General features: G+C 43.6%; 4 protein-coding genes across 4 annotated transcripts; 2 read left to right on the top strand and 2 right to left on the bottom strand.

Annotated features, from left to right (window-relative positions):
- Positions 1–6,970: 6,970 nt before the first annotated feature.
- DHCR7 (7-dehydrocholesterol reductase) lies at positions 6,971–23,523 on the top strand. The gene is made up of 8 exons (XM_073658248.1): positions 6,971–7,125; positions 17,152–17,241; positions 17,828–18,050; positions 18,555–18,645; positions 19,288–19,501; positions 19,846–20,050; positions 20,678–20,809; positions 22,350–23,523. Exons 2-8 carry the CDS (start codon positions 17,159–17,161, stop codon positions 22,812–22,814), a joined length of 1,413 nt encoding a protein of 470 aa, XP_073514349.1. The 5' UTR covers positions 6,971–7,125; positions 17,152–17,158; the 3' UTR covers positions 22,815–23,523.
- Positions 23,524–33,392: 9,869 nt separating this feature from the next.
- Positions 33,393–63,023, top strand: ZDHHC13 (zDHHC palmitoyltransferase 13). Its single transcript, XM_073658247.1, has 17 exons — positions 33,393–33,540; positions 37,211–37,353; positions 43,082–43,204; positions 43,307–43,384; positions 50,697–50,841; positions 52,706–52,770; positions 54,765–54,927; positions 55,287–55,412; positions 58,470–58,603; positions 58,779–58,881; positions 59,257–59,379; positions 59,629–59,691; positions 60,115–60,208; positions 60,362–60,445; positions 60,527–60,684; positions 61,388–61,485; positions 62,632–63,023. The coding sequence occupies exons 1-17, from the start codon at positions 33,529–33,531 to the stop codon at positions 62,768–62,770; spliced, it is 1,851 nt and encodes a 616-aa protein (XP_073514348.1). The 5' UTR covers positions 33,393–33,528; the 3' UTR covers positions 62,771–63,023.
- Positions 63,024–65,293: 2,270 nt separating this feature from the next.
- CSRP3 (cysteine and glycine rich protein 3) lies at positions 65,294–73,232 on the bottom strand. Its single transcript, XM_073658246.1, has 6 exons — positions 72,974–73,232; positions 69,980–70,108; positions 66,599–66,767; positions 66,126–66,258; positions 65,783–65,876; positions 65,294–65,470 (listed from the first exon to the last, which is right to left on the bottom strand). Exons 2-6 carry the CDS (start codon positions 70,089–70,091, stop codon positions 65,394–65,396), a joined length of 585 nt encoding a protein of 194 aa, XP_073514347.1. The 5' UTR covers positions 70,092–70,108; positions 72,974–73,232; the 3' UTR covers positions 65,294–65,393.
- Positions 73,233–81,900: 8,668 nt separating this feature from the next.
- E2F8 (E2F transcription factor 8) lies at positions 81,901–106,243 on the bottom strand. Its single transcript, XM_073658245.1, has 13 exons — positions 106,104–106,243; positions 93,335–93,376; positions 93,035–93,256; positions 91,315–91,471; positions 88,839–89,129; positions 88,286–88,447; positions 87,374–87,511; positions 86,258–86,443; positions 86,017–86,098; positions 85,231–85,618; positions 83,856–83,973; positions 83,439–83,728; positions 81,901–83,278 (listed from the first exon to the last, which is right to left on the bottom strand). The coding sequence occupies exons 2-13, from the start codon at positions 93,350–93,352 to the stop codon at positions 83,111–83,113; spliced, it is 2,220 nt and encodes a 739-aa protein (XP_073514346.1). The 5' UTR covers positions 93,353–93,376; positions 106,104–106,243; the 3' UTR covers positions 81,901–83,110.
- Between the last annotated feature and the right edge of the window lie 15,653 nt (positions 106,244–121,896).

The raw sequence follows: 121,896 nt of genomic DNA, 5'->3' as shown, positions 1-121,896 counted from the left end.
TCTTTTAATTGATCTTATATGTGATACCTTTTTAAATGATCTAAATAAAAATATTTTTATTTTATTTAAATGTATCTTCCTTGAGCATGAGTTTATGTGGCTCTAGTCTCTGTGTGGTCAGCTACCACTAGTGTAGTAATTTCTCTTTATTGGAATCCAGGTACCCAAACTTTTATTTTAGTTTTATAATGGAGGTTTATAATCACAAAATCATATGACTGGAAAGGCCCTATAACAGAGTTGGGTTTGCATCTAAGGTAGCAAATTTTTATTTCACTATAATAAGGCTGAGTTCACACGATGCGGTTTTCATGCGTTTCCGCGGCGTTTTTGAAGTTGCGTAAACGCCGCGGAAATGCATGAAAAACGCATGGTAGAAGGGCAGCAATGTTCCCCAATTGAAATCCGCATGTGCTGTGCCCATGATGCGGATTTTTCCGCAGCGTAAACGCTGCGGTCAAAAATCCGCAGCATGTAAATTAATTTTGCGGAAACGCTGCTCTTTTGCCGCCATTGACTTGCATTAGACCGCATGGAATCCGCATCACTGTATATGTTGATGCGCTTTTCATGCGGTCTAATGTGCGGATGGTACCCGGGTGTGGATGAGAGGACTCTCATCCAGACCCAGGTACCATTAAAAAAAAAGAATAAAATAAAAAATATATATATTCTCACCTTCTGACGGCCCGCGCAGCGCTCCTGCTTGATTCCCCGCACTTCGCGGTTGAATGAAGAAGGACCTTCGCTGACGTCAGAGTCATGTGACGGGTCACGTGACGCTGACGTCGGAAGGTCCTAAAGTCTTCACTGCCGGCAGCCGGGACCGAGCGAAGCAGGACACCGGGGGCCATCAGAGGGTAAAGTATATATTTATTTTTTATTTTTTGACATTCACACACTATATAAATCCATGCCGGTTGCATGGATTTATATAGTGTGAAGTTGACAAGCACTTTCCAAGTGATGCTAAAATCGCTTGGGAAGCGCTTGTCAACCCGCATGCGGAAATGAAAGTGAAGACCGCTTCATTTCCGCATGTCCCTGGCAGGAAACCGCATGTACAATCCGCATGCGTTTTTTCCTGCCAGAGAGATGCAGAAACGCTCAGGAAAAAATCCTGAGCATTTCTGCATCGTGTGCACATACCCTAAATGATAACACCAAGCAGCAATTTGGGGCAACAGAGCCCAATGGAAGTATTGTTCATTCATATTCTGCTTAGATACACAGTATAACGACTGCTCTTTATGGACTTGTGGCATACATGCCTTCCGCAAAGGAGTTTTCATATACAGGCCACATATCAACAGACAAAACCACTGCAGGCTGCAGAGATCTGTCCCTATTCAGATGTAATGCAATAGATAAAGGAGTGTTTATAGACCACTGGGACCCCCACTGGTGCCTGGAACAAAGGGGCTTTGCCTATGCATAAAGTGGTTAAGCCAGGGATATTATTACAGGTGTATATACCATATACATAATGCGAAATGAAGTGAGTTTACACCTGTTGCTAGACAGGCTGGGGTTTATTCCAGTTACTGGGTGTACATTTTTGCAGGTTACATACTATCTCATTGAGTCAGCTGTCAAGTTTAACAATAAACATTTTTTTCTGCACCTACAATGCTTTAAAGTTCCAACTAGAGCCTGGGAGAATGTCACAGCTGTATGTGATCCACAGGGCGTATAGAACCCTGATATGTTATTTAAAGCAGGGTTGAAGTCTAACTCCGACTGCCCAAGGTGCTCGCAATCTCAGGCAGACATACTGCATATGCTTTGGCATTGTCCTAGATTGTCCTCCTTTTGGATCGTAGTGTTGAACCGTATTGGAATGGTGTATAGGTGTATTGTTCCTAGGAACCCACTGACATGTATATTAGGGTACGTTGAGGAAATAAAAACAGACAACATGACCAAAATAGCAATTGCGAGATTATTGTTTATTGCCAGAAAATTGATTGCAAAATATTGGATTAGAGAGCAGCCCCCGTCCAGACGCGAATTCATTGCCCAAACGAACTATATAATTCAACTTGAAAAAAGTATTTACACCAATATGAATAAACAGGAATACTTCCATAAATTATGGCAGCCATGGTTGGATAAGATTAATTAGAGTACACCTATATATACTACTGTAGAGTAAAACTCTTGGTAAACTGCATGGCGGAGTGGAGAGGGAAGAAGAAAAGAAGAAAATGGGGAAGAGAAGGAAGGGAGTAGGGGAAGGAAAGAAAAGGAGTAAAGTAAGGAAGAAAAGGAAAGAAGGGGGGAATAAAATAAAATAAAAAAAAGAAAGAAAGGTCTCCATGGGGGGAGGGTGGTAAGGGGGGGAACTTACTGTAGTATTGTAAAACGAGTATTGCCATGTAATATCTGTTCCAAGTTTTGTTATGTTTAATAAAAATTTATCTGATTAAAAAAAAAAAGTTCCAATTATATTCTGATTTTTTTGCAAAGTATTTCTGACTATTCTTTGAGCCCTAGTATGACTAATGCATGCAAAATATTTGCCCATGAAAAAGCAATACTTATTCATGACTATTAATATGGCCAACATTACAGGTTTCATAAGGGTTGTCATGCACGTTTCATTGAGTCATGTATAGCAAATCTACCTGGTTATGGAGGAGTGTTTTATTTATTCCCTGTTTTTTATATTGTGACATAACTAGGCAGACTTGCCATTCAGGTGCCCTGATGAGATGGGCCATAATGCTGCCCCCTACAGTCACCTCATTAATGATGCACCCCTGTGTAACATAGACCCTCCAAATATAAAGTGTACTCAGTGCCCCCTGTAGTTACCCTCATAGGAGTCTGACCCAAACTATGTTTTTCTAGTGTAACACATTTTTCTTGTGTAACACATTTGTTTAACGTCCTTATGCTTGTGTTGCCTAAAACAAAAAAATGTATGTGCTCCTGAACAAGACTTACTGAACATGTTTCTGTTTAGGGTTCACATATATCAACATTAAACAAGGAAAAGCACCCGGATCAGCCAAATTTGCTGAGTATTTATTTCTCCTGTCTCTCATGATGCACCTTTTTAAAGTGATTGTCCAGGACCATTTTATTTTTTTTTTACTATGAGCCTAAGAACTAACAGGCAGGTAGTTGCTAAAAGAGGCATCTACCTGCCTGTTCAACCCGGCGCTGGCTCAGAGCGGTCACCGACTGCTACTGCTCCACGTCAACAGAGCAGCTCTTCTTCTTCAGGGTTGCTCTGTTGACGGGTCAGTTCCCTGCAGTTAGGCTGTTAATCAGTATGACGTTGGCAGTTACGTCCAGTCAACAGAGAAGAGCGGACTAGAAGAAGCTGCTCTGACATCAGCAAAAGCCGCTGAATCAACGTCAGGAGCGGTCTGTGACTGATCTGTGCCTGCAGAGATCAGAGGAGACGGCACAACAAGCAGGTAATGACCTACCTATTAGTTCTTCGGTCCATAGTGAAAAAAATTCCTAGTCCTGGATAACCCCTATAACTTAACCTAAACAATTTCTCACCTCTTCACTGGATAACTGACAACTGTTGGATTAGTGTTGGTCCCAAGTCCAATAATCAGAACAGGGAACTTGTGTCTCCGGTTCTCCTTTGGCTACAAGATCGCAGCAAGGAAAAATTGAATGGAGCAGCAGTTATCATAAGACTATGTCACTGACGCTATCTATAGGTATTCTCAGTGGCATATGCCATCTGCTTCTCCATTTACCTCCTCCTGGCCATGGTCAGGAGAAAGTCCAGGAAACAAGTGTCATGTTTTGGAGATCAGTGGTTGTGCCATAAATGTCACACCAATCTAAGGGGCCCCATACACAATAGATTGCTGATGGTTCGACTGATCATTCATCAGCGGGCTGCCATCTATCGTGACTTCTCTATACACAGGAGAGCTCTTGTTCTCCTGAGCACTCCTGTTTTTCACATGAGAGAGCCGCTGCCAGTCTTCTATGGCGGTGGCTTATCTTGCCGAGAAAAAAGTATTATCTGTCCGCAATCAGACATGCCGGATCCTTATCGCCACTGACATCATCTGGTCGGGAAGACCCAATAAATACACATTAGACTTAAGTTGCCTTTTGCACATATGGCTTATTAAAATTTTTGCTGGACTTTTGATAGTTCTCCATTTTTGAGTGCCGCCGACTTTTTTTTATTTTTATATGATTTGGTTTTTTTGGGGCTACAACCAGTGAGTTGGCACCTATCCTTAAAGGGGTTGTTGTCCACTACTAGGACATCCCCTTCTTGAACTAAATGTTTGACGCCGATAAAATAAAAAACCTATGCTGGCGCCGTTCCTGCGGCACTCCCGCGTTGTTTTTGTGATATGTGATACCGACGCCCACTGTCTCCGCCTTCGTAAAGCTCAAACATGAAGAGGAAGTCCGGGCTGCAGCTGATCTCTGACTTCCTCTTCATGTTCAATCCGTACGTAGGCGGGGACAGTGATGCCAGCGCTGATTAGGCGCCAGCATCACATGTCATACCAGCAGCGCGGGAACTCTGGGACCGTGAGTGCTGATTCAGCAGGAACGGCACCAGCACGGGAGGTGAGTATAGTTTTTTTATTTTATCGGGGGCAAACATTTAGCTAAAGAAGGGGTTGTCCTAGTAGTGGACAACCCCTTTAACTCTGACGCTGTTGCTGTGTCATTTTTTTGTTGATAGACAAGATGAGAGCTGAATAGATAGATATGAGATAGATGTATAGGAAGAAAGAAAGGGCGAGAAAGAAAGAAATATGCATATAGATTGAAAGAAAGAAGGACAGAAAGATTTATATACGAGGGTCAGTCAATAAGTAATGCCTCCTATTTTTTTTCTCCTTTTAATTGGCAAGAAATTCAAATTAATTACATAGGTTGAAAACCACAACATTAACGATTAATTTGTCACTTTTCAATATAATCTCCATCCATTTCCACAGTCTTGGTCCACCGTTTAACAAGGGCATGTATTCCAGCATGGTAAAAAGCATTCTTGGGACCCACCATGCACAAACTTTTCTGTATCCCAGTTGTCCAATAATTTTCATCACACTGCCTTTACTGAGGCAGATAATGCCACACAATTCATCCGCAGTCACCCGGCGGTCACCACGAATGATGTCATTGACTCGCTGAATGTTGCTTGGAGTCACTGCGGTTACTGGCCTGCCACTCCGCATTTTGTCAGCCAACGGTGATGGCCTTTCAGCTGTGTTACAGCGGCGAACCCATCGTCTAACAGTACTGTCATCCACTGTTGCATCACCGTTCACATTTTTCAGTCTCTCATGAATTCGAATGGGCGATTCACCTTCTGCATGCAAGAATTCAATCACAGAACGTTGTCTAATACGAACATCGATGTCAGCCATTTGGCAAACGGATACAGTCCTGCCACCTGTTGGTGCAGGAAGTTGCAATTGCTGTGGATTGGAGAAGAAGGTTTGAGGAATTGTGCCAAATTCGAATATTTAACATAACTACCTTATTTAAGGAGAAAAAAAATAGGAGGCATTACTAATTGACTGACCCTCGTAGATTGAAAGAAAGATGCATATAGATTAAAAGAAAGAAGGAAAGAAAGATGCATATAGATTGAAAGAAAGATGCATATAGATTGAATGAAAGAAAAATGCATAGATTGAAAGAAAGAAAGATGCATATAGATTGAAACAAAGATGCATATAGATTGAAAGAAAGATGCATATAGATTGAAAGAAAGAAAAATGCATATAGATTGAAAGAAAGAAGGAAAGAAAGATTAATATAGATTGAAAGAAAGATGCATATAGATTGAAAGAAAGATGCATATAGATTGAAAGAAAGAAAGATGCATATAGATTGAAAGAAAGAAAAATGCATATAGATTGAAAGAAAGAAAGATGCATATAGATTGAAAGAGAAAAATGCATATAGATTGAAAGCAAGAAAAATGCATATAGATTGAAAGAAAGAAAGATGCATATAGATTGAAAGAGAAAAATGCATATAGATTGAAAGCAAGAAAAATGCATATAGATTGAAAGAAAGAAAGATGCATATAGATTGAAAGAAAGAAGGAAAGAAAGATGCATATAGATTGAAAGAAAGAAAGATGCATATAGATTGAAAGAGAAAAATGCATATAGATTGAAAGAAAGAAAGATGCATATAGATTGAAAGAAAGAAGGAAAGAAAGATGCATATAGATTGAAAGAAAGAAAGATGCATATAGATTGAAAGAAAGAAGGAAAGAAAGATGCATATAGATTGAAAGAAAGAAAGATGCATATAGATTGAAAGCAAGAAAAATGCATATAGATTGAAAGAAAGAAAGATGCATATAGATTGAAAGAAAGATGCATATAGATTGAATGAAAGAAAATGCATATAGATTGAAAGAAAGAAAGATGCATATAGATTGAAATAAAGAAAAATGCATATAGATTGAAAGAATGAAAGAAAGAAAGATGCATATAGATTGAAAGAGAAAAATGCATATAGATTGAAAGAAAGAAAGATGCATATAGATTGAAAGAAAGATGCATATAGATTGAAAGAAAGAAAAATGCATATAGATTGAAAGAAAGAAAGATGCATATAGATTGAAAGAGAAAATGCATATAGATTGAAAGAAAGAAGGAAAGAAAGATTCATATAGATTGAAAGAAAGAAGGAAAGAAAGATGCATATAGATTGAAAGAATGAAAGAAAAATGCATATAGATTGAAAGACAGAAAGATGCATATAGTGAAAGAAAGCTAGATGATTGGTAATGTGACTCATTTGATACTAAACCTTATATATAAATAATATACTCTATAACACACATACAGTGTATACACACAGTGTGACTGTATACAGTGCATTCTGTGCTATATCCTCCAGGACTCCAGTTATTGTGATGAGAACGTGCTGGGCTCAGATGGTTTGAGGCGCTTGCACCAATCCAGATGTCTGTGAGTGGATGATGTGTTTGCTGTGCCTGGTGCCATTGGTGTGCAGCTGAGTGTGTCACACAGGGGGAGGAGAACCGGAGTGAGGAGGAGGAGGAGGAGCAGGCAGAGCTGCCTGCAGACATTATCCTGCCAGCACAAAGAATCTGCATGGAACCAGGCCCTGACACACAGACACACAAAGCAGGTAAAGCCGCTAAATAATTACGCTACTTCTGTACATTTTTCTCTTTTAAAAAGGGGAAAAAAAAAAGAAATGTTGGAAGTGGTAAGTCTGGAATGCATTATATAGGGAGAAGTCATGCATGATGTTTCCCATGCAATACAATGATGAAGGATTCAGAAGTAGCAGCATTTTATTGAATGGAAAAAAATAAACACCTAAGGAACAGCATGGGAGAACTAAGGATACGTTCCCACCATGAGGTTTTGGTGAGTTTTTGATGAGACAGATTTTCTGCACCCATTAAGTAAAATAGGTTACTTGCATTTTTTTTTCAAAAATAAGTGTAAAAAACTCATTGTGGGAACGTAGTCAAGTAGTTCCAGCAGTCCCTGCAACACAAAAACTAGTGAGAATGTGCTTTTATCATGGTTTTGTTATAAAGTCTAAGTTATGTGCAAATCCTGGGAGCTCGGTGTTCACATTTTTTTCACTTTTGTAAACTTTGCACTTGGCCTAATCTTTGACTAGAATGAACCTGCGGTATAGAGCTGCTGATAATGTAGCTGATACCACTCTGTGGGCAGGATAAGGTGAAGTTTATGGTCTCATCTGAAAGTATAAACAGCAGTTTAATCATATTGTCACATGTGGCAGATATGTTGCAGAAATGTATATGGCTGAAGTCGTAATGTTCCAATTGTTGCAAATAACATTTATGTCTGTAGTTGCTCGAGATAACTGATGAAATATTATAAGGATTTATCCTCAACATTGACATTAATAACCCATGAACAGAGGGGAACCTGACCCTCATAATCTGCACTGATCAGCGCAATAAAAGGGCTGCATATTTTATAGCTTGTCCTATTGAAATTAATGGGTTACGCAGCAGTTTCAAGTACAGCCACTCATATGGCCAAGCCATCGTGCCTTTGTTATTGATACAGCCCAATTATTTATTTATTATTGACTTTACTCACTTATATAGCGCCATTTATTCGACAGTGTCTTGCAGACATCACCACCGCTTTCCTCATTGGGGCTCACAATCTAAATTCCCTATCTGTATGTTTTTGGAGTGTGGGAGGAAACCAGAGAACTCCGAGGAAAGCCACGCAAACAAGGGGAGAACATACAAATGCCTTCTAGATGTTGTCCTTGCTGGAAATTAAACCATTCATTGTGCTCATCAGACAGGGTCCTAGTGGTCTTCTTACCCCCACAAATGGAACATTGATTCAGACAGATACAGTTTCAGTCTGATCAATCCCAGCCTGGCCAGTCACCTAGGTATTAAGTGAGTGGCGCAAGCAGACTTCGAGCTTTACGGCCTGCTTGCGCCGCTCTACAGCTGGACAGGTCTGACCAGCCTCCGTATCCTTCCACTCCTCTGATCCTGTAGAAGCAAAGTTGTCTGTTAGCAGCCTGGGAGAAAGCACAGTTCAAACCAGTGGCACGATCATGAAAGCTAGTCTGAACTTTCAGGCTACGTTCTGACAATGAGTTTTTTTGGTGAGTTTTTTTTACGCTGCATATTGTCGAAAAAATGTAAGTAACCTATTTTACTTAATGGGTGCAAAAATTATGCAGAAAATCTGCAAAACTCACCAAAAGCTAATCATAGGAACTTGACCTTAATGTTCAGGAATGCAAAAGCAGAAAGTCGTGGGAGTCGGGATCGATGCACTCTTGAAGTCACAACTTAATAAAACCCTTTTAAGGCCAACTTCACCAAAGGGACTGCGCAATCAAACTGTATGCCATCTGTAACAAATACATGTCAAGAAGATCTAATTCACATTATCCATGACATCTTCATGATGGTTTGTGATGGAAACCCTTCACAATTTTTTTTTTAATGTGACTTCTTTACTGGTCATAATTTCATGTAACTTATTACGTAAATAAAAAGTTGTGTTTTCAGCTAATTAGTACTTTGTACCATAACATTTTAAAACTATATAAGTTCCCCACATAATATAATATATTAAGAAAACTTATTAATATATTGCATGGATTTACATCCAAGAATACGTCTGTTGCAGATATACAGCAGTGCATGCTTGTCTGCCGCTCCATTCATTCTCTATAGGTCTGATTGAGATAACTGAGTATAGAGCTTGGCTTTTTCTGTTAGTCCCATAGAGATGAAATGGAGTTGTGGTAAAGCATGCTCACTGCAGGGGTGCAAAAGTTCCCCATTTTAGCAAGAGGTGGAGTCATAACTTTTTGTAACCTGAATACCCCTTTAAAGAATTTTGCATACTCTACAGCAATATATTTTTTAGCGAAAGTACAAATTAGAAAGTGGTAAAGTTTTGTTTTCAAGTTGCACCAATACTTCTAGGTATGTATACAACCTTATTACATTTGTAGACATCTACACCAGCCCCTTATCCAGGATGGCACCTTAGTAAGGGTTTTATTTGAATCTTTACTATGTGGCCCCCTTTCTTTGTCCGCCCCTGTTTTCTCCAGTATAGTCAGGCGTGTGTAATATAGCTGGCCTCTGTAGGAACAGGGGTATCTAGTACTGATACCTGTGCACTGAAACGCCATTTGTTAATGTCCCATGCATAGTAGATCAATCCTTCAAATCCGATAATTTTAGGATCGGCCAATCATCTAATGTGTACGGTGGGCTTCCGACTCTCCAGAACAAATAGAAGATTGTGACTAAACAGTGGGTTACTTTGTTGTTTTGTTTGGCTTCACCCCTTCTCCCTATTAAAAAGAGACTCTGCCGAATATTGATATGTAAGATGAGTGGAGAGAGATAATATCTATGAAGTATGGTCAGCTTTTTCAACAATCTGAAAATATTCAGGCCATGCTGCCCTGTGCAACTATAAAAAGATTCATCAATGATGTAAAAGTTTTTTCATTTAGTAATTACACCAGGAACTTCTTTTTTTTTTTTTTTTTTTTTTACAAACTTTCAGGAAGTGATCTTTACTGTAAACTGTTTATTTGCATTTCTGTGTGAGCATTGTCTATCAAAACACAGCGTCATCTTCACTTGCAAATTAGTCAGGTGATCATATTCATCTACCTCACAGTCTGCATCTTCTCACCTTCAATGAAGTTTCTTCTTTGTTTGGGATTTTGTGCATTGTGTGTTATGCATTGGATTCTTTGCATGTCCACTGCCTGCAGCTACAAAATTCTCACAGGAAATATAAACTAATGTATTTATTTTTATTTATTTATTTTACTCACTTATATAGCGCCACAGCGCTTTACATACATTATCGTCGCTGTCCCCATTGGGGCTCACAATCTAGATTCCCTATCACTATGTTTTGGAGGAAACCGGAGAACCTGGAGGAAACCCACGCAAACACGGGGAGAACATACAAACTCCTTGCACATGTTGTCCTTGGTGGGATTTGAACCCAGGACCATAGCGCTGCAAGGCTGCAGTGCTAACCACTGAACCGCCGTGCTTCCCTATGTATAAATGCTAATTACTAAGTCATTGCCTGCTCTATTACATGTACCTCCATTAAATAAATCTTCTGATTTATTATTAGTATAATTATAATATAGTACCAACCAGGGACAGAAACAGACAACTGAGGACCCTTTGCAAAATTACAACCAGCTGGTAACCTTCCACCAAGATACTTGCAAATGATGGCGTAATCTATGAAGGACCAATGGAGACTGTGAAAGGGAGCAGGGTTATTCCTGTATTTTTTCTATTTCATCGGTTCTTGAGATATTAACACTTTTCTTTTGTTTACTGCTCATTGCCTTTGGAGACTGACCACGGCTGCTACACAGCAGAACATGTGAAGTGCTTACAAGCTTCTTTCTATTGAGCTTGTAAATAGATTTAGGGATTGACTTGCGGGACTCTACTCCCAGGACAGGTCAGTAGTCTCTGTCTGGCAGACGGGGGTTGGGGGCTTGCAAATCTCTTACCTTCTGTGATTTCCGACGAGGCTTTTGATTAGCTAGGCTGGCGCAATGTCATCTGTGTGTCATGCCGCAATGATGATGACGCGCCAAAGCAGTGATCCGGAGAAGTAAGAGATTTGAGACAGACAGAGACTACGGATATGGCCGATGGACCGGAGTCCAGTGAATCAAATGTCCCAACTCTACTTCTAAGAACTGTTTGGCAGCTGGCCAGGATCGCTGAAACACGCTGCTGCCTACTAATTCGGGCCTGCTCCAGCGCAGTGCTTACAAGTTAAACAGCAGAGGTGGTCGGCCTCCGAGGCAACAGACTGTAAATAAAAGTGTTAATATCTCAAGAACGGCTGAAAATTCTGATAATCAGCAAATTATAAAAGTGTTTGTATTTACACACACAATCCGACAATGTCTTTTTATGAAGATGGGAATGACACTTTAATGGTTGTGGACAAAGTGGACCCCTGTTCTGCTGTACAGACCCAGCCTAAAGATAGGACTTCAATATCAAACTAGTGGACAACTCCTGTAATATAACTGACTAAACTGAAGGTCGTTTACATAGGCTGCTTTATAGTTATGCAATCAGCACGTTCCTTCCTGCGACTTGGCCTCTCGTTCTGTGGTTACAGCCCACAAGCATCTGGTCATGTGTAAGTCATGTGAAGTCTGCAGTGTCAAGATTTAAATTTCCCTTCTCGGTGTAATTCTTTGTCTTTTTTTTTTTTTTACTTTTGCTCATTTTTCTATTTTAACTATTTATCATTTTTAACTTATTGTATTATTTTTTTTAATTTTATTTGGGAAATTGATATTCATGTTATTCATGTTGTACTCACAAAATGCAAGTGCAAACGTAGGTAGAGTACCGTGCTTCGCTTTGTTTTCTGCTGCGTTTTTCTGAATCCTCTGAATTTAACAGTTCATGCAAAGTGAATGTGATTTCAGAAAATAATCTTGCCCCGTTTCATGAAAACTCATGCCCGCTGTGCAGAACTGTGCTTTTTTTATGCATTTTTCACCATAGACTGAAAAAAACGCATGTAAAGTCACAATTATTTGTTTACGTGTGGAACTGCAGTGATTGTGTGCTAAAGAAAACTTGCATCAAAATTGCATTAAAAAAAAGGGGAAAATGCATCTAAAAAAATGCAGCAAAAAGCACAATTAAAAGAGCAGATTGTTTTTGCATTAATCGGGGTGGACGCCTGCAGAAAAGATATGGAAAAGACTGTTTTTGCTATGTACCATTGTTATTATTCTTATAATAGGTAGTAGAGATTGGGTCATATGGACTGTTTCTGAATGTCCAAATAAACATACATCAGTGATAAGTAGGAAATTATATGAACATTGCATCTGTGCATTTAGCCTACAATATACACTTTTCCCGATGTTTAGTGTGACATTTCCAAAGGCCACTATTCACCAAATGGAGTCCAAAAGTGTGCTCATTCGGCCTGTGTTTAGCAGCTATGTGTCAGAATACTGTTTGTTTTACCGTATAGGAGAGTGCAGCAGAATGCACTTTAATATACAGAGGACCACTGCAAAAAAAACATGCAGTATACGTTTTGGTTAATTTTTCCAATTGGTCCATATGGTGGACGGACGCTCAGGCATTCGTCCCGACTCTGGTCACTGTCGGGAGCATATCTCCTGAGTGTATACACCTGACAGTGGGCACCTAGTCTTATTATGGTTAAACACCATTTACAGAAGACCTGTCCGGTCCGCTAATGTATTTGTGGTAATACTCATAGCTCTCATAAAAGGAGCATGTCCTTATTCCTGCGGCTTTCAGATCCTCCCCAAGGTCTAATTTTCCCTTGTAAATCCATAATAATCATCTGGACTTCAGCACAAGGAGACAACATGCAACTGATAAACTTATGAAGGACGTTGCTATGCTGGGAACTGTGTCAGACTGATACAATCCCTTAGAAGCGCATTGCAAACTAAATAACTTGTAAAAACTTGTGAAAATACCTTCACAGTCTCTGCTTTCTTATAAAATGAATGACAATTATAGATAACAATATTCTGTCAGGACTCCGGAGGGAAACTGCTGCATACCCGAAAACAGTAATGAGATGTTTCCCTTCGTGCTTCCTCTATTTTGCACCATGGTGTGTGAAAAATTTGTAAGTACAGTTTTAAAAAAATGTCATTCACATGTTGCAGATTATTGAAAATGCTATGAACTCTCCAAATACATGGCAGAACTGTTAGATTTTCACTCATGGGATAAGTTGCACCTAGAGATGAGCGAACCCGATCTTAAAAGTTTGCCATTCGCACTGGACACTTAGTGTCTGGTGCCAAACGCCGAACATGCACTTTCCCCATGCCCGTTGCAGTTGTCGGAGCTCTGGGGGAAGTCCGCTGCAGAGAGAGAATTTTTTTTTCTTACCCAGACCCAAAGTTTGGGTCTCTATTGTTTTCAATGGGGTTTGGGTTCGGGTTCTGGTACCCGAACCAAACTTTGGAATAAAGTTTGGGTCGGGTACCAGAAACCAAACTTCCACAGGTCCATTCATCCCTAGACTTGCACCACCTGTACCTGGCAGCCACTCATCATCCAATTAGGATGCACTCTCAGCCAAGAGAGATATTTATTTATTATGCTTTTCTTCTATAGCACCATCATATTCCGTAGCACTTTGCAGACATTAAGCTTACAATATAAATTCCCTATCAGTATGTATTTGAAATGTGGGAGGAAACTGGAGAACCCTGAGGAAACCCACACAAAGACTGGGAGAGCATACAAACTCCTTGCAGATGTTGTCCTTTGTGGAATTTGAACCCAGGACCCCAGCGCTGCAAAGCCACCGTGCTAAGCACTGAGCCAATGTGCTGGCTATATAACTAGCTCTTTTGAATGATGTCTTGGAGGGTGCGTCTGTAATCCCAGGGTTGAGTTTCTATGATCCACATTATTTAGCTGATAAGAATTCCAAGTGCAGAAGATAACAATGGTGCAAAGATTAAAGCACAAGTACTTGCAGATCTGCCGACTTGCTTAATGGACCGATATCCCCCTTTTTCAATGAAAACATTGCCCTAGCGCTCCATTGCTGGATCTGTCTCTATGATCAGCTTTGTCAACGGGGTAGTTCCCAGTATGTACACACTATCAATAGGAAGCATTTTCTGGTGCCTATTAAAAGGATGTCCTCTCTTAGTGATCTCTATATATCTTTTTAAAACCCCTTCATTTATACAAGCGTCCTAAAGGGAAGAGTCATTCCATTAGTACAATGTCCCCTGACTATTATGGCATCCTACATAAATAATATATACATATGTCAGAATATTGATTCCATCGTGGCAGTGCATTCACTTATCCCTATATTATCATCATCATTAGGAACCTGCAATACCAGCCAGGCTACAATATTCCCATTCTTTCTGGCTTCCTTAGGGCTATTAGAAATACATTTGCATGAAATGCAGGGCTAAATAATTCTCGTCTGATGATGCGGATGTGACTAACGTATAACTCAGTGGCATCTCAGCCTCACCTGCCTATAAGTGCAATCGGAGGAATGCTTTTAAAAGCTTTATTCATCCAAGTCTATAAGCTGCCTTTGATAATTGCCATATTGGGAATTTCATATTTCCTTCACTTGTCACTAAGGAAACGTCAAGGCAAGCAAATGGAAAAATAATAACTGCTGATAAGAGGATGTTAAAGTGGATGTCCAGCTGAAGTCTAATAAATTATTGTCTAGTTACCAGATCATTGCGAAAGCTATTACTTATTCTCTTCAGTTGTAGGTATTTTTTATCTATGTTTCATGACTGCGGCGCTTTTCACATTAGCATCATTAGGTGAGAAAATCTACTGGTGCGGTGTCCGTCCGCTGCCTGACCAGTCTGCCAATACCGGGCCCCAAGTCAGTAGTGTCTGTCACCGACTGATTCTGGATAACCCCTGTAAGCTCTTCATATACACTAGAGCTAAAATCAGAGGAACCTGCCTATTTCAGCACAACATGTTAACTGGCTAATGTGTATAGGTATCTCCCCATCCTCACTTGACAGATGTTGTCAGGGGAGAGAAGGATCGGACATATTGGAATTATTCTTGCTCTAGAAGTTAAGTTACTGCCACACCCCTGTGTATGGAAGTGACAAAAGAGAAAGCGTTATTCTGATATACAAGGCCAACTTTAACTACACGGCAGACTAATGGTGTATTCACACTGGTGGATTAAACGACCTCTGAATGGCCACATAGAAGCTGATTTGCGTTCGCATTATAGAAAGGTTTAGTCAGGCCGACCATTCTTCCATACTCACAGAAGGATCGTTACTATGATCGTTCTGTGCTTATAGAATATCATTGTTTTCGACAGCACATGTGCTGTTTACACAGGATGACATGCTGCTTACACAGGACAATGATTTTTAAGCCGGCAGTTTACTCATTTGTCAGGCGATTGGCAGCCGGTTTAGATAGCTTGTGTAAATGTACCCTAAGGCTCGGTGCACACATACAACGCTCTGCTGCTGACAACTGTGTCCATGTTTCAGTCGTAATTTCCATAAAACTGGATTCCGACAAAAATCTGACATTATTTTAAGGTTGATAAAGTCACTTTGGACTCTGCCCTCCATCCTGACAGTGCACAAAAAACATGGCCGATCATTTTCTTTAAAAGACAAACACTGCCGGGATGGAAACCAGATGGAGTCCAAAGTGACCATATAGGCATCAAACTAATGAACGGTTCCATCAGGGCTTCTGTTGGAATATTGTCTCATGGTAATCATAATTGAAACACTGCAGTCCTCTGTGTCTTGAGGCCTGATCCATATAGAGCTACACAGCAAAATTGTGATCCAACAGAACACACAGTCATTATCTGCATCATCATTACTGTCCATGCATACGTCCAAATCCCATTTTCTAGGGCTCCAGGTGTAAACTTGACAGAGCCACTCTTAAAGAGCTATATGAATATTGCCTATGGTTGCTGCTCAGTCCGTATACTTTATACTGCAGCACTGCTTGTGCAGATTTGTTGCTTTTTATGAGTAAAAGCTTTGCAGGAAGTCAGAGTAAAGCTGTGTGCCCACGATGTGTTTTTTAAGAGTTTCCGCAGCGGCAAAAACGCTGCAGAAATGCTTAAAAAACGCATGTTAGAAGGCCTGCCATGGACCCCAACGATAATCCGCATGTGCTGTGCACATGCTGCAGAAATTTCCGCTGCGGATTATCATTGCGGAAAAAAACGCAGCACTACCAATTATTTTGCTGAAGTGCTGCGTTTTCGCCGCCATTGACTTGCATTGGAACACATAGATTACGCAACACTGCATCTGTACATGAAGAATCCAAGCGTTCCAATGTTTGGATGGTACCCGGGTGTGGAGGACAGGAGACTCTCCTCCGGACCCAGGTACCGTAGAACCTGTGAAAAAAAGAATAAAATAAAAAATAAATATTATATTTACCTTCTGACGGCCCCCGCTGCGCTCGTCCTCTCATGCCGGCAGATCACGGTGGACTGAAGGACCTGCGCTGACGTCATAGTCATTGTGACGGGTCACGCGACGCTGACGTCGGCAGGTCCTTCAGTGTACCGCGATCTGCTGGCAGCCGGGATGGTGAAGCAAGACTGCGGGGGCCATCGGAAGGTAAGTATAGATTTTTTTAATTATTTTTAACCATTCTTTTACAGTCACACTATATAAATCCATGCTGTTTGCATGGATTTATATAGTGTGACCAAGTTGATAAGCACTTTCCAAGTGATGCTAAAATCGCTTGGAAAGCGCTTGTCAACCCGCATGCGGAAATGCATGTGAAGAGCGCTTCACATCCGCATGTCCCTGGCAGGAAAAACGCATGTACAATCCGCATGTACAATCCGCATGCGTTTTTTCTGCCAGGGAGATGCAGAAATGCTCAGGAAAAATCCGGAGCATTTCTGCATCGTGGGCACATAGCCTAAGGGAAGCAATTGAAAACTGTTCTTGCTATGTTTGTCAATACTTTAATATAAAGTAAACAGCTTAACATGTCTGTGAAAGAGTAGAAGTGTAAAGCTACATTTAGTTGTGATGGATTTGTTGCAGATTTTTATGCTTTTTTTTTCCTCTCTTAACTTGCAGTATAAAAATGGGTGAGCGTCGTAAAAATGCATCAAAGGGAGAGCACAAGAGAAATGCAAAAGAGCATGACGGCCAATGGGGGCGAGCCTGGTAAGAAAAGCGCAACTATTGTTTTAACTTATCTCATTAATAGACCACTTTTATTAGTTTCTACATAAAAATAACTGTATATCCATAAAGTTAATAAGTCCAGATTTTAATAACATTTTATCTGCATCCAGTGATATGATCCCAGGACCAGCTGGGAATTTTAAGGGTCTATAAAAATCACCTTTCCATTGGAGAGAAAACTATTATGGAGATGGTAAACCTACCCTTCATGAACTCCTCCTGGCAGCAGTCTTGCATCCAAGGGAGAACAGAGGACAGAATGCAACTTCTGTAAAGCTGTCAAAATACTATTCCATTTCTTATGTCTATCTGCTGAATACCAAAGAATATTGCTGCCATTATATCTCCAGCCTTTTCCTGCCATGTCAATAATTGCTAGAAATATTTGACATTTTGGGAAAGCTGGGTCACCCGAAACAGATATATCACAAAGAATTAACTGAATGCAGTTCTTATCTACTTGATTAAAGAAGATGCAATGATCCAATATTTTTTTCTACAGCATTTGCATTAAAAGAAAACAATGGTGATTAGCGTATTCTTCATTTGTCCTGATTGTTTACAGGGAGGTGGACTGGTTCTCGTTGGGTGGCGTCATCTTCCTACTGATGTTTGCGCCACTTATTGTCTATTATTTTGTGATGTCGTGTGATCAGTACCAGTGCGCTCTCACTAGCCCCGTCCTTGATTTGTACTCGGGAAAAACTCATTTGTCTGATATATGGAACAAGACGCCGCTGATCACCTGGAAAGCTGTTTACATTTATGCCGCCTGGGTCTCTTTTCAGGTAAGTGAAAAAATTGTATAATAAATTTGTGAGTTTAGTCATCATTTATACAGGGGTACAGATATACTATTACATGCCTCCTAATAAATTTGGTCTGTCCATGAGCCAAAAAATTAAACCTATGCCAGCTGTGAATTAGCGTAGATTTCAGGTACAATGTACACTTTTCTGGTGTTGCTAATGTCCAAATTTTTAAATTTCATGGCTGATGCAAAAGGGGCAAAAAGTTGCAAAACTTTGGGCAATGCCACTTGTGACAAACTTTGCCACTCCAGTTTTTGGTCATACAAAGGATAATAAATTCTCCCTATGTATGGAGAAAGCTTTACTGCATCGCCAATTGTTGGAATCAAGGTTAAGGCCATTATGGATTTCAAAAATACCCGATAGTTTGTTTTCTGCATGATAAATGATAAGTTGCACCAGAGGTGTCAGATCTAAACCCTGATGAGTAGATTACTTTTAGGAACAACAGATTTCAACAAAACCGTTTTCATGTTTTAGGTGTTTCTGTACATGTTACTTCCGGATATCTGTCATAAATTTCTCCCAGGATATGTAGGAGGTGTCCAAGAGGGAGCAAGAACACCGGCTGGTGAGTTTTGATATATGTTCTGTTTAGTTTATTCCTAAATCATTGCAAAATATTCCCAATCCATGGTGAAAAGTCCAATAATGAGTTAGTAAAACATCCTGCAATTAAGGCTAGAGTTACATGGCATTAAATTCCCAAAAGTCCCAAAACCCTCCCAAAAAATGTGTACACCATTTGCTGCTGCATTGGGGTTGCCCAGCATTTATAGGATGGTTTGGGCGTAAAGTTTCTGATTTGAAACACCGATTTGACATGTTGCAAGGGAATAGCACCTGAATTGTATTTAACCCTATGCATAATAAGTTGCTTATAAATTCCGATCTGTGACCAAACAATCCAGCAGATCAGTGAAAGAAAAACAACGACTGGACAATCTCTTTAAGGGAAGGGTCACATGACCGTTTTCTCCACGTCCGAGAAAAACAGTAAAAAAAAATACTGGACAATCCTTTTTAGGGAATTCCGATCTGTGACCAAACAATCCAGCAGATCAGATTTTTTGCAAATGTTGTACTATTGTCACCACATTTACAATCATTACTTGCAGTATTGCAATGCAACCTTGCAATTTTGGTGTTGAGTGCCATTGCTCAATATTAGTAGGTCACTATTGCAAATGACCTGACACTCTGTCTTCCTCAGGTATCCTTAACAAGTACCAGATCAATGGACTCCAGACCTGGATTGTAACACACATTCTCTGGTTCGCGAACTCCTATTATTTCCACTGGTTTTCTCCCACCATCATCATTGACAACTGGATTCCCTTATTATGGTGTACAAATATACTAGGATACGCTGTCTCCACATTTGCGATGATCAAGGCCTATTTGTTCCCAACAAACGTAAAGGATCGGTAAGAAAACATTCAAATTTGACACAATCACAGTTATATATATCTATATATAGATATATATACTCTTGCTAGTTCTAGGGGTTACACAAACATTTTGTTTCATGACAGTCACAGTCCATAGCATTATGCAGCGTGTGACTTTCATGTGACTTTAGTATGACTGAGAAGCCACAAAGTCGAGAAAGACTTGGAATAAAATAAATTTAAAAAAAAACGCCATGCAAATGGCACAGCTGCAACTCTACATCTTGTATAGGAAGATGACAAAAAAAAGTGGAACCACGTTATTTTAAAAATATCCATCACCTGCTTTAAATTTTTAATTCAAAATTTTTCTTTTTCAGTAAGTTCACTGGTAACTTTATCTATGACTACATGATGGGGATTGAATTTAACCCTCGCATTGGGAAATGGTTTGACTTTAAGCTTTTCTTCAACGGACGCCCCGGAATTGTCGCCTGGACTTTAATTAACCTGTCTTATGCCGCAAAACAGCAAGAGCTGTATGGGCAAGTCACAAACTCTATGATTCTTGTCAACATTCTGCAGGTATGGTCAATGATCGCCTCTGATTTCTACTCTGTCTACTTTCTCTAAAGTAACAAACAGTTATTAAAGGTGTATTCCCATCTCCAAGATCCTATCCCAGTATATAGTAGGTATTATAATAATAATAATATTAGCAAATGCCTCCAATTAGAAATGTAGTATAGTTCTTCTGATTCGCTATGTCACTTACCCCATATGCAGGGCATTACAGTAGCTTAAGTATCCATGGTTATAACCACTAGCAGCCACTATATGAGTGGTCTTACCTATGGATACCTAAGCTACTGCAATGTCCTGCACATGAGGTAAGCGATATATAGCGAATCAGAAGAACTATACTACATTTCTAATTGAAGGTATTTGCTAATATTATTATTATTACATCAACTACATATTGGGATAGGATCTTGTAGAAGTTACATTCAATGCATTAAAAAATAATATTAATTCTATATTTTTCTCTGTAAACTACTCTTGTCTGCTGGTGGTTTTCCAGCTACTGATGGGATAACATCCAACTCATCATCCAGGGCAGGGGATCAAAGCTGAATTATACAATATTTTTATGATCAGCATTATTGTAGCATTACCTGACGGTGTGGCGGTTTGTTATTTTGTTATCCACAGGCCATCTATGTTGTGGATTTTTTCTGGAACGAAGCCTGGTACCTGAAGACAATAGACATTTGTCATGACCACTTTGGCTGGTACCTCGGATGGGGAGATTGCGTCTGGTTGCCCTTCCTCTACACATTACAGGTAATATAGCTTTGGAATTTTTCACCGGAAAGTATATTCACCTATCTTTTTCCACCGCTGCTTGGGTACTTCCTCCATGCGTCCGGAGGAAATGGTAATGTGACCACTGTAGCCAATCACTAGCTGCAGCATCTCTGATTGCCTGCAGTGGTCACTTGGCTGTTCTACTGTAATTTCTTGTATTTTAAAAGGGGTTTTCTAATTCCAGTGAATAAAACTTATACATTTTGCCTTTTTATAAAATACCTCGTACAATAAAAAAAAATATTATATTGTGGTACTGTGTTAGCCAGAAAACTCTATGTAAATACTTTTAAGCATAAAACTTTCAAGACCTCTGCCTGCTGTTTGACCTCTTTCATGACCTCTGCCTGCTGTTTGACCTGTGCCAAACTTTTCATAATACCTTTCATGACCTTTGACTGCTGTGAAGGAACAAGATACAGAAAATAATCTGTCCTGGTCATGTTCATGCTCGCAAAGATACAAACTATTTACACTCTTGTACTGTAACTAGTCATTTACCTCATGGCCAGTACAGATTTCCATCCTATAAAAGTAGCAAATTAAAGCTCCCGTATACAGACAGCAAGCAGAGATCTTGAAATCTGTAAGGAATTGATACATAAACTATGTTTCGTTATACAATAAGTTGGGCTCAGTGCATATTGTATTTTATTACAGGAAAAAGCTTCTTTTATAGATCCCCATTCCAAAAAGTGTCATTTTGGCTTCCGTCTGTCTGATCTCCATATCATTTTTCTCAGCCATTGGAAAGCATGGCAGACTTTTTTTTAATAAAATGTTCCTATGATGGATGAATGCCAGAGTGTCTGTCAAGACTTTGGCCACTTTCGGATCAATACTTAATGAACGTATACACCCCACAGTAGCCACAAATGCAGGTGCCAATTAGCCCAAGCTTTATGTATTAAAAAAAAAAAAAAAGACTGGACAATCCCTTTAAGAGAATGGTCACATGACCGTTTTCTCCATGTCCGAGAAAAACAGTGAAAAAAAAAACAACGACTGGACAATCTCTTTAAGGAAAGGGTCACATGACCGTTTTCTCCACGTCTGAGAAAAACAGTAAAAAAAAATACTGGACAATCCTTTTTAGGGAAGGGTCACATGACCGTTTTCTCCACGTCCGAGAAAAGCAGTAAAATAAAAAATGACTGGACAATCCCTTTAGGCGAAAGGTCACATGACTGTTTTCTCCACGTCCAAGAAAAACGGTCCGATTCTTCTGATCAGAGTTTGATCATAGTGGCATCAGTTTTTCTCGGATGTGGAGAGGGGATAAAAAAAAGTTGCTCAACTTTCTCCGTCATTCTGTGAAAATCAGACCCATAGAGTTGCATTGCTGATTTTGATCCGACATTCGGATCAAAATATGATATATCTCCGATTTTTTTCCGTGGACCACTCTGTCCCAGGAATAAAAATCAGGCATGTGCATCGCTTCATAGAATATCATAGGGACGAGTGCGATTGGTGAAACTCACGAATACTAACTCTATGCATTTTATATCTTCAGGGTCTATATTTGGTGTACAACCCAGTCCAGCTGTCTACGCCTGCCGCGGTGGGAGTTTTACTACTAGGTCTGATCGGATACTACATCTTCAGGATGACTAACCATCAGAAGGATCTGTTTAGACGAACCAACGGCAACTGTGTGATCTGGGGCAAAAAACCCACATATATTGAATGCTCTTACACTTCAGCAGATGGCAAGAGGCATTACAGCAAACTGATGATTTCTGGATTTTGGGGGGTGGCCCGACATTTCAACTACACTGGAGACTTGATGGGCTCGTTGTCATACTGCCTAGCCTGCGGCTTCGACCATCTCCTGCCTTATTTCTATATCATATACATGACCATCTTGCTAGTCCACCGCTGTATACGTGATGAGCACCGATGCTCCAGCAAGTATGGGAAAGACTGGAAGCAATACACCGATGCAGTGCAATACAGATTGCTGCCTGGGGTGTTTTAGAATATGTGAAAAAATATTTCAGGGAAAACACAGATGTTCGTGATTTTTTGGAACTGCGACTGATACGGATCAGTTTTTAAGAAGCAAAGGATTTTAACCACATGGACCACAGCTGCTTTAATAACTAAAGCATACTGAATAGGGGACCATATGCCATTAAGTGGCTCTGTTCTATACACTCGGATGTACGGTTTCACCAATGACAATGAAACCCTACTTTATAGACAAGATTGCGCCTCCAAACACTCAACTGTGGCCTTCAGATGTCAGCAAAAATTCAGTAATGTCTAGTATACTGGAGTATATGTTTTTTTTAATTATTATTCTACGGAAACCCAAATATCTGTGCAAATTAATTTTATAAAATATATTTAAGGTGGCAGAACTCTTTTTTAAATTTAGAATTCCTTTTCACACAGTCTTATAGTTAGTTAAAAGCCTTCCTGGAGCCACCACTAGGGGGAGGTTACTGAAGACAGACCAATAAACACAGTATAAATCTAATAAATATATAGAATAAAATTAATTAGCACAGATATTTGGACCAGTAAAGATTATTTTTTTTATTTTTTGTTTTTAACTGTACACTTTAACTCGCAACCCACCTCATACATAATATTTCTGCAGCTCTGTTTCCGGAAAGTGTTGGGATGCCTCTTGTACAGTTCATTTGAGATTTTTCCTGAATAAAAAAAAAAAATACTTTTTACTTATTTGTGTCATCATTTCAAATTTAATAGTACTCCTCTGTAGCCTTTTCTGATCTTATTAAGCACCAGTTTTCTGTTTTGGAAGTGACGGTCAGTCTTTTGATATTTTTATACATAGGCTTTCTGACTGAGCACTCCACCCCTAAACCTCAGCCGGTTTAAAAACCTTTACGACCCTGGGATTTTCCATTTTTGCATTTTCGTTTTTTGCTCCCCTTGTTCCCAGAGCCATAGCGTTTTTATTTTTTGGGCAATATGGCCATGTGAGGGCTTATTTTTTGCGGGACAATTTGTACTTTTCAACGCCATTACTAGTTTTACCATATCTTGTACGGGAAAATGGGAAAAAAATTCCAAGCGCCGTGAAATTGCAAAAAAAGTGCAATACCACAGATGTTTTTTTTTTATTTTTTTTTACCAAGTTCACTGAATGCTAAAACTGACCTGTCACCATTATTCTCAAGGTCATTATGAGTTCGTAGACACCAAACATGTACAGGTTCTTTTTTATTTAAGTGGTGAAAAAAAAATTCAAAAGTTTGGTAAAAAAAAAAATAAATGGTGCCATTTTCCAAAACCCGTAGCGTCTCCATTTTTGGGATCTGGGGCTGGGTGAGGGCTTATTTTTTGCTCACCGAGCTGAAGTTTTTATTGATGCTATTTTGGGGTAGATCCGATGTTTTGATCGCCCGTTATTGCATTTTATTGCAATTTTGCGTCGACCAAAAAACGTAATTCTGGCGTTTAGAATTTTTTTCTCGTTACGCTGTTTACCGATCGGATTAATTCTTCTTTTATATTGATAGATCGGGCGATTCTGAACGCGGCGATACCAAATATGTGTATGTGTTGTTTTTTTTTTTATTATTTTATTTTGAATGGGACAAAAGGGGGGTGATTTAAACTTTTATATATATATTTTTTTATATTTTTTTAAAACATTTTTTTTCACTTTTTGCTTGCTTCTATAGTCTCCATAGGGACTAGAAGCAGCACTCATTTGATTAGCTCTGCTGTATACAGGGGACGAGCAGATCCCCTGCATGCAGCAGAAATGGTCCTGTGCTATGAGCGCCGACCACTAGGTGGCGCTCATAGCAACCAGCTCATGACAACCACTGGTGTCTGCTGCAGACGGGGTCGCTGATGGGCGGGGCTTAGGACGCGCTTCCCAGAAGCGCGAGTTAAATGCCGCTGTCGGAGATTGACAGCGGCAATTAACATGTTAACAGCCGCGCAGCTGTTGCGGGCACATGTCCGCTGTAAGAATCAGCTGACATGTGCTCGGTTCAGTGCGGGCTCAGCGCCAGAGCCCTCACTGAACTGGGGGTGATGGCACAAGGCGTACTAATACGCCCTATGTCTTAAAGGGGCTAAGGGATAAAGTGTCACCTGTTCTCTGAAGTGGTTATCTTGCAAAGTTTTATCATGCCACTTTTAATTCTGTGCAATTCCATAACCTAACAGCGGCATGGTGGAGACTGACCTCTATCTGTGCTATAGTGGAGAACAGGTCCAATGTTTACTGAAGATCCAAGGAGGTTTACAATACAATACAAAACCCATCCGCATGTAGCAGAAGAAATCAGCATGATTTTATCCTATGTAAGCAATATGGTATGGTGAAATCCAAAGCCAAATCCACACTCATTGTGGACATGCAATGGAACTTTTCTCACCCTCAACCTTGGTCCGAGCTTGCGTTGCAATACCCAGCCTGACCGATGGGTCTCCTGACCTAAGCTAACTGCCCCATAGGCATATAAGAGGTCAGGAAGGGTATTGGGATGTGAGCATGGTCCATGTTCCTTGGAAGTGTGAAACCTGACTTAGACTTAGGGCTCTTTCACACGTCAGTATCTTCGGTTCGTGTGGTGACCATTTCCACACGTACCGGAGACACTGATACATGCAGACCCATTAAAATCAGTGGGGCCTGTGCACATGTCAGTGTGTTTCCACGGACCGTGTGCTCCACACGCTGACATGTCCGGTTTTTTTTAAGGATTCACGGTCCGCAAAACATACCACACGGATGACATCCGTGTGTCATCTGTGTGACACGCACCGGCGCTTGGGATTCAGCGCTACAGTTAGCTCTGTTCCCAAGCGCCGGTGCTGAACATTGCCCTCATCGTGGTTCCCTGCCGGCACTGCAACCAGCACCAGCAAGCACAATGATGAGGGCAGTAGTAGTCTGCCCCCACAGTGTCCCTGTGTAAAAATAAAATAATAAAATCCATATACTCACCTGTCCTAAGTGCCCCCCTCTGTAATCCATGCGACCGCTGACACAGAGGAGCCAGGGAGAATGAGCCCCTCTAGTGAGGGAGGGACTTAGACTTAGACTAAGGGACTCTACAGGAGAAGACTACCACTACCCTCACCATTGTCTCTGCTGGTGCTGATCGGAGCGCCAGCAGGGAACCATGATGAGGGCTGCGTTCACCACCCGGCGCTTGGGAACACCGTTAACTGTAGCTTTTGGCTGCAAATATGGATTTCTGTAAAGTGAAATCTGCGGTTAAAATTCAATAGAAAATTAGCAGGATGCAGATTTGAAAATATGCTCTTATTAGGCCACGTTCATACGTTCAGTATTTGGTCAGTATTTTACATCAGTATTTGTAATCCAAAACCAGGAGTGGGTGAAAAATGCAGAATTGGTGATGTGTTTCTATTATACTTTTCCTCTGATTGTTCCACTCCTTGTTTTGGCTAACAAATACTGATGTAAAAAAATGACCAAATACTGAATGTGTGAACGTGACCTAAAGGGAACCTGTCACTTTGGGAGATGCTATTTACCTACAGATATGGGGCCAATTTGCAGGTCGATAGAGGTATAATATTGTCCAACTGCCTAACTGAAAGTGCAGCTACTGGGAGAAAATGAAGTCATTTCTTTCTGAGAGACGCCGGCTTTCAGTCGTAAAGACGTGCCCTGAAGCAACTACAGTCACCGCTCAAAGCGGCACTTTGGTTGACAGCTTGCTCCGCACAGATGTGCTGCAAAGCTAGCTGTCAATCAAAAAGTCGGGGCTTGCTTTCAGCTGCAACTCACAGTATAGTCAGCAGTGATAGCAGCCGCTCCGTGCATGTCCCTATGACTGAACGCCGGCGGCTCCCGGTAGCATTGTAACACTATTTCCTAGCAGATTGACCCTATAGCTGCAGGTGAATAGTGTTTTCCGAGGTGACAGGTTCCTTTTAAAGGCAGCTGTCAATCACTGACAGCGGCATTTGAGTCGTGCTATGACGGTAGCGAGTGCATTCGGGTTCTCATCGCGAGGAAACAAGATCTCCGGGTGACAGTGGGTTGCTCCCCCACATCGCCACCATGTTAGCACACCCAGGCACAGGCCGGGCTTCATAGTACACTGTGATTGGAACTAGGTACCACAATACTAAAACAATGCAGAATACACAATTGTGCTCAAAAGTTTACATACCCCGGCAGAATTTTTCCTTTCTTAGCCTTGTTTCAGAGAATATGAATGATAACAAAAAAAAAATTTCTCCACTCATGGTTATTGAATACAAACACATGGGCCATGCACACAGTTAACAAGTCTGTAGGACAGTGTTCACACCACCAAAAGATGGTTATTGGTTGGGTGAAGCCATTTATTGTCAAGCTACTGTGTTTTCTCTTTTTAAATCTTAATGACAACCAAAACCACCCAAATGCCCCTGATCAAAAGTTCACATACCCAGTTCTTAATACCGTGTATTGCCCCCTCTAACATCAATGACAGCTTGAAGTCTTTTGTGGTAATTGTCGATGAAGTTCTTTATTTTCTCAGATGGTAAAGCTGCCGATTCTTGACAAAAAGTCTCCAGTTCCTGTAAATTCCTGGGCTGTCTAGCCTGAACTACGCGCTTGAGATCTCCCCAGAGTGGCTCAATGATATTGAGGTCAGGAGACTGAGATGGCCACTCCACTTTGCTCTGCTGTAGCCAATGACAGGTTGACTTGACCTTGTGTTTTGGATCGTTGTGTTATGCACACGCCCGGACTGACTGGCGTGTGCGTGTTTATGTAGTGATTCCACTGTGCCATGAACCGGAGAGTGCCTGGAGGGGCGTAACTAAGTATCTGCCCTATCTGACCAAGGTGGCACGACGGCATACGACGCCAGTGCACCAAGGAGGAACCGAGCAGAGGGACCAGGTGCTACTCCAGGACAGACCCCGGACACGGCTGTTGACCCACACAGGGGAATACAGGAACAGACTGGTAGGCTGGCACACAGACTGGTGGGCTGGCACACAGACTGGTGGGTATAGGCAGGCACGACTGGTATGCAGGCAGGGGGGTACAGGAAAGCACAGCTAGAGTGCAGACAGGGAGGCACTAGCAGGTAGGAACACAGGCGGGATAGGACCCAGTACACACTGGGACTCAGGAACAACACAGGCAGAGGGGTACAGGCAAGCACAGCTAGAGTGCAGACAGGGAGGCACTAGCAGGTAGGGACACTGGCGGGATAGGACCCAGTACACACTGGGACTCAGGAACAGAACCACAGATGTGGCGGACAAACAGCAGAGTGAGGCCGCCCAGAGAGGTGAGTGAGAACAGGGCAGGACGAGGCCGCCTGGAGCGGTGAGCAAGAGTAGAGCAGGACAAGGCCGCCAGGAGCGGTGAACAAAGGGTCAGAGCTGAGCGAGACTGCCGGAGCAGTGAGCAAGAGTAAAGCAGGACGAGGCCGCCTGGAGCGGTGAGCAAGAGTGGAGCAAGACTGCCGGAGCAGTGAGCAAAAGGATAAGAGTGGAGCGAGACTGCCGGAGCAGCGAGCAAAAGGGTCCGAGCGGAGCAAGGCTGCCGGAGCAGCGAGCAAAGGAGTCAGAGCAGGCTAGAACCGCCGGAGCGGTGAGCAAAGGAGTCAGAGCAGGCTAGAACCGCCGGAGCAGTGAACAAAGGAGAAGGAGCAGGCTAGAACCGCCGGAGCGGTGAGCAAAGGAGTCAGAGCAGGTTAGAACCGCCGGAGCGGTGAGCAAAGGAGTCAGAGCAGGGGGGACAGGGCTCTGTTCACACGGAACAGACAGGAAGAGAAAGGCAGAGCCAGATACCCACAGGATACTTGCAGTGAAGTAGCGAGTGGACCAAAAACTCACAAACGGGAGTACAGAGACAACAAGCAGGAGTTAGGTACGAGTTCAGACTCTGCAGAAAAAGGAAGGGAACGGACATAGAGGCAAAACAGGTAAAGGATAGGAAAGAGTTCAGACTGGAACTGAGTGTACGGAGGAGACCGACATTGCAGCGGGAGACAGGAGCGGGTCTGGGAATACGGCCCCCAGAGAGGCGGGACAAACAGGCAAGGAGCGTGTTCAGACAGGACAGACAAGATACAGGAACAGGTCTAGGTAATCGGCCCCTAGAAGGCGGGAGGAACAGGCTAGGAGCGTGTTCAGACAGGACAGACAAGATACAGGAACGGGTCTAGGTAATCGGCCCCTAGAAGGCGGGAGGAACAGGCTAGGAGCGTGTTCAGACAGGCCTGGAAATACAGCCTCCAGGATAGGCAGACAAGAGAACACAGACAGGACTCAGTTCAGACACGGGAACTGATACCGTAAGGCAGGAGATATAGACAGGACTCAGTTCAGACACGGGAACCGATACCGCAAGGCAGGAGACATAGACAGGACTCAGTTCAGACACGGGAACTGATACCGCAAAGCAGGAGACAAAGAACGGGACCTGGCACCTTCAGAGTGCAAGCACACACTGAAAGAAACACTATGCTCAGGCAGGGATAGATGGGAGCAGCTGAGCTATATACCAGGTGACAGACAGCAATAGGCTGAGGACGCACAAGGGGTGTGACCCACAGCAGGTACAAAAAGCAGGAAGTGATCGGGCGCCGCCCTTAAGCAGCAGAAACAGACAAACAGACAGCAAGGAGGGAAGCCAGAGAGACATTCTGGACTGGAGATCAAGTGCGCGCTCTTGCACAGTGGGAGATGGACCACCATGCAAGGACGCCGCCAGGTATGTTACACGTTGTCATGTTGGAAGGTCCAAATACGTCCCATGTGCGGCTTCTGGGCTGATGAGTGCAAATTTGCCTCCAGTATTTGCTGATAATGTGCTGCATTCATCTTTCCTTCAACTTTTACCAAGTTTCCTGTGCATTTGTAGCTCACACTTCCCCAAAACATCAGCGATCCACCTCCGTGCTTTACAGTAGGAATGGTGTTTCTTTCATCATAGGTCTTGTTGACCTCTCTCCAAAGCAACGTTTATGGTTGTGGCCAAAAAGTTCAATTTTGGTCTCATCACTCCAAATTACCTTGTTCCAGAAGTTTTGAGGCTTGTCTCTGTGCTGTTTGGCGTATTGTAGGCGAGATACTTTGCAGCATTAACGCAGTAATGGCTTTCTTCTGGCAACTCGACAATACAGCCCATTTTTCTTCAAGTGCCTCCTTATTCTGCATCTTGAAACAGCCACACCGCTAGTTTTCAGAGAGTCCTGAATTTCAGCTGATGTTATTTGTGGGTTTTTCTTTGCATCCCGAACAATTTTCCTGGCAGTTGTGGCTGAAATCTTTGTTGGTCTACTTGACCATGGTTTGGTTTTTACAGAGCCCCTGATTTTCCATTTGTTAATCACAGTTTGAACGCTGCTGACTGGCATTATCAATTCCTTGGATATCTTTTTGTATCCCTTTCCCGTGTTATACAATTCAACTACATTTTCCTGTAGATCCGTTGACAATTCTTTTGCTTTCCCCATGACTCACAATCCAGAAACGTCAGAAGCTGGATGAAAGATGCAATGCGAGTCGGTCTGGATCCCAGAAACTCACTCAGTTTTTATGCACACACACTGATTACAAGCAAATAGGTCACAGGTGAGGATGTTACCTTTACTAGCCGTTCAAACCCATTTGTGTCAAATTCTGTGCATGTTATCAGGCCAAAATCACCAGGGTATGTGAACTTTTGATCATGGTCATTTGGATGTTTTTGGTAGGCATTAAGATTAAAAAGAGAAAACACAGTAGTTTGACAATAAATGGCTTCACTCAACCAATAACCATGAGTGCAGAAAAAGTTTTTTTGTTATCATTCATATTCTCTGAAACAAGGCCAAGAAAGGAAAAATTCTGCCGGGGTATGTAAACTTTTGAGCACAACTGTAGCTCAAGTGATTGACAAATCAGAATCTCATTGGGGTGAAAAAATAAAATGTAAAAAAGAAAAAAAGTTTTAAACATAAAAAAATAATAAAATTCAATTCAAAAAACTTTTCCATTATTAACAATTTTTATTTTTTTTTAAAAAAGCATATTCAGTATAAGGCTGGGTGCCCACCATGCTTTTTTTAAGCGTTTCTGCAGTGGCAATTCCGCCCCGGAAACGCTTAAAAAACGCTTGGTAGAAGGCCTGCCATGGTCCTCAATGATAATCCGCATGTGCTGTGCACAAGCTGCGGAAACTTCCGCTGCGGATTACCATTGCGGAAAAATCCGCAGCACGTCCATTAATTTTGCGGAAATGCGTAATTGCCGCCATGGACTTGCATTGAATCGCATAATATCCGCATGACTACATGTACACATGCGGATCTTAAGCGATTCAATGCGCGGATGGTACCCGGGTCTGGAGAAGAGGAGACTCTCCTCCAGACCCAGGTACCATAGCACCTGTAGTTAAAAAAGAATTAAAATAAAAAAAACATTATACTCACCTTCTGATGGCCCGCGGTCTTCTCTCCGGTGCGTCTGGTGTCTTCGGCGGCTTGCGGTGGTGTAAAAGGACCTTCCATGACGTTATTTAGTCATGTGACAGGTCACACGACCGCCGACATCAACGACTGTCACATGACTAAATGACGTCATGGAAGGTCCTTTTACACCACCGCGAGCTGCCAAATACACGGGAGAAGGAGACCGGGGGCCATCGAAAGGTGAGTATAATGTTTTTTTTAATTTTTCACCATTTTATTTTTTTTTTTTACTATTGATGCTGCATTTGCAGCATCGTAACTTGGTCACACTATGTAAATCCATGCCGGTTGCATGGATTTATATAGTGTAACCAAGTTGTCAAGCACTTTCCAAGTGATGCTAAAATTGCTTGGAAAAGCACTTTACAATCCGCATGCGGAAATACATGCAAAAACACTTCACAAACGTTTCTACCTGGCAGGAAAAACGCATGTAAAATCCGCATGCGTTTTTCCTGCCAGGAAGATGCAGAAAAAATCTGGAGCATTTCTGCATCGTGGGCACTTAGCCTGAGGATTCACACTTATCAGCGTAAATAAAATTGGTCCGATGTTCCTGAAAAGTCGGACAAGAGTCATGCGAGTGGAATGCAATTTTTATCAAAGAGCATCAGTATGACTGCACCACGGCAATTAGGAAGAGGGGAGGCTAAGTGTCAGAATTTGTGCATCTGATGGATGCGCCATTTCCGGGGCGGCTGAGGGCTGATGTTCTTAGTCTGGGAGGGGGCAAATATCCATGGCCCCTTCCTAGGCTATTATCAGCCCACAGCTGTCTGCCTAGACTTTGCTGGGTGTTAAAAATAGGGGGAACCCCACATAATTTTTTTTGTAGTGTCCACTCTTATTAATAAACAGTAAAGACAAAGTACTCAGCTGTGAGCTGATATTAATAGCCTGGGAAGATCCATGTTTATTACCCCCTTCCCAGGCTATAAACATCAGCCTCCAGCTGTCTGCTTTCCCTCAGCTGGGTAAGAATAATATGGGGGAACCCACACCATTTTTTTCTTTAATTCTATGTATATCTATTCTATTCTGACAGTTCACGCTGTGATTTTACTGTGTACTCGGCTGATGAAATGTCGGGTTTCCTATGAGATGGATGCGTAAAAATCACACTGCACACACATGGTCCGTGTACCGTGCAATTTTTTTCTCGCACCCATTGACTTGCATTGGCGAGTCTCGTCTAATATACGCGACCTCTCGCAGCATGCAGCGATTTTTTTTCTCAGTCTGTTCCGAGCTGAGAGAAAAAAATTGCAGATGAGCAGAGACTCATAGAATAAGATTAGTACGTGTGCAATCCGATTTTTTATTTTTTAAATGCAGATGAGTATGAGCCCTAAAGGTGTAAATCGATCAACGTATCAATTTGCTTCACCCATCAGATAAACGTATTAAATAAAAAAAATTTAAAAAATCCAGACGCCAACAATGCAAAAAAGAAAAAGTTATTTGTGCCCCAAAATAGTGACTTTAAGAACATCAGCCGATCGTGCAAAATACTCAGCGCCATCGGCAAAAAGAAAAGAATGAAAAAATTACGGTCTCAAAAAATGGCAAATTTTTTTTTTTTTTTTTACAAGATTCTGATTTTTAATTCTAAAAAAGAAAAAAATAAGATATATACTTGGTATTACCGTAATGGCAATGACCTCGAGAATTACATTTACAGGTCATTTCTACTACATAATGATCACCTTAAATACAAAACTCAAAAAACAATGGCGGAATAGGATTTTTTGGGTTTTCGTTTTTCACCATTTGGAATTTTTTTCCCAGTTTTTCTGTACATTATATGTATGGCGTCAGTCAAAACTTACACCTCATCCAGCAAAAAACAAGCCTCATACCATACAGGAGTGGGGACGGAAAAGTCAAAAAGCTATGGCTCAGGGAAGAAGGGAAGGAGTATCAATGTGGCCTGTACATGTGTGCCCGCTAGGTGTCGCTCTACACCGTGGTACACAGCAGCAGCACGCAGCTCACTACGTGACTGGAAGTTTTCCCGCCTTCACATCCCTCAAGTAACCGCTCTGAGCCCGGACACGCCTCCCTTCTGAGCGCTTTCTCATTGGTCGTCAAGTTTTGATTGACAACCTGTCTGTGTAGGCGGGTCTCTAGCTCCACTCCACCAATCACAGAGCGGAGTGTAGTAACCAGGAAGTAGCTGCTTGTGGTGACAGCGGGGAGCGGCGGTTTGTACGGGAGCGGTTTGTACGGGAGCGGTTTGAACGGGAGCCTGCAGCAGTCACCATGAGCTCCCCGGTAAGTGCCCGAAATATCCTTTTATAGGCTCATGTGTAAGCATGTCTGTCATATCGTGCATAATCCCCCTGTAAGGGGGCGGGTATCTGTCCTATAGTATATAATCCCCCTGTAAGGGGGCGGGTATCTATCCTATAGTATATAATCCCCCTGTAAGGGGGCGGGTATCTATCCTATAGTATATAATCCCCCTGTAAGGGGGCGGGTATCTATCCTATAGTATATAATCCCCCTGTAAGGGGGACGGGTATCTATCCTATAGTATATAATCCCCCTGTAAGGGGGCGGGTATCTGTCCTATAGTATATAATCCCCCTGTAAGGGGGCGGGTATCTATCCTATAGTATATAATCCCCCTGTAAGGGGGCGGGTATCTATCCTATAGTATATAATCCCCCTGTAAGGGGGCGGGTATCTATCCTATAGTATATAATCCCCCTATAAAGGGGGTGGGTATCTATCCTATAGTATATAATCCCCCTGTAAGGGGGCGGGTATCTATCCTATAGTATATAATCCCCCTGTAAGGGGGCGGGTATCTATCCTATAGTATATAATCCCCCTGTAAGGGGGCGGGTATCTATCCTATAGTATATAATCCCCCTGTAAGGGGGCGGGTATCTATCCTATAGTATATAATCCCCCTGTAAGGGGGACGGGTATCTATCCTATAGTATATAATCCCCCTGTAAGGGGGACGGGTATCTATCCTATAGTATATAATCCCCCTGTAAGGGGGCGGGTATCTGTCTTATAGTATATAATCCCCCTGTAAGGGGGCGGGTATCTATCCTATAGTATATAATCCCCCTGTAAGGGGGCGGGTATCTATCCTATAGTATATAATCCCCCTATAAAGGGGGTGGGTATCTATCCTATAGTATATAATCCCCCTGTAAGGGGGGCGGGTATCTATCCTATAGTATATAATCCCCCTGTAAGGGGGGCGGGTATCTATCCTATAGTATATAATCCCCCTGTAAGGGGGGCGGGTATCTATCCTATAGTATATAATCCCCCTGTAAGGGGGACGGGTATCTATCCTATAGTATATAATCCCCCTGTAAAGGGGGCGGGTATCTATCCTATAGTATATAATCCCCCTGTAAAGGGGGCGGGTATCTATCCTATAGTATATAATCCCCCTGTAAAGGGGGTGGGCATCTATTCCACAGTATATAATTCCCCTGTAAGGGGGGCTGGCATCTATCCTATAGTATTTAATCCCCCTGGAAGGGGTTGGGCATCTATTCCACAGTATATAATTCCCCTGTAAGGGGGGCGGGCATCTATCCTATAGTATGTAATCCCCCTGTACAGGTATCGGTATCTATCATATTGTATATAATTCCTTTCTAAAGCTAAATTCCCACGATAAGTATTTGAGTTTTTTTGCAGATTTTTGGCAACTAGTAGATAAATTAGGTTAAGCCCCCGTCACACATAACAAGATCGCTAGCGAGATCGCTGCTGTGTCACGGTTTTGGTGACGCAACAGCGACCTCACCAGCGATGTCGCTATGTGTGACACTTTGCAGCGATCAGGCCCCTGCTGTGAGGTCGCTGATCGCTGCAAAGTGTCCTGGACCATTTTTTGGTCGTTGCCCTCCTGCTGGTCAGCACACATCGCTGCTGTGTTTATAATGGTTACCAGCCTGCTCCTGCTTCAGCAGGCTGGTAACCAGGAGCAGGACATCGTGGAAAGATTCTTTCCATGATGTCGCTGCTCCCCTGATCGTTGGTGAGCCTGCCTGTTTGACAGCTCACCAGCGACCACAAAGCGACGCAGCAGCGATCCCTGACAGGTCGTATCGTTGTCAGGATCGTTGTAGCGTCGCTATGTGTGACGGGGCCTTTACTTGCAATTTTTCATTGTTTTTCTGAGTGCGTTTTATCGCGTTGTTGACACTGTAGTTTTTGTCTCTTTTTGATTTGTCGGGTTTTAAACAAAGCTTCTTTGTCTTTGATACTTCCTGGTTTTTAGCTTTGACAAAACTTTACTGGTATAGCCATGTGCGGATTACATGCGCTTTTATCTGCAGGTTTTCCGCATCGAATGCAATTCTATGGGTAAAATCTGTACGTAAAACTCAGCGTACCCGCTGGAGAAACACTCGTCACAGGTCAATAAGTGGCCTGGGATTGTCGTGTTGAAAAATGGCTCATGGGACATTTTAGAGAAATGGTTCCCCGACCAAATCAATGTAACGCTGAGCTGTTAGTGCACCTTGAATAAAGATTAGAGGGGTCTGACTACCGTACATTATACCCCCCACGTCATAATCCTGGGAGTAGGACCAGTGTGACGTTACCTCGTGAAGGCCTCCTCATTGCGTTGCCCATGTGGTCTTCAGACCAATCTCTGTCCATCTTTGTGTCCAAGACAAAAGTAGGATTAATCGCTGAAGGTGATAGAAGTCCATTCCAGTCTCCTGTCTCCATGTAGAAGCCATGTGTGAAAAGCCATAAAGAAGTATACGTGAGGAATCATGACCCAGTCCTACGTCTGGGATTATTGTGTGGCGGCGGCATAATGTGCAGTAGCCGGACGCCTCTAGTCTTCATTCCAGGTCACTAGCAGCTCAGTGGTGCGGCCATTTCTCTAGTGTCTCGAGAGTAGTTTTTTTAACACGACAACCCCGGACCGCATGTTGCTTGTGCTACTGTGAGCACCCTCTGTGGCCTATACCTGCTCCTATGACTACACCGTCTCCAGACTTGTCTCCCATCGAGCACATCTGGGACGTCATTGGTCAGTGATTACACAGGAGCTGCCAGCAGAGGATCTTGATGATTTGCCCAAGTGCATTCAGCGGCAGAACCTTCTGCCGATGAACATTAACAACCTCAGTGATAACAGCCGAGGCTGGAAGTGCCAGGATTTCTGCACGTGGCTCATACTCCAGACTGAATAAATTGAGATGTGTTTGATTTTTCCATCATTTGCAGATCATTAACTTGTCCATCCTGTGATTTGCATCATTCCACGACTTTTCCTCGGTGTTTCAATTTCAATGTTGAGGAATGAGTGTATATAATACTGTTTTTGAGTCACGAGACCCATAAGAGGACTGGGACTTGTGGATATGAGAGAGTATATGGGTGAATTTCGGTTGTGTGAATTAGCCCTTACAAACAGCAGTTTAGCCAAAAGTGGGGGCAAATGTAAGCAAGTGTGACTGCAGAATCAGACTGAGCAAAGTTTGTTTTTAGTCTGTAACTATGGAGATACATAGTTCTGGATTAGAACTGTAGGCACGAAACAGTATGGTAGGGGGAGAAGCCGATTTTAGTGTTTTTGCTCATTTATTGCAAGTTTGGTATAAAGTCTGGTCTGTTACATGTTGCCTCAGTCGTCCTATGATTAAGGGTGTTGTATACACCAGAAACACGTCAGGTTTCTGAGGTTTAATTTTAGCATGTTTTAGTTTTTTCTTCAATAAAGAATAGTTTTTAATTATTTCCTGTTGGATGTGCCAGTGGATTTCCCTTTTCTTTTTTATTTGCAAATTTGCTTCTCTTTAGAAGCGAGTTCTGCCCCCTTTCATGGGTTAGAAGGATTTAGGTTGGTTAATATTCATATTCCACACCAATAGCCTTTCTGTTTATGTAGCATCCAGTATTAGTGTTTGCTTGTTTAATTCTTATGGTTTTGTTTTTTTTTCTATAGTGTAAATCACCGCATTCGCACTGTCACCAGCACAGTCACCACCACCATGGAGGGCAGCATGGCGGACCAAGGGTGGACCAAGAGGTGTCAACCGAGCCAGCAGTAGAGGATTACAGCAGCTGGGATATTGTAAAAGCCTCTCAGTAAGTATAATGGAGTTAAAAAAGGAAATACAGGATTAAAGGGAATTTGTCTCCAGGTTTGTGCTACCCCATCTGAGAGCAACATGATGCAGGGGCAGAGACCCTGATTTTAGTGATGTATCAATTACTGGGCACCTTGCTGTAATTTTGATAAAATCCCAGTTTTCTTCAGCAGATCTAGCAGTTCTGAGCTCTGTATAACCCCATCCCCACCACTGATTGGCAGCTGTCTGTGTACACTGTGCATAGGCAGAAAGCTTCCAATCAATGCTTGGGTGGGGGCGCTGGTATATACAGAGCTCATGAATATGAGACTTTATGGCAGCAGGTAATAGTAATAGTACTCTAGTCATAATCTCCTGCTGATAAAACTATGATTTAATCAAAACTACAGCAAGCAGCCCAGTAAGTGATTCATTGCTGGAATCTGCTGCAATCAGGGTCTCTGCCCCTACATCATGCTCCTGTCCGATTAGGTGGCAAAAAACTGATGGCAGATTCCCTTTGAAGGCTTTTTTTTTTAAATTATGGATTCGACCTTTGCCTCTAGTGAGTGCGTAGATTACATCCTCACTAATATTGGTGACAGGAGAATCGCAATTACTGCTCAGGACCATCAAATTAGAAAATGTATTCAATTGGTGTTCCAGTTTTTGAGAGATAATGTAAAATTGATTGTTCTGTCACTTTCAACATCTGTGTTTTAAAAGGAATCTCAGTAGGATTCCATCCCCCAAACAATTTATGTGCATGTAACTTGTTCAAGGACAAGTCCAGCAATACCTTTAGCCTACGTTCCCACGATGAGCATTTGGTAAGGTTCTGACGCTGCAGAAATTATTATTTAAATTGGGTTACTTGCGTATCTTTTTTTTTTTTTTTTAACATGCAGTTTTTATCACATTTTTGTCTCTTTTTGGTGTGTGATGCTTCATATAAAGTTGCTTTGTTTTTGATACTGCCTGCTATTTAGCTTTGACAAAACTTTGTTGACATTCCTAGGTGCTGATTACATGCTTTTTTTTGTGTGTTTCTGCCTCGGAAATGAAATAAAAAATGTGTGTGCGTTTTTACCTGTGGATTTTTTGAATCTAATGTAAGTCTATGGGAAAAATCTGCACAGAAAACTCAGTGTACGTGCAAGAGAGATTGACATAATGCGGATTTTAAATACACCGCAGATCATTTTACACCGAGTAAAAAAAAAATAAAAAAATCAGTGGGCATGAGACTTCTGTAAATCCCATTCATTTTATTGGAACTGTAAGATGCTGCGTTTTGGACGCAGCACAAATACGCCGCGTCAATAACGCACCAAAAGCTTATCGTGGGAACGTAGCCTTACATGACCAGTCCGGTCTTCTGTTACTGAGAAATCGGCACTTGAATTGATATGCAAATGAGGCTGAAGGACTATGGTAGATCTGAAGCCTCTGTCACTCCAGCTCTATTCACGGACCTGCACTGCCTCCTCCTGCTTTACTTTCAGCCTCTATTCTATGTGACTTCAGCAAAGGAGCCATCAGTCAAGCAGGAGGAAGGGGTGATACTGGGTGGGGAGGGGAGTAGAGCTGGAGTGACAGTCTTCAAATCTGCCATAGTCCTTCAGCCTTCTTTGCATATCAGTTAACCGCTGATTTCTCGAGAATGGAAGAATGGCCATGTAAAGGTATTGCTGGACTTGTCTTTCAAAGAGCTACCAGTGCATTGAAATAGTTTGGGGGTGAAATCCTGCTGACAGATTCCCTTTAAAGGAGTCATACCAAGATCCAGCCTATTAAAGATCCATGAGAGAGATGGACAGTTACAGATCTCGGGGACCCCTACTAATCACAAACACAGTGGTCTTTATGCTAAAAATAAATGCCAAAAATAAGCCACCGGGTTTACCTCGTTGCAGAGAAAATTCAAAGAGTAAATTGATTGGCTGCTTCTTGTAATGAAAAGGGTGAAGTCTGAAATAAATCCAAAGCATTTTTCACAGCTGCATCCAACATTTTCTACTGTGGGAAGTCTGCAGCACATTCATCCTGTGTACTTGGGAGTCTACAAACCCCCTGCACTTTGTTACTGACACATGTTGGGAGATTTGTTTCTTGGCTGATTGTCCTTTAAAATATTTTGCAGCAGCAGGGGACAGGAAACTCCAAAATAGGTTGCACAGGGCACTATAGATGTCTGGTACCAGGAAGGTTGGTTTGTTTCTTGCCCGCAGATAAGTCGCCTCCTCTGTGTCTCCTTCCTTGTCGTCCCCTTCCCCCTACCCAATGTCTGTTTGCTTTTGACTTGCACATGGTTATTAACTTGCACTATATTGTAGTGTAAATTACCGGCTGTGTTTACCTTGCCACAATGATTCAGGCAGCCTTTGTTTTCCTTATCCCATAACACAACGCGGTGGCAAATGCCATCTGCAATAATATAACTAGCCTATGCTGCAATGCAGATTATAGATAGATGTCAAAAGACTCAGGGTGCACATACCCTTAATGCAATCATGAAAGCCTGAGGCTGCACTACTGAGACAAGTAGTAGTTTATTCCGATCTCCATCAGTCAAATTACCATCTATATCAGGGGTCTCAAACTCGGCTGAGAATATGGGCCGCACATAGGGAAAATGTGAATTTGAAGGGCCGCATTCTTTACAGGATGATATTACATTTTTAGTGATACCATATTGTTTTTTTCTATGCACCTTTTAATAATTTTTTGAATATTTTTGGCTTTTTATCTTATTGTTTTAAATGGCATTCATCGTGTGAGCTATGATACAGTTTTATAGGTTGGGTCTTTAGAGGTGCGGCGATAACAAATGTGCACTATTTTTGTTTAGTTTATACATAAAACAGCATTTTTAGTGTCCAAAACAAATTTTCATACTTTATTTTGAACTTTTTTTTGTTTTTACAATTTTTATTTCCATTTTTGTGTCCCTTAATTGGCCACATACAGTGACATTTTATTTCTCTTACAATTGGCACGATACAATAATTCTGACCAACATCTTGTAGTGGTTCCCCATGTTGTAGTGATGTGCCCCATCCTGGTTCCCATGTCGTAGTAATGTGCCCCATCCTGGTTCCCATGTCGTAGTAATGTGCCCCATCCTGGTTCCCATGTCGTAGTAATGTGCCCCATCCTGGTTCCCATGTCGTAGTAATGTGCCCCATCCTGGTTCCCATGTCGTAGTAATGTGCCCCATCCTGGTTCCCATGTCGTAGTGATGTGCCCCATCCTGGTTCCCGTGTCGTAGGGATGTGCCCCATCCTGGTTCCCGTGTCGTAGGGATGTGCCCCGTCCTGGTTCCCGTGTCGTAGGGATGTGCCCCGTCCTGGTTCCCGTGTCGTAGGGATGTGCCCCGTCCTGGTTCCCGTGTCGTAGGGATGTGCCCCGTCCTGGTTCCCGTGTCGTAGGGATGTGCCCCGTCCTGGTTCCCGTGTCGTAGGGATGTGCCCCGTCCTGGTTCCCGTGTCGTAGGGATGTGCCCCGTCCTGGTTCCCGTGTCGTAGGGATGTGCCCCGTCCTGGTTCCCGTGTCGTAGGGATGTGCCCCGTCCTGGTTCCCGTGTCGTAGGGATGTGCCCCGTCCTGGTTCCCGTGTCGTAGGGATGTGCCCCGTCCTGGTTCCCGTGTCGTAGGGATGTGCCCCGTCCTGGTTCCCGTGTCGTAGGGATGTGCCCCGTCCTGGTTCCCGTGTCGTAGGGATGTGCCCCGTCCTGGTTCCCGTGTCGTAGGGATGTGCCCCGTCCTGGTTCCCGTGTCGTAGGGATGTGCCCCGTCCTGGTTCCCGTGTCGTAGGGATGTGCCCCGTCCTGGTTCCCGTGTCGTAGGGATGTGCCCCGTCCTGGTTCCCGTGTCGTAGGGATGTGCCCCGTCCTGGTTCCCGTGTCGTAGGGATGTGCCCCGTCCTGGTTCCCGTGTCGTAGGGATGTGCCCCGTCCTGGTTCCCGTGTCGTAGGGATGTGCCCCGTCCTGGTTCCCCCCCGTGTCGTAGTGGTGTGCCCCGTCCTGGTTCCCCCCCGTGTCGTAGTGGTGTGCTCCGTCCTGGTTCCCCCCCGTGTCGTAGTGGTGTGCTCCGTCCTGGTTCCCCCCCGTGTCGTAGTGGTGTGCTCCGTCCTGGTTCCCCCCCGTGTCGTAGTGGTGTGCTCCGTCCTGGTTCCCCCACGTGTCGTAGTGGTGTGCCCCGTCCTGGTTCCCCCCACGTGTCGTAGTGGTGTGCCCCGTCCTGGTTCCCCCCACATGTCGTAGTGGTGTGCCCCGTCCTGGTTCCCCCCCCACATGTCTTAGTGGTGTGCCCCGTCCTGGTTCCCCCCCCCACATGTCGTAGTGGTGTGCCCCGTCCTGGTTCCCCCCCACATGTCGTAGTGGTGTGCCCCGTCCTGGTTCCCCCCCCACATGTCGTAGTGGTGTGCCCCGTCCTGGTTCCCCCCCCACATGTCGTAGTGGTGTGCCCCGTCCTGGTTCCCCCCCCACATGTCGTAGTGGTGTGCCCCGTCCTGGTTCCCCCCCCACATGTCGTAGTGGTGTGCCCCGTCCTGGTTCCCCCCCACATGTCGTAGTGGTGTGCCCCGTCCTGGTTCCCCCCCACATGTCGTAGTGGTGTGCCCCGTCCTGGTTCCCCCCCACATGTCGTAGTGGTGTGCCCCGTCCTGGTTCCCCCCCACATGTCGTAGTAGTGTAGCATGTTGTGCAGAAAATCCATTGTGGATTTTGACAGGGCTTTGTTTTAGATCTGCATCAAAATCTGAGTATTACATTCAGATGTTCTTGCAGATTTCACCCTACACATAGCAAATCGTGAAATCCATGGTAAAAATCTGCAGAAAGATTTGACATCTAAATATAAAAATCTGCATCACAGATCAATTTCCAAAGAGATTATCTGCAGATTTTTGAAATCTCATTCACCTTTTAGCTACAATAATACACTGCAGACTTTCCATTTGCAAATTCGAGTGGAAAATCCACAGCAAATCTGGGTGTGCCCTCCCTGTTTTTGTTTATCCTTTCTTTAAAAAAATTGGAATAAATAGCAATATAAAAGTTCTCCAAAATGGTACCAATAAACTCAAGCTTGTCCCTCTGAAAACAAGTCCTCACATGGTTGCACCAACTGAAAAGGCTATGGTGACACTATAAAAAAAATGTAATTGTGAAAAACAATTGTTGTAATATTACCGAGCCGCAGAGTAAAGTTAACACATCACTTATACAGCACGGTAAAAAAAACAAATAAGTTCTCAAGTAGCTACTATGACAGAAACCTAAAGGTATGGCTCTAGAAATGTGAAGATTGGGAAAAAACGAAACACTTTTTTTTTTTTTTTTTTTTTTTTTTCTGGTTCTTATATTTTTTTTTAAGAACTAGTCCTTATGGCCCCTCTCCCACATACATATTAAATGAAAGTTGATGGGACCAGCTGACCATCAGTTCTTAAAGAGGGCTTCCCGACCTTAGGTGTCTTGCATCGTCTTTTTTTCCTTTCTTTACCTTACGCTTTCTCTTTCGTTGTCTCTCTCTATCCATTCATCTGACATCTTGTTTATTAATAACAAAAAAAATTACGCAGCACCAGATTCAGAGTTAAGGATAGTTTTCTCCGCCGGTCCTTCTCGCTTTCTCCCCCACAGCAGTATTGTATTCTGTAATAAAGGAAGCTGTTCTATTATCAGATTTATTTTTTTCTCTCTCTTTGTGATCAGTAATATCTTTTGGTTTCGTTTCAGGCACGGCTTGGTTGATCGATGCAGAGAGCTGGTAGAGGCGGGTTATGATGTTCGACAACCAGATAATGAGAATGTGACCCTCCTGCACTGGGCGGCTATTAATAATAGAGTGGATCTTGTAAAGTATGTAATTGTGTATACACACCCTGCTTACACACTGCATTCATCTACAGAACAACAAAAACTGCTGATATTTCACTGACAATTTGATTCTTCCAAACACAGGTACTTCATTTCCAAAGGAGCAATTGTGGATCAGCTTGGAGGAACTTTAAACTCCACTCCACTTCATTGGGCCATCAGGTACTGGAGCCTTAATTCATCAGTGTTAAAAACTGCAATTATAGGGACTAAAGAGAAAATAAAGAGTCTATCCATGTAAAGCCAAATTAATTGAAAAACACCACAGCCATTCCCTAATTTCATACATAAGTAATGGCTCATATTATAGTAGTGTCGTCTTCTTCACTAGGAGCAGTATTATAGTAGTTATATTCTTGTACATAGGAGCAGTATTATAGTAGTTATATTCTTGTACATAGGGGGCAGTATTATAGTAGTTATATTCTTGTACATAGGGGGCAGTATTATAGTAGTTATATTCTTGTACATAGGGGGGCAGTATTATAATATATTCTTGTACATAGGAGCAGTATTATAGTAGTTATATTCTTGTACATAGGGGGCAGTATTATAATAGTTATATTCTTGTACATAGGGGGGGCAGTATTATAGTAGTTATATTCTTGTACATAGGGAGCAGTATTGTAGTAGATATATTCTTGTACATAGGAGCAGTATTATAGTAGTTATATTCTTGCACATAGGAGCAGTATTATAATAGTTATATTCTTGTACATAGGAGCAGTATTATAGTAGTTATATTCTTGTACATAGGAGCAGCATTATAATAGTTATATTCTTGTACATAGGGGGCAGTATTATAATAGTTATATTCTTGTACATAGGGGGCAGAATTATAATAGTTATATTCTTGTACATAGGGGGCAGAATTATAATAGTTATATTCTTGTACATAGGGGGCAGAATTATAGTAGTTATATTCTTGCACATAGGAGCAGTATTATAGTAGTTATATTCTTGTACATAGGAGCAGTATTATAGTAGTTATATTCTTGCACATAGGAGCAGTATTATAGTAGTTATATTCTTGTACATAGGAGCAGTATTATAGTAGTTATATTCTTCTACATAGGGGGCAGTATTATAATAGTTATATTCTTGTACATAGGGGGCAGTATTATAGTAGTTATATTATTGTACCTAGGGGGCAGCATTATAGTAGTTATATTCCAGTATTATACATCAGCACTGTTGTCATCTGTTTCTTCCTGAAAGTGGGTCTCTTCCCGGGATGCTGCGGTTGTAGTCAGATCTACTGTGTAAAAAAAAAAATTAAATAAAAAACGTTGCTTCAGATTTTTTTTTTTATGATTTCTAAGTGGACACATTGGGTAAAAAAATACTTAAAAATAAATCCAAAACATTTACAGTCCATATTTTTCCAGGTTATTACAAAAGGAAATGAGGTAGTAACCAGTAAGGTTACATGCTGGCTTCTGATTACTAAACCCATATCCTGTGTGCTAACTGGTAGCCTCTCCCCTGTGTAGCTGTCATTCTAAGATTATGGAAATGCACAAAGTTCCTCATTGAGTCACATTCCAGGTAAACTGGTCTGCCATGTTATCTGGATAACCATCTCTGCAAGGAAAGGCTGGCTTCCCCGAGGTGTGAGATAATATGCAGGAATTATAATTGCTGCCTGGATACTTAGCTTTTGTGGCTGTGTGACAGTTGTCTGCTTTCCAACTGTCTACTTGTAAATAAAGTTTATTTGTACTTTAATTCAAAGTTTGTCAGCTTTGTAATATACTTTCAAGTCCTTACTACTGTCAATATGTGAATGAAGCCTTAAAGCTGAAAACCCATCTTTATCGCATCCAGTCGGCGCATGTGCCCGATGCATTAGAGCCCTCTCCTGACAACACCTAACAATTAGTTCTGACCAGAACGTGTTTCTGGTCTCTAGACGGAAGCAAGAATTTTTCCATTTTTAGAAAGCAAGCCGAGATCTTGAAAATGGTAAGGAATAGAATCACAAAGTATATTAGGAAGTTACAGAACCTTTAATTGAGCACTGATAAAGCTTTATTTTCCTATCACCCATGACAGCACCACAACGAGAGAGGGGATCCGCCCTTCCAGGACAGGAAACCTACAGAATTAAAGGGCGCCGCCTCTCCACCACCTCAGTTGGTTTCCTGTCCTTGAGGGGGAACCTTGTTAAAACGGCGGCAGAAGAAAGAAGAGATTATTCCCAGACCTGGGCTGGTCGGTTTCCCACAAGGTGTACAGTCTCTGCTGCGGCCAGCACCAGGGACCTGAAAGCGCCATGGTGGGTCCAAGGGGGCCTGTTCCATCGAACGGACGCGAGCAGCAGCCGCACAATTACCTTATGGTGGCCTGGCAGCCGCGCATCCCAGTTGCGCAGTAGCTATCCTGGAAATCGCGCCCTAAGACGCACGCCGGTGAAAAAAGAGGTAGTGGAGAGCCATGTCTTCTAACATGTTTCCGGCTACTGTTTTGTACCAGCCTGCGGCCCTGATGACGAGCGTACCGGAGGGTCCTTGATAGGAGAACCTTAGACAGGCTTTCCTGTTGAAGATCCGGATATGACTGAGCTGCGCCCCTGCCAGGGGTCGGCAGCTCCAGTTCCGTGCATCAGTGGAGAAGCTGCTGTGGAACTGCGCCCCTGTCTGGGGTCAGCAGCTCCAGCTCTGCACGTCAGTGAGAGAGCAGCTGTGGATCTGTGCCCCTGTCTGGGGTCGGCAGCTCCAGCTCCGTGCATCAGTGAGAGAGCAGCTGTGGAACTGCGCCCCTGTCTGGGGTCAGCAGCTCCAGCTCTGCACGTCAGTGAGAGAGCCGCTGTGGAACTGCGCCCCTGTCTGGGGTCAGCAGCTCCAGCTCTGCACATCAATGGGAGCACCTGTTGAGCTGCGCCCTGCCTGGGGGCAGCAGCTCCGGCTTTGATCGGCGCACTATTGGAGGCGCCCCTGCCTGGGATTGACCACTCCAGTATTGCTCAGGCATGGTCGGATGGAGAGGAAAAGGCCTGTGACTTGGTCCAGCCTCCGAATCCGTACTGCTGGTGGTGAGTGATCTTCGTGAATGTTTACCTTCTTTATGGGGCCCTTTCCTTGTTATGGTTACTAAGAGGCTGAAGGATGTTAGCGCAAAACTCAAAATTGTGTGTGTGCGCTCTGTAAGGACCCATCTGGGCCAAGGGCCTCGTGCTTTAAATTTGGCTTCAGAACGGAAGCTGGACCTTAGACCACTAGGCTGAAGTTAGCCACATATCTGCTGTCCAGCTGCGTCTCATCAGTTGGCTCCTTCGGGTGGGGCTAGTCTGACAATTGAGATTTACCACCCAAAGGAAAGGTTTATCCTTCATTCAGATGGATTACTCTTTTAAATAAAAATTTGAGCGCAGTGCCTTATAAAGCCTCTTTCCGCTTCACAAAGAGCATATCATAGCGCCTCATGGCACATCATAGCGCCTCATGGCACATCATAGCGCCTCATGGCACATCATAGCGCCTCATGGCACATCATAGCGCCTCATGGCACATCATAGCGCCTCATGGCACATCATAGCGCCTCATGGCACATCATAGCGCCTCATGGCACATCATAGCGCCTCATGGCACATCATAGCGCCTCATAGCAAAGCGCTTTATAGCACATCATATTGCCTCATGGCACATCATAGCGCTTCATAGCACATCATAGTGCTTCATAGCGCCTCATGGCACATTTTGGTGCCTCATAGCACATCTTGATGCCTCATAGCATAGCTCCTCATGGCACATCATAGCATAGTGTCTAATAGCATAGCGCTTTATAGCACATCATAGTGCCTCACAGCGCCTCATGGCACATCATAGTGCATCATAGCATAGCGCTTCATGGCACATCATAGTGCGTCATAGCGTAGCGCTTCATGGCACATCATAGTGCGTCATAGCGTAGCGCTTCATGGCACATCATAGTGCGTCATAGCGTAGCGCTTCATGGCACATCATAGTGCGTCATAGCATAGCGCTTCATGGCACCTCACAGTGCCTTTTAGTACCTCATGAGGCCTCATAGTGTCTCTCGGTGCTTCGCTTCAGGGTGCCCCTGTGCCTTGTAGTGCTTTATAAGGGTGTCTGTGCCTTGTAGCGCCCCTGTGCCTCATAGTCCCTTTTTGTAAAGGTACTGGTTCCACAACTAAGTTTGTCTGACAAAACCAAGTTCTGCGACTATAAACTGCATGTCAAGCTTACAGAATTCAGGGGGAAAAATATCCTAACCTCTATTTTGAGACTGAGGGTGGCAGTATTCCTGGCTGGTGCTCAGCTAGCTCGGTGGAATGCTGGTCGGAGGCAGGTGACAATAAGAGCGCTTCCTTAGTTTTGCAGGTTAATAATAAACCTTGCAGGGTTTCACTCTCAAAGGTAGGAAGCTTTATGTAGTGCTCATACAGCCATTGTGGGTTTGGTCCAATCGAGCGCAGTTTTATTGCTTTTTACAGGTTGCACAGAACTCATAAACATTAATATTTCTAGTCTTGTCCAAGCTCTGACTAAATAGGACAGACCCTGGCTACTCATACACAGCTCAGCTAACCCAGCTTGATCAAACAAAACAATATTTATCTAGGACAACCACTGATACTTGTGGAGTCTGGCCTGTGTCTCTGATTAGCTCCAAGACACATACCTTCTGCTCTGCTCTCCAGCAGTCTGACTAAGGTGAATGCCTAGCCTGCTCTGGTGCTTAGCTCTCCAGCTTCCCTAATCAAGACCTGTAAAGCTATTATTTAACCCAGCCCTACTGGGGTTTGCTACAACCCGAATGGGCTGTACAGATTCCTGAGAGATCATTGCAAATGGACTCTATAAGACCTGCTAGTAAATCTGCAATTCCAGATTGCTATATAGTAGTATAGGCATTTAAGGAGGTATACAATCAGGTTCCAATTCACATGAAACATCAGATTTCCTGAGAATAGTTATTGGCATAAAATTAGGATTTAGACTTTCAGTTTGTGTCCTTCCATTCAGATGTTAATGAGCCTTAATGCTTTATGGAGAAATATAGTAGTTAGGACAACTCTCATATCAAGGGAAGAAGCATTGACAATAGTTTACCTCAACTATTTCGGGATTATGGGCAGATCCATAGAGCGCTGCAGAACTCACTGGGCAATGAGTAAGAGTTGTGGTCTCCCAAGGTAGAATAAGGAGTCCTGCTATATGTCAAAATTAATAAGCAGTCTGGCCACAACTCTGAACAAGGCAATATTGCTGTTAATAACTCTCTAATCTCCTACATTCCAGTAGTAGCATGGTCACAGGTACACACCCGTGGGCTACCTCTAAAGACCCGGTTCCCCTAACTTAAAGAAGCTTTAGGCGGTATATAAGAGAGCTCCATTCATCTAAACATGGTCACTATGTAAAGGTCTTGTCATACAACAGAGTAGCTTTATCTTATGTAAACCATTATGGAGGAACTCTGCCAAGATCCCTAATGACACTTATGTCTAATCAGTTCAGATGGCGAAGTCTCACCTTTTATCTTTAACAACACCTCATATTGCAAGTGGACCTTTTTTAGCCATAGACAACTGGAATAGTGTCCAACCTGCATTGAATAAGCAAGGAATGTGAAAGTGAGTTTTGGATCTAGGCCCATTTTCAGTCCAAAGATGGCACCCTGGGATCTGAATCCAGTGCTTACGGCTCTAACAAGCCTTTGCTTGAACCCATGAATTCAGGGTCTTCACATTAAAGACTATTATCCCGGTGGCCCTGACTTCAGCATGGTAAATTAGTGACATTCAAGCTTTGTCGGTTAATCCTTTGTTTATACAGATCCTAGAAGATGGGCCAGTTCCGGAGCTACCCTATCTTCCGAAGATGGCTTCCAATTTCCATAGAAGTCAGGAAATTGTGCACCCTACTTTGTGCTAATCCGGGGAATCCATGGCAGAATAATAAGAAAGCGGATGTCTCCATCAAGCATTATGTAAGGTTGCGATTCAGTCTTCACCTTGCACCTTCTATAGACACTAGGCTTGATCTGGGATCTTCTGCTGTCCTTTCCTTTAGGAAAACTGTTCTACAGGCTGTGGTTCCACCCTAACTTTAAAGTTTTTTTTCTCTGTAAATCTCTCGTTATGGTACTGTCATGGGTGATAGGCAAACACTAAATTACTTACCGGTAATGTGATTTTCCTGAGCCCATGACAACCCTTATATTCCCTCCCATCACTGGTAGAAGTTGATCACTTCATTTCCTTCGTGGTGTTTGATTCACGCAGTGTGTAGAAGGAAAAGTCATGGGATAGATAACTATTAAGTAGTGTCCTCTCATGCTCTGTAAACAACTGAGGTGGTGGAGAGGCGCCGCCCTTTTATTCTGTAGGTTTCCTGTCCTGGAAGGGCGAATCCCCTCTCTCGTTGTGGTGCTGTCATGGGCTCAGGAAAATCACATTACCGGTAAGTAATTTAGTGTTTTTGAGTTTTGTCACAGCACAGATAAATTTAAGACCCTTTTAGACAGGCATTGTTTTTGCTGCAATAATTAAAATTGCTTTAAAAAAATCATAGTTTTTATTGTTTTGTTTTTTTTGCTATGTTTTTGAAAAAACCCAATGCAGCCGCAACATGTGAATGCAACTTTAAGGCCCTTTGAACGAGCTCTAATTGACTTGTAACATCGTTGATTGATCTTGGTGAGGAGACACACCACTTGCAATAATTTTTAATATTGCATCCTATTTTCTGACGTTGCTCCATGTGCATATATAGTTTTTGCATTTTTGCACTCGGTTATGTGTTGTGCAGAGAAGGATGTGGGATGGAGGCCCCTGGAAAGGAAGCGGCACATCCCTGCCATTAATTTCTGTTCTGTTCAGTAAGAAAAACAGTGGGATATGGGCTGGAGATACAGAGCAAGTAGTTTTTAAGTTACATAATTATTGTGATGATTACGGAACTACAATTATTACATATGAATGGAAAATAGCACAAGAACCGTGCCAGGAATAGTGCACTGGTTACAACTTTTGCAACTCTCTTTACTTGAAGTTTCATTGACTGTATATAGCCTCGGCCTGGATGCGATTTAATCTGGTTTTAGACATCCAACTTCATATATACCATTAGTTTATTCTGAGGTCCTTGATAAAGACCACCTCTCCACGTTCAGGACCCTCATCTATTTGCCACAGTAATGGCAAAAAATGTCTCTCACTCTGGAGGACCCGGCACATCTTTGTATTGCAGGACTCCCAATTAACTTAATTGAGAACTATGTAATACTTAATTTCACCAGTGGGTGGTGCTGTAGGAAAATTTAAAACTTACTGCTAGGTTTCCTCAAAATTTAAAGCTGATTGGAGCTTCTTACGGCAACGATTAACTTATCAGGGATCCATCCAGCAAAAAGCGCTCAAATTATGACACTGAAAGACTCCAATTTTAACAAGTCTCTTTGGTTGATGTGGTTACATTTCTGTGTTTTTTCCCTCCTTATTGCTCAGACAAGGACACCTCCAGACTATTATACTTCTAATGAAATGCGGCTCTGATCCGAGTCTGATAGACGGGGAAGGATATAACAGCATGCACCTGGCCGTCCTGTACCAGCACCTGCCCATCATAGCTTACCTGATCGCAAAAGGACACGTAAGTGCTGCTGAAAAATGTAATATGATTTATGTCGACTTCCCATTTTATGTAATTAGAAAGTAAAATTTTCTTAACTTTCGTTGCAAAGATCTGCTCATTGTCATTTAAAGAAGCATTCCTCCTCCTCCCATCAAAGTTTTCTTACTCTTAATATAGTGCAGTCATCATATTCTATAGCACTGTGTACTTACAATTGCTCATTTTGCCTTTCTACCCAGATAATTCTTCTCTTCTCCATTTAAGTCTGTGACATCACATGATTAAAAACGGATTAGCTGAATCTTTCTAAGCTCTATGTAGAAACAGGAGGTCAATTTTTTATGCACAAATCATGAGTCACTGCAAAAGTCCCTGGCAGGAGGAGGAAGGAGTCGATGGGTCAGAAGTTGAAGACGGAGAAGTCATGCAAGGACAAGAGATTTCCTGTTTCTACATAGAGCAGAGAAAATAGAAGTAACTGGGTAGAAAGGCAAAATGAGCAATTGTAAGTACACAGTGCTATATAATATGATGACTGCATTATATCAAGAGGATACAAACTTTGATTGGAGGAGTACTTCTTTAATATGAAATTTCACTCCTCTGCTGAGAGTTTGCTACAGTTATATTCACTCTAAACCATCCTCATGAGCTAAATATTTCAGCAGCACAAATTTTTCTTCTGTGTATCAGCAAAATGTTTCAGGCCGGAGTCTAGGTTTTTAAAGGGTCATTCCCACAAGGGCATTTTTTTTTAAACAAAGCACGGTGTGTGCATGACTATTGTTAATATATAGACTAAGCCAAGCATGTTTCTTTGTTGTACCTTTTGTGTCTTTTTTTTTTTTGCTGCTGTGAATCCAGTTTTGTACAGCTGGATGGGAGGTCCTATTCTTATCTGCTAAAACTACATTTCCCAGCAGCACCCTGCTTCTCTTTAGTGCTGCAGGCCCCTCCCTCTGCTCTCATTTGTGCTTCTTAGAAAGAGATCTCAACATGGGCAACTTTTTACGTGGACCATCGATAGTTTTGAAGGTGGTGACTGTGACCTGCTATTTTGACTAATATTTACAGACTCTGTATTTCATTGGTGGATGATGAAATTTGGTGATCATGCTCTCGACTGCATGCATAGCATAGCTAAGCTGAGCTACAACATGTCTGCAGGGAAAGGAGGATGCTATAAATGGGTCTGGGGCATCCTCCTTTCCATGACAGCCATGTAGGGTCTGTCCAATTAGACGGGGTCATGGGTGCATCTGTTTTTATTAATTAGACAGGGTCATTATTTGCAAATGCAACTGTTATCAGTCAGCTCTTCAGCATAGCTGACATGTGCTTCAACCCGACTGTCAGATATTTAATCAGACAGAGTCATTAGGTGCATCTGAGTTTTCAGCCATCCCGACAACATTAGTACTATTGGACGACTTTATGATTTTGTGAATAACCCTTTAAGTTCATGGAGGAATGTCTTGCTTGGATACAGTTAAGCCCCCCTTACACAGTAGATGGCTGTTGGTCGAGTGATGGTTAGATCATCCAATATCTTCCCCTATTTCTCCATTCACAGGAACACTTGGATCGGCCCCGCGCTCCTGTGTTTTGCATGAGAAAGCATCTGCCAGCAGATTATCTCACCGGGTCTAAAAAAAGCGACAGTCTGAAATCGTACATCCTTAACTCCCTCAATGTCATCAGTCAGGGGAGAGTCGGGAGCCCCCCATACACACAACAAATATTAACATTTTGCAGAACTATCTTTTCTTTTTTTTTTTTTTTTTTTTTAATATTTTCAGTAGGATTTACCCAGTGACATGTTGTTATCCCGTTCTCCTCCTACCATATAACTTCAGCTCTTCAGCCTTACTTCTACTTACAGAACATCGATGGGCCGGATGTGAATGGGATGACGCCGCTCATGCTATCTGCACAGAAAATGATTGGGTAATGGAAGTGGACTCAGTATAAACTTACGGAGAATGAAAATGTATGTGCCCTTTAAAGAAGCGCTCCCAGGATTGTTTTTGTATTGTCTGACCTTAAATTTTTCTTTTAAATTATCCGCCACATTTTAGTCCTCCCCGATAGCGCATGACTCTGACTATTTTTTAGTGTGGACCAGAACTTTGAGAGTCTCGATATACGTTTCCTAAGGACTGGTCCATACTAAAGACTTTGTATAATTGGGATTCAATCATTCAGGTTCACATTGTGCAGCGGAGGATCAAACAGTGCAGATAATTCAGAAATAAAGTGTTCAGTTCCTGGGAGCGCTTCTTTAATGAATTGGTGTTTATTATTGTATGAACTGTATTGTATCAACATTACACCATTTATACACCTCCATCCCTAATGTATCTGTAAAGTAAAATGAAGATACTTTGCAAATAGCTGTCATTAAAAAAAAAATTATAGTGTATAAAAATTCTTACTGCTTTGTCTGCAGCTTCTTGGTCACACACTATAAACAAAATCCCATGTAGACCAATCCTAAAATAGTATTCCTACATAGGAGTATGACTGCAGGACCAGACTACACATACCGTAGTTTGTAGTCTGTAACCATGGGGGCACATAGGTCTGTGTAGCAGCAGCATATAAGAAACAGCAAGAAGTTTTTTTTTCTTTCTTTTTCAACTCCTTTACCAAAGGCAGTTTTTGTTTTTTGTTTTTTCTTTCCCTTCTTCCAAGAGCCATAACTTTTTTATTTTTCCAGCCATATAGCCGTACAAGGGTTTTTTTTTTTTTGCTGGACGAGTTGCACTTTTGAATGACACCATTCATCCTGCCACATAGTGTACTGGTATCCAAGGGGTAACGTTTCTCCTTGAGGATAGTGACATATTAAGCATGTTAAGGTGAGAAGACTTTTAAGCCGCAATACTCCTCTGGGAAATACTTAAATTGTCTCTTCAGAGAGGAAGAGGACCAGAACTCTAGTGACACCTATAGGAAGTAGCAGTTGTATTGATGATTAGCATTGCTACTTCCTATAGGTGGCACTAGAGTTCTGGTCCTCTTCCTCTCTGAAGTGACAATTTATATATTTCCCAGAAAAGCATTGTGGCTTAAAAGTCTCCTCACCTTGACATGCTTAACATGTCACTCTCTGCAAGGAGAAACATTACCCCTTGGATACCGGTCTGACGCCTCTCACCCAGCCAAACCAAATCTCACACTTTGCACTGAACGCAGCAATCCCAAATGTGTAATTTTTTTTTTTAATGGGGCAAAAGGCGGGTTATTTTGAACTTTTTGTGTTATTTTTTAACTGTTTAATAGTCCTCGTAGGAGACTTGAAGCTGTGATCGGCCGATCGCCTGTGCTATACATAGTAGGGCTTCAGCCCTGCTATGTATAGAAAAAAAATCACAATCTCCTATGAACGCCAGCCACAGGCCAGCGTTCCCAGGAGGATCGTGATGACAGGCACAGGGGTCTGCAGCAGACCCTCGGCTATCATGACAACCCATTGGCGGCCCGTGATCACGTGACTGGCACCGATGGGCGGGATCAATGACGCTCTTCCTGTTTGCTCTTGTTAAATGTTGCTGTCAGTGATTTACAGCGGCATTTAACTGGTTAACAGGCATTGGTAAATCTCAGATCCACCTGCGGCTGTTAGAGGCACTTGATGGCTAATTAAATCAGCCATCAAGTGCCGGGAAAGATGCGGGCTCAGCGTGTGAGCCCGCATCAAAGGCAGGGACACGGCCGATGACCTAAATATGTCATCGGTCGTGAAGGGGTTAATCACACACCCAATTATTTATAATCCTTTTAGTGACCTACTGCCAATCATTTGGTGCTGCTTTGGGGTCAATAAGAGCCACGGACAGCTTTATTTGGATCGGAACCCTTTGGCTTATAAATGTTTACAAATGTCAGAAAAAAATATTCTAAAGTTGCATAGTGATAATATCTCTGCTTTCTTTCAGTATGGAACCCACTAGTTTTCTTCTAAAGTTTAACCCGTCCGTGAACCTCGCTGACAAGATCCATAGGAACACGGCGCTCCACTGGGCGGTCTCCTCCGGCAATGTGAACGCTGTGGATTTGCTGTTGGAGGCCGGCTCAAGTTTAGATGTGCAGAACGACAAGGTCAGATATGATCCATATATATATGACTACCTCTTGAAGCTCATCAAGAGAATGCCAAGAGTGTGCAAAGCAGTCATCAAAGCAAAAGGTGGCTACTTTGAAGAACCTAGACTATAAGACATATTTTCAGTTGTTTCACACTTTTTTGTTAAGTATATAATTCCACATGTGTTAATTCATAGTTTTGATGCCTTCAGTGTGAATGTACAATTTTCATAGTCATGAAAATACAGAAATTTCTTTAAATGTGAAGGTGTGTTACATATTTTTCTCGTTCTGTGGTTCACACTCCCACTATACACACTTTTTCACTCTATTATTTCTTCTACAACTGACTTTTTTGTTCTTTTGTGTCCTAGGGGGAAACGCCTCTTGATCTTGCCAAACAAACCAGAAATCGCCTAATTATCCATATTTTGACAAGTGAAGCAAACTCAAGATCAGGACGGAGCTCTAGAGCCCTAAAGACCCTACAGAAGTATGAGGTGGGGTCCTGGTATCATCAGTCCTCTGACCCTAAAATAACACTAGGCGTCCTATAAGTGTATGCTTATACAGCCCCATATGTTATGTTCATGATGGTCTAATTACTGGGCTGGAAGTGATGGGGCAAGAAGCAGGGCTAATTACGTCACTACCTGCTCACACTTTAATTTGAGCATTCGAGACAGGATCTGATTCTAGCCTCTAATGCAATATTACCATTAGTAATAATGGTTAAGTAAGGTATCCTTGTCTGCAGTGTTTATACAGGTCAGGTTTCCTTTTGGCATATTCTAGATTTTTGCTGCTACAAGTCTTCCTTAACCCCTTCATGGTGCAGCATTTTTTGGGCCTGAGGACACAGCAGTTTTTTGCTTTTATTATAATTATTATTATTTTTTTTATTCAGTGTTCTCAGTCAACGCAGCCATATGAGGGCTTGTATTTTGCGGGGCAAGTTGTACTTTTTAATAATGCCATTTTGAGATTAGTTATAATGTATTTGAATACATTTTATTTTACAGGACAGAAGGATTAAGGCGATAGATTTTTTTTATTTATTTTTCTAATTTTGTACAAGTAAAAAAACCCATAATTTATTTGTGTTGCCATATTCTGCAAGCCATTGACAATGATATTTGAGGGCTTGTTTGTTTGTTTGTTTTTTTGCAGTATCAGTTGATATTTTTATTAGTACTATTTTGGGGTACACATGATTTGTATTTATGTCTTGTTTTGCTTTACTGGGTAGGTAGATAAATGAAAAATAGCAATTCTGTCATTTTTTTATTCATTTATTTTTTATTATAACAGATCTCTATCATATATATTATATGTATGTGTGTGTATGTGTATATATATATATATATATATATATATATATATATATATATATATATATATATATATATATATATATATATATATATATATAGTTGGTATATATGTATGTGTGTGTGTATATATATATATATATATATATAGATAGATAGATAGATAGATAGATAGATAGATAGATAGATAGACATGTGTGTTTTCAATTTCACATGCTGTTGTGCAAATGGAATAGACAATAGATGGAAATTATTGACAATGATCAAGACACCCTCAATAAAGGAGTGGTTCTGCAGGTGGGGACCACAGACCACATCTCAGTACCAATGCTTTCTGGCTGATGTTTTGGTCACTTTTGAATGTTGGTTGTGCTTTCACACTCGTGGTAGCATGAGACGGACTCTACAACCCACAGAAGTTGCTCAGGTAGTGCAGCTCATCCAGGATGGCACATCAATGCAAGCAGTGGCAAGAAGGTTTGCTGGGTCTGTCAGCGTAGTGTCCAGAGGATGGAGGCGCTACCAGGAGACAGACCAGTACACCAGGAGATGTGGAGGGGGCCGTAGGAGAGCAACAACCCAGCAGCAGGACCGCTACCTCCGCCTTTGTGCAAGGAGGAACAGAAGGAACACTGCCAGAGCCCTGCAAAATGACCTTCAGCAGACCACAAATGTGCATGTGTCTGCACAAACGGTTAGAAACCGACTCCATGAGGGTGGTATGAGGGTCCGACGTCCACAGATGGGGGTTGTGCTCACAGCCCAACACCGTGCTGGACGCTTGGCATTTGCCAGAGGACACCAGGATTGGCAAAGTCGCCACTGGCACCCTGTGCTCTTCACAGATGAAAGCAGGTTCCCACTGAGCACATGTGACAGACGTGACAGAGTCTGGAGACGCCGTGGAGAGCGATCTGCTGCCTGCAACATCCTTCAGCATGACCAGTTTGGCAGTGGTTCAGTAATGGTGTGGGGTGGCATTTCTTTGGAGGGCCGCACAGCCCTCCATGTGCTCACCAGAGGTAGCCTGACTGCCATTAGGTTGGCCCTGGGTTCCTCCTAATGCAGGACAATGCCAGACCTCATGTGGCTGTAGTGTGTCAGCAGTTCCTGCAAGATGAAGGCATTGAAGCGTTGGACTGGCCCGCCCGTTCCCAGACCTGAATCCGATTGAGCACATCTGGGACATCATGTCTCGCTCCATCCACCAACGTCACGTTGCACCATAGACTGTCCAGGAGTTGGCGGATGCTTTAGTCCAGGTCTGGGAGGAGATCCCACAGGAGACCATCCGCAACCTCATCAGGAGCATGCCCAGGCGTTGTAGGGAGGTCATACAGGCACGTGGAGGCCACACACAATACCGAGCCTCATTTTGACTTGTTTTAAGGACATTACATCAAAGTTGGATCAGCCTGTAGTGTTTTTCCACTTTAATTTTGGGGGTGACTCCAAATCCAGGCCTCCATTGTTTAATAAATTTGATTTCCATTGATGATTTTTGTGTGATTTTTATTGTCAGCACATTCAACTTTGTACAGAGCAAAGTATTCAATGAGAATATTTCATTCATTCAGATCTAGGATGTGTTATTTGAGTGTTCCCTTTATTTTTTTGAGCAGTGTATATATTATACACATACATACATCCCACTGTAATTGGTATCTCTCTTTGTAACAACCCCAGAGATATATATATAAAATATATTTAACTTTTCTTACATTTTTGTTCAACTTGGAGACTTGAGCATTCAATTGAATTGAATGCTTATTTATTACACTGTAATATTTCTCTGGCAGGGTCCAATTGGAGGACTAAGATGGCAGTCATCCGGAGCATTATCAGGAACTTCAATTCCATGTCAGCACCTCAAGCATTGGGGCTGATGGACTAATAAATGGAGCCACCTCCCTCTTTCGAACCGCTTAGATGCCATGGTGAATTCTGTTCACTGCATCTAAGGGGTTAAATTGCAAGGATCAGTGTTCTCACTTATTCCTGCAGTCTCAGCAAGGGACTGTTAGGTTATATGACTGTCCCCTGTGGGTACCTGTTTCTGTATATATATTGTATATCTAATTAACAAGTGGTCATGACTTAGAGAAAAGTCAAGAGATCTTTAACGGTTTCTCTTATAAACCTTTTACCCTAGAATTGGGATTACTCTTTATCAAGATAGTACTCGCATAACTTTTTTTTTTTTTTCTTTCCCCCTCTCTTCATCAGATTTCATTGGTGACGTTGGTCTTCTTGTCTCTCTTGGGGGGCGTCGGATACATTATGAACATGCATACAGATTCCTGGCTCTTAAAAGGGACGCTCCTCGCACTGGTCACTGCTGGGTCTCAGCTCTTAACCAGGTTTGCTGAATGCCTTTTTTTTATAAGCAGGTCTAGCGCATAAAGTCCTTAACAACTTCCATGTCTGGTAGAGGTCCAAGAGAGGGAAGGAGATGACCCGATGGGTGACAAAGTGACACACAGCCCTGGTGAGACAGCAAATAACTGATGCACTTTTGTACTTTGTCTTTTGCAGACGATTTGTCGGTCCATCCAGCCAGAAGCACATGCCTGCCATCTTCTTCATCAGTTCAATATTCTGGATGTTTATGACGTGGTTTATCTGCTTCCTGCCTGATATCCTTCTATTATTTTTTTTTTACTCTAATTCTTGGGGTACTACCATCAAATTGTTTTCTTTGAGCAAAACTGTACAGTATTAGAGCAAAGTCTCATTCCCCATCATTGCCTTTTAAGACACACAAAAAGGCAGATATGGCAAAAAATGACGTGTGCAGCTCATGAAGGAGAATCTGCCAATGTGCCGGAGTTCATGCAGTTTTGCATAAAGGCATTAACTTATGACCTAGACCCCCTATGCTCCAGTACAACATATGGAAGGGGTGGGGTAAAAAAAATTGTGTTTCCTTGAAATAAATTCAATAATTCATTACATCCTGTTGTAAGTAGCAAATATTTGTCATTTTCCTTAATGACGTTGCGATCCATCACATTTGGCTCAAACAACTATCCAAGTGCCATTTGTGATCAGCATGTTTTTACTTGCCTATTATTTCTACAAGACATGGAGAACGGATCCTGGATACATCAAGTGTTCAGAAGAGGAGAAGAAGCAGGTAGGTGATCTGTTATTGAAGTGTAATTGCTTTAATATGTGAGGTAGTACAATAGAATTATTAGTGGCAACTTTTTAATATCGGAAAAGTTCCCGATGTATGCCCCAATTCTATCTATAGGTCGCCATTCACCCAACAGATGGATATGCTGCAGCCTTTTCTCAGGGGTATACATTGGGAGAAAACCTCTGTTGGTGTCACATCTGATTACTGTCATTTAATTAAGTTTTTAATTAATTTTTTTTGCAGACCATTATCACTCTTGCCGAAGCCGGGTGTCTGGACGTTAGACTGTTCTGTACTTCCTGCCTGGTATGTGATTCTGTTTATATTATGGTAAACTATCACATTGGGTGGGCAGAAGTGGCTGTGACACTTCAGGCTAATTGGTAGAGTCAGATTACTGGGGATCTGACCGTTGGGACCTCCGCGATCCAAATAAAGGGGGTCTCGTGTTCCTTTTTGAATGTACTGACAGTCTTTGCTTGCACACTACCAATGACTGTGCGACTGACGAAAATGGCCAAGTACGGGGCTAAGACCCCAATATAAGTCAGGTCCCTTACGAATACCACTGCTCTGTAGGTATGAACATAGCCTCTTAGGATAGATATTTCAGTCCTTATAATCTGGAAATTGCTGCATAGTCCAAACAGCTTCAGTTCCTCTCTATCTAATACTATAGTCATTAACTATTTGTGCTAGCCCTTATTAAACCTTTTTACCATCCTGCAGGTGAAGAAGCCACTGAGATCGATGCACTGTCACGCATGCAATGCCTGTGTGGTTAAATTTGATCAACACTGTATATGGACCGGACATTGTATTGGTGAGCGGCTTTAACATTTCTAGGGGTTTTTCCCTTGAAAATAGGGAAAACACTAATAGAATTCTAGGATTGTCACCCAACTTTCCTAGAAACCTGAGTGGCAATTGAAATATTGTATAGTCAAGAGAACCATTTTTCTGATTCCTCCTTCAGGTGCTGGGAACCATCATTATTTTGTGCTCTTCCTCTTTGCCCTGGCGGCCATGGGTCACTGGATGATCTATGCCTCCTCTATATGTAAGGACTGATCGTCACATTTGCGGCCACTCGCGTTATGTGCTTGATGCATAATCACATCTATTTCTTCCTTTCTCGCAGTCTGGGTCAGTCAGTGCTCCACTAACTTACAGAAGGACGGCATAGGAGGTTTCTTGGCGGAGATTATATCGTGTTCCCCGTGGGTTCTGTATATCTTCATCCTTGTGTGTTTTCTCACAGTGTGGTCTACGCTGATGCTTATCCTGCAGATATACCAGGTAACACAATCTAGTCAAAATACAGACAGATTTCTAGAATTCTTCATTATAGGTGCTGGATAAGGACTTCTTTGAGTCCAGCTTTTTCCATCTGTGCCTCATTATTTAAACTCCTCATGGCCGAGGTCGTGTGGAAGATTTACTAGAAAGGTGGAGGTCAAATTACTGATATAATTGCCCTGTTTATCAACGTTTTTGCACTGCGGAAATGATTGAGCAGAATGTTGCTTCAGCCATGACTGTTGAGGTCAATTTTTATCTTTTTGCCACAATGAACTTATTTTGTGCATCACATATAAACCCTGCAGCTACAACTGACCAAATCATAGGCTTGGGAGTTATTCTCTGCAGGAGTGTATTGCAATCTCATACTTTTCTTTATCCCCTACTCTCCAGAATTAGAGGACAGACAGAAGTGGTTATGACATCAGGATTACAGAGCAATAGAACTTTTTTAATTCAGACGTATTGCAAAGCTGCTTCATTTTTAGACGCACTGAGAAATAGTAGTTTGTAATGGTGGGCACAGTCAGAAAAGTTTCTAAAAATGTTGTTAAACTCTTCAAAAGAGTTGAGAGGTCTGACTTACTGAAGAACCTGGTGGAAGGAGAGGAGGAAGGATCTTGACAACCGAAGACAGAACATATTTTAATGCATTGAACAATTGATGAACTTCATATTTATTGTCTGTTTCTTTCTTTAGATCATGTTTCTGGGTTTAACAACTCAAGAAAGATTCAGTCTCCAAATGCGGAACAGATACAGTAAGCACCCAGTGCCGCTGCGGCGATCTCCCTTCAAGTAAGTGTTCTCTGTGCGCCAATAGCTGCATCCAATTCGCATGTGTCTATTCATTGGAGACACAAGGCAGAATGGCCGCATTTAACCTGTTAAATGACCTCTGATTGGCTACATACACACCGATCAATGATCGTTTAGTGACCTATTTAGATATTCCGGCCAGACTTTCATGCACATAAAATGATCTTTAATACTATCATTCCTTGCACTTGTGCTGCCAAGAACATGATGTCCCATCAGTTGTTTACGCAGGATGATGTTTTTGCCCGGAATGATGATTTTTAATGTAGGTTTTAGAGCACGTGCACCCAGTTTCTTGTAGATGCCGGCATACACACATCATTTTGAAGCAGAAGACTCCCAATAAAACACCGGCGATGTTTTCCCTAAATCGTTTTTTCTGATGGCATATTGGATGCCTTTTGCAGTAGCTATGCGGACAGTGTTTTTTTTTTAATGATTGTTATTTAAAGAAGCACTCCTCCTCCCATCAAAATTTTTATTCTCTTAATATATTGCAATCATCATTTATTCTATAGCACTGTGTACTTACAATTGCTCATTTTGCCTTTCTACCAAGTAATTCTTCTGTTTTTCCATTAGGTCTATGACATTACGTCATTAAAAACTGACTAGCTGAATCCTTCTAAGCTCAGTGTAGAAACAGGAGGTCAATTTTCCCTTCATGAGTCATCGCTGCAAAAGTCCCTGGCAGGAGGGAGAGAAGCAGCAACTGGTCCAGGGAATGAAGCTGGGGATGATAAATGCCCCGACAAGAGACTTAGATTAGAAAAAAACAGAATAATTAACTGTGTAGAAAGGCAGAATGAGTAATTGTAAATATACAGTGCTATATAATATGATGATTACAATATATTAAGAGGATAAAAGCTTTGATGGGAGGAAGAGTGCTTCTTTAATATTTTATACATACTGCTTGTTCCATTGCTGTGTGCGCCGTATTTGCTTCCTAGATCGACCATTTTTGCTTTCGATTTCATCTATTGAAGCGGAAATAGTAATTTTTAGCATCTGTGGACGTGGAGATATCATTTTAGCTAACCGCCTCCATAGAAATGAGCCATCTTATTGCTCCTCCTGTTCACTATTTAGGTGTAATGATGACTTGAATTTTCTATCTTCCAGCCGTGGTTGTATCCAGAATCTGGCAGATTTCTTTCACTGTCAGTGCTTCGGATTAATCAAAACCAATCCCGTTGACTGGATGCAGCAATACCACAACATCTTCCAGGCCTCCACGATGAGGGGCGCCCAGTCTGTGTAGAGGTATTGCATCTGCTTATCAAAGGAAATGTGGCTGTAAGAAAGAGGACTGATTTCTTCTATAGGACTAAGAAGGGGCAGTTGTACATAAATATTAACATTTTAGTTTCTGGATCTCCTGTTTCATTAGTGTTTTGACAACTATCTTCTGTTGCAGACAGGTAGGACAACCCAGAGACGAGCAGCATTTTTTTTCCTGTTGGCTGTAAAAATGGGTTGTCCAGGATATTAAAAAAAAGCTCTGGTGGTTCCTACAGGTTTCTGTTTATTTTGCTGCTGCGATCTTACAATGTACTTAAAAGCTGAGGCCAATGAGCAGTTGCATTGCACATATGGATGTACGACAAAGTAAACGGAGACAGTCGGGGACCGCAGGAGTCACAACGCTGAAGTGGCGGGGGAATTACCAGGTGAGTAGTTGGTTTTTCACTGGCAGCTGGCAACTATTGAATTGCTTACACGAGACCATAGATAAAAAGATCTTCTTCACCAACCCTTTCTTCCCATTAAGAAAGAGCATACGTGATTTTTTATTTTTTTTTGCAATTTAAAAATAAAATGTCTTCCTTTTGGTGCACACTTTCTGCTCTCATAAAAAAAGGACCAATATATTGTAGAATTGGTTTAGCAGACGACCTCTGCAATTCTTCTGTCTTTGGTACATTGAAACTTTGTAATTCTTTTACAAGATTTACTGGTATTTATATAATGAATTCTTCAAAATTTTTGCTTTAGTTTCTACCTTTTTTTTTAATGTCTCTGCTTGCATTAAAGGGGTATTCCCATCTCCAAGATCCTATCCCAATATATAGTAGGTATGATATTAGCAATATCTCCAATTAGAAATGTAGTGTAGTCCTTCTGATTCACTATGTGGCTTACCCCATGGGCAGGGCATTGCAGTAACTTAGATATCCATGGTTACAACCACGCATATAGTGGTTGTTAGTGGTCGTAACCATGGATATATAAGCTACTGCAATGCCCTGCACATGGGGTAAGTGACATCGTGAATCAGAAGGACTACACTACATTTCTAATTGGAGGCATTTGCTAATATTATTACACCTACTACATATTGGGATAGGGTCTTGCAGATGGGAATACCACTTTAAGTTAAATGTTAAAGCTCGCTTAGCACAGCTGGGTCAAAATGGTATTATAAGAATGTAAATGGAAATGTTTCCATTTATTGACAAGCAGAGAGCTTAAAATTGGTCAAGTATGGAGACTCAGGACTTGACCAGTATTTTCAGATAATGCTGCACCTCCTATTAGATCTGTGTGTTAACACCCGACGAACGGCAGCACTAAACGACCACCAATCGGTTATTTGTTTGCTGATTGGCAGACTTTTAATATCCTGTTCACACTCTCTCCAGATGTGCACTGAATGATAAGTAATAGATCGTTCACTGCACATAGGTTGCCATTGTTCTCGGCAGCACGTGCCCTGTTTAAACAAGACAATGTGCTGCCGAGAACAATGTTCTTTTGTAGAAACCAGAAGATCATTTCACCCGACGAATTAATGTTTTGCTCAATCGTCAGGTGATCGGCAGCCTGTTTACGCTGCAGGGTTATCGTGAAACAAGCGATAAGGCAGTGTAAATGGCCTTTTGGGTACACTGCTGTAATGTGACTATCAGATTGGGGGTACTGCGAATGTAACTCCACACATTAATCCGGCATCATGACAATCCTTACACTCATTGGATTATGATGCAGCTGGTGATGTGTTTTCCTACAATTTGCCAACAACCCAAAATATTTGCTAATCCAGACTCCTATTATTGGCGGTGGCAACGTCAGGACAGTTGAAGTCTTCTGTTATTTCATGCTATGCACTATGTATATTACATGTGGAGTGTTGATTAAATAATTTCCTAGAATTTTACTTTGTTTTCATTTAATATTCATATTTTTTTTTTGCTATTTCTTGTTTCATGTCCCTACTGTATACAGACATGCGTGGCACTAATGTTTGGAAACTAGTCACAAAAAGACCCCTAAAAGTTACCAACCGCTGTCTATTATGGCAGAACTAGTTGCAATGAATTTTCCGTTGCTTCATCAAAATGTTTTTTTTTATATTTCGCCTGCTAATCACAGCATGAAAAATACAAACTGGGGCTCCGAGAGGGATAGAGGTCTTATCCTCAGGAAATTATAGGGTGGGCAAGCAGATGCTAGTCCTTGTGGCTTTATGTACAGTGACTCTACAATGAGCTACTGTCACTTGTACATGCCAAATAATTTTTTAGGTGCCCCTGAGGTCACCCTATAAAAAAAGGTAAAACAGCACCCAAATTTCAACTATGAAATATATTAATGTTAAAGTCCGTAACCAATATTGGGAAACCAGTATTTGGGCATAGATTGTCTAGGAAAGATTTGGACAGTGTAATTTCTATTTCATATTAGTATATTGCACATTTAATATAAAAAAAAATAGAATAACCTGTCGCCTCCTCTTTGAAAGAAAAAAACTTTTTATAAGTTTCAAAACTTTCTTTATTGTTTAACATTCCAGAACCGATCCAGTCCATACTATGAAATCCCAGAGATTATTTGCAGAATCTAATGACTTCAAGTAATATAAATGTTTTCTAATATTACGCCTTTCAACCTTCTTTCTGATCCACCTGTGTGAGCCCTCCAAATCCTATTCCTTTTGGACCAAAGTTTTTGGCATAACAAACTGGGGAGAGAAAAGAAAGTTAATATTGTGATCATCTGTAATTCTATTTCTGAGCTTTTTATACTCAGAGGTGCATCGGGAACGTAGACTGCAACTTGTAGTTCTACCAGTTGTGAAATGCCTGTCAGAGCATGCTAGGAGTTGTAGTTTTCACACCCCAAGAGCCACAGGTTCCTTGCTGCTGCTCTTGAGGGCGACCTATCCAGTGTGAAAACATCATGATTTCAGATTTATTTATTTTTCTCCTCGTGGTGCACCACATGGACCTAACCTCCTCCCTGTCCCTCATTACAGATCTAGTAATCCTCTCACCTTTACAGTAGATTTCTCCATCCTTCTCTGTGACGGTGGTGGAGTCCAGACTCTTCCCACACAGTGCACAGCGGAAACAGGTTTTATGCCAGGGCTGCAGAGAAATAATAGATCCAGATGTAGCCATTTTGGTTCTTAAATGGTATTATCCTCCTAGATATTTATGGCATATTTCAACCACTACAAAAAACATTTTGGCAGAAATAAGTAGACGGGGGTTCTCCAGGAGTGAAAACATTTCAAGAATTCCCCTAGATTTTTAACGTTGGGATTACTGCACTGATATACAACGATCAAGGTGGTCCTGACTTTTGATTCCCCCTATAAACCCCTTGACACTTACCATTCCACCACCCATTACTCTCTCGGCAGCATAGACTGATTTTCCACATCTGGGACATTTTTCCGTGGCTCCAAACTTCTGGGCGAACTTGGAAGAGTGCGTGGTAGTGGGCGAGCCGTGGGATGGATGAGTCCTGTAAATACACCTGGAATTAGCTGCAGGGATGTCCTCTAACAAGTTAATCCATTATTAGCTCCTAATCCTCAGTTGTGAGAAATTTTAGGATAAGATGAGCGAATCCTGGTCCAATGGCCATGGCTGCCAGACGGGCGCTCTGTGAACCTCCTCCTACCTCTCGGAATACTGGACCAGGGTCCATGCAAATCGATTCACTTATCTTTAGGAGTAACGTTCAGTCTCATAAATTTAAACTAAAATGTTACCATTCACTCACATCAAGCCGAGATCTTGAAAATAACAAGAAATATAATCATGATGCATAATATGCAATGTATTAGGAACATTTTACTTACTGAGCAACTTCAATCCCAAATCTCTCTCCCGTGTCAGTACTCAGACAGCCGGCACCTTGTCCGTAGCCGTATCCCTTGGGGCCATACTTTCTCCCATAACAAGACTTGCAGTAGATTTCAGATTCATGTGCAGCGACTGTGGTGCTGTCCAGAGCCTTCCTGCAAACCACTGCAACACATAACATGCCGATTGTACGCAGTGCGAAGGTAAAGATTTGGGCAGTTGTCATCCACAATCTATCTGGCAAAACTGCTGGAAGCAAAAGGATCTTCAGCCAATATATAAAAAAAAATCCAATTGTCCCCAATCATGGGGTTTAAACAGCTTGTTTATTTGGTCCCTATTACTTCAACATCGATCTAATGTATATTTTACCTTGATGAATCTGGAAAGGAATTAGAGGGGGCTCATTCCTTAAAAAATAAAATGGCACTATATGTTTAAAACAAAACACAGTACTCCCTTCTCCAGTCCTACAATAATCCAGCACACAAGCCCAGTGGTCTATGGCTCCCATCACTGAGTTGTTATATCAGTAGTAAGGCATGTGAAAACTGTGGCCACTTATTGGCTGCAATATATAGAAAGCTGGTGCAGTCACAATGTACATATATTACTTAACTTATTCTGAGTTACATCCTGTATTATACTCCAGAGCTGCACTCACTATCCTGCTGGTGCAGTCACTGTGTACATACATTACATTACTGATCCTGAGTTACATCCTGTATTATACTCCAGAGCTGCACTCACTATTCTGCTGGTGGAGTCACTGTACATACATTACATTACTGATCCTGTACTGATCCTGAGTTACATCCTGTATTATACTCCAGAGCTGCACTCACTATCCTGCTGGTGCAGTCACTGTGTACATACATTACATTACTGATCCTGAGTTACATCCTGTATTATACTCCAGAGCTGCACTCACTATTCTGCTGGTGGAGTCACTGTACATACATTACATTACTGATCCTGTACTGATCCTGAGTTACATCCTGTATTATACTCCAGAGCTGCACTCACTATTCTGCTGGTGCAGTCACTGTGTACATACATTACTGATCCTGTACTAATCCTGAGTTATACTCCAGAGCTGCACTCACTACTCTGCTGGTGGAGTCACTGTGTAATTGCATTACTAGGGATGAGCGGGACCCGTGGAAGCTCTGGTTCGACCGAATTTTAATCCAAAGTTTGGTTCGAGTACCCGAACCCCATAGAAATCAATGAAGACCCGAACAATATCTCTCTCCTCCTCTCTCTCTCAGATTGTAAAACAGACTTCCAGGAGAAGTCCGTGTTCAGAGTTTGTCACCGGCCAGTACGATCTCTGAACTTTACTGTTCGGGTTCGCTCATCTCTATACATTACGTATCCTGTAGTGATCCTGAGTTACATTCTGTATTATACTCCAGAGCTGCATTCACTATTCTGCTGGTGTAGTCACTGTGTACATACATTACTGATCCTGTACTGATCCTGAGTTACATCCTGTAATATACTCCAGAGCTGCACTCACTATTCTGCTGGTGCAGTCACTGTGTACATACATTACATTACTGATCCTGTACTGATCCTGAGTTACCCCCTGTATTATACTCCAGAGCTGCACTCACTATCCTGCTGGTGCAGTCACTGTGTACATACATTACATTACTTATCCTGTACTGATCCTGAGTTACATCCTGTATTGTACTCCAGAGCTGCACTCACTATTCTGCTTGTGCAGTCACTGTGTACACACAGTACATTATATTACTTATCCTGCATTATATGTTATACTCCAGAGCTGCACTCACTATTCTGCTTCTTACTATAGAATATAGTGAACAAGCTTGTTCTCATACACCCCTTTCAGCTTAGCCGAGCTTCTATAATTGCAGGGGCTCTCGATTTTTCACATACAATTAGGAGAACACTTTCCAAAATTAAAATCAATATAGCAAGCTCTGTATAGACACTGAACAAGCATGGAATGCATGGAGATTTCAGCTCTGAAGCATGTAAATGCAGCTCTGGAGTTTAATACAGTACTGGACATAAGTATCGGGTAGAAAAAAAATATTATTCACATTAGTATTTTGGGGGTGATCATTGATTATGACCAAGGATACATTTTACCACTTAACCTCGGGTGTCAAAGCACCCATTGGTCACTAGCATTGAAGACATGGCACTTTGCACCAGCTATTATGGGCTTTTTCGGCGGCCACTGTGACCTTCTGTTGTCCTTGCAGTGAACGTTACATGAGGCCCAATATAAAAATGACAGTAAGCTCCGTCTCCCAGTCGAGTCTCAGTTGATAATCTCACAATCCAGAACAAAGCGCTCCGGAGATAATGTCCAGAGTCAGCCGTTATTTCTGTCCTCACAACCAGCATACTTTGTGACTCACAAGATATCAGAGCTCGCTCAGATTTGGAGACCCCTGGGGCAGGGGGTACGGAACTTTGATAAATAATCCTCAGTTATTCTTGGAAAAGTCTGGAAGAATTTGCTTCGACAAAAGCGTATAAATGTAATTTGTAGTGATATTGTCAGAACATCTGAGACTTGTTACATTGCACCCGCAGCCCACATAAAAATATCGAGTAGCTGAGATACACAATAGATTGAGGAAGCTAAAAGCACAAGATCATATTATAGTTCACTGTTCAAAGCTGCAGTGTAAAGCATGGAGGTGGATCAGTGTTAAGATGGCCATACAAAACAGACAATTTTTGGCCAAACCTGCTTGAGCAAAATTAAAGGGGTTGTGCACTAGTACACTTTATTAGCCTGTGGTGGTGCTAAAAAAAAATATCATAGTCGTCTCCTAAACCCATAATGCGGCATGTGTACCCCATTGGTCTCCTCGCTTCCTTGTCCAGGAGCCATTTCATGACCGCCACTGATTGATTGCAGCGGTAACGTTCCATCTGGGCATGCAGAAGCTGTCTTCTCTCTTTTCAGGCTCAGACAGAACTTCACCACTGGAAAAAAATCTGTGTTCATGTACTATATACTGAACACTGCTCAGTGTTGAGAGCAATGATGCTAGTAGTAGTAGGGCTCATGACTAATGAAGCCATTGATTGTCTGCAGCAGTCACTTGGCAGCTGCCTATAAACAAAGACTGAGCGGACCTCTGGAGCATCTGTGCTGGATTGGAAGAAGAGATGAGTAGTACTCATTTTTGTTTGTTTGATTTTGAAACATTTGCTGTTTTTTATGATAAAAAAGTTAGATACCCCTCTAGACCTGGAGCCACCCGCTGTAGACTATGAGACGTTAACAAAATTTACAAGAGTTTAAAAATAATAAACTGAAGCATTCCCTGGGCTCATTAATTTCTTGCTAACAAAAGTTTTTTCTCTTGTTATTATTTACTCACTGCATATGAAACATGGTTTGTGGAAGCTGCGTCCATTGCACTGGATCTCCTCCGCATGGTAAACAGTCTTCCCACAAGCTCCACACTTGGCACCTCCACCCAGATTTGGCATTGTCCAAAAATACACGTCTGGAAGGAGTATACAACGTCTTTGTTATATTTAATAAAGAAAGAGTAAGATTATATGATACATATCTAGATCTTAGAAACAATCGACAAGCAGGCTGGATATCGCTGATGAACCTTTTTATTACTCTAAGGGCTCATTACGATTTTTTATGTATGATTGTTATCAGTGGTTTTCACTGATAGTACTCGCACCTGTGATAGTCTATGGAACCATTCGAGCCCGAGTTTTTTTCGGACCAAGCAGTTCGCGGAAAACTGCGGAGACACTCAGAATACATCTGAGTGCTCTCCAATTTTCACAGACTTTTGGAAAGGAGAAGATGGAGAAACATTTTTTTTTTTTCTCCATGTTACAAGAAAAAGTGACATTCGGAGCGCTTAGTGTAACAATACATATAAATGATGTGATAAAACTTTATTATATTAATAATAGCACAAATCATATGACTATTTTACCAATTGGTGTTTGGATTAATTTTTGAAAAGTTGCAGATATCTAAAGTTGTTATTATTTAGAGCGGAAAATGATAACACACAAAGCTAATGAACTATTACTGAAAATGGAAAAAAAAGTATAATAAAGTAGAAAAATAATAATAATGTGTATACTTAAAGGGGTTTTCATTTATATACTGTTTTCCAATCTTATATTAATAAAATGCAAAGTTCTACAACTTTCTTATAGTTTTTCTGTTTCAATTCCTCACCATTTTCAAGATATTTGCTTGCAGCCAATGAATGGGAACACTATTAACACTGCCAGGTAATAAACCTGCTGGTCCCACTCTCGGCTAAGAAGGGGATACAATTGTAAGGGTATGTGCCCACGATCAGGAGCCACTGCGTGTTTATGCAGCGTCCAGATGTTACAGCATAGTGAATAGTGGATGAGATTTCTAGACATCCTATGTCCACTATGCGTCCCTGTGCACCTGAGGATCACCTGCGGAAACTGACATGCGGCTAGTCTTTCAGACCCGCAGCATGTCCATTACTCTTGCGGGTTTGTATGTGGACTTTCCCCATAGACTAACCTCTGTGGGGAAAGTCCATATGTGGGGGAAAAAAACAAAACTGCAGCGGCTCCGGAACGTGGGCACATACCCTAACCGGTGTCGACAATGCTCTATGAGCAAATACTGCAGCTGCTGCTGCACAAGTCTCTGATAGTTTGCTACAATGTATCAGTCTGGTGTCATTGCATAGAGTGGATGCAATTGTATCAACGCTTTATCTGATAGCAGGGCTAGGTTTGTGCCAGCTAAACCAACACTCAAACTAGCATTTTTCCAATCCATTATTTTAATGTAAAAATGGAACTGTTGCCTGAAGCTTCTTAATCCAGAAATGGCGCCAGATGGACACCATTAACCATAATGAAGTTTATTAGGTTTCCATTTGGGTGGAAAAAAATAATACAGCCTGCTGCACTTTTATTTGCTGGAACTTGTGATGGAGCCTTTAATTCAAGTTGTGAACACAGACTAAACCAGATTGTTGCCATTCACTGACAGCAAACAAATATCTTAAAAAGTCATAAACTAAAACACAACTTTCCATGTATACAGCACTTCATCTTTATTTCTATAAAACATTTTCATCATCATCTTGTAGTGAGTTTTATATGCTGGTTTTATGCTAGGAAAAACTTTATTATCGGGCAGTCAGGGGGATTAATCAAGTGGCCCGAATCTGTCAGAGATGAGCGCAAAGTTATTCTTTAGGTGTGTGCAGAGATTCAGTATTTGGTGCAGAAATTTCTGCCCCATTTCTGCATCTCTTGGCAGAAAAAATGCAACGTAAAATACATGCGTTTTTGCCTTGCTTTTTTACATGCGTTTTTGTTGCAGATTTTACCTCACTCATTAGTATGGGAGAAATTTGCAGCAAAAATTCGACATCCTGTAGATTTAAATCTGCATGGGAAATATAAGCAAGGTGTGCATGAGACTTCAGGATTCTCATTTACTTTGCTGGCATCCGGACAAATCATTTTGTGACAAATCCGCGCAGTAAAACACAATATAAACGCAACACATCTGCGACGTGTGCACAGGCTCTTACTCTGTGGCATGAATGACAGATTTAAAAAAAAAAGATGCGTCAATGGTGTAAAAACAAACAAATGTACAATTGAGCAGCACAATTACTGCATATTGGGAGCTGTATGGTAGCCAAGAGGTGTCTTGTCTGTACTAAACTTTTTATCAGTGCAACATTTGATGCAAATAGTGGCCAAATCCTTTGTGAACGCCATTAAGAATGTGCCCCATTGTATCTAATTACACCTAGATGACATCTATATACAATCATTATTTTAATTACATAACAATGCAACAATCTGCATTTCAGCATATTTTATCTGATTAAAAAATATGTAAAGGCGTGGACACTTTTGCGATAATATTTTATTACGCCAATGTAGTAAAAAAAAAAGTTGAAGAAATTAAGCACTGTAAATCTTGTTAAAAAAAAATGTTCTACCGTTTTGTGTCTTCAGCTTCTATGCAGACCTGTGTGTTTCCATGGTAACGTGCTAATCTTGCAGTCTTCAGTAACTCAGTATATTACCAAATAGTGAGCATATGGAATGTGGTATGTTTGACAGATCATACTAAAACTATAGAGACACATGGTTGTGCATAGGAGCTGTATACCCAAAACGGTCGGAGGATTTTAATTATTATAATCATTATTTTAGCTCTAAACAAAATAAATTGAATTGAAAAATAATACATTTAAGAAGGGAATAGGAGAGAAACGTAATAATGCAGGATGATGTGTATGGGTGAATGGTCCAGAAAGAAGTGTAAGCACTCAGACCTAAAATATATAAGACACAAGGATCACACTCATAACACTCACCAGCTCCACAAACGAGTCCTCTGGAGATATCTCAGGCACTGGAAGGTCTGGACAGATTCCTGGACCCTTTAAATTCCCCAGAAATATCTTTCCCGGGGTGATGATTGATGAAGAAGAACATCTCTGAAATCAGGCTGCCAAAAATAGCTGCTGATCAATCCCTGGATCGTTTCCTAACTCTGCGAGAGAGGGAGCTGGATAACAATGACTTCTGGAATTTCAGTCTGGGGCAAAGATTTCCAGAAGGGGCGCCCCTTCGTACTCCCCGCACCCTCCCGATAAAAACCCACAAAGCTTTATTGGAATCCTAGCAGCAGGGAGGGAGTTAATACACAGAACGGCAACTAGAAGCGAGATCCTGCCAAATCCTACGTAATGGTGTGGCACAAAAGCGAAGCGGGTGATTGCTCATAAAGATGGGGTGTTAGTAAAGTTATAAGAGTCTCAGTGTGTAATAGTGCGCCCCTCTGTGCCTCCATATAGTAACACTGTCCTCCTCTGTCCCTCAATATAATAAGCATATGTGGACACTGAGTCTTTTTGCTGAGTTTTTTGGAGCAGAAACTCTAAGTTTTTTGAGGAATTTTGAGATATTGAAGAAAACTCTGAGAATTTCCGCTCAGTTTCTGCTCCAAAAGAGTCCTCAAAAAACTTTGTGTGCACATAACCTAACAGTGTCCCCCTCTGTCCCTCCAAATAGTAAGTGCCCCATTTTCCCTAAATATAGTAACACTTTCCCATCTTTGTCTCCATATAGTAATGGTGTCCCACTGTGCCTCTATATAGTAACAGTGCCTTCAGATAATACAGTAAGTGTCACCTGCAGTCCTATGTAACACCACATATAACAGTGATAACTCTGAACATAGATAATGTAGTAGATAGTGACCGGCAGTCCTATGTAACATCACAGATAACACAGTGAGAACTGAATACAGTAGATGTTCCCTGCTGTCATATGTAACGCCACAAATAAAAGAGAACTCTCGGAGAACAGATAATGTAGTAGAAGTCACCTGCAGTCCTATGTAACACCACAGATAACAGTGATAATTTTCCAAGTACAGATACTGTAGTAGAAGACACCTGAATATCCTGTACACCGAATGTCATTGTCCTGCACCCCCAGTGTCAGTGTTATCATCCTGTTCCTCAAGTATCAGTCATATCCTGTACCCCAAGTATCAGTGTCATCATCCTGTACATCATGTGTCAGTGTTATTATCCTGCACCCCAAGTATCAGTTTAATCATCCTGTACTCCTAGTATTAGTGTGACATCATCCTGTACCCCAAGAATCAGTGTCATTATCCTGAACCCCAAGTGTCAGTGTCATCCTGTACCTCAAATGTCAGTGTCCTTATCCTCCATCCTAAGTATCAGTGTCGTCATTCTGAACCCCTAATATTAGTGTGACATCAACCTGTACCGCATGTGTCAATGTCATTATCCTGTACCCCAAGTGTCAGTGTCGTTATCCTGTACCTCACATGTCAGTGTTACTGTCCTGCTACCTTTAGTGTAGGATGTGAATACTAGGGAAACATGTATTAAAGGCTTTAAATCAGTTTACTAGAAATTTAATAAACTTTGTAACACAATTAAACTTATTTTATTTTTTTGCTTCCCTCTGGTATAAGTGGGGTGGTGCTTCCATCAGTTTGACAGATTTACTATGATTTTGAAAATGCCACAAATTATAGCGCAAATCGTAGATTTCAATTTCTGCCTCATTGACAACCAAGATGCAGCAATTCTGCGGTAGGCCTTGTGCTTCCTACTCCAGTCTTTCTATATTTATCCTAATTGATCGCTGGTCCAGTTAGGAATATACAGGTGCATCTCACTAAATTAGAATATCATCAAAAAGTTAATTTATTTCAGTTCTTCAATCCAAAAAGTGAAACTCCTATATTATATAGAGTCATTACAGACAGAGTGATCTATTTCAAGTGTTTATTTCTGTTAATGTTGATGATTATGGCTTACAGCCAATGAAAACACAAAAGTCATTATCTCAGTAAATTAGAATACTTTTTAACAACAGCTTGAAAAATGGTTTTAAAATCCGAAATGTTGGCCTACTGAAATGTATGTTCAGTAAATGCCCTCAATACTTGGTCGGGCTCCTTTTGCATCAATTACTGCAGCAATGCGGCAATGTGGCATGGAGGCGATCAGCCTGTGGCACTGCTGAGGTGTTATGGAAGCCCAGGTTGCTTTGATAGCAGCCGTCTGCATTGTTGGGTCTGGTGTCTCTCATCTTCCTCTTGACAATACCCCATAGATTCTCTATAATGGATTCTCTATGGGGTTAAGGTCAGGCGAGTTTGCTGGCCAATCAAGCACAGTGATACTGTTGTTTTTAAACCAGGTATTGGTACTTTTGACAGTGTGGACAGGTGCCAAGTCCTGCTGGAGAATGACATTTCCATCTCCAAAAAGCTTGTCGGCAGAGGGAAGCATGAAGTGCTCTAAAATGTCCTGGTAGACGGCCCCGCTGACTTTGGTCTTGATAAAACACAGTGGACCTCCACCAGCAGATGACATGGCCCCCCAAACCATCACTGATTGTGGAAACTTCACACTAGACCTCAAGCAGCTTGGATTGTGGCCTCTCCACTCTTCCTCCAGACTCTGGGACCTTGTGGAGTCAATGACTGCCTTCTGGACATCTGTCAAGTCAACAGTCTTCCCTATGATTGTGGAGCCTACTGAAACAGACTAAAGGACCTTTTTAAACGTTTAGGAAGCCTTTGCAGGTGTTTTTTGTTAATTTTTTTTAATTTACTAAGATAACTTTTGTGTTTTCATTGGCTGCTAGCCATAATCATCAACATTAACAGAAATAAACACTTGAAATAGATCACTGTTTGTAATGACTCTATATAGTATATGAGTTTCACTTTTTCTAATGAAGAACTGAAATAAATTAACTTTTTGATATTCTAATTTAGTGAGATGCACCTGTACATGTAAATTAGACAACACACATACAGCAGCAACCATCTGCATCCTTATTTCTCGTCAATTAAAGGGGTTGTCCACTTCAAAGTGTCACTTGCTCAGAGATCTTTTGCCACCATACGTTACTTTCCAACATTATGTCATGAATTTTTAGCCATTGATTAGTTGCATCTATGCTGTTTTCTCATATGGCTTTGACTTTCTTCTTTTTACTGACTGTTGGTAAATTTACTGACACTTGGCCCCTCTTGTTCACCCATGAGCTCAGGGCTGCACGCTTCACTGGGGATGACAAAATGGAAGCAGCTGTAGATCCAGAAGTCATGCTCTCGATTTTCCACTAGTAATCTTTATTGATATTGCAGAATCTGCCCTGCGGCCAAGGAAAAACTGAGGCTCCGTCCACATCATCAAAAGGTTTCGCCTTCTCGGTGACTTCAATGATTTTAGGAAACTAAGTTCACGTGAGCAGCGCAGTAAAACTCTGTGAACTGTAAAATATCAGCGAGATCGAACAGTCAACGCCAGGGCAAGGAAAAAAAAAAAAGGCCAAATGAGCGGACACTTGGTATTGTTCATCCTGAGCTTCCTGAATATGATATTGCAACCACAGAACTGCCTAAAATACTGCGACACTAACAGAATGTTCACACCTGGCATTTTTGACACGTGAAAAAAAAAATGCAATGTTTTACAGTACCAACAAAGTGAATGAATTTTCTGAATTCTGCTTGTGATGATTTTTTTCCTTGCAGATTTGAGCAATGAACATAATTTAAAATCTGCAGCATGTCAATTAGACCATGTTCACATGCAGCGTTTTTTTTCTACTGCCAGATCTTGCTTTCTTGGCAGAAAAAACGCTGTGTTCAAAACGTAGATTTTGTTTAGGTTTTTTTGGCGTAAAACGTGTGACTTTTCTACAGTAAAATGTTTAATAAAGTTATTTTTATTTACCAAAATCGCTGCAAACATGCAGAAAAGCCTTTTAGTTGTGGCTTTTTTTTTTTTTGCACTTTCTCATTACTTTCTATGGGTAAAAAAAAAAAACTCAAAGAAGTGACATGCTGCAGATTTAAAAAACTCAGCAGTTTTCCAAATTAGTCAGGAAAAAAAACGCGTGTGCATGAGACTTCTGAAATCTCATAGCTTTTGCTGGTACTGTACAAAGCAACTTATTACTTGCATAAAAAAGTTGTAAAAAAAAAGGGGTGTGTAAACATAGTCTGATTTTAGCATTTTTCACCAATTTAAATAAATGGGAAAAAACGCACTTAAAAACGCATGTAAAAAAGTCCATATTTTATGCAGCAAAAACACCATGCGTAAACATAACCTAAAGCTTTAGGAGAGTTTGTGAGCTAATCACTTTACAACACAAGAATAGGCACCATCACAAGCCATCCCCAAAGAAAGGGCACCAACCCTGCAAGCCAGAATATTCGGCAAGAGTGAAGATGAGTACCCAGGTATCACCCAAGGTTTAGTTTCGCTCAAGAAGGACTTTGGTCAGATAAGATGACAGCACATTTATAAATGGCATCTTATAAGACCCAGTTATAGACATAAGGACACAAGTGAATCCATACACATAAATGCTCTGTTGCAGAGAAATACACAGCAGTAGTTATATGCAAATGAGGCTGGAAGTGCACAGGGAGGGACAGAGCACTTCCAGTTCATTAGCTCCCAGCGCCATTCTCAGCCTAACTCCGCCCTCCACTAGGTGATTGACAGGCTGCAGTAGTGGTAACAGTCAGTCACCCAGTGGAGGGTGGATTTAGGTTGAAAATGGAGCTGGGAGCTAATAAATGGGGAAGTGCTTCGTCTCACCCAGTGCACTTCCAGGATAATTTGCATATAAATACTAAAGTGGATCCCTCGGCAGCAATGCAGTGTTTCTGTTTAATAAAGTCGTGGATTCACTTGGGTTCTTTTAACTTGCACACGTCATTGGTTTGGGGGGTTAGAATGAGCTGACAGATTCCCTTTAAGTCCCCTTGCATACAGTTCATATCTCCGCTCTCCTGATAGTTTGCAACAATGTGTTTTTGTAGGTAAATATCACTAGACTGTTACATTGTAGCAAACTAAGTTGTAAAAGAATCAGGTTTGGTTGTATAAAGTATTTTCATTCACTGAGACCAAACAGAGACCTTAAAATTGGTAAAGAATTGAAGCACAATATATTAAAAAGTTTTAGATCCTCCTATAATATAATTATTAATCTTATGTTGTATATTGTGAACTCCTGGGGAGTAACGGGAACACGTGACGGGGTGCAGCCGAGCCGGAGAATTGATTTTAAGTCGGTTCCAGTAAGGCATAAGATCAAAAAGATGAAAAGCTCAAGTGTCATAAAAACTTCCCAGCTGACATTACAAAGAGTGATAATGAGTAACGGGCCAAGATTGTCAGCTGACTCTTTATCTTCAGAGGATTGAGCCGCAATCTCCCTGCTCTATATATAGGTAATAGATGAGCTCATTGCTAAAATAGCCCCCCATCCTATTGTCTGCACCATCTGACCTTAGTCCCTCTTTTCTTTCAAGTATTTAAAAATATTTCTCTTAAAGCAGAGAATGTTTACAAATAAACAATATCTGATTTTTTTCTGCTCCTCCAGCACCAGCTTTGTTGGTCTCTGACCACTTTGCTGCAGTTATATAATTTTGCACCTCCAAGTGATCGCTGCAGCCAATTACTGGTCTCAGTGGTCTTGTCCCATACTTATTGCCATAACTGCTGCAGCGCACATGTGGATGTACTGCACATGCTCAGTGCAGCAAAGTAAGCGACTAGTGGAGGCGGAAAAAAAAGATTAACTTTTTTTTAATGCTATTTTCTATTTCAAAAAAATGTAAAAATAAAATCTTGGACAATCCCTTGAACGCTCATTGTATAATGAAAAGTTCTACAAGTTTCCAATATACACTGCTCAAAAAAATAAAGGGAACACTTAAACAACAGAATATAACTCCAAGTAAATCAAACTTCTGTGAAATCAAACTGTCCACTTAGGAAGCAACACTGATTGACAATCAATTTCACTTGCTGTTGTGCAAATGGAATAGTCAATAGATGGAAATTATTGGCAATTATCAAGACACCCTTAATAAAGGAGTGGTTCTGCAGGTGGGGACCACAGACCACATCTCAGTACCAATGCTTTCTGGCTGATGTTTTGGATGTTGGTTGTGTTTTCACACTTGTGGTAGCATGAGACGGACTCTACAACCAACAGAAGTTGCTCAGGTAGTGCAGCTCATCCAGGATGGCCCATCAATGCGAGCTGTGGCAAGAAGGTTTGCTGTGTCTGTCAGCGTAGTGTCCAGAGGCTGGAGGCGCTACCAGGAGACAGGCCAGTACACCAGGAGACGTGGAGGGGGCCGTAGGAGAGCAACAACCCAGCAGCAGGACCGCTACCTCTGCCTTTGTGCAAGGAGGAACAGGAGGAGCACTGCCAGAGCCCTGCAAAATGACCTCCAGCAGGCCACAAGTGTGCATGTGTCTGCACAAACGGTTAGAAACCGACTCCATGAGGGTGGTAAGAGGGTCCGACGTCCACAGATGGGGGTTGTGCTCACAGCCCAACACCGTGCAGGACGCTTGGCATTTGCCACAGAACACCAGGATTGGCAAAGTCGCCACTGGCGCCCTGTGCTCTTCACAGATGAAAGCAGGTGCACACTGAGCACATGTGACAGAGTCTGAAGACGCCGTGGAGAGCGATCTGCTGCCTGCAACATCCTTCAGCATGACCGGTTTGGCAGTGGGTCAGTAATGGTGTGGGGTGGCATTTCTTTGGAGGGCCGCACAGCTCTCCATGTGCTCGCCAGAGGTAGCCTGACTGCCATTAGGTACGGAGATGAGATCCTCAGACCCCTTGTGAGACCATATGCTGGTGCGGTTGGCCCTGGGTTCCTCCTAATGCAGGACAATGCCAGACCTCATGTGGCTGGAGTGTGTCAGCAGTTCCTGGAAGGTGAAGGCATTGAAGCTATGGACTGGCCCACCCATTCCCCAGACCTGAATCCGATTGAGCACATCTGGGACATCATGTCTCGCTCCATCCACCAACGTCACGTTGCACCAGAGTGTCCAGGAGTTGGCGGATGCTTTAGTTCTGGTCTGGGAGGAGATCCCACAGGAGACCATCCACAACCTCATCAGGAGCATGCCCAGGCGTTGTAGGGAGGTCATACAGGCACGTGGAGGCCACACACAACACTGAGCCTCATTTTGACTTGTTTTAAGGACGTTACATCAAAGTTGGATTAGCCTGTAGTGTGTTTTTCCACTTTAATTTTGGGGGCGACTCCAAATCCAGGCCCCCATTGGTTAATAAATTTGATTTCCATTGATTATTTTTGTGATTTTGTTGTCTGTTCACATTCAACTTTATACAGAACAAAGTATTCAATGAGAATATGTCATTCATTCAGATCTAGGATGTGTTATTTCAGTGTTCCCTTTATTTTTTTGATCAGTGTATTATGATCTCAGCTTACTGTCGGTGAATAGAAATATGCCTCCTTACATTTCAATTCTAGACAAGTCTCGGAGCGACAAAGTGTTATTTAGAATTACAATATATAACAAAGTATCAGGACAGGAGAGCACACATCCTGGGGTGGTCAGGCCGTTCTGGGATTTGTAGTTACACTGCAGTTGGCGAGCTAGTGTTGTTCTATAATAGAATTTATAATAACCAATTCCAGCATTTAGTTGTTGGATCATTTTTTTTTTTTTTCTCTTTCTTCCTGGAAAGTTACCGTTTTGGTCACACTATCAGCCAATGGCTGCCCCGCTGTGATGTAGTGTTGACAGCTGACATCATGGAGGACGGTGTAAACGTACGGAGCAACGAGGTTATCGCAGCCGCCTCCGACCATTCCAGCCAATGGGTCACGTCGCTCTCATCGTATTGTCCGCACCTATGGTAAAATCTTATAATCTATGAACTAAAGGATAGAAAGAAAATGGATCTAAAGAAATTAGAACACATCTTGTAATATTATTTTACCATATGAAGATCAATGCTGTGAAGGCAAAGAGGCGTCAGGTGGATAAAGACTATGACCACCATTGATGTTTTATATAGGGAATATTCACATGAGATGGAAATAAATTGTGCATTACATGCCAATTTTCTGAGAATTTCAGCATATACAGTCAAGGTTAAAATCCATACATGAACTGATATGTTTCAGCAGAACTCAATTTCAAGGTGGAATTTGTACACAGAGTGAGAATAAGACTTTTGTATTAAACATTCACTTTGCTGTTGTTGTAACCCACAACCTGTGAAGGCGGGCTTAATCTACACATAGAGACTCAGCTTTGTGTACATACATTAATAATTTATAGTTTATAGTTGAGGCCTGTGACCCACCGGCAATCGGCCAGGTTGAGCAGCTTGACAATCAAAGCCTGGTGTACATACATTACATATCCTGTATCAAAAGTTACATCCAGTATTATACTCCAGAGCTGCACTCACTATTCTGCTGGTGCAGTCACTGTGTACATACATTACATTACTGATCCTGAGTTACATCCTGTATTATACTCCAGAGCTGCACTCACTATTCTGCTGGTGGAGTCACTGTGTACATACATTACTTATCCTGTACTTATCCTGTATTATACCCCAGAGCTGCACTCACTATTCTGCTGGTGCAGTCACCGTGTACATATATTACATTACTGATCCTGAGTTACATCCTGTATTATACCCCAGAGCTGCACTCACTATTCTGCTGGTGCAGTCACCGTGTACATACATTACATTACATATCCAGATTGGTGATAGTCTCAGTGGTCAGACACTGACTGACACGGCCGCCATGCGGCTTCACAGGCTTGTGCCGCCATGAAGTTGTAATGTCAGATTCTCTTCTGTGGAGTGGATGCAGACACATCGGTGATGACTCCTATTACTGAAGAAATCCCACAATTATAAGAAATTTATTATAAGAATACATTACAGATCAATTCCCAAATCCTTTATAAATAATTCCATTTCACTTAGATACAATCTGTACAGAGTTTCTTTTTTTGTTCAAAATCCCATGAAAAAAAAAGTCACAGACTGTGAACCCATAAGGCACAGACATCACAGTATATCTATAGTGTGCGAATACCCCTCCACCCCCGCTGTATAGAGCAGATACTTGGGGGGCATCTCCCGGGGGTCAGGCTGTGCACATTACCGTCCAGCAAATTTTGCACATAAAAATGGGTTAAAAAAAATATATTAAAAAAAATAAAATACATAAAAAGTTAATATTTTCATACATGTGACGTCGAGTGTGTTACAAACTGTATAAATAGTTGAAATTATTCTACTTTTTTTTTTTTTTTAATTACGCAACCATTGGATGCTGATAGAGTTTCTAATATAAAAGTACGTATCAAGTCATTCCTCGCTTTCGAGGGAAGTTTCACATTCGTTTTAAGTGTTTTCGTAATGCTGGGCTCCTCAGCAGATGATCAACTGCTACCTTATTAAAGGGGTGCTCTGGGATTATGGAAAATTAATCCTAGTCCTTTCATAATGAAAAACCATGTAAATTAGTGGTAGATAATTCCTTGCGAATTGCAAGATATCTGCTGGGTTGCAAGCACAATCGGCAGGTGTTATGGACTTGTCCTATAGCAAAGGCCGCGTGCACCCCCATCAGATTTCTGCAGACGTGGTCACAACATGGCCGATGCGGAAGTGAGCAAAGCCGGATAACCCCTTTAATATTTTTTTTCCGTGTGCTGAGGAGCAACTGTCAAAATGGCAACACAAATCCCTGCAAATGACGGATCCTGGAACCCACTTCCAGAACAACTGTGCTAGAAGGGTTTATGAATGCCAGTGTGATAGGTATGGACCAGGAAGGGGGGTCTCAGCACCCCCCCGCCACAGTATAATATTCACGCAGTCATGGAGGGCAGAGGATATTGCAAGTCTTGATGCATGGAGAGAGCATGGTCTCTATGTTTGTACAGCTGCTGAAAAGGCAGAACAGACATGGTAGACGACAGGTTTTGAGGGGACCCTATACTGCACATGTAGGGTCCTAACTAGTTTTAATGCAACAGTTTGTGACTCCGAGACCCTTCAGCTGGACCCTGTGGCCATTGCTAAAAGTGTCCAAGCCAAGCGTGTCGTGCCCGCTATTCGTCTCCACCAACGTCAAGCTTCCGCTGCGATACTAGGATGGATCCCTGAGATGCTTCGGTACAAGTGATAGAATTTATGGGGGAGGACGTCAGACCCCCGGGGGTGCGGAAGAAGCTGTCCTTCAGTGGTTGGGATCCTTTCGGTGTAAGGGGAACGCCAGGCTGTTGGAAGAGAAGAATACAGCCAAGTCAAAATCAAGGGCAAAGCATCAAGACTGGAGGGGGTGCCCACCCCTGGGACCCTTCGTCAGAAATAAAGAGTGGCGGTGCGCACATAGCTGAGCACAGCGCCAAAATCGGGGTTCGTATATCCATTACGTACCTGCTGCAGAGCATAGAACGTGAAGGGCTGCCCGTGATACGGGATGGGGGACAGGTGCTTGAAATTTAACACTTTAGCTGCCTGCAGATCATCCGTGGGCTTCCCGTTTCTCGGAGATATAGTAACAGGCTGCGCGCTGCCACAAGGGGGCGATATCAGGTCTTTGTTCTGCAGGGTGAAGTTGAATATTCCAGCACTGGGGCTCGGGTAGGACGAGATGGGGGTGGAAGCCGATAGCTGACCCGTCTGACTTACACACGGCGAAAACATTACTTTCAGCGGAAAGACACCTGCAGAAAATTATAGGTCGTAAAATAAGCAGTAACGATGGGCCAAGTAACTACAAGTCCCAGCAAGCCATGACCGAAACATACACTATTGATGAAACTGGTTTATTTCTAGATGAGACTCTCTCACCTGCAAGAGGAGACGTGAGGATTTTCGGATCAGGGACGGAAGCGGTTTGATCTTTCACGGGTTCGTTGCTCAAAGAAGCCAGCTGTAGTGGGATCAGGTACCCCGAGTGCACCAACCTCTGCAAGGCAAAGAAAGTATAAGAAATCAGGGGGGAAAATGCAAAAAAAAAAAACACTGTAGGCGAGAATTTATGGTGGCTAGTCAAAGCAAAAACTCCAAATTTATAAATGGGGCCAAAAAATAAAATCAGAGGCAGCTGCAGGGTGTCAGTTATCTGGTGGACACTACTGGTCACTTTATATACAGTGACAGATCCTGTCAACTTAAGACATGGGTGTTGCAAAAAGGTAAAGAGCTTTGCACATAAGCGCCAAATTTTGGGATTTTTTTTGAAGAGTAAATATTTACACCCCGTCCCTCTGCTTTTCCCAACCCCGTGACCACAGCTACTTTGGAGCTATAAACTGTATGTGGAAATATTCAGGGGTCACATCTCAAAATTAGTTCCTATTCAATAATGAGGTTTTTCGGTTTTTTTTGTTACTACTACAACTGTATCCAAAAAAGCCACCACATTTTTTATTTTTCATTTGATGTAGCCATCTTGCTTTCTGTGGGTGGAATCGTATATATATTTTTTAATACAAAATATTGGGGCATATACAACGATGTAAAGTCGTATTCATTTCTGGGAGGTAACGGGCAATGGCGGAATAAAAAAAAGAAATATTGTAAATGCGACATTCTTTTAACTTTTTTTTTTAAAATAAATTACATGTTACTTTATTCTGAAGGTCGTTACTATTACTACAATATCTGTAGAATCTAAGCCTGCAAGGGCCAGGCGCTCTTCCCTCTGTACCAGTCTATCAGTGTTAGTTTACTGTAAGTGATATCTGTATTTTTTTATGCAACCATCATCATCATCATCATCATCGTACAGCACCATGGAATCAATGGTGCCATATAAATAAGAATAATAATATACTTTTTTTTAACCAATTCTACATATTTATGTAATGTTTTTCCTCCATATTCCAGAATCTAACTTTTTTTTTTTATTGTGTCAAGTTTTTTTTATACTAGATTAAAAAAACAAAAATGGGGGGGGGGGGGGGGGTGTAAAACTTTAAGTTATTGAATTTTTGTCAACTATTTTCATAAGTAACCAGATTGGTTCATTTAAATGTAATGCTGGAACAGTGTAATAATACGAAATAGAGGATGAGAAGCAAGAACACTCAGGTAGCGCCCTCTGGTGGTGGCAGCTGATATAAAGAATTTTAGCTTTTCACTTTATTTTAGGGATTTGGAGCTTATACTAAGAACATCTTAAATCAGTAGAGTATTTTTGGAGTATTACAAGTCTACAAACCTCAGACAGGTCATCTTGAGGAGAACTCTTAAGCCTCTTGGGGCCGCAGTTCTCATATTCTAAGAACTGCCTGGGACATTTCTCCGGCTCATTCTCAGCAGGACGATCAGCCGGTGAGATCTTGCTGTCACCTTGTAAACCTTTATCTCCTAGAGGGGCGTCCAGCGGGGTCTGACCAGCGCACATGACAGGATGAGCCTGGACACTGGCGTGTGGAGACTGCATGTAAACGGCGTACGGGGAGGGAGAATTGGGGTGAGGTTGGACAAATGGTAAAGCCTGGAGCAGAACTGGGCTGAAAGATTGCTGGCTCTGGGGCTTCATTGCGATCTTGGCATTCCCATTCATGACAGCCCTGGGCACTTTGAGTTTCATCTTCTTCAAATCCCTGCAAAATAAAGCAGGTATTATGTAAAACAAACACCTCGGTGCTTGTTGATGGGAAACGGTGCCCCTGCAAGTGCACAAAGTTGGCTATGTAGGGCAGGTGGGCGCCCGAAAGAGAAGGCAGAGAGACTTAGCTGTCTCAGCCTTCCTGATCACTGAAAGAGAGCTGCGTAGACAGTTCGGCAAGCGATAATAGTGCTTTGCCAGCTACCAGGAAGATCTGGGATCCTCACAATGGTCTTTCACATATTAAAGGCAGAATGTGTGGAATAAATAAAAAGAAAAAAAAAAGTTACTTAAAGTCCAAACTTTAATTTTGTAAATTGCGAAAAATAAACGAGTATTATTACTACGTCATAGGAAAACGTTGTTAAAAAGTCAACGTAACAATTCACTTACTTGGTCTGGTCAAGCTGTTCTTTGCAGATTGCCGCCAGCTGAGCCATCTTACTAGGGACAGATGAGCCGTCGATGGAATCACCTTTGTATAGAAAATGGAGAAGAATAAGATTTACCCCTAAATCTGTATTTTGGAAATACAGTGGATGTCACAGAGCCTATGCATGCCCCACCAGACAGCGTGCCAGTGACTCAATCTGCGGCCTCACAATGGCTCCTCTCGCTCAGCCCCATCACTTACCGCTCTTTACCGGACTGCTGGGGGCAGAGTTGATTTTCCTCCTGTCATTTTCGATACTCTTCGCCAGCTTTATAAGGGACTGATGGCGGGTGAAGCTTTGCTTGCCGCGACTGGAAAACAAATTCTTGGCGCAGTTCTCTTTGGGAGAACGAAGGTCCAGAGCGATGGAAGTTTGCAGCGTGGATTCTGCAAATGAAGTCAGAAAGTTCTATTAGATAAGATGATGGAGAACCTGCTAACAGAAGATGAATGATCACCCACCAGGAGTGGCTGGTAGAGCAAAGGAGGCCATCAGCAAAGCTGTAGATTGCACCCTGCAGTGGTTTTCCACAAATTAACTTGGATATTTCAATTTCACAAATTAATTGGGATTGCATCATGAAACAGCTGAGGGTTTGCTATACTGGCATCCAGTCTAGACAATCCTCAAAACTAACGATGCTGGTACATTGCAACCGGTTTGAGTGTGCACTGCAATGTACGGACCGGCCGCTGGTCTCCCGAACCAAACTTTACAGCCTCAGACAAATAGGAGACTGTTCAGTTCGGGTCGGGAGAGCAGCGGCCGGTCTGTGTTTAACAAACGTCTACATTTGGCCTAAGTGTGCAGTCATAAATCAGACCAAGATCAGACGCAGCTTCACGCATTTCTATGCAGCTGACACATTCGGGTCGGGAGAGCTGCCGGCCAGTCCTTGCTCTGCATTCAGATCTCGGTCAGATTTATACGACCTTCTGACTGCGCCCTAAGGACAAGAGGTTTGCACTGCTGACTTGAGCTACAGATGATTGTCTGCACCTGATACAATTGTAACAAAAGCTCAGCAGTGAACGGCACTTGGTGTGAATAAACCTTTTACCTTTGGATATAAATCAGATTGTTCCCATCTACTGACCACCAGCAGCGATTGGAAAAAAGGGAGAGGAACTGATACCCTAAGAATATTGGAAAGTTGCAGAACTTCTCAAAACTGATGCACAAGATTATTTGCCTCCAAGCTCATAACATTGTATAAAGTTTTGCTTGGAGTCTTCCTTTAGGGTTTTTTTTTATCAGATGCAAGAAGCAGATCTTGTAGATCACAAGACTCAGCAGTCAGATTACACTCTTCACACCTTGTTGATCTGGTGACGTTTCCAGACAGGTCCATTGGAACGCTGGCTTGCGGCCCCGCTCTTCAGTTACGTGGACCTTCTTTATAAGGTTTAAGCTGCTCAGCACATTCGCTATGTCGTACAAACGTCTTATTTTTGCTGTGGAGATAAAATAAAATTCAAGGTTAATTTCAGCGCTTGTACTGATTAAAGCAATTTCAAATCACCATATAATGAAATTTTCACTCCGAAGCTGAAAATCTGATGGATCTGCTATAGTGTATCAATGTCGGCAACAGACTGACATTTTGTGTCCTGACACATTGTTACATCATTGATACATCATTGATACAATGTAACACAAAACAGGAGACAAGTGTGCTGCTGACAGTTGGAGCTCCGAGGATCGACTAGGCTGGATATATTATAGCAAACCCTAAAAAGTATCTGGCAGATTTGTTGCAGAAACTTCTGGGACTCGGCAATTAATCAAAAATCCAAGCACTCGCTGCAGAAACAACATGGATCACACGTACAGAATGGATTTCAGGGGCAGAAACCTCTGCAACAAAATCAGCCACATGTGAATTCACACTCATCAATATATATTTTTAATATCTGGATAATATTTTGCATTCATAAACATCAAACGTCTTTGCACATCTCATCTTTTATATATGCCAGAGAGCGATTCCCATCGGTTGCCACCAACCCATCAGATTGTATAGGCACATGACTGACATTGCAAATAATAATGTAAAAAAAAAAGTATACAGTGTAGTCCTATGTACGGACAAGTGTAGGTATGGCAATGTATAATGGTCAGCGTATACCAAAGGTTGTTTTTGGTATTTGCAAGTGTATGGGGTCTATGGAAACCAGGGACTTCAGATTAGAACGAAAAGTAAGAGGTACATTAGAAAAGTTTCTTACTTTTGAATTTGCTTTTATCTAAATCTTCCAGTTGATCTTCTCCAATTAGGATTTTAGCAGCAATGTCCAGGCTGACGATCTGTGGTGTCGACACGAGGAAAAGCATAACGAACCTCTGACTCATCACTCGCAACGACTTCTCCTTCCTGCTGTTCACAGAAGCTGAATGTGAAAAGAAGAAGTATGGTGTTAAAGGAATTTCCTTCAGAAATAAAGTTATCCTCTTCCCATAGAATAAGGGATAACTTTACTGATTGATGGGGGTCCACAGAGCCCCGATCTGAATGCAGCAGAGGGGGAACTGCGCAGTGCTCCATCTCTCAATTCATTGTCTACGAAACTTATTGAAAAGTTCTGCAACTTTCTAAAAGACTTTGCATTTCAATTGAGCACCTTTTTCAAGATGGCTACTGGTTGTCTGTTGTACAGACCTTAGACTTCAATTATCAGAGATTATATCTAAACTGAATTTGGACGGTATAGACTGAATCAGAAGGAGGGAGATCCGGTGACTACTGGGGGCTCTGACAGAAGGATATAGATCTGCACTCACCGGCTCTGAACTCCAACCCTGGCAGCTCCACAAAGCTGACCTCCACCTGTTTCACCAGTGACTTTGGGATTGATGCGTCGTCCGGTGCATCCGCCTCTTCCTGCTCCCGTTTTTTCAGGTGCAGGATCTGTTCGGCATATTTATTCTCCTCTCCAACTCGTCTCAACAGGTTGAACGTCTGGTGGAGGTTTTTGCGCCCGTGCCAGATGTACTTGTTCTTGGCGAGGCGGCTGACCATGTGCAAGCTCTCTAGTACATTGACGATGTCGTATATCCGTCTACGCTCCACACCTAAGAAATCAGTAACATCCATATTAAAAGGGATTAAACAAGTTATCTATCCAAAGGACCAGTGATAATTTGTCGATCAGTGGTGGTCTGATCGCTGGGACCAGCACTGCTCAGCAGAACGAGAGGCACTTTTATCCCTGTTACAATGGATCGGCAGTGCACATGCTCATCCTGAAGAAGGCTCCACTGAAACGCGCGTTGGGGTGGACGTGCACCCATCCAGGGAATCTCTTGCCCCCTGGGTCTGTTTTTTTCAGGTCCATGATGCATTAACCTGTTTTTGATGCACCATTGTTTGCCATTAGGTGAAATGTCTGTGTGTGTAATCGTGCTAATACTCCTTTTATACCTTTAGGCCAAGTGGGGTGTTGCAATATGGCCAAACTAGATTTATGGTACATTATGGTGCCCACATTCTGTGTGATATATAGTATAGTTTCACCCAATCCTGTGTGGGACGCACGTCCCTTTTTCCAACATGTATGGTTATTATCTGTCACCTCCCTCCATCTACCTGTATTTCCCAATTTTTGAATAAAGCTTTATATATTAAATATTTGATGTTATTTGGGATTTTTTTATATTTTCTTCTGTTTTTGTAATGGCCAATTACTGCATGTCAATTAATTAGGAAATCAGAGGCTTCAGCAGCAGGTTCTGAGGCGTCAGCATTAATGCAAGACGGCAGAGTGACTGGAACACAATCGCCACCTAGTGCCCTTATTGTGAATAGCATCCAATCAGAAGTGAGAAATTCCTCACTCACTGGGAAGTTCAATCAGCAAACATTGGGGTCAGCTTTCCTTCTGCTGAACTCATGCTTCTCTAATGGAACATACACTATAAAGTTATACAATAGCCCAACATAGTACATACATGGGAAGCCAGAGAAAGATTTGCCTATCCGGAGGAAATATGTAGAGAATACAAAGCAGCATTTCTTAATTTCTCCTTTTTTTTTGCACTAACGTCACATTTCGGCAGGATACTGCACCTATTCTATTCCTATGGTTTGCATGAAATCACAAGTAAATACATGTGAGTTTTACCTAGAATTAGGTTCTATTAGTCTATTAAAATCATATGACATCACAATTTTACAAATATCGCAATGTCTTTTACACCACTAAGGTCACAGCTAATTTTATTTTATTGGGGGGGGGGGGGGGGGGGGGGCTTTCATTTTTCTTTCCCTTATTCAAAGAGCCATCATTTTTTTCTGCCAACATAGCTGTATGAGGGCTTGAGTTTTGCAGGTAGAGTTGCTGTGAATGTCACCATTCATTTTACCATACAATGTATGTGCTAGATGAAGTACAGAGCAAACAAAATCTAAGTGCTGTGAAATTGCAAATTTTTTATTTATTTTTAGAGAGTTGGTTGTGCATTAAAAATGACCAGAATTTTTCAGGTCAAGATGACTGCGGTGATAACAAACATGTATCTTTTTTTTTTTTTTTTTTTATAAATTATTATTAAATTTAGTGGCTTTTCTTAGCTTTGTGAAAACATTTTTTTTTAATAGTTATGTTTCTCTAAAAATGACAAATATATTTCTTTTCAGTCGAGAGCTTGTTTTTTTGCTGGCAAGTCGTGGTTTTTATAGGTTTCGTTTTCACATATTTAGGACGTTTTCATTGCCTCATTTCGTCATTTTCAGGGGGAAAATGAGCATTATAAGAGATACAACTAATGGAACAGGAAGGGGTTAAAGCTAAAGAAAGAAAAAAATGCAAGGAGATTTTCTGCTCTCTAATTCAGTCATGAGGTATAGGTGCTTTGGAACACCGGTCTAAGGCCACGGCCCCACTATCAATTTTTTTTTTTTTTCAGGAGTGGGAGCCAAAACCAGGTGAGGAACAATCCGAGAAAAGGTATAATAGAAACAAGTCACCAATTCTGCATTTATCACCCACTCCTGGTTTTGGCTCCCACTCCTGAGAAAAAATACTGACTGAATACTGACCAAACACTGATAGTGGAGCCGTGGCCTTATAGTATAAATGCCACACGTCAGCAAAAATTCGTAAAATATTTTGTTGTGGATTTGCAGCAGATTTCACATTGCAAAGACACATTAGGGAATGGAACAGATACAATGGAATCGGTTGCCATTAGTAACAGAACTCTTTGTTTTTGTTCTTTGTATTATAAAAGTATCAACAAACAAACAACTGTCACTCACTTAATTCTCCTGCAACTTCATCCAAACAGATACTGTTGTTCATCGCTGGATTCGGGTAATCTGGGAACCGGTTGAGAAATTTATGGCACAGCAATCCTAGACTTTTCTCCTTGCGGCTTGGCATTGTTTTTTCAAGCTCGTCACCTGAAAACTGTTCCTGAAATGTAATAAAAAAAACAAACAGTTTTTACATCATCTTATTTCCATGGAGAAATGATCCCAGGAATGAGGCTCAAGCGCGATGTCTGCTTATGGGGCAATCTACAAGACTCATTAACGAGGATGTGACTGTTATCACATGTCCTGCAGCAAGTGGATGAGACTGTGGCAAGAGAGGCACAGGTGGTCTCTGTGGGGGGCTAATGGCTAAACGGATCTTACAGCCGAGCAAACCACATAGCAAAAGGTGGAACACACGGCATTAAACCCTGTAACCCCTTCTGGACACAGGAAGTCCTGGCTCATACCAAACATGGCAGGTGCCGGCTGACACATACACCCGAGCTTGTACCAATTGCTGCTGTTAACCATTTAAATGCCTCTGTCAATCACAAACAGAGGCATTTAAATGGCGCACTTGCGTGGTGCAATCATACTGGTGCCCATCACCCCCCACATCCTCAAAGTGATCACGGGGAGCTAATGGATTGCTATGGCAGCTGGGGCCTCATTGAAGATCCCCCGTCACCGCCATCCATATACTCTCATGAAGTCAAGCCATAGAGAACACTACAGCATTGGAGTAAATAGAGCTAGCAATTAAACGATCACAGGATCAAGTCACATAAGAGACTAGAAAAAAAAAAAAAAAAACACTAGTTTGAGGTCACTGCTGTTTTCCCATTTGGCGAGTGACAAAAAAAAAAATAATAATTTTTTTTTTGAATCATAGTTTTTTTCCCCAGTTCACAAGTGAATAAAAAAAAAAAGCGAGAGGAGGGCGGGGGAAGGGAACAAAACACACCATGTTTGGTATCAACATAATTGTACTGACCCAAAGAAACATGTTACCAGGTCATTTTTACAGCACAATGATCTCTAAAAACAACCCCCCCCCCCACACACAAAAAAAAAAAAAAAAAAATCAATGGAGGAATTTTTTTTTTTTTTTTACATTTTACCAAACTTTATATGTTTATCCCCATTTCCAGTGCATTATACAGTAAAATGAAAGGTGTAAAAAAAAAAAAAAAAAAAATCCCACAACAAAAAAGCCTTTCACATGAACACGACGAAACAAAATGTCTGGTCGCGAAGGGGTTAAGGGGATGTTCCCAATGGGAGAAAAGCTGCAGCCCAGTTTGTTGTAGAAAGAGCGGTAGAGACTCCTGAATTCTGCACCAACAGAAAGCGATGCTCGGTGATTTAGGAATGGTTTCCAGATTACCGGGTAGTTCGGAGGTGGAGATATTCTGAACGATCAGGTGTCTTGTCGTGCAGGATTATCGGGGTTTGCTCAGTCAGTTTCAGGTTTTGTTTTTTTTCTGAGAAGCAATTACATTTACCTGTGGAGTTTATGCAGTCAGTCATAATAAGCAAAGCTGCAGTTTAAAGTATGAAGGAGCAAAATCCTGATCCTGAGGGGTTTAGAAAGATTAAAGTCACTGATCACAACTGTGCCTATAACTGAGCAGTGGGGCAAAGAATAGGGTGGATACATCATGTGGCGCTGCAGTGTAAAGCATGGCGGTCATATTCTAGGACACGGCCCTGTGCTTACCTCCAGGATTTCGCGCTCCCTGTTTCTGATCTCCGGGCTCGCCGCGCTGATCAGCATTTTTAGGTTTGCGGTCGGCGTCCAGGGGTCGCTGTTGCTGTCGCAGGGTTTGGTCGGGGTCTGTAAGTTGGTGGCTGCTCGCTGTGACTCCGTTAATACCGCAGAGGACAGGTGCCTGGACGGAGAGCGGGGGATCCTCAGATTTATCGGGTACACGGTGTTCTCCTAAAATAAGCAGCACACATCGGTCACCGCACGGCGCTACGTCATACACACGGCTGCCGGCCGTGATCCTCTACGCACCTTCTGATCATCCTCCATGTCGGATCAGGCGTCACACGATTCCTGCAATGTAGAAATAAGAAAATTACATCAGGAACAATCAAACTCCCCCAAAAGAATGGATTTACCACCATTTTCAACATGTCCGCTGGCCGTCAGTGACTAGAAACACTTCCATCCAAAAGCTAAAAACCAGTAGAGACCCCATACTGGGGCACCGACAGCTGCATCTCCCGTCCTCACACGTGGGAATTAGGTCTGCACTGGTGTTTACAATGCAAAGGTTTCCATTCACTGACAGCAATCAGAGATCTTGAAATAATGCAGGACTGAAACACTCATATTACAAAGTTTCCTTATAGAAGAACATTAATACTTAAAAAAATAAAGTATACAAAACAGTGAATAAGTACACAGCATAAAATCAGGAAGATAAATCGCACCGATTATTACGATAGAACGTACGACCGACCGACCAGTCCCGACTCTTGAATCTGCCGCCTCAGCGCCAACCAAGCGTGATTCCACCTCAGCGACACTCAAACATGAGGCTCTGAGCTCCGCCCACTAACTTTTAAACTAATCATCGCGTGGAGGGGGCGTGGCCGAGAACCGGAAGAGAAGTTGAAACTTTGCACGACTTAGAAAAAAAATTGGCGCCGGAAATAAAGCGGGGACCGGTGAAGAAGCCGGCAAGGCTGGGGACAGGGGGCGACCGGCAGGGCATGCTGGGAGTTGTGGGCCCCTGGAGAAGCTGTATACGGTGGGAGCAAGCTCACCCATAGCACACCGTGTATGCCGGACAGCAGTCACTGTATACCGCGGTTGTATATGAGGGCAGGAAGGGCTCCGAGCACCAGTATAGCATTGTGTGTATATATCTGTATAGCGTGTGTGTGTATCTATCTATATATATATCTATAATGTGTATATACATAGATTGTCTGTATGTGTGTATATACATTAGATTGTCTGTATGTGTGTATATACATTAGATTGTCTGTATGTGTGTATATACATTAGATTGTCTGTATATGTGTATATACATTAGATTGTCTGTATATGTGTATATACATTAGATTGTCTGTATATGTGTATATACATTAGATTGTCTGTATGTGTGTATATACATTAGATTGTCTGTATATACTATGGGATATTGATCTAGAAAAAAACACGGCCCCGATTCATCAAAGCTGTTTTGCCAGATTTGCTTTGAAAAGTAGCAACATTTTTGCACAACTTAATTGACGCGGTTGGTGGTTTTCCCGACAGTTTCTCTCAGCTTTGGTAAAATGGAGGGGATTACGACTTGTTTAATTCTTGATGACCTGTAACGTCCCTTATGCCAGAAATCCTACTCCATTCTGGATAAAGCTGAATGAATCGGGAGCATCTGACTCCTTCAAGGTGCTCCCTCATCCAGACCAGACAGAAAAATTGCCAGACTTGATGAATCAGAGGGGGAGAAGCTACAGATTTTTAAAGGGGTTGTCTGGGAATTTAACATTGATGGGCTATCCTAATGTCTGATTGGTGGCGGTGCAACACCCCGCTGTTGTAACTGTTAAGTGTCGGTGTTGCACAGCTCCACTTATGGAATAGTGGATGCGACCAGGTACTGCACATCTGCCCTCTCGATTTGAATAGGGGACGGCTGTGCAGTACCCGGTCGTGGCCACTATACAGTCGATGGAGCTATGCAGCTGAGTAGTCCTGGGGACATCGGGAACAGCTGATCGGCAGGGGTGCTGGTTGTCACACCCCCACCAGACATTGATGACCTCTCCTAAGAATACGCCATCAATGCTCAAGTCCCACGGCACCCCTTTAAAGTACGGCTGTATGTACACAATGTCTGCTGTCATCGCCTCTCCTTTAGGCAAATCAAGACAGCTGGAGGCAGTGAGAGAAAGGCTGCAAGCTATCACTTCCTCAGGATGTCATTTACATTCCTAGGAGAGGAGAGTGAAGCCAGCTCTGATTGGCTGCAGGGATCGCGTGACATATTGTGCAGCAATCCCCGGGAAAGCCAGTGCCAACACGGCTGGAAGAGCACCTGGAAAGAGTATAAATATTATTTTACAAGGGGAAACATGAGGATTGAGAAGGGATTTTAGAGTAGTGGACAACAACCCCTTTAAGAAACATTTTTAATGTAAAGAACAAGTAGTCCTCGGTGTGATGATATTGCCCCCACAGATCCCTGATCTCACATTATCCAGTCCGTCTGGGATCACACAAAGAGACACCAGGAATTTCTACCAGAAGATTTGTGGTTGGTTTTCCCAAGATATTTGGAACAACCTCCTGCCGAGATCTTTCAATAAACTGCAACTGCTGCAGCCTCTCATACTATCATAATGGGATCATATGTATTCACGTGATGTCCTCTCGCTGTGTGACGCCATTTAACTACCGTATTAATTTCCCTGATCTTTGACCTTTTAATAAAGACTTTTTATAAACTCTCATTTATGGGCATTTTTTTCTCTGTTTAAAGGAAAAGTCCCTAGAAAAACTGCTGAAGGCAAAGGGCGATCTCCAAATATTGATGGGATTTAGATTTCCTATCATTCACTTTGCATTTAGTTAATTGTTAAAAAATAAAACATTAACACTTCTATTCTTGTAAACTTTCTCATTTTACAGCACTTTTTTTTTTTTTTTTTTTTTTTTTTTACATCTGCCTACTTTTTTTTTTGCACAGTGCTGTATAAAGTATTAATAGGCGATTTATACTCACACACATTACAAAGGAAATCCACATAAACTGACCTCACATTCTGACCAAGACAAGATAACTGATCACTGTGTAAATCTATTTACTATCCCTCTGTACAGTGACCTCTCCATGTACAGACTAGAGTCATCCAGTGATACAGCCAGCGCCAGGCTCATCTGTATATACAAGGGGAGGTCAGTATATAGTATACAGCCAGTGCCGGGCTCAGATCTGTATATACAGGGGGGGGTCAGTATATAGTATACAGCCAGTGCCGGGCTCAGATCTGTATATACAGGGGGGGGTCAGTATATAGTATACAGCCAGTGTCGGGCTCAGATCTGTATATACAGGGGGGAGGTGAGTATATAGTATACAGCCAGTGTCGGGCTCAGATCTGTATTTACAGGGGAAGGTCAGTATATAGTATACAGCCAGTGCCGGGCTCAGATCTGTATATACAGGGGGGAGGTTAGTATATAGTATACAGCCAGTTCCGGGCTCAGATCTGTATATACAGGGGGGAGGTCAGTATATAGTATACAGTCAGTGCCAGGCTCAGATCTGTATATACAGGGGGAGGTCAGTATATAGTATACAGTCAGTGCCGGGCTCAGATCTGTATATACGGGGGGGGGGGGGGTCAGTATACAGCCAGTTTCTGGCTCAGATCTGTATATACAGGGGGAGGTCAGTATATAGTATACAGCCAGTGCCAGGCTCAGATCTGTATATACAGGGGGGGCAGTATACAGCCAGTGTCTGGCTCAGATCTGTATATACAGGGGGGGGGGTCAGTATACAGCCAGTTTCTGGCTCAGATCTGTATATACAGGGGGAGGTCAGTATATAGTATACAGCCAGTGCCGGGCTCAGATCTGTATATACAGGGGGGAGGTCAGTATATAGTATACAGCCAGTACCGGGCTCAGATCTGTATATACAGGGGGGAGGTCAGTATATAGTATACAGTCAGTGCCAGGCTCAGATCTGTATATACAGGGTAGGGGGGGGGGTCAGTATATAGTATACAGTCAGTGCCAGGCTCAGATCCGTATATACAGGGGGAGGTCAGTATATAGTATACAGTCAGTGCCGGGCTCAGATCTGTATATACAGGGGGGGGGGGGGGGGTCAGTATACAGCCAGTGCCAGGCTCAGATCAGTATATACGGGGGGGGGTCAGTATACAGCTAGTTTCTGGCTCAGATCTGTATATACAGGGGGAGGTCAGTATATAGTATACAGCCAGTGCCGGGCTCAGATCTGTATATACAGGGGGGAGGGAGGTCAGTATATAGTATACAGCCAGTACCGGGCTCAGATCTGTATATACAGGGGGGAGGTCAGTATATAGTATACAGTCAGTGCCAGGCTCAGATCTGTATATACAGGGTGGGGGGTCAGTATATAGTATACAGCCAGTGCCGGGCTCAGATCTGTATATACAGGGGGAGGTCAGTATATAGTATACAGTCAGTGCCAGGCTCAGATCCGTATATACAGGGGGAGGTCAGTATATAGTATACAGTCAGTGCCGGGCTCAGATCCGTATATACCGGCGGGGAGGTCAGTATATAGTATACAGTCAGTGCCGGCTCAGATCCGTATATACAGGGGGAGGTCAGTATATAGTATACAGTCAGTGCCGGCTCAGATCCGTATATACCGGCGGGAGGTCAGTATATAGTATACAGTCAGTGCCGGCTCAGATCTGTATATACAGGGGGAGGGGGGTCAGTATACAGCCAGTGCCAGGCTCAGATCTGTATATACAGGGGGAGGTCAGTATATAGTATACAGCCAGTGCCAGGCTCAGATCTGTATATACAGGGGGGGGGTCAGTATGCCAGTGTCTGCTCAGATTATATACAGGGGAGGTCAGTATATAGTATACAGCCAGTGCCAGGCTCAGATCTGTATATACGGGGGGGGGGGGGGGGGGTGTCAGTATACAGCCAGTGTCTGGCTCAGATCTGTATATACTGGGGGGGGGGGGGGTCAGTATACAGCCAGTGTCTGGCTCAGATCTGTATATACAGGGGGGGGGGGGGGTCAGTATACAGCCAGTTTCTGGCTCAGATCTGTATATACAGGGGGAGGTCAGTATATAGTATACAGCCAGTGCCGGGCTCAGATCTGTATAAACAGGGGGGAGGTCAGTATATAGTATACAGCCAGTGCCGGCTCAGATCTGTATATACAGGGGGGAGGTCAGTATATAGTATACAGCCAGTGCCGGGCTCAGATCTGTATAAACAGGGGGGAGGTCAGTATATAGTATACAGCCAGTGCCGGGCTCAGATCTGTATAAACAGGGGGAGGTCAGTATATAGTATACAGCCAGTGCCGGGCTCAGATCTGTATATACAGGGGGGAGGTCAGTATATAGTATACAGCCAGTTGATGGCTCAGATCTGTATATACAGGGGGAGGTCAGTATATAGTATACAGCCAGTGCAGGCTCAGATCTGTATATACAGGGGGGAGGTCAGTATATAGTATACAGCCAGTGCCGGGCTCAGATCTGTATAAACAGGGGGAGGTCAGTATATAGTATACAGCCAGTGCCGGGCTCAGATCTGTATATACAGGGGGAGGTCAGTATAAGTATACAGCCAGTGCTGGGCTCAGATCTGTATATACAGGGGGGGGGGGGGGGGGGTCAGTATTATATATACAGCCATGCCGGGCTCAGATCTGTATATACAGGGGGGAGTCAGTATATAGTATACAGCCAGTGCCGGGTTCAGATCTGTATATACAGGGGGGAGGTCAGTATATAGTATACAGCCAGTGCCGGGCTCAGATCTGTATAAACAGGGGGGAGGTCAGTATATAGTATACAGCCAGTGCCGGGCTCAGATCTGCATATACAGGGGGGAGGTCAGTATATAGTATACAGCCAGTGCCGGGCTCAGATCTGTATATACAGGGGGGGGGGTCAGTATATAGTATACAGCCAGTGCCGGGCTCAGATCTGTATATACAGGGGGGAGGTCAGTATATAGTATACAGCCAGTGCCGGGCTCAGATCTGTATATACATGGGGGGGGGGGGGGGGTCAGTATATAGTATACAGCCAGTGCCGGGCTCAGATCTGTATATACAGGGGGAGGGGGGTCAGTATACAGCCAGTGCCAGGCTCAGATCTGTATATACAGGGGGAGGTCAGTATATAGTATACAGCCAGTGCCAGGCTCAGATCTGTATATACGGGGGGGGGGGGGGGGGTCAGTATACAGCCAGTGTCTGGCTCAGATCTGTATATACTGGGGGGGGGGGGGGGGGGGTCAGTATACAGCCAGTGTCTGGCTCAGATCTGTATATACAGGGGGAGGTCAGTATATAGTATACAGCCAGTGCCAGGCTCAGATCTGTATATACAGGGGGGGGGGGGGTGTCAGTATACAGCCAGTGTCTGGCTCAGATCTGTATATACAGGGGGAGGTCAGTATATAGTATACAGCCAGTGCCAGGCTCAGATCTGTATATACGGGGGGGGGGTCAGTATACAGCCAGTGTCTGGCTCAGATCTGTATATACTGGGGGGGGGGGGGGGGGGGGGGGGGTCAGTATACAGCCAGTGTCTGGCTCAGATCTGTATATACAGGGGGGGGGGGGTCAGTATACAGCCAGTTTCTGGCTCAGATCTGTATATACAGGGGGAGGTCAGTATATAGTATACAGCCAGTGCCAGGCTCAGATCTGTATATACAGGGAAAGGGGGGTGTGTCAGTATACAGCCAGTGTCTGGCTCAGATCAGTATATACAGGGGGGGGGGGGGGGTCAGTATATAGTATACAGCCAGTGCCAGGCTCAGATCTGTATATACAGGGGGAGGTCAGTATATAGTATACAGCCAGTTTCTGGCTCAGATCTGTATATACAGGGGGAGGTCAGTATATAGTATACAGCCAGTGCCGGGCTCAGATCTGTATAAACAGGGGGAGGTCAGTAAATGTAGTTACAGCCAGTGCCGGGCTCAGATCTGTATAAACAGGGGGGGAGGTCAGTATATAGTATACAGCCAGTGCCGGGCTCAGATCGTATAAACAGGGGGGAGGTCAGTATATAGTATACAGCCAGTGCCGGGCTCAGATCTGTATATACAGAGGGAGGTCAGTATATAGTATACAGCCAGTGCCGGGCTCAGATCTGTATAAACAGGGGAAGGTCAGTATATACTATACAGCCAGTGCCGGGCTCAGATCTGTATATACAGGGGGGGAGGTCAGTATATAGTATACAGCCAGTTGGTGGCTCAGATCTGTATATACAGGGGGAGGTCAGTATATAGTATACAGCCACTGCCGGGCTCAGATCTGTATAAACAGGGGGGGGAGGTCAGTATATAGTATACAGCCAGTGCCGGGCTCAGATCTGTATATACAGGGGGGAGGTCAGTATATTAGTATACAGCCAGTGCCGGGCTCAGATCTGTATATACAGGGGGGAGGTCAGTATATAGTATACAGCCAGTGCCGGGCTCAGATCTGTATATACAGGGAGGGGGGGGGGGGGGGGGGCAGTATATAGTATACAGCCAGTGCCGGGTTCAGATCTGTATATACAGGGGGGAGGTCAGTAGTATAGTATACAGCCAGTGCCGGGCTCAGATCTGTATAAACAGGGGGAGGTCAGTATATAGTATACAGCCAGTGCCGGGCTCAGATCTGCATATACAGGGGGGAGGTCAGTATATAGTATACAGCCAGTGCCGGGCTCAGATCTGTATATACAGGGGGGGGGGGTCAGTATATAGTATACAGCCAGTGCCGGCTCAGATCTGTATATACAGGGGGGAGGTCAGTATATATGTATACAGCCAGTGCCGGGCTCAGATCTGTATATACATGGGGGGGGGGGGGGGGTCAGTATATAGTATACAGCCAGTGCCGGGCTCAGATCTGTATATACAGGGGGAGGGGGGGTCAGTATACAGCCAGTGCCAGGCTCAGATCTGTATATACAGGGGGAGGTCAGTATATAGTATACAGCCAGTGCCAGGCTCAGATCTGTATATACGGGGGGGGGGGGGGGGGTCAGTATACAGCCAGTGTCTGGCTCAGATCTGTATATACTGGGGGGGGGGGGGGGGGGTCAGTATACAGCCAGTGTCTGGCTCAGATCTGTATATACAGGGGGAGGTCAGTATATAGTATACAGCCAGTGCCAGGCTCAGATCTGTATATACAGGGGGGGGGGGTGTCAGTATACAGCCAGTGTCTGGCTCAGATCTGTATATACAGGGGAGGTCAGTATATAGTATACAGCCAGTGCCAGGCTCAGATCTGTATATACGGGGGGGGGGTCAGTATACAGCAGTGTCTGGCTCAGATCTGTATATACTGGGGGGGGGGGGGGGGGGGGGGGTCAGTATACAGCCAGTGTCTGGCTCAGATCTGTATATACAGGGGGGGGGGGTCAGTATACAGCCAGTTTCTGGCTCAGATCTGTATATACAGGGGGAGGTCAGTATATAGTATACAGCCAGTGCCAGGCTCAGATCTGTATATACAGGGAAAGGGGGGGTGTGTCAGTATACAGCCAGTGTCTGGCTCAGATTCAGTATATACAGGGGGGGGGGGGGGGGGGGTCAGTATATAGTATACATCCAGTGCCAGGCTCAGATCTGGTATATACAGGGGGAGGTCAGTATATAGTATACAGCCAGGTTTCTGGCTGCCAGTTTCTGGCTCAGATCTGTATATACAGGGGGAGGTCAGTATATAGTATACAGCCAGTGCCGGGCTCAGATCTGTATAAACAGGGGGGAGGTCAGTATATAGTATACAGCCAGTGCCGGGCTCAGATCTGTATAAACAGGGGGGAGGTCAGTATATAGTATACAGCCAGTGCCGGGCTCAGATCTGTATAAACAGGGGGGAGGTCAGTATATAGTATACAGCCAGTGCCGGGCTCAGATCTGTATATACAGAGGGAGGTCAGTATATAGTATACAGCCAGTGCCGGGCTCAGATCTGTATAAACAGGGGAAGGTCAGTATATACTATACAGCCAGTGCCGGGCTCAGATCTGTATATACAGGGGGGGAGGTCAGTATATAGTATACAGCCAGTTGGTGGCTCAGATCTGTATATACAGGGGGAGGTCAGTATATAGTATACAGCCACTGCCGGGCTCAGATCTGTATAAACAGGGGGGGAGGTCAGTATATAGTATACAGCCAGTGCCGGGCTCAGATCTGTATATACAGGGGGGAGGTCAGTATATAGTATACAGCCAGTGCCGGGCTCAGATCTGTATATACAGGGGGGAGGTCAGTATATAGTATACAGCCAGTGCCGGGCTCAGATCTGTATATACAGGGAGGGGGGGGGGGGGGGGGGTCAGTATATAGTATACAGCCAGTGCCGGGCTCAGATCTGTATATACAGGGGGGGGGGGGGTGGGTCAGTATATAGTATACAGCCAGTGCCGGGCTCAGATCTGTATATACAGGGGGGAGGTCAGTATATAGTATACAGCCAGTGCCGGGCTCAGATCTGTATATACAGGGGGGAGGTCAGTATATAGTATACAGCCAGTGCCGGGCTCAGATCTGTATATACAGGGGGGAGGTCAGTATATAGTATACAGCCAGTGCCGGGCTCAGATCTGTATAAACAGGGGGGAGGTCAGTATATAGTATACAGCCAGTGCCGGGCTCAGATCTGTATATACAGGGGGGAGGTCAGTATATAGTATACAGCCAGTGCCGGGCTCAGATCTGTATATACAGGGGGAGGGGGGTCAGTATACAGCCAGTGTCTGGCTCAGATCTGTATATACAGGGGGAGGTCAGTATATAGTATACAGCCAGTGCCAGGCTCAGATCTGTATATACGGGGGGGGGGGGGGGTCAGTATACAGCCAGTGTCTGGCTCAGATCTGTATATACTGGGGGGGGGGGGGGGGGGTCAGTATACAGCCAGTGTCTGGCTCAGATCTGTATATACAGGGGGAGGTCAGTATATAGTATACAGCCAGTGCCAGGCTCAGATCTGTATATACAGGGGGAGGTCAGTATATAGTATACAGCCAGTGCCAGGCTCAGATCTGTATATACAGGGGGAGGTCAGTATATAGTATACAGCCAGTTTCTGGCTCAGATCTGTATATACAGGGGGAGGTCAGTATATAGTATACAGCCAGTGCCGGGCTCAGATCTGTATAAACAGGGGGGAGGTCAGTATATAGTATACAGCCAGTGCCGGGCTCAGATCTGTATAAACAGGGGGGGAGGTCAGTATATAGTATACAGCCAGTGCCGGGCTCAGATCTGTATAAACAGGGGGGAGGTCAGTATATAGTATACAGCCAGTGCCGGGCTCAGATCTGTATATACAGAGGGAGGTCAGTATATAGTATACAGCCAGTGCCGGGCTCAGATCTGTATAAACAGGGGAAGGTCAGTATATAGTATACAGCCAGTGCCGGGCTCAGATCTGTATATACAGGGGGGGAGGTCAGTATATAGTATACAGCCAGTTGGTGGCTCAGATCTGTATATACAGGGGGAGGTCAGTATATAGTATACAGCCAGTGCCAGGCTCAGATCTGTATATACAGGGGGAGGTCAGTATATAGTATACAGCCAGTGCCGGGCTCAGATCTGTATAAACAGGGGGGGGAGGTCAGTATATAGTATACAGCCAGTGCCGGGCTCAGATCTGTATATACAGGGGGGAGGTCAGTATATAGTATACAGCCAGTGCCGGGCTCAGATCTGTATATACAGGGGGGAGGTCAGTATATAGTATACAGCCAGTGCCGGGCTCAGATCTGTATATACAGGGGGGAGGTCAGTATATAGTATACAGCCAGTGCCGGGCTCAGATCTGTATATACAGGGGGGAGGTCAGTATATAGTATACAGCCAGTGCCGGGCTCAGATCTGTATAAACAGGGGGGAGGTCAGTATATAGTATACAGCCAGTGCCGGGCTCAGATCTGTATATACAGGGGGGAGGTCAGTATATAGTATACAGCCAGTGCCGGGCTCAGATCTGTATATACAGGGGTAGGGGGGTCAGTATACAGCCAGTGTCTGGCTCAGATCTGTATATACAGGGGGAGGTCAGTATATAGTATACAGCCAGTGCCAGGCTCAGATCTGTATATACGGGGGGGGGGGGGGGGTCAGTATACAGCCAGTGTCTGGCTCAGATCTGTATATACTGGGGGGGGGGGGTGTCAGTATACAGCCAGTGTCTGGCTCAGATCTGTATATACTGGGGGGGGGGGGGGGTGTCAGTATACAGCCAGTGTCTGGCTCAGATCTGTATATACAGGGGGAGGTCAGTATATAGTATACAGCCAGTGCCAGGCTCAGATCTGTATATACAAGGGGGGGGGGGGGTGTCAGTATACAGCCAGTGTCTGGCTCAGATCTGTATATACAGGGGGAGGTCAGTATATAGTATACAGCCAGTGCCAGGCTCAGATCTGTATATACAGGGGGGGGGGGGGGGGTTAGTATACAGCCAGTTTCTGGCTCAGATCTGTATATACAGGGGGAGGTCAGTATATAGTATACAGCCAGTGCCAGGCTCAGATCTGTATATACAGGGGGGGGGGGGGTGTCAGTATACAGCCAGTGTCTGGCTCAGATCAGTATATACAGGGGGGGGGGGGGTCAGTATATAGTATACAGCCAGTGCCAGGCTCAGATCTGTATATACAGGGGGAGGTCAGTATATAGTATACAGCCAGTTTCTGGCTCAGATCTGTATATACAGGGGGAGGTCAGTATATAGTATACAGCCAGTGCCGGGCTCAGATCTGTATAAACAGGGGGGAGGTCAGTATATAGTATACAGCCAGTGCCGGGCTCAGATCTGTATAAACAGGGGGGGAGGTCAGTATATAGTATACAGCCAGTGCCGGGCTCAGATCTGTATAAACAGGGGGGAGGTCAGTATATAGTATACAGCCAGTGCCGGGCTCAGATCTGTATATACAGAGGGAGGTCAGTATATAGTATACAGCCAGTGCCGGGCTCAGATCTGTATAAACAGGGGAAGGTCAGTATATAGTATACAGCCAGTGTCTGGCTCAGATCTGTATATACAGGGGGGAGGTCAGTATATAGTATACAGCCAGTTGATGGCTCAGATCTGTATATACAGGGGGAGGTCAGTATATAGTATACAGCCAGTGCCAGGCTCAGATCTGTATATACAGGGGGAGGTCAGTATATAGTATACAGCCAGTGCCGGGCTCAGATCTGTATAAACAGGGGGGGGAGGTCAGTATATAGTATACAGCCAGTGCCGGGCTCAGATCTGTATATACAGGGGGGGTCAGTATATAGTATACAGCCAGTGCCGGGCTCAGATCTGTATATACAGGGGGGAGGTCAGTATATAGTATACAGCCAGTGCCGGGCTCAGATCTGTATATACAGGGGGGAGGTCAGTATATAGTATACAGCCAGTGCCGGGCTCAGATCTGTATATACAGGGGGGGGGGGGGGGGGGGGTCAGTATATAGTATACAGCCAGTGCCGGGCTCAGATCTGTATATACAGGGGGGAGGTCAGTATATAGTATACAGCCAGTGCCGGGCTCAGATCTGTATATACAGGGGGGGGGGGGGGGTCAGTATATAGTATACAGCCAGTGCCGGGCTCAGATCTGTATATACAGGGGGGAGGTCAGTATATAGTATACAGCCAGTGCCGGGCTCAGATCTGTATATACAGGGGGGGGGGGGGGGGTCAGTATATAGTATACAGCCAGTGCCGGGCTCAGATCTGTATATACAGGGTGGGGGAGGTCAGTATATAGTATACAGCCAGTGCCGGGCTCAGATCTGTATATACAGGGTGGGGGAGGTCAGTATATAGTATACAGCCAGTGCCGGGCTCAGATCTGTATATACAGGGGGGAGGTCAGTATATAGTATACAGCCAGTGCCGGGCTCAGATCTGTATATACAGGGGGGAGGTCAGTATATAGTATACAGCCAGTGCTGGGCTCAGATCTGTATATACAGTCAGATGGTAGGCGCACATACAGCTGCGGACCGGGTACATTGCGGTTTATTCGGCCGCTCACCTCTCCCTGCTGCTCTTTGACTCTCTCCGTGTCCCGGGCTCCAGGTGACGGGGGTACGGCGCGGGGTTACCCGGTTTCGGGCGCCAAACGGCAAATACTTTGTTTCAATTTGCCACCTTATCAACGTAAGGGGGAGAGAACCAATCAGAAAGTAGCGACTCATCCAAGCCGACCAATCAGAATGCTTGAACAAAACAAGGGGCGGGGCGCGGGAATGTATGTGTCATGTGACCCGTGTGTGGACTTTACACTCCTGCTTACGTTAGCAGCGCTGTGGGCAGGGGGACTACAAGTCCCAGCAGCTTCCAGATCCTGTGTCACATGTCTCATAGCCTAAAACTTGTGCAGGATGACAGGTCGAGGTCATTGTCACATCTGGACTGCAATTTTGCATTTTTTTTATAAAGATATTTATTTCCGCATTTTTTCCAAGATCCAGAACTTTATTTTTCTGCGGTAAAATCCACATATAAAAACTCTTCACCTCTAGCAGCAAGTTCCATTCATTTCAATGAGAGAGGGAGCCTATAATTCACGTCCGAGGCTTTTTTTTCCCTCATTTGATTTTTTTTAGTGTTTGTTAGACAAAGCGTCATGTCATTTCTTTCAGTGCGTTTTCTTCTTGTTAAATCACAATAAAACGCCCATTTTTTTCACCGTTTTTGCAGAGAAATGTGCCAGAAAGCCACTCCCTGTCGCTACACCCCATATTATAATTAAAAAAAGCACAGAAAGCTCCAAAACAGCACAAAAAATGCACATTTTTATAAAACCCTGCTCATTTTTTAGAAAGCGGAGTTTAGATGTGGATTTTTCCACCGCAAAAAAATCCTTGTAAGGATAAATACATGAGGGGTCTGTACACACTGAGATTTTTTACGGTTTCTGAAACAAATCCACTTTAAAATCAGCATCAATAAGTATTCAAGGGGCATTTAATTCTCATTTTTTATGTGGATTTTGAAGAGGAACCGCTCCAACTCCAAATTATTCCAAAAGGTTATTTAGGATATATATATTTTTAGTTCATGTTATAGGCATCCACTACTTAAAAATAGCAAAATAAGCCATGTATGCCCCTCTGACACCCTCTACTGTGCAGCCTCCCCTCCCCTCACTTTGATCTTTGTTGATATGACTGCAGATGTGAAGTCAGGACTACAGGGCACGACCTCTGCAGCTCAGATCACTGAGCTCATCAGTGTAGTGCATCCTCTACTGATTGTATAAGGCTCCGTTCACATGATGAGTATATGGTGAGGTTTTAAAGCACCACTCCTGCATGTTTTCTTTTTATTGCAGCGCAGGATTTAACATGCGCCGGCTGGGAGCGCGTAATGCCACGATCCCATCAGTGCACCTGTGACTTGATTGCGGGGCGGTGATTGGTTTGTCATCACAGACAGGGGTCTGCTGAAGACCTGCTGAAGACCCCTATGCCTGTCATCACGATCCACCTGTGAACGCCGGCTCGTGGCTGGCGTTCATAGGAGATCGTGATTTCTGCTATACATAATGTAGTGAAAAGTTAAAAAAATAAAAAACACAGAAGTTCAAATCACCCCCCTTTTGACCCACTGAAAATAAAACAATAAACAAATCACATATTTGGGATGACTGTGTTCACAAATGTCAGATCTATCAAAATATAAAATAAATTAATCCGATAGGTAAACGGCGGAACAAAATAAAAAATAAAACTCCAGAATTACAGCTTTTTGGCCCCCGCAACATTGCAATAAAATGGAATAAGAGGCAATCAAAACATCATGGCTACTCCAAAATGGTATCAATTAAAACGTCAGCTCAGAGCACAAAAAATAAGCCCTCACATAGCACCATATCCCGAAAAATGAAAACGATACGGGTCTCGAAAAATTACGACACAAGCAAAATTCTTTCCTTACAAATTTCCAACTTTTTTTCACCACTTAGATAAAAAAACAAACTATACATGTTTGGTATCTGCGTACTTATACTGACCTGGAGAATCATAATGGCAGGTCAGTTTTACCATATAGTGAACAAGGTAAATAAAAAAACAAACAAAAAACAATTGTGGAATTTCACTTTTTTTTGCAATTTCACCACACTTGGAATTTTTGTCACATTTTCCAATACACTATATGGTAAATTCAATGGTGTCGTTCAAAAGTATGACTCGCAAAAAAACAAGCCCTCATACGGCTATATTGATGGAAAAATAAAAAAGTTATGGCTCTTGGAAAAAGGCGAAGAAAAAAAACGGACCCCCCCTCCTCCCCGAAAAATCGCACAAAGGTGAAGGGGTTAATGTTGCAAATTTTCTACACCATTTCTACAGCTATTAGATAAATTAGGTTCTTTGCACTTTTTACATGTTTTTGTTTTTCATTTTGCTGTAGATCAGACCTGGGCAAACTGCGGCCCGCTGTGGACCGAGACAGGAGGTTATGTGGGGGCTCATACTGAATGTAGGAGGCTATGTGGGGGCTCATACTGTATATAGGAGGCTATGTGGGGGCTCATACTGTATATAGAATGCTATGTGGGGGATCATACTGTGTATAGGAGGCTATGTGGGGGCTCATACTGAATGTAGGAGGCTAAGTGGGGGCTCATACTGTGTATAGAAGGCTATGTGGGGGCTCGTACTGTGTATAGAAAACTATGTGGGGGCTCATACTGTGTGTAGGAGGATATGTGGGGGCTCATACTGTGTATAGGAGGCTATGTGGGGGCTCATACTGTGCATAGGAGGCTATGTGGGGGGGCTCATATTGAATGTAGGAGGCTATGTGGGGGGCTCATACTGTATATAGGAGGCTATATGATGGGCTCATACTGTATATAGGAGGCTATGTAGGGGCTCATACTGTATATAGGAGGCTATGTGGGGGCTCATACTGAACGTATAAGGCTATGTGGTGGCTCATATTGTATATAGGAGGCTATGTGGGGGCTCATACTGTGTATAGGAGACTATGTGGGGGCTCCTACTGAATGTAGAAGGCTATGTGGGGGGCTCATACTGAATGTAGGAGGCTATCTGGGGGTTCATACTGTGTATAGGAGACTATTTGGGGGCTCATACTGAATGTAGGAGGCTATGTGGGGGCTCGTACTGTATATAGGAGGCTATATGGGGGCTCATACTGTGTATAGGAGACTATGTGGGGGCTTTTACTGAATTTAGGAGACGATGTGGGGGCTCATACTTTATATAGGAGGTTATATGGGGGCTCATACTGTGTATAGGAGACTATGTGGGGGTTCATACTGAATGTAGGAGGCTATGTGGGGACTCATACTGTATATAGGAGGCTATATGGGGGCTCATACTGTATATAGGAGGCTATGTGTGGGCTCATACTGTGTATAGGAGGCTATGTGGGGGCTCATACTGAATGTAGGAGGCTAAGTGGGGGCTCATACTGTGTATAGAAGGCTATGTGGGGGCTCGTACTGTGTATAGAAAACTATGTGGGGGCTCATACTGTGTGTAGGAGGCTATGTGGGGGCTCATACTGTGTATAGGAGGCTATGTGGGGGCTCATACTGTGCATAGGAGGCTATATGGGGGCTCATACTGTGCATAGGAGGCTATGTGAGGGCTCCTACTGTGCATAGGAGGCTATGTGGGGGGGCTCATATTGAATGTAGGAGGCTATGTGGGGGGCTCATACTGTATATAGGAGGCTATATGATGGGCTCATACTGTATATAGGAGGCTATGTAGGGGCTCATACTGTATATAGGAGGCTATGTGGGGGCTCATACTGAACGTATGAGGCTATGTGGTGGCTCATATTGTATATAGGAGGCTATGTGGGGGCTCATACTGTGTATAGGAGACTATGTGGGGGCTCCTACTGAATGTAGAAGGCTATGTGGGGGGCTCATACTGAATGTAGGAGGCTATCTGGGGGCTCATACTGTGTATAGGAGACTATTTGGGGGCTCATACTGAATGTAGGAGGCTAAGTGGGGGCTCGTACTGTATATAGGAGGCTATATGGGGGCTCATACTGTGTATAGGAGACTATGTGGGGGCTTTTACTGAATTTAGGAGACGATGTGGGGGCTCATACTTTATATAGGAGGTTATATGGGGGCTCATACTGTGTATAGGAGACTATGTGGGGGTTCATAATGAATGTAGGAGGCTATGTGGGGACTCATACTGTATATTGGAGGCTATATGGGGGCTCATACTGTATATAGGAGGCTATGTGGGGGCTCATACTGTATATACGAGGCTATGTGGGGGCTCATACTTTATATAGGAGGCTATGTGGGGGCTCCAGTAGCGTAGCTACTGGGGGGGGGCAGAGGGTGCAGTCACCCCGCACCCTGTGCTCAGGGGGAGGCCACAACTGGGCGCCCACCCGGAGCTACGCTACCCTTTACTATATCGGAGTATACAGCACTCCGATAAGGTTAAGCCAGGGCTGCAAAACATGCGACTCACCGCCGGCTCCCTTTTCGCTGTGCTCAGATGTATTCACGTCTCTTAGATGTCTTAGATGTGAATATATCTGAGCAACACTGCAGCGCCGGGAGGTAGGGGGAGCGCTCGTCATCTCCCCGCCCCGATGTACAGTGGAGTGATGAGGTCGCATACTGCTGACATCATCACTCTGCTGCTGTGATCACTGAGCCGCACAGCGGCAAAGGATGCGTTGGAGCTTGCATATTATGGTGCAGTGGGGAAAATTGTGAGAGGGAGCAGCGTGCGGGTGGGTAGACCATATGAAAAAGTGTTGGGACAGAATGGAGAGGGAGCATGGGGACAATATGGAGGAGTGGGGGGACCATTTGGAGAAGTGGGGGACATTATGGAGAAATGGGAGCATGGGGGCATCATATGGAAAAATGGGTGTTCAATATGAAGAAGCGGTGGGATAGTATGGAGATGTGGGAGCGTAGGGGACAATATGGGGGAACAGGATGGAGATTTAGGAGGATCTGAGGACCATATGGAGAAGTGTGAGTGTGGGAGGATTGTATGGAGAAGTGGGGGCACAGTATGGAAAAGTAGGGGACAATATAGAGGAGTGGAGGGGCCATATGTTGAAGTGTGGACATTATGGAGAGGTGGGAGGACCGTATGGAGAAATGAGAGAGTGGGTGGATCGTATAGAGAAGTGGGTGTACAATATGAAGAAGTGGGGGGACAGTATGGAGAGGAGGGAGCATATGGGACAATATGGAGGAACAGGATGGCGAATTAGGAGCATCTGAGGACCCTATGGAGAAGTGCGAGTGTGGGAGGATGTATGGAGAAGTGGGGGCACAGTATGTAGAGATGGGAGCGTGGTGGGACAGTATGGAGAGGTGAGAGCTTTGGGGACAATATAGAGAAGTGGGGGCATAGTATGTAGAGATAGGACCATGGAAGGATAGTATGGAGAGGTGAGAGCGTTTGGGACAATATGGAGAAGTGGGGGCACAGTATGTAGAGACCAATAGTGGTTCTGGTGCTGCATTCATGTACTGACTGTGGTTTTGTGTATATGGGAGCTGTGGGCCCACCATACTGTGTATAGGGAAACTGTGGGGCATTACATTGTGTACAGAGGAGCTATGGGCCCATAATAATGTATATAGGAGTGCTGTATATTGGGGGACCCAGTGGACATTATTAAATGTCAAATGGGCACTTAAGAAGCATTATTGTTATAGGGGCACTCAGAGTATTGTAACCATCAAAGGGGCAAAATGTGGACACTTTTCTAGGGCATTTGCACAGTGCATTAATCTTTTCAAGGGAGCAATTTTACCATCTAGAGGGCACAAATGAGGCATTATTACTTTGTTAGGGGCACAGTGGGTATTATTATGTGGGGAACTAAGAGGAGCTGTGTTTTTGTACCACACAACAGGTGCAGTAATAGGGACACATACAGCATCAGTGGCTCAGTATTGGGGTATCGGCAGGATGAGGAGTTTGTGCAGGTTGGGAATAGATGGGGACTGGGCTAGAAATGTGAGAAGTCAAATGTGTTTTCGTTGTAATCTCTGCAGACAAGTCGTGACTGGAAGAAGTTGTCATGTTGGTCTGGGCCAGATGGAAAAGACGGGAAAATGAACTACTCCACCAGAAAGAACGTCAGCTGTAAGTTACTATATACAGTAAACAAGGACTGTAATTACTTGTATGGTCTGCAGGTCTGGTATCTACCACTATATGGTCACCATATGGTGGTAATATCAGTGTTGGTCTTTGTGTAGAAATTTATTTTCGGTAACAGCGCGGTCATCTGCTGAGGTTCCTCTTTATCCACGATCAGGGTTCACCATCGTAGTTGTACACTCGGTTGACTGGTTAGGGGCCCACTCAGATGTTTGCCCCCCCACCATCCCTGAGCTGAACTCCTAACTACGCCTCTGGGGGGTTCATACTGTACATAGGAGGCTATGTGATGGCTCATATCTATAATATAAAGCTGGACGTTTCCTTCTGTCCGAAGCCAGTATAGACTGCGCCTGCGCAGTGTGGCTGGAGTCAGAAGGACGAATTCCAGGGTTAACAGACTGGGAGGAGGACGAGGCTGGAGGAGTGTGGCGCCGGAGTCAGCACCTGCGCATAGCGTGATCTTCGGCGCCATTTTATTGAAGACAAATTCGCACACAGTGTGTTCAACAAAATGGCGCCGGATAGCCCGGTATGAAACTGACTTTGGCCCCATTTTATTTAAATATTTAACTCCGACAACGCGCTGCAGGAGAGCGGGGGAAAGGCGAGTAAGAGTGTTTCTTTTTTTTGCATGTGTATATGGAACAACAGCAGAGCAGGCAGGATGGGGAGCATATAATAGGATGGGGGAGCATATACCAGGTTGGGGGACGAGGATGGGGGAGCATATACCAGGATGGGGGAGCAAAAGGATGGGGGAGCATATACCAGGATGGGGGAGCAATAGGATGGGGGAGCATATACCAGAATGGGGGAGCAATAGGATGGGGGAGCATATAATACGAATGGGGAGCATATAATACGATGGGGGAGCATATACCACACTGGGGGAGCATATATCATGCTGTGGGAGCATATACCACGCTGAGGGGAGCATATATCAGGGCGGGCGAGCATATACCAGGGTGGGGGGGCATATATATTAGGATGGGTTGCATATACCAGGCTGGGGGAGCATATACCAGGCTGGGGGAGCATATACCAGGCTGGGGGAGCATATAATAGAATGGGGAAGCATATACCAGGCTGGGGGAGCATATACCAGGCTGGGGGAGAAAAAAACAGGCTGGCGGAGCATATAATAGGATGGGGGCCAGGCTGGGGGAGCATATAATAGGATGGGGAGCATATACCAGTCTGGGGGAGCATATACCTGGCTGGGGGAGCATATACCAGGACTAGCTATTGAACCTGTTCTACGCCCGTGTGGCGAGCATTTTGATTGGTACATTTTGGTGGTATGTTAAAGGGAACCTGTCACCAGAAATAATGCTATTAACCTGCAGATATGCGGTTGATCTGCAGGATAACAGCGTTATTATGCGGCCCGGCGCCTGCAGGCAGCGGGGAGAAAATGAACTTTATTCTCCCTGCCAGCAGTTGGTTTCAGTCATGGGGGCCCTCAATGTAGAGGGAGTGTCAGTCAGGGCCGGGGGTGCAGTAACAGTGACCGCTCTGTATACTCAGAGTGGTGACCGCACCGGCACCATCCCCGCCTCTATGACTGAACCTGAATTCTGGCGGGGAGAATAAAGTTCATTTTCTCCCTATGGCCGGCACGTGCGCATTGCTATGTTGACGTTGCTATGTAGTACATTACTTCAAGAAAATGGTGCCGGAGTCAGCGCATGCGCATACCGCGATCTCCGGCACCATTTTATTGAAGACACTGTATATGCGAATTCGCAGACACAGTGTCTTAAAAAAAATGGCGCCGGAAATGTACCAATAAAAATATTCGCCACCTAGGCGTAGAACGGGTTCAATAGCTAGTTGTATATAAGAGGCTATGTTGAGGCTCATATTGTATATGGGAGGCTATGTGGGGCTCATATGGTATATTGGGGGATGTCAGCATACTTAATTCTGCTCAATATTAAGTGATACAATTAATATTAAAATAAATAATTATAATTAATATGTTAATATTAATATTGAGCAGAATTATTTCTGCTTATTGGTTCGGCTCTCCACAACAGTCACGGTCTCTCATGTGGCCCCTCAGGAAAATTAATTGCCTACCCTGCTCTAGATACATCAAAATTATGTTTGATAAATTTGTTGCAAATCCAAAGATGCTATTTCTGTCCTTTTGCTTTGTTTGCACCTGTTTTGAGTAAAAAATGACTTTGGTGCAATCATAAAATGCCTAAAACCAAACATACTAAAAAAAAAAAGCAACATAAAATGTTGCACAATTTTTCACTATACAACAATTCCTACATCATTGTTAGAGGGTCTACGTCCTGGCTCATGAATGGGATTCCCCAATGGGTTACTGCCTTCTACGGTGTCCATATTCCTTAATAAGTCATTTATATTGAGGTTGTCTTGGTAATATTGATGAGGTTGGGGAATTTTAAAGTGAACTGAAGACGTGTGGGGGAGCGGGTGAGGCGGGGGATTCACCCCATCAATAAGCTTTTAGAAATAGGAAGAGACAGATAGTGGATGACAGATCATTATTGGATTGAATCGCAGACTGAAAGAGACACATTTGGCCTCACCACAGATGGGTCCATGCAAAACTGCAAATAATGGAGTGGGGGGATCCAAACAGGAACAAGACCTTCCATCATCAGTACATGTAATCCTATCCTCTACAGCAGGGGTCTCAAACTCGGCTGGGTATATGGGCCACACATGGAAAAAATTTGAATTTGGGGGGCCGCATTCTTTGTTCAATGTGACATTTTTAGTGATACCATTTTTTTTGTATACACCTTTTGAACATTTTTGCCGTGTTTATTTTTTTATGGCTTGGGTCGTTATGGATGTGGCAATAATAAACGTGCACTTTTTTGTGTTTACTTTAGTTTACATATAAAACAGCATTTTTAGTGCCCAATATTTTTTCATGCTTTATTTTATTTTTTATTTTTTTTACTATTTTATTTCCCCCAATTGGCCACATACAGTAATATTGTCTTACAATTAGCATCATATAGTAATAATGGAAAACATCTTGTAGTAATGTTCCCCATCCAAGTCCCCATCTTGTACTAATGTGCCCCATCCAGGTCCCCATCCTGTGGCAACGTTCCCCATCCTGGCGCCCATCTTGTACTAATGTGCCTCATCCAGGTCCCCATCCTGTGGCTATGTGCCCCATCCAGGTCCCCATCCTGTGGCAATGTTCCCCATCCAGGTCCCCATCTTGTGGCTCTGGTCCCCATCTTGTGGCTCTGTGCCCCATCCAGGTCCCCATCTTGTGGCTCTGTGCCCCATCCAGGTCCCCATCTTGTGGCTCTGTGCCCCATCCAGGTCCCCATCCTGTAGCAACGTTCCCCATCCTGGCGCCCATCTTGTACTAATGTGCCTCATCCAGGTCCCCATCCTGTGGCAATGTTCCCCATCCAGGTCCCCATCTTGTGGCTATGTGCCCCATCCAGGTCCCCTCTTGTGGCTATGTGCCCCATCCAGGTCCACATCCTGTGGCTCTGTGCCCCATCCAGGTCCCCTCTTGTGGCTATGTGCCCCATCCAGGTCCCCTCTTGTGGCTATGTGCCCCATCCAGGTCCCCATCTTGTGGCTATGTGCCCCATCCAGGTCCCCATCTTGAGGCTCTGTGCCCCATCCAGGTCCCCTCTTGTGGCTATGTGCCCCATCCAGGTCCCCATCTTGTGGCTATGTGCCCCATCCAGGTCCCCTCTTGTGGCTCTGTGCCCCATCCAGGTCCCCATCTTGTGGCTATGTGCCCCATCCAGGTCCCCTCTTGTGGCTATGTGCCCCATCCAGGTCCACATCTTGTGGCTATGTGCCCCATCCAGGTCCCCTCTTGTGGCTATGTGCCCCATCCAGGTCCACATCTTGTGGCTATGTGCCCCATCCAGGTCCCCTCTTGTGGCTATGTGCCCCATCCAGGTCCCCGTCCTGTGGCTATGTGCCCCATCCAGGTCCCCATCTTGTGGCTCTGTGCCCCATCCAGGTCCCCATCCTGTAGCAACGTTCCCCATCCTGGCGCCCATCTTGTACTAATGTGCCTCATCCAGGTCCCCATCCTGTGGCAATGTTCCCCATCCAGGTCCCCATCTTGTGGCTATGTGCCCCATCCAGGTCCCCTCTTGTGGCTATGTGCCCCATCCAGGTCCACATCCTGTGGCTCTGTGCCCCATCCAGGTCCCCTCTTGTGGCTATGTGCCCCATCCAGGTCCCCTCTTGTGGCTATGTGCCCCATCCAGGTCCCCATCTTGTGGCTATGTGCCCCATCCAGGTCCCCTCTTGTGGCTATGTGCCCCATCCAGGTCCCCGTCCTGTGGCTATGTGCCCCATCCAGGTCCCCATCTTGTGGCTCTGTGCCCCATCCAGGTCCCCATCCTGTAGCAACGTTCCCCATCCTGGCGCCCATCTTGTACTAATGTGCCTCATCCAGGTCCCCATCCTGTGGCAATGTTCCCCATCCAGGTCCCCATCTTGTGGCTATGTGCCCCATCCAGGTCCCCTCTTGTGGCTATGTGCCCCATCCAGGTCCACATCCTGTGGCTCTGTGCCCCATCCAGGTCCCCTCTTGTGGCTATGTGCCCCATCCAGGTCCCCTCTTGTGGCTATGTGCCCCATCCAGGTCCCCATCTTGTGGCTATGTGCCCCATCCAGGTCCCCATCTTGAGGCTCTGTGCCCCATCCAGGTCCCCTCTTGTGGCTATGTGCCCCATCCAGGTCCCCATCTTGTGGCTATGTGCCCCATCCAGGTCCCCTCTTGTGGCTATGTGCCCCATCCAGGTCCCCGTCCTGTGGCTATGTGCCCCATCCAGGTCCACATCCTGTGGCTATGTGCCCCATCCAGGTCCCCTCTTGTGGCTATGTGCCCCCTGTGCTGTTCTTCACACACATAAAATAGAAAAAAAAAGAAGATGATTCTCACCTGTCCTCCGTTCCCTCGGCGGCCTTCCTGCAGATGTGGCCCGCAGGCACAGACCCCTTGACGATCCCGACCTGGTCCAGGAGGAGCCGCCGACAGCAGCGCTGCATTGCCGCACAGAGACTGTTTCCCAGCACTGCATTTCCAATGTCAGCCGCCGGCCAATCAGAGGCCAGCAGCTGACATCTGCATATGGCAATGACGTCATACTCGCTGCGCCGACACGCAGATATCAGCTGCTGGCCTCTGATTGGCCGGCGGCTGACATTGGAAATGCAGTGCTGGGAAACAGTCTCTGTGCGGCAATGCAGCGCTGCTGTCGGCGGCTCCTCCTGGACCAGGTCGGGATCGTCAAGGGGTCTGTGCCTGCGGGCCACATAAAGCAGCCTCAGGGGCCGCATGCGGCCCGCGGGCCGCGTGTTTGAGACCCCTGCTCTACAGCTCTGGAATCCAGGAAAGAGTGTGAAGTAATGTCCATAGGGGTGAGGAGATGTTCCTCAGTGGCACGGATGGGTGTCCCTCTGGGTTATTCTATCCCTTTCCAAATCTCCTCATCAAATTGATTAAAGGCAGCGATGGCACAAGGGGCTGCACAGCGGTGATAGGAATGAGTCCCAGAGAGGAAGTATTCATTAATAATGCAGAGCGTTACTCTGTGTGGTCACATCTGATGTAGATAGTGCACTGTGCTCCTTTAGGAGTTTTACTGTACACTGAGCCTGTAATATGAAGTCTACCGAAAATTTTCACATAATAAAAAAATCCTTCAAGAATACAGTGGGGAAATAAAGTATTTAGTCAGCCACCAATTGTGCAAGTTCTCCCACTTAAAAAGATGAGAGAGGCCTGTAATTGACATCATAGGTAGACCTCAACAGAGAGACAAAATGAAAAAACAAATCCTGAAAATCACATTGTCTGATTTGGAAAGAATTTTTTTTCAGATTTTGGTGGAAAATAAGTATTTGGTCAATTACAAACAAGCAAGATTTCTGGCTCTCACAGACCTGTAACTTCTTCTTTAAGAGGCTCCTCTGTCCTCCACTCATTACCTGTAGTACTGGCTCCTCTGTCCTCCACTCATTACCTGTAGTACTGGCACCTGTTTGAACTTGTTATCAGTATAAAAGACACCTGTCCGCAACCTCAAACAGTCACACTCCAAACTCCATTATGGTGAAGACCAAAGAGCTGTCGAAGGACACCAGAAACAAAATTGTATCCCTGCACCAGGCTGGGAAGACTGAATCTGCAATAGGCAAGCAGCTTGGTGTGAAGAAATCAACTGTGGGAGCAATAATTCGAAAATGGAAGACATACAAGACCACTGATAATCTCCCTCGATCTGGGGCTTCACACAATATCTCACACCGTGGGGTCAAAATGATCTCAAGAACAGTGAGCAAAAATCCCAGAACCATACGGGGGGACCTAGTGAATGACATGCAGAGAGCTAGGACCAACGTTACACAGGCTACCATCAGTTACACACTACGCCGCCAGGGACTCAGATCCTGCAGTGCCAGACGTGTCCCCCTGCTTAAGCCATTAAATGTCCAGGCCCGTCTGAAGTTTGTTAGAGAGCATTTGGATGATGCAGAAGAGTATTGGGAGAATGTCATATGGTCAGATTAAACCAAAGTAGAACTGTTTGGTAGAAACACAACTCGTCGTGTTTGGAGAAGAAAGAATGCTGAGTTGCATCCAAAGAACACCATACCTACTGTGAAGCATGGGGGTGGCAACATCATGCTTTGGGGCTGTTTTTCTGCCAAGGGGCCAGGACGAGTGATCAGTGTACATGAAAGAATGAATTGGGCCATGTATCGTGAGATTTTGAGTGCAAACCTCCTTCCATCAGCAAGAGCATTGAAGATGAAACGTGGCTGGGTCTTTCAGCATGACAATGATCCCAAGCACACTGCCAGGGCAACGAAGGAGTGGCTTCGTAAGAAGCATTTCAAAGTCCTTTAGTGGCCTAGTCAGTCTCCAGATCTAAACCCTATATAAAACCTTTGGAGGGAGTTGAAAGTCCATGTTGCCCAGCGACAGCCCCAAAACATCACTGCTCTAGAGGAGATCTGCATGGAGGAATGGGCCAACATACCAGCAACAGTGTGTGCCAACCTTGTGAAGACTTACAGAAAACGTTTGACCTCTGTCATTGCCAACAAAGGATATATAACAAAGTATTGAGATGAACTTTTGTAATTGACCAAATACTTATTTTCCACCAAAATTTGAAAAAAAATTTCTTTCCAAATCAGACAATGTGATTTTCAGGATTTGTTTTCTCATTTTGTCTCTCATAGTTGAGGTCTACCTATGATGTCAATTACAGGCCTCTCTCATCTTTTTAAGTGGGAGAACTTGCACAATTGGTGGCTGACTAAATACTTTTTTTCCCCACTGTATATATTTATAACTTTTATGCCAAGTTGTTGACAACCAATACGGCTGTAGCATCGGCGTCTCTGCCCCCTGCCAGGCAGAGACGCCGTCCCTCTCACCTCCCCGCTCCCCGCACGGCGTCCTCCTGCGCTCCTCTTCCTGCTGCTGCCGGCGCGCGCAGCTTCCCGGGCACTGTGCTTAGGGCGCGCGCGCTCCCTCTCTCTTAAAGGGGCCGTGCGCGCCGTCCTAAGGAGTCCCCGGCCAATAGCCGGAGGACCTCCCATATATAAGGCACCTCCTCCAAAATGGAGGTGCCCGAGCAAAAGTTGTTGCACAGTATATTACCTCTGCTTCAGCCCTCAGGTCCCGATACCAGCCTGACTACTGTTCCAGTCCGCCAGCCTGACTACTCTCCAGCCCGACAGTCTGCCTTTCGCTCTATCCACCAGTCTGTCTATGGACAAGCCCGCCTGCTTACCAGGAAGCACCTGCCAGTTACCTGCATGTTACCTGCCAGCCTACCTGGAGGCTCCTGCCGTCACTTGCCGTGACCACCTGCCTGCTAACCAAGAGACTTCAGCCTGCTTGGCCGTCACTTGCCGTGACCACCTGTTAGCCTACCTGGAGGCTCTGCCGTCACTTGCCGTGACCACCTGTCTGCTAACCTAGAGACTTCAGCCCGCTCTGCCGTCACGTGCCGTGACCACCAGTCAGCTAACCCAGAGACTTCTGCCTGCTTGCTATGCCCATCCGCTATACCGGTCAGTCCCAGTCTTCTGACCCGTGGGAGCCACCTGCTCTCTTACAAGGTCGTCCCCAGAGTAGCACCTGGTCCCTCTGCTCGGTCCCTCCCTGGTCACGGAGTCGTTAGCCGCCGTACGACCAGGGTCGGTCTGAGTTGTTACCTAGTTACGCCCCTCTGGGTCCCTCCTTGCACCGCGGCACACAGGTTCCACCACCCTGACCCGTAACAGTTTGCTCGGGCCATGGAACCCGGTAGTCCCCAGACCCTCGCAATCTTCGACCTGCACCAGGAGGTCTTACGTCAGAGGACTCAACAGGAGTCGGTCCTGTCCTTCCTGTGGTCTGTTAAACTCTCGCCTAGGGGAATTGTTCGATCCGTCTGTGTCCATCTCTGGTCAGGCAGCACCTGCTTCCGCGGCACCACAACCTAGTCCTATTATGGCATCCGGCTATGGACCCCGGCTCTCAGCACCTCCACGTTTTGCCGGCAACCCCGCCTTAGCTCGAGGTTTCATAAACCAGTGCACTCTGCACTTTGAACTTTTGGCACATCAGTTCATCTCTGACCGGGCCAAAGTGGCATTCATCATGTCCCATCTCACTGGGGAGGCACTGGCATGGCTAAATATCCTGTGGGAGAGAGGGGATCCCCTGGTGTCCGACCTGTAATCTTTCCTCGCTGCTTTCCGGAGAGTCTTCGATGAACCAGGGCGAAAAACCTCTTCAGCCTCCTCTCTGCTACGTCTCCGCCAAGGGAGTCTCACCGTGGGCCAATATGCCATACGCTTCCATATCCTCGCTTCTGAGCTTGCCTGGGATAATGAGGCTCTAGTGTCCGTCTTCTGGGAGGGTATTTCCGGTCGGATTAAGGATGAGCTAGCCTGTCGGGACATTCCTACCACTCTGGATGACCTGGTGTCACTCGCTACCCGGATTGACATCCGGTTCCAAGAACGCACCAAAGAGACCACCCGGGAGAGAGAGCTCCTCCGCCTTGCTTCCACTTTCCAGAGACCTGCCTCTCAACCAGTCACTCCCCGGGCGCACTCAACTGAACCCATGCAGATCAACCTGACCAAGATGGTCAAATCTCACCAAGAGTCACGTCGAGCCGAGGGGAGCTGTTTCTATTGTGGCAGTAAAGAGCACCTGATCCGTTCCTGCCCGGAGACTTCAAGTGTCTAGGACCGCTCGGAGAGGTCGTCCTAGGCAAAGGTACGCCCTCTCCATCCCTGACTTTGTCTGTCTCTATCTCCTGGGGAGAGAACCGTCTCTTTGAAATTGCTCATCTGGATTCTGGAGCTGCTGGAAACCTCATTTCCCAGTCCCTGGTAGAGAGATACCGAATTCCCACCAAACCTCTGGCTGGACCATTGTCCGTCGCCTCCGTGGATGGAAGACTCCTTCCGGTGACCATCCTGCTCATCACTGAGCCCCTTACCCTGCAGGTGGGAATGCTGCACTCGGAGAAAATCTCCTTCCATGTGCTGTCTGGACTCTCTCACTCCCTATTGCTAGGTCTACCCTGGCTCCAGATACATGAACCCGTGCTGAACTGGCAATCCGGTGAAGTACTCCGGTGGGGGCAGGACAGCCATAGGACCAGCCTGGTTCCGGTTCGC

Source organism: Phyllobates terribilis, unplaced genomic scaffold (genome assembly GCF_046119375.1).
Source record: "Phyllobates terribilis strain yellow unplaced genomic scaffold, ASM4611937v1 Scaffold_13__5_contigs__length_258822181, whole genome shotgun sequence".
In the NCBI taxonomy this organism is placed as follows: Eukaryota; Metazoa; Chordata; class Amphibia; order Anura; family Dendrobatidae; genus Phyllobates; species Phyllobates terribilis.
This window is presented reverse-complemented; position numbering and strand designations above follow the sequence as displayed.

Excerpts from the sequence above, each read along its gene's own strand:
- DHCR7 (XM_073658248.1), top strand. The coding sequence starts at position 17,159 with ATGGGTGAGCGTCGTAAAAATGCATCAAAGGGAGAGCACAAGAGAAAT. Across the intron at positions 18,051-18,554 it reads CCGCCTGGGTCTCTTTTCAG|GTGTTTCTGTACATGTTACT; the intron begins GTAAGTGAAAAA and ends TTCATGTTTTAG. Across the intron at positions 20,051-20,677 it reads TTCTTGTCAACATTCTGCAG|GCCATCTATGTTGTGGATTT; the intron begins GTATGGTCAATG and ends TGTTATCCACAG.
- ZDHHC13 (XM_073658247.1), top strand. Across the intron at positions 37,354-43,081 it reads GATATTGTAAAAGCCTCTCA|GCACGGCTTGGTTGATCGAT; the intron begins GTAAGTATAATG and ends GTTTCGTTTCAG. Across the intron at positions 59,380-59,628 it reads CAGAAGAGGAGAAGAAGCAG|ACCATTATCACTCTTGCCGA; the intron begins GTAGGTGATCTG and ends TTTTTTTTGCAG.
- CSRP3 (XM_073658246.1), bottom strand. The coding sequence starts at position 70,091 with ATGCCAAATCTGGGTGGAGGTGCCAAGTGTGGAGCTTGTGGGAAGACT. Across the intron at positions 66,259-66,598 it reads TTTGGGATTGAAGTTGCTCA|GACTCATCCATCCCACGGCT; the intron begins GTAAGTAAAATG and ends GTGTATTTACAG. Across the intron at positions 65,877-66,125 it reads GAGTAATGGGTGGTGGAATG|CCCTGGCATAAAACCTGTTT; the intron begins GTAAGTGTCAAG and ends ATTTCTCTGCAG.
- E2F8 (XM_073658245.1), bottom strand. Across the intron at positions 85,619-86,016 it reads GAACAGCTTGACCAGACCAA|GGATTTGAAGAAGATGAAAC; the intron begins GTAAGTGAATTG and ends TTTATTTTGCAG. Across the intron at positions 83,729-83,855 it reads CCTCACGTCTCCTCTTGCAG|GTGTCTTTCCGCTGAAAGTA; the intron begins GTGAGAGAGTCT and ends AATTTTCTGCAG.